Source organism: Primulina tabacum, chromosome 12, assembly GCF_025594145.1.
Source record: "Primulina tabacum isolate GXHZ01 chromosome 12, ASM2559414v2, whole genome shotgun sequence".
NCBI lineage: Eukaryota > Viridiplantae > Streptophyta > Magnoliopsida > Lamiales > Gesneriaceae > Primulina > Primulina tabacum.
In genome coordinates, this window is record NC_134561.1 from 16,565,341 (window position 1) to 16,709,519 (window position 144,179).

At 38.6% G+C, this 144,179-nt stretch overlaps 1 non-coding gene across 1 annotated transcript; it reads right to left on the minus strand.

Moving 5' to 3' along the window:
• Positions 1-117,075: 117,075 nt before the first annotated feature.
• Positions 117,076-117,182, minus strand: LOC142521552 (small nucleolar RNA R71). The gene has a single exon (XR_012814259.1). It is a non-coding gene; the product is annotated as a small nucleolar RNA R71 (small nucleolar RNA).
• Between the last annotated feature and the right edge of the window lie 26,997 nt (positions 117,183-144,179).

Consider the following 144,179-nt stretch of genomic DNA (forward strand, 5'->3'; position numbering starts at 1 on the left):
TACTCGTTTGATAGCTGTTGTTGTACGAAAACTCACAGAGAGGCAATGCATCTTGCCAATTAGTGCTAAAATCAAGCACTACAGCTCTCAGCATATCTTCCAATGTCTGAATCGTCCGTGCTGACTGTCCGTCAGTCTGGAGGTGATATGCGGTACTCAGATGTAACTTCGTACCTAGAGCCTGCTGCAAACTCTGCCAGAAGTGCGAAGTAAACCGAGGATCACGGTCTGAAAACAATCGACTTCGGCACTCCGTGCAATCTAACCACTTCTCGGACATAAATATCGGCCATCTGGTCATATCTGTATGTCATTTTGTATTGAATAAAACATGCAGATTTGGTCAATCGATCAATCACGACCCAAATCGCATCACAACCTTTGGAGGATCTCGGTAACTGTGTCACAAAATCCATGGAAATGTGATCCCATTTCCATTCAGGAATGGACAAACTCTGTAACAATCCTCCTGGTTTCTTCCTCTCAGCTTTCACCTGTTGGCAATTCAGACACTTGGCTACAATTTCAGTAACATCAGATTTCATCTGTTTCCACCAATACTGTGTCTTCAAATTATTATACATTTTTCTGCCACCAGGATGAATGCTAAAACGACTGTTGTGCGCTTCTGTCAGTATTCGATGTCTCAATTCTGAAACATTTAGCACAACGATACGACTATTCACATACAAAGTACCGTCACGAACCTGATACTCCGATTGATGTCCAGCTCTGACCATAGCAATCGAATTCTGTACGTTCTGATCAACTTTCTGTGCCTCTTTGATTTTCAATATCAATTCTGGTTCAGCTCGAATTGCACATAATCTCAGAGGCTGACAATCTGTTTCAAAGGCTAATCCAAACAAACAACAATCTTCTATCAAATTGGAAACACCAATCGTCGAAAAGGATAAAGAACATACCTTTCGACTCAGTGCATCTGCTGCTGCATTAGATTTCCCCGGATAATACTTGATTTCACAATCAAAATCTTTCAGTAAATCTAGCCATCTTCGCTGCCTCATTTTCAATTCAGACTATGAAAACAGATATTTCAAGCTTTTGTGATCAGAATATATTTCAAATTTTTCACCGTACAGATAATGTCGCCATATCTTCAAAGCTAAGACAATGGCCGCCAATTCAAGATCATGAATTGGGTAACGAGTCTCATGTGGTTTCAGCTGTCTCGAGGCATAAGCAATAACATGCCCTCGCTGCATCAGTATACAACCCAATCCTCGATGAGATGCATCACAATAAACCACAAAATCACTAGTACCAGAGGGAATCGTCAAAATCGGTGCACTGGTCAGTCTTTTCTTTAATTCAAGAAAACTGGTCTCATATTCCTCAGACCAAACAAATGGAGTATATTTCTGAGTCAACTGTGTAATCGGTTTGGCAATACTAGAAAAATCTATGATGAATCGACGATAATATCCTGCCAAACCCATAAAACTGCGAATCTCGGGCACTGACGTCGGTCTCGGCCAAGAAATCACTGCCTCAACCTTACTGGGATCAACTGATATACCGTCTTCGGATATAATATGCCCCAGAAATACTACCTGTCTCAACCAAAACTCACATTTCGACAGTTTAGCATATAACTTTTCAGCCCTCAAAATTTTCAACACAATTTTCAGATGATTAGCATGCTCAATCATGTTCTTTGAATAAATCAAGATATCATCAATGAATATGATAACAAACTCATCAAGATATCTTTGAAAGACACAGTTCATCAACCCCATAAATACAGCCGGTGCATTCGTCAAACCAAATGACATGACAATAAATTCATAGTGTCCATACCTGGTTCTAAATGCAGTCTTCGAGATATAAAATTCCCTGACTCTCAGCTGATGGTATCCAGATCTCAGATCGATCTTGGAATATACGGATGAACCCTGCAACTGATCAAACAAATCATCAATGCGAGGCAAGGGATATTTATTCTTTACCATTGCTTTGTTCAGTTGCCGGTAATCGATACAGAGTCTCATTGAACCGTCTTTCTTTCGAACAAACAGTACTGGAGCGCCCAAAGGAGACACACTCGGTCTGATATACCCCTTGGCCAGTAAATCCTCCAACTGTTCTTTCAATTCTTTCAACTCCATCGGTGCCATTCTGTACGGAGCCCTCGAAATCGGAACTGTACCTGGCATCAACTCAATGGTGAAGTCTATCTCTCGAATCGGAGGCAAACCAGGAATCTCATCTGGAAAGACATCAGCAAACTCACACACCACTGGCAAATCCTCCAATGATGGACTCGATTTCAGTAAATCAACTGAATAGACAAGGAATCCTTCCGCTCCTTTCTGTAACAATCGAGTCATAGACAATACGGATATCAAAGGAATTCTAGATCGAGAACCCTTACCAAAGAATTTCCACTCATCAGCCATCTCAGGTCTGAATCTCACAATCTTGTGGAAACAATCGACAGTAGCTCTGTACTTGGTCAACATATCGATAACGATAATACAGTCAAAATCAGACAACCCAAGCACAATACAGTCTAACTCAATTTCATGCCCATCATACTACAGTATACACGATCTAACAGACTTCACTGATATCAAACCTGCCCCCAACGGAGAAGAGACAGACACTACAGCAGACAATGACTCAATAGGCAAAGAATGCATCAAAGCAAATCGCTCAGATATAAATGTATGTGATGCACCAGTATCTATCAATACATATGCAGGATAACCAGAAATAAAACAGTCACCTGCAACAACATCGTCAGGTGCCTCCGATGCCTGCTCCTCAGTCAAAGCGAACACTCTGGCCTGCTGTCTCGGAGGCTGGCTCACTGTTTGGCTTCCTCCTGGCCTCTGCTGTGACTGAGTAGACGGTGCTGACTGGAAAGAATGAACAGCGGCTGATCGTCGGTCAGTCTGTGCCGCTGATCCAGATGATTCGGCACCCTGTGTTCTCTGAGAGTCTCTCTGTGGGCATACTCTGGCAAAATGTCCCCGTTGCCTAGAAATACGGCAACTGCCAAATACTCCTCGGCACTGCTCAGTGGAATGCTTCCCTCCACAGGTGTTGCAATAGGGTCCTGTATAACTCTGGCTCTGTCGAGGACTCCCAGAGCTAGAAGAACTACTTCCTGACTTCTTGAATTGCTTCCCTCTAGCTTTCAAGAAATCCTTCTTTCCGCCACTACTGCTGCAACTTTCAAACCGAGGAGGTGGTTGTTGTGGTTTCGGTGCTTGTGGCACAAACGAAGCTCCTCTCTGTCTTATCAGACCGGCTTCGGCTCCCTTGGCTCGGTTCAGGGCATCAGTAAAATTATTCGGTCGCCCTGTGTTCACCAATGTAAAAATCTCGGGATTCAAACCATTGATAAACTGATCCGCAATAGCTTCTTCATTCTCGGCCACATGTGGAACAAATCGCAGCAAGGTAGAGAACTTAGTCACATATTCCTCAATATTTAGCTGGCCCTGTCTCAAATTAGCAAACTCGGCCCCCTTGTCCTTCCTGTACGACACTGGAAAGAATCTTTGATAAAATTCAGTTCTAAAGACATTCCAGGTAATAGTCGTACCTCGATGATCCAAGGCCTGCTTGGTTGTAATCCACCAGTTCTTTGCCACGTCATGCAACTGGTGCCCTATCAGTTTCACTCTCCTCTCATCAGTAAAGTCCAAGGACTCAAACAACATCTCAATATCGTCTAGCCAACTCTCGCAATCCATTGAATTCTCAGTACCCTTCAGAGTTGGTGGACGGAACGACTGAAACCTTTTCAATAATGTCTCCATAGGAGTGGCTGTAACGTCCATTGGAGGATTCAAAGTACTACCCTGTTCCGGTACTCTTCGGGGAGACATATCTGCTTATCAAAGAGGTTAGCAACAAAATACAACCAATCTGTTTCAGTCCTCCTCCGGTCATCTTACTGCTGATCCAGAATCGGTGCTGATTCATTCTCAATAACACATGTTTTCAAATCAAGTCAGATAAACAGATAAACATGAATTATAAAGCAGTAAATCATGCTAGCAATCAAAAGCAGGAAATAACACACATTCTACCCCGCTCCTTAGCTCCTATCTCAATCTAAATGATCTATCGCTCTGATACCACCTGTTGTGGGGACCCGGACGCTAATCATGTTCTTAATCATCATTAGGACAATTTAATTAATCATAATAAATAGGGTCTAAATTTTTTTTAAAATTACGGAACGTAATGGAATACATGCAAATATACATATCAGTATATTAAAAGTACAAGTCTGGTACTATATACAATCATTCGAACTAAGGTTTAATAAATACATATCAAGTATTCCAAACCCTATCTCAGATCAAAGTCTGTAGTCTCCACTCTAATCACGATCTCTCTTCATCTCCTCGACCCTGAACCTGTCCCACCTGTTGTCATGCACACATACAAACACGACAACAGCCGGATAACTCCGGTGAGAAATAAATCCCAGTATAAATCAACGAAACATGCAGTTATATCAACAATGTAAAACAAGTACCAAATATCAGTAACATGTAACAAAATCAGAAACATAATCAATATAAAATCGCCAATCAGACTCGTGACTTCACGTTTCAGACTAGACTAAATCCTAGTCTAGGGATCCCGATTTCCAGACGTTGGCATTCCATATCGATCACCAGTAATAGAAGAAACTCCAATTCTATCCACATCGATATGGTATCGATCACCAGTAATAGAAGAATCCTCAATTCTATCCACATCGATATATTATCGATCACCAGTAATAGAAGAAACGCCAATTCTATCCACATCGATATAGTATCGATCACCAGTAATAGAAGAAATTCCAATTTTATCCACATCGATTGCCAATCGTCCGGTGACCTGTACATGATAGACTTTGGCACTTTCGCCAATTTACTATCTTGTGACATCGTGCAATGTGCCCGTGGCGATCCCACCACTATCAGGCACTTCTGTCACAAGATCACTCGACTAATACCTGCTTTCTATACATTCATAAAACAAGCATATCAAGTCAAATAAATGAACATAGTAATAAGAAGTATGTGATTTAGGGAAACTCAAGTATATCATACTATACTCGAGTCGATCTCCCGGTACCACATTGACTTATACCTTTCGTCTGTAGTCTGAAGCAATATCCGTTCTGAACTCAAGACTGTCTCTATAAATCTGAAACGACATATCGAGAATTATAATATCAATATTCCATTCTCAATTCAACACTGAATCTGTTTAATCTGGATTTAAGTCAAATCAACGGCATAACGGCACATTCTCAGTATCCACGTCAATACCAAATCAACAGACATCAATTACAAATCAAAACTCATATCCGATACAATATGTAATTCATTCATAATCCAAATCTGTCCGATTTCAAATCAATATAATCAGAAACTCATAACAATTCCATAATCAGTCTGTTTCTCAATCTGACTTCGATTCTACGATGTCTAACATGTCAAGAACATCATATATGAATCATATTTGATTCTGACAATGTCATAATTTCAAGACATATCAAAACGTAACAAAACTTACGTCCAGTGGTAGCCTGCGTTGATAGAAACACAGTACTGAAGTCGGATTCTAATTCGGACGGACGGATTTCTCGTAAATCGAATTCTAAAATCAAAATCGTAAAGTTGGCCTCGTTTTTCCCTTTTCCTTTTGTTTCCTTCGAAGATTGAATTTCAGATATATATATATATATATATATATATATATATATATATATATATATATATATATATCAATTCGCATGTCAAGGCAACGTGGAAAAATCTTCAATCTGCATGTCTCGCGCATATGCGCGACATCCACTGGCGCATATGCGCGAGACCTACTGGTCTCGGCTCTTGGCAGCTCGCGCATATACGCGTCCATCTTCCGCGCATATACGCGAGGCTCTCTCGACATCTCGCGCATGTGCGCGCTCCCCGTCGCGCATGTGCGCCCACTTCTCTAGAGTTGACTTTGAACCCTCGCACAGCTCGCGCATATGCACGCACACCCACCGCGCATATGCGCGAGACCCTCTTCCCGTTTCGCGCATGTGCGCGAAAGGCACTGTCCTCGCACATACATCTTTTCACGCTGAATCAAATCGTGTCCCGATTAATCCTCTCATAATCATATCAAATTATAAATCAATAAAACAGATTACTAGGATTAAATTCTCGGGCATTACACCAAGCATCCAATTCTATTTGGGCTTGTAACAATTACAAGGTTCATGGAATTTTATTTAAATGTCTCAAATACATTTGAGTCCATTTAAATTTTAATTGATATTACTCAAGTCCACTAGTTTAATAATTATTTTTAATTGGGCTATACAAGGCCCATTGTTGTTTAATTAATTCATTACTTGAATTAATTTAATTATTTGCACTCTACTAGGTCCACTAGTGTTTAATTAATTCAACACTTGAATTAATTTAATTTAGTCCATAATAATGTTTATGAAAATCACAATTTTCAAATTTATTTTTTGTTTGGCCAACTTTTAATTTAGGAACACTTCTACAAATTAAAAGTTACATTCTCCTTATAGAAGTCATACTTCTATTTTTATTTACACTTATAAACTCCTTTATAAGCCGTTCAACACATTGAACTATTTTTCTTCTCAATGGGATCTAGAAAGCTAGCACTTGTGTGGCTCTCAATGGTTCATTGATACAACTAGCCGTGGGTTCACATCTCCATGTGATTCGGACTAAACATGTCCTTATACGAGCATACCCCAATTGCTCCATTCTTAATTATCAACTCCTTGATAACAAGAACGTCAGAACTCAAGTCTGATAGTACCCAACCAATCATGTTAAACGCCTAGCAGCATCGCTTACATGATTCCCTAGTTATCAAATGATAGTGCTTGAAAGAACAATTCAATTATGGTTAGCGTACAGTACGGTCCCTTCATCTCATATATTTTGACCGATTCGACAACCATTGGTATATCGAGAGTTGTCAATGAATCGATACTATGTGTCATGTAGTAGTTGCATCGATGGTGTAATCTATGAAACCCCTTTCATAATTACCACCATACTCTGATCAGATATTTCATACTACATATACATAAGATCACATAGGATATCCATACCCGAAGGTAAGCGGTGAATCCCCGATTACAATGCATCGACTCCTATATGTTTCGATAGAACACCCAACCTTGCCACCTGATGACCCCATGAGAGTCGGTAAACAAGTTAAAGTGCAATGCTAGCATATAGAGTCTCAATGTTGTCCCGGGTCATAAGGACTAATAGTGTACAACCATAAACTAGGACGTTTCCACTCGATAAGTGAGAACTACTTGGAAAGTGAAACGTCTGCTTATTCGTTTTTTTAGAACGTGCTATAAAATTTTCTTCTTAAAAAAATCTCACATAACATCCGACCGAACCATAAAATATTTTGGAACCATTTTAAAAGTAAAACAATAACTATTTTATCAACCAAAAAACATTATTTGAAAAGTATAACACATACTATAAACTCTCAAGAACCACTCATAAATAAATCATCGTAAAAATATCTTTAACCTAACTTAAAATCATAAATCATGTACTAGTGCGAAAACTAGCGTCGATCCTCGGGTTATGTGCACCTCCAGTCCAGTCAGATCAACCATCAAGACCTCCATTAACATATTATCATAATCACCTGCATCAATCACATCTAGTGAGTCTAAAGACTCAACACATCATATCCTTGATAACAAGTAATACGTAATACAGTTAACATATAACAGTGAAAAATACTTGTACTTAAAATATCATTTTCGTGAAGATGCATAAACTTAAAACATAACATTTTCGTAAACATTTTCATGATGCATAAACTTTAAATAAAAACATTTTCAAAAAACATAAACATATCACTTAAACATATACATATTCATATCCATATTCGTGTCCATATTCATATTCATATTCATGTTCATGTTCGTGTTTGTTGAATTCAGATCGTGATTGTGACTCGTATTATTGATCGTATTGCGCGATGGGTCCATCTAAACAAACCACAGTACTGGACGGCGGGAACACCAGCGACACTCTCACCGGTCAACTGGGCCTTGGCCAATGTATTAACATATTCGTATTCGTATTCGTATCCGTATCCAAGGAAACACGATCGTCGGGCTCCCACTGGAACCATAACCCTCACGATATTTATAACATATTTAATAGTCACAATCCCTTCACATCCTTCAACATGTCGTATTTCCATCACTTAATAAAAACATGCATATAATATCCATTTTATTTTGAAACCAAGCATGCAACATATCTTTTAAATGTCCAATTTAAATCATAAACATCATAGACATTTAAAAATCATAATTTAACATATAAAATTCCATAAACATCCATAATCATTGAAAATAATCATATTAGCACATAAAACAACATTCAGGACACTGCCATGACGTTTACTAATTTCTAGGTGTAAAAACACCTTTTTACCCCTAGATATATAATTTCTCGTTTTTGACATTTTCTTAATTTTATTGACACTAACATGTCTTAAATAATTATTTAAGCCTAAAAGAATTTTCTCATATTTTTATTTAGCTAAAATCGAGAACTTTTAAATTAATCTTTAAATAAGACGTATTAATGCGTTTTAATCCCGAATTGAAACAAAAATTAATATAAAATTCCCAAATTGAAAAATTAGACTTTTAATAATTATTTAAGCTTAAACCTAATTTTCCATTATTTTATTAGGCTTAAATCTAGGCGTTTCAATTAATTCGTTAATTAACGTTTCGTGCGGCGATAAAATCCCGGATAAATCTAAAACTCATTATTTTGATCCCAAACTTTAAACATAGCATTTTTATTATTTATTCTAACCTTCCAAGTCATGAGTCACACCCGTGGACCCATGGATTAAATTTTAGTTCTTAAAATCTCGTTTTTGACCCTTAATCGATAAACCCGAGCCATCTCCCGATTAACTTGAGCCACGCCCGAGCCACCTTGAGCCAAACCCTAGCCAACCCACCTAGTCACTCTTCTGACCAAGCCCAAGCCCCTGAACCTAGCCCAGGCTTGCACAAACCCTGCTGGAACCGAACACAAAATCTGTACATGGAAGGAACTCACGCCTATGATCTCCTAGCCCACTAGGACTCTTCCAGCCGAGCCACCACAAAACCACCATGACCTTAACCTTCCCTGGACCATGCCTAGACCAGCCCAGCCCCTAGAATCCAGCAGCAAAGCTCCTGAACAAAGGACAGCAACCTGCGCGACTTGGAGTACTACCCCACGCTCCTCATCTTTTTTTCGAGCCAGCAGTGACCCAAGCCCCTACAGCCCATGGCCCGACCCATGCCCATGACCCTTGGACCCTTATGAACCACCCAGCTCGCTCCCAGACCAAACTACAAGCCCCTCTTCTATACCGATCAGCTTCTGTGTGAATATGGGATGAGTCCCACTTCTGGTGGACTCCTTCCCCAAGCCTAGAACTCGAACCCTAGCCACCCTAGGACCCAACCCAGCCCTAGACTAAGACCCCACCTGACTCTGGATGAGACCTGGTCGAGCCCCACCAACCCATGCAAGAAACGAGTCATAGCATCTTGTACAAACCAACTCCACTCACGGTTCCTTCTTCTGATTTATTCCAGCTTCAATCTATCATGTTGCAACGTGTTTGTACATGTTTCTAGACCCTTAAACTTGTGTAAAACCCACCCATATTACTTCCTAATCATGGCAGTGAAAGGGATCGATTTTAGGTGTTCAAAACGCAACGGAAATTCAAAATTTATTCTCATGCAAGAAAACCGAACACCTCATGTACCAATGTGTAGCAAATACAAAAACACAAAATATGACATTCATAGTGTGTTTATAAAATATACCTATCAATCTTAAAAGATTTATGATGGCTCCAACTTAGTTGCCAAACAACTAAGCTCTTCAAAGGATGACAATCTACAAGCTTCCCCTTGTTCTTAAATCTTTTTTTCAAAATTTGGTCCACCACCAACAAGCTAGAACCACTCTAATTTTGCACTAGAAAAATTAGAGCATTTTTCATTGAGAAGTGTGTGCTTTCATCAACAATTGAAGAAGCAAAAATGGAGGAGAATAGGGCAAGAATTTTCGTCCATGGTGAGGGGAGGAGAGAGGGAGGAGTGTTTTTCTTGGTTTTGGAAAAAGTTAAAGCCAACAAGTTGCATGCCAAGCCTTGAACATTGAAAAAGTTGTCTCCCAACTCTTCACCTCCCCATGCACATTCTATTTGGGCTTGTAAAAATTACAAGGCCCATGGACTTTAATTTAATTGTCTCAAAAAAATTTGAGACCAATTAAACCTTACTTGATTTTACTCAAGCCCACTAGTTTAATAATTATTTCTAATTGGGCTCTACAAGGCCCAATGTTGTTTAATTAATCCAACACTTGAATCAATTTAATTATTTGGACTCTACTAGGTCCACTAGTGTTTAATTAATTCAACACTTGAATTAATTTAATTTAGTCCATAATAATGTATATGAAAATCACAATCTTCAAATACATTACTCGTTTGACCAACTTTTAATTTAGGAACACTTCCTCAAATTAAAAGTTACATTCTCCTTATAGAAGTCATACTTCTATTTTATTTACACTTATAAACTCCTTTATAAGCCGTTCAACACATTGAACTATTTTACTACTCAACGGGATCTAGAAAGTTACCACTTGTGTGACCCTCAATGGTTCATTGATACAACTAGCCGTGGGTTCACATCTCCATGTGATTAGGACTAAACATGTCCTTATTTGAGCATACCCCAATTGCTCCATTCTTACTTATCAACTCCTTGATAATAAGAACGTCAGAACTCAAGTCTGATAGTACCCAACCAATCATGTTAAACGCCTAGCAGCATCGCTTACATGATTCCCTAGGTATCAAATGATAGTGCCTGCAATAACCATTCAATTATGGTTAGCGTACAGTACGGTCCCTTCAACTCATATATCCAGACCGATTCGACAACCATTGGTATATCGAGAGTTGTCAATGAATAGATACTATGTGTCATGTAGTAGTTGCATCGATGGTGTAATCTATGAAACCCCTTTCATAATTACCACCATACTCTGATCAGATATTTCATACTACATATACATAAGATCACATAGGATATCCATGCCCGAAGGTAAGCGGTGAATCCCCGATTACAATGCATCGACTCCTATATGTTTCGACAGAACACCCAACCTTGCCACCTGATGACCCCTTGAGAGTCGGTAAACATGTCAAAGTGTAGTGCTAACACATAGAGTCTCAATGTTGTCTCGGGTCATAAGGACTAATGGTTTCAACCATAAACTAGGACGTTTCCACTCGATAAGTGAGAACCACTTGGAAAGTCCTTTTATGGAGGGTTGTTCAGTGCACTCTAACAGGAGCACCTATCTGCATGCTCGGACATCACAATGTCCCCTACCAATGAAACATGGTACTCACATCGCAGATACTAGTCTCGAACTCGAGCGGCCTATATCCTTCTTAGCGGCGGCCTAATCGACTAGAAACTGTTTAGAATATACAGTATTCCAAATATGAGTTTCATGATAATCATCATATGAGCATCTCATATTCTTTCTACTATTTGTATATTCAAGGGCTTTATCTATGCAACTAGCATGGGTATTCAGATAAAGATGTGCCAATAATAATTTCAAATATTATTAAAATAAAGATTGTTTATACATAGAGTTTCATTGTGAACACTCGTCCAACACTTGGCTCGATGTGCACCTACTCTAACAGGCATCCCCTTAGGTACATGAATTTCATGATTTATTGATCAAATTACATGTTTTCAAAACCACCTAATATGTATGTACGAAAATAATAAAGTGCAACTTGTTTTCATGCAATTTTCATAAACAAATACATAATATGGTGTGATGATGAGTAAAGAAAAGAATATGGCGTGCCTTTGCGTATTTAACGCATGATTAAACGTTGACGAATCGAAGAACGACGGAGAGAAGACGATGGCTTGAAACCCTTTGCAACTTTTGAACTTTTTTTCAAATTATTGTGTGTGTGCTGTCGTGTACTTGGGGAACAAAGGGGTGGGTATTTGTTGGGGAAGGGGGCCGAGAGTTTATGGGAGTGGGGAAGAGTTTGATCTTGTTTGAAAGTGTGTCGCCGTGAGTGGGGGAAGGAGTTTTAACATATTTTATATTAAATTATTCTACTAATAGGGCTTAAGCCTATTAAGCCTATAATTTAGGCCCATTAATCTTAATTAGGATTTAATTAGAATATTAAAATTGTTTTGGTAAAAATAGTTTGTGAATTAAATAGCGGGTTGTTAAAAAGTTCGTATTTTTGTTGAAAACCAACACCGATAAAATTTACGTCCCGGCGTATAAAGTCATCTCAAAACCCCATATTTTCAAAAATAAGAAAAACCCACAATCATATTTTAAATAATTAAAAAAATATTTAATAAAAATTTTTTACGTTTTTCAGCCATCGGTCTCCGTTCTTCGATCGCAACTTGAATAACTTTTAAAAATACATTTTAATGCAACCATGTAAAAAATATAATTTAAACATGTCAATATGCACAACATAATTAATTAATGCAATTAAAAAAATTAATTAAAATACACAAGAAATTTAATAATTGCATGCGTGTGGTTCGCTTAGACCTTTAAATTTTCGAGACGTTACAGAAAGTCCTTTATGGAGGGTTGTTCAGTGCACTCTACCAGGAGCACCTATCTGCATGCTCGGACATCACAATGTCCCCTACCAATGAAACATAGTACTCAAATCGCAGATAATAGTCTCGAACTCGAGCGGCCTATATCCTTCTTAGCGGCGGCTGAATCGACTAGGAACTGTTTAGAATATACAGTATTGCAAATATGAGTTTCATGATACTCATCATATGAGCATCTCATATTCTTTCTACTATTTGTATATTCAAGGACTTTATCTATGCAACTAGTATGGGTATACAGAAAAAGATGTGCCAAAACAGTAATTTCAAATATAATTAAAATAAAGATGTTTTATACATAGAGTTTCATTGTGAACACTCGGCCAACACTTGGCTCGACGGGAACCTACTCTAACAGGCATCCCCTTAGGTACATGAATTTCATGATTTATGGATCAAATTACATGTTTTCAAAACCACCTAATATGTATGTACGAAAATAATAAAGTGCAACTTGTTTTCATGCAATTTTCATAAACAAATACATAATATGGTGTGATGATGAGTAAAGAAAAGAATATGGCGTGCCTTTGCGTATTTAACGCATGATTAAACGTTGACGAATCGAAGAACGACGGAGAGAAGACGATGGCTTGAAACCCTTTGCAACTTTTGAACTTTTTTTCAAATTATTGTGTGTGTGCTGTCGTGTACTTGGGGAACAAAGGGGTGGGTATTTGTTGGGGAAGGGGGCCGAGAGTTTATGGGAGTGGGGAAGAGTTTGATCTTGTTTGAAAGTGTGTCGCCGTGAGTGGGGGAAGGAGTTTTAACATATTTTATATTAAATTATTCTACTAATAGGGCTTAAGCCTATTAAGCCTATAATTTAGGCCCATTAATCTTAATTAGGATTTAATTAGAATATTAAAATTGTTTTGGTAAAAATAGTTTGTGAATTAAATAGCGGGTTGTTAAAAAGTTCGTATTTTTGTTGAAAACCAACACCGATAAAATTTACGTCCCGGCGTATAAAGTCATCTCAAAACCCCATATTTTCAAAAATAAGAAAAACCCACAATCATATTTTAAATAATTAAAAAAATATTTAATAAAAATTTTTTACGTTTTTCAGCCATCGGTCTCCGTTCTTCGATCGCAACTTGAATAACTTTTAAAAATACATTTTAATGCAACCATGTAAAAAATATAATTTAAACATGTCAATATGCACAACATAATTAATTAATGCAATTAAAAAAATTAATTAAAATACACAAGAAATTTAATAATTGCATGCGTGTGGTTCGCTTAGACCTTTAAATTTTCGAGACGTTACAGAAAGTCCTTTATGGAGGGTTGTTCAGTGCACTCTACCAGGAGCACCTATCTGCATGCTCGGACATCACAATGTCCCCTACCAATGAAACATAGTACTCAAATCGCAGATAATAGTCTCGAACTCGAGCGGCCTATATCCTTCTTAGCGGCGGCTGAATCGACTAGGAACTGTTTAGAATATACAGTATTGCAAATATGAGTTTCATGATACTCATCATATGAGCATCTCATATTCTTTCTACTATTTGTATATTCAAGGACTTTATCTATGCAACTAGTATGGGTATACAGAAAAAGATGTGCCAAAACAGTAATTTCAAATATAATTAAAATAAAGATGTTTTATACATAGAGTTTCATTGTGAACACTCGGCCAACACTTGGCTCGACGGGAACCTACTCTAACAATATCTTGAGCGAGGCCCACAACACCCCGTACTACATCCATCCGTGGAGTACGAAAATGTATAAAGACCTTCAGACTCTTTATTGGCGGCCGAGCATGAAGCAAGATATTCTGCGATTCGTTTCCGAGTGTTTGACTTGTCAGTAGGTCAAGACAGAGCATCAGAGACCTCCAGAGAAGCTGAGACCACTCCCTATTCCCGAGTGGAAATGGGAGAACATCACCATAGACTTTGTGACAGGGCTTCCGAGGACTACTGGAGGATATAATGCCATATGGGTGATTGTTGATCGGCTCACTAAATCAGCTCATTTCCTACCGATAAGGAAGACTTTCACCATGACTAAGTACGCAGAGTTGTACATCAGAGAGATAGTCAGATTGCATGGGATTCCAATGTCCATTGTGTCAGATAGGGATCCGAGGTTCACGTCTACGTTTTGGAAGAGTCCCCATTAGGCATTGGGTCTAAGCTGCTATTCAGTACTGCCTTTCATCCTCAGACAGACGGACAGTCAGAGGTTATTAAGATTGTGGAGGACCTACTCCGAGCTTGCATTATCGACTTCCAGGGTAGCTGGGAGCCAAAGTTACCTCTTGTGGAGTTCTCATAAAACAACATTTATCAGGCATTGATTGGTATGGCTCCATACGAGGCACTATACGAGAGCAAGTGTAGGTCGCCAGTGTATTGGGACGAGGTAGGAGAGAGAGAGAGAATAGTTGGGTCCGGATATTGTCAGGCAGACAGCAGAGTTTGTGGGCACGATTCGAGACAGGATGAGGACTTCTCAAAGCCGTCAGAAAAGTTATGCAGACCAGAGGCGTCGAGATATTGTGTTCGCAGTAGGGGATCATGTGTTTGTGAAGATAGCACTGATGAAGAGCAAGCTCGGCCCTAGATTCATCGGACCATTCGAGATCCTAGAGAGAGTTGGGACACTTGCTTACAGAGTCACATTGCCGCCGAGTCTGGCGGGAGTTCATAATGTGTTCCACATCTCTATGCTGCGGAAGTACATGTCGAATCATTAACATGTGCTGAACTATGAGCCACTTCAGCTGACACCGCACATGTCATTCGAGGAGAGACCCACTCATATTTTAGACAGACGGGAGAGGAGGCTCCGGAACAAGGTGATCCATATGGTCAAAGTCAAGTGGCTAAATCATTTCAAGGAGAAGGATACTTGGAGAGGGAGACCGAGATAAGGAGTCCCTACCCGTAGTTATTTGGTATGTTCTAAATTTCGAGGACGAAATTTTATTTTAAGAGGGGGAGAGTTATAAGGTACATGAATTTAATTTACGTAACATGAATGCATGCAATCTAGGATTTTATTTAAATTATGTGTTTATTTATTTTTATGCATTTAATGCATGATAGGGTTCATTTCACGATAATTTTAAAAGTTCACGCATTTGGATTTTGATATGCATTTCGCACTCGATCGAGGAATGAAGACGGAGAATATCAAGAAAATTATTTTATTACATATTTAAATTTTATTAATTAATACGGGCTGTTTTAAGTGTATTTTTCAAGAAATAAGCTTTGTTGGTTATTTTTATCCGTCGGAACATATTTTTAATCGGTATGCAAATATTATCCAATCAAAGGACTTTTTGAGTGTTCGAGCAATATTTTCGAAAACTTAACAAAATGAAATATTTTTCGGGAGTGTGTTTGGGTTTGATGGGCCTATTTTAAACTTAGTGGGCTCAAGACCCTCTGTAAACTTTTTAAAATATAATTAGGGCGCATTAGCATTTTTGTTTACTATTTAATTACTACCCTAAGCACTCCCTAAACCTAATTTTCCCCTAGCAGCCGCCCACCCCTCCATCAGCCACTCTCTTCACAAAAATTTCAGCAGCAAGATGCAGCAAATTTCAACCATTGATAAATCCTTCAAGAAAACTTATCCTCGCCTCCCCGTTTCACGTCTCACGCACGTACCTTGAAGCTTTTGGTCATAAAATCGATAAGGCATGCTTGTATTTTTGTTTTCTCTTCATACACCTCATAAGAATGCTGAATTTAGTATATTTTTATGATAATTTTATTATCTACACCATGCTTACATTTTTGCAAAAAGCTTGACATGAAATTCGGTTCCTTTGCATGTTGCTCACGTTTTTCTTGAATGTTGTTGCAAGGCTATCTAGTGGTGTTGCTGAATGTTTTATGGTTGAGAGTAATTTTTTCACTAGGCTGGAATCGATGGAGTGCAGGTATATGGTGAAGGCCGAGAGTTAGTGTCCTAGGCGGCTAGGGTTTTGAGGAGTTTTGGTGCAAGGTGGGGTAGGCTCGGCTGAAAGGGGGCTGAACCAGACCAAGGTGCAATCCATGAGGGTCTAATTGAGGTCCAAGGAAGGCCTCATCACAGCTGGTCTCAAGTGGAAGTGGGATTCGGGTGAGGGTTGGTTCGGTTTGTGTGTTTGGGGGATTTACCGAGCGTGCGACCCGTGCTGCGTGCATGGGGCTAAGTGCATGAGGTGGTTCGGTCCAGGAGGGCCCTTCGGTGGTCTAAATGAGGTTGGTTAGTGGCTGTTCCACTTGGTCGTGAACTAGGTGTGAAATTATGGAGCTTGGTTTCATTAGAGTTCGGTCATGGCACTTGATGGAAATTCCAGCAGCATGTGGCCTAGTTTTCGTGGGTCATAGTATACTGGAATGTGAGGTTTAGGGGCTAGTATGATTTATTTTAGGCATGTTTTAAGTTTGGAATAATTTGGTCAAGTTTCGGGTCGATTCGGGTTAAAACCGGGACCCTGGTCCAAGTTTTAAACGAATCGGTTAAGTTTTATAACGGGCTCGAGTTTACGTCTAAAAAATACATTTAATTATGTTTTGGGATATTTTAAGGACTTTGGTAAGCTTCGGGTCGAAATTTAGAGGTCCAGGGGTAAAACGGTCATTTTGGGTTTCCAGGGGCAAAATGGTTATTTTGCACAAGTGGTGAGATTTTAGTCCTGGCAGTGCCCCGAGCACAAAGTTATCATGATTTTAAATGTTTTATGCATTACGATCATGATTTTTGTGAAATTAAGAAATATAAGTTGCAAGCTTGATTTTAATAAAAATTTATGCACGTGCATAATTTTGATAAATGATGTAAATGATGATGTTTTGTGTAGAACCCGTAACTTAGACTACGTATAAGCCATGCATAATTCTAGTACTTTAAAGTAAATTGATTTTATTGCATGAGTATTTAAAGTGCCTTTCTTTAAAGTTAATTATTTTATTTTAGTAGTTTAAATTTTATTCTTTCAGTTATTTCAGTGAGGCCGGACTGGAGTTGGAGTTTTGAAATAGAATTTAAGATTCAGAAAATATATCAAGAATTTATTTTAGCTATCAAGTAAGTTGATTTAAGTTAAAAAGGAGGTTTGAGGATTTATTTTAATTACTTGAGGTGAGTAGGAAATAAGTTCATTTAAGTTCCAATAATTAAGGGATTAATTCACTAAATTAATTAAAGGATTGGTGAGGCTTTTAACGGTTATAAATTTACTAGTTAGAAAATTATTCCCCTCCATTTATTAGTGAATTTTTCGGCCACTCCTTAGTGGAATAAGCAATTATATGCCAACTCACCTTTGACCCATTCTATGTTAGTCTAGCTTGCTAACCTTTTTAATTATTTATTCACCTTAATTAATTAATACTAGATCACTACCCTAGCCTTGATTATCAGGTATAATCGGCCACCTCACCCCCCAAAAAGCACCAACAAATTATTTGATAGCAACAAGAATTCAAATTTCAAAAATAGTAGACTTGGTCTTGCTTGTTTCCCTATATTTTGCACCCATCTCCCTCACCATCCTAACCACCATTTCTCCTCCCCATCACCGAAAATTAGAGAGCATTTCAGTGTTAAAAAAAACCGTGGGTTCCATAGCTTAAACAAGAGAGACAAATCGAGTAAGAAACAAGGTAGCACAAGCGCTTCACCTCCTCCGCGCCGAGTCGTCTTATTCTTTCATTTTTCATTCAAACGAAACCAGGCATGCATATATTCTTCCTTGACTCTTCAATCAAGTCCTATTATCATTATTTTTACATTTCATGATCATCATTTTCATGCAAAAACCGAAACACACCAACAATTTTCAGAAAATAAAACATGCAGATTTTTCGGTTCCATGACAAGCTTCACGGTTTTCGTTTGTTGTGATGTTTCAGGTGGATGGTTCGACTCCAGGCTCACTAGGCTACATCTAGACACATATTAGGGTGTGTCAAGACCATGAGGGTCCATTCAAACAAGCCTCATACATGATGGAAACCGAAATTACAGCAACTTTCCATTCTTGCCACTTGAGTCTTCGAAAAATTTTGTTTGCTGTCATAAGGGGAATGGATCTGATCATGGCTACCACAAGGCCCATAGCCATGATTAAATCACTTCCCTAGCATGTATAAAACGTGACTAAGTCTCCCTTTTGGAGGTTTGGTCTATGGTGAATCGGTTTTTTAAAAAAAAACAACACAAGAACAGCCCCTTCCCCTTCGGCCCTTCACTTGTTACAGCATGTGTCATCTCGGTTTTGGTGGTTGAGTGTGGATCTTGGTTGGCCTATGGCCCTTAGCCATGGTTCATACCATACCCCAAGATGTCTAGATCGTGCCATGGTCAATCCAATGGCCACTGGAACGAGACGAGACAGCAGACGAAGCACAACTCCACGCGCATGCAAGGCTGCCTCGGGTGTGACTTTCGGTTGAGTTATGGTGTGATGCAAATTGTGGCTGGCCTAGGGCCATTAGCCATGGTTCAAATCATTCTTTGGGATGTTGGTAAGAGTCTCTGGTCGGTGGTTCAAGCCCCAATGGCCGGTAGTCTCGAAAACGACACAGAGAAGCGAAGGCACAGTTGCTGGAATTTCTGGACAGCAACTTGCTGTGTCAGTTCGGAGGCTCGTTCGAGTTCTTGGTTGGCTTTTAGCCTATAGCCTTGGACTGGACAGTGCCTCATCGAGTTAGGAAGGTCATGTTTTTGGCCGTTCGTGATTCGGATCATTTTTGAGGTCGTACGAGAATTTACGGTGCGATGTGCCAAATTGACTCTCGAAAGAGCGTTTCATGTTTTGGCCTCCATTCACCTAGATTTCGACCCTCACTATTTTAGGAGCATTGTTTCATCATTTTAGGCGTATTTTAATCATGACTACTTGATGGTTCGGTGTTGGTTCGGGTTGGCATGGAGTCGTGATTAAATACGAAGTCGTAGGCGCACTTGTCTCAGTTTTTTGATTTAATTGCATAGTTTGGTCAAGTAAAAGCTATTGCATATTTTTCATGGCATATTTAGGTTGCAGAGAGCCTGGGAGCGATCCATTCCATCAGTAAAATTATTACAGGATATTTAATTTTGTGAATTAATTATATTACGTGCAAAATATTCATTTTTGAGATTTATACGATATGGCTTATGGTCACTTTACTATCATGATTAAACCCGGTCCACAATTACCGGTCCGGTCACCAGTTACCGGTCAGTTCAGTTGTTTCACCCAGTATACTGTGGCAGTAGTCTGATCAGACGTAAATCCGGTCACCAGTTACCGGTCCGGTCCCCAGTATCGGTCAGCTCAGTTCAGTTCAGTTCAGGGACCACATGCGTAGACCATAATCTCAACAGAAAATTATTACATGCTATTTCAGTACAGGGCTCCAAGGAGCAAACATTTTTACTATGATTTTTTAGTTCAGTATGCACGTATTATAATTGCTCATGACAAGTTATTTCAAGTATGCCTCATGACATGATATTTTTATCCCATGCAAATTTTACTATATTATTTACTCGTTATTTACGATATATGCATGTTGAGTCTTTAGACTCAGTAGACTTGATTGTTGTAGGTACTGATGATATCGGGATCGAGGACGGGGACCAGTGAGCTAGCTTGGGTCGGCAGTAGTGGCACCCGAGGACCTCAGTTTCAGCACTTGCCATTTTATTTTTGATGCTCAAATATTTTATCAGTTGTTGAATACTTTAACTTGTTATTTTGGCAAGTAATAATTTCTTCCGCTGGTATTTTGAACGTTAAACATTTTATCAGTTTTTGGTATGAATGAGGCACTCCATTTATTTTAAAAAAAAAATTTAAATTTCCCGCAAATTTTCAAAGTAAGGATTTTCAGGCCTCGACAGCTGGTATCAGAGCAATGGTTCTGTATGGGGTTGCACTACTACTGACCGCGAGAAGCTCACGAAGTCACGTCTTCGGTCTGTAAGTTTACATTTACGCATTTTATTTAAAGCATGAATTATTTTTTTACGGCATGATTTCATGAAGCATTTTATGTCCAGATTCATTTTATTTGTTCAGTATTTAAATTTAAATAAATTATGGAATTATGCATGTTAGTTACGTATGGGTTATGTATGGAACAGTATGCCCCCTAGACGCATTCTAGAGCGCACTAGAGATGAGGAGCCTCAGCAGGAGGACAGGGAGGAGCAGAGACAGGAGAGAGATCTACCACCTCCACCCCCACCGGACATGAATGCCCAGATGCTGGCTGGGATGACTCAGTTCTTCGCACAGTTTGCGGGGAACAATGTTGTGGCGACCAGGCCGACAGGGCCCGAGGTTGTATATGAGAAATTCATGAAGATGAGTCCAAAGGAGTTTTCAGGGACGTCGGACCCCATGATTGCCGAGGGCTGGATCAAGTCCCTCGAGGTTATCTTCGAGTTTATGGAACTTGGGGATGCAGATCGAGTTCGTTGTGCCTCTTATCTGTTCGGAGGAGATGCCCGCTTATGGTGGGAAGGAGCTTCAGTAGCCCTTAATTTGGCTACACTGTCTTGGGTGCGCTTCACAGAGGTATTCTACTCCAAATATTTAACTGAGGAAGTGCGTACCAGGTTGACTACTGAGTTCATGAGCCTGAGACAAGGAGATATGGCTGTTACGGAGTTCATCCGTAAGTTCGAGATGGGTTGTCATTTTGTACCCCTGATCGCGAATGATGCTAAAGCCAAGTTGATGCATTTCTTGGTGGGTCTACGACCGATCTTGTGCCGTGATGTTAGGGTATCTGACCCTACTTCTTATGAGGTCGCTGTCTCCAAAGCTCTAGCCGCAGAGCAGGATCAGCGTGATATAGAGAGAGACCGCCAGGGCAAGCGCCCAATCCAGGTACCACACCGCCCTCCTCCTCAGCAGCATCAGCACAAGCGGCCATATCACGGCCCGCCCAGAAACAGAGGAGGACCTCAGCAGCAGCAGCAGCAGCAGGGACGTGTCTTCCCGAGGACCTTTGAGCACCCAGTTTGTCCCAAGTGCTCACACCGTCATCCTGGAGCATGCATGTATGGCTCAGGGAAATGTTTTAAGTGTGGCAGCACAGACCACGTGCTGCGGCAGTGCCCCCGGAAGAATCTGCCTACCCAGGGCAGAGTTTTTGCTCTCCATGCTGCGGAGACGAACCCCGATACCATGTTGATGATAGGTACTTTACAGCTTTAAGTTTACATTTGCATTCCAATGTTTTGGGAATCAAGATTTAGATTTTGAACTTAGAATTGCGATAGGATTGCATGCTCTACTCAGTATTATTTGCGGGATTAAGATAGAAGAATTGTGACCTTTGCATGCCAATAAGTTCAGCTCTTGTGATTATTTGGGTTCAGCTTAGTGTTCCGAACTTTCAGGGAGAATTTTCATAGCTGGCTCAGCTACCAAAGCCCTGATAGATTCAAGGGCTACCCACTCATTTATTTCGGAGGTCTTTGCCAATTTCCTCAAAGTCAAGACCATCGGGCTAGATATAGCCTATTCAGTAGTGTTGCCTTCAGGCGAAGAAATGACAGCCACCAATGTGATATGAGACATAGATCTTGATCTCGATGGCAATCTTGTCTATGCGGATCTTATAGTGTTGCCGATGCCAGAGTTTGACATCATTCTAGGGATGGATTGGCTATTGCGGAATAGAGTTTTGATTGACTTCCAGCGGAGATCAGTTCTAGTCCGACCGCCTGGAATGACTCAGTTCTTATTCGAGCCGGACAGGTACTTTCCTTTACCATGTATTATTCCTTATGTCCAGGCTAGGAAGCTCATGCATAGAGGGTGTCGGGCATTTCTAGCAACCTTTGTATCTGTCCCCGAGGCGCCCAGTTAGTCAGCCTCAGATGTTCCGATTGTTAGAGACTTCTTAGACGTTTTTCCTGAGGACGTCTCTGGTATGCCACCTGAGAGGGAGGTGGAGTTTTCTATCGAGCTTATGCCAGGTACGGCTCCGATCTCAAAAGCACCGTATCGACTTGCACCGACAGAGATGGAAGAGCTTAAGAAGCAGATTCAGGAACTTCTTGACAAGGAGTTCATTCGCCCTAGCTTCTCACCTTGGGGCGCGCCAGTCTTGTTTGTTAAGAAGAAAATGGCACGATGAGGCTTTGTATTGACTATCGGGAGTTGAACAGGGTTACAGTGAAGAATAAATACCCACTTCCGAGGATTGAGGATCTGTTTGACCAGTTGCAGGGACCTTCGATTTTCTCCAAGATAGATCTGCGTTCCGGTTATCACCAATTGAGGGTGAGAGATGCTGATGTTTCAAAGACAACTTTCAGGACTCGTTATGGCCACTACGAGTTCCTTGTGATGCCGTTCGGTTTGACGAATGCGCCAGCGATCTTCATGGATCTCATGAATCGCGTATTTCAGCCGTACCTCGATCAGTTTGTGATAGTGTTCATAAACGAAATTCTCGTCTACTCCAAGAATTGGGAGGATCACAGCAGACATCTGACCTCAGTGTTGCAGACATTGCAGAAGCACAAATTATTCGCAAAGTTCAGTAAATGCGAATTCTGGTTAGAGAAGGTGGCGTTCTTAGGCCACATTGTTTCCAGCAGTGGCATTGAGGTAGACCCAGCGAAAGTTACAGCCGTCAGAGATTGGGTTGTGCCACAGAATGCATCAGAGATCCGCAGTTTTCTTGGCTTAGCAGGATATTATCGGAAGTTCATCAAGGGATTCTCCTCGATTGCAGTTCCACTCACAGCACTGACCAAGAAGAATGTGAAATTTGTTTGGAGCGAGGAGTGTCAGAAGAGCTTCGATACTTTGAAGCAAGCTCTTATCTCAGCACCAGTTTTGGCCGTGTCGTTAGGGTCCGGTGAGTTTGTTCTGTATACCGATGCTTCGAAGCTCGGTCTTGGCGCAGTGTTGATGCAGCATGGGAAGGTGATAGCATATGCTTCTAGACAGTTGAAGACTCATGAGAAGAACTACCCTATCCATGATCTAGAGTTGGCCGCAGTAGTTTTTGCCTTGAAGATTTGGAGGCATTATCTGTATGGAGAGAAGTGCCAGATCTTTACCGACCACAAGAGCCTCAAGTATTTCTTTACGCAGAAGGAGCTGAACATGCGTCAGAGGCGTTGGTTGGAGCTTGTGAAGGATTATGACTGTGACATTAGCTACCACCCGGGTAAAGCTAATGTAGTTGCGGATGCATTGAGCAGAAAAGTCGCAGTGATGGCTCATTTGACAGTTTCGAGACCTCTTCAGCTTGAGATGCAGAAGTTTGATCTCGAGACTTATCCTCAAGGTAGAGTTCCCCGTCTTTCTACCTTGACCATTCAGTCTTCCCTTTTGGACCGTATTCGCAGTGGTCAGGCAGCAGATGAGCAATTGGCAAAGTGGAAGCAGAGGGATGAGGCCAAGGGCAGTGTCTTGTATTCAGTTAGTGACGGTATTGTGAGATACCGAGACAGGATGTGGGTTCCTAGCAGTGATTCTATCCGAGCAGATATTCTAACAGAAGCCCACATGTCCCCGTACTCCATTCATCCAGGGAGTACGAAGATGTACCAAGATTTGCAGCTTTTGTATTGGTGGCCTGGGATGAAGAAAGACATCAGACGATTTGTATCTGAGTGTCTGACTTGCCAGCTAGTGAAGGCCGAGCATCAAAGACCAGCAGGTTTGCTCAAGCCTCTTCCCATTCCCGAGTGGAAGTGGGAGAATGTTACCATGGACTTTGTGACCGGATTGCCGAGGTCAGCCAGAGGATCGAATGCCATCTGGGTGATTGTAGATCGTCTTACCAAATCAGCGTACTTCTTACCTAATAAGATGACTTTCACCATGGTTCAGTATGCGGAGTTGTATATTCGGGAGATAGTCCAACTCCATGGTATTCCAGTTTCTATCGTATCTGACAGAGATCCCAGATTCACTTCCTCGTTTTGGAAGAGCTTGCATTCGACTATGGGTACGAAGTTGCTGTTTAGCACAGCTTTCCATCCGCAGACAGATGGGCAGTCAGAGCGAGTCATTCAGATTTTGGAGGATCTTCTCCGTGCTTGCGTCATTGATTTCTCTGGGAGTTGGGAGTCGAACTTACTATTGGTCGAGTTCACCTATAACAACAGCTTTCAGTCGTCTATAGGTATGGCTCCTTATGAAGCATTGTATGGCCGCAAGTGTAGATCTCCTATTTATTGGGATGAAGTAGGAGAGAGATCAGAGTTGGGTCCAGAGATTATTCAGCAGACTGTCGACGTAGTGGCCCGGATCCGTGATAGAATGAGGACTGCTCAGAGTCGACAGAAGATCTATGCAGATCAGAGGAGGAGAGATTTAGAGTTTGCTGTCGGCGACCATGTCTTTGTGAAGGTGGCACCTATGAAGGGTGTCATGCGATTTGGGAAAAAAGGGAAGCTCAGTCTGAGATTTATTGGACCATTTGAGATCCTTGACAGAGTTGGGACGCTAGCTTATCGTGTGGCTCTTCTGCCGAATCTGGCCGGAGTACACAATGTCTTTCACGTCTCTATGCTGAGGAAGTATATGGCGAATCCTTCGCATGTCTTGAACTTCGAGCCGTTGCAGCTTACTCTGAACCTATCTTATGAGGATAGACCATTACAGATCTTAGACAGGCAGGAGAAGAAGCTTCGGAACAAGCTGGTTATGCAAGTCAAAGTCAAATGGCTCAACCATTCAGAGGAGGAAGCTACATGGGAGTCTGAGCCGGAGATGAGAGATCGTTACCCCGAATTATTTGGTGAGTTTTAATTTCGAGGACGAAATTTCTTTTAAGGGGGGAAGGATTGTAGAACCCGTAACTTAGACTACGTATAAGCCATGCATAATTCTAGTACTTTAAAGTAAATTGATTTTATTGCATGAGTATTTAAAGTGCCTTTCTTTAAAGTTAATTATTTTATTTCAGTAGTTTAAATTTTATTCTTTCAGTTATTTCAGTGAGGCCGGACTGGAGTTGGAGTTTTGAAATAGAATTTAAGATTCGGAAAATATATCCAGAATTTATTTTAGCTAGCAAGTAAGTTGATTTAAGTTAAAAAGAAGGTTTGAGGATTTATTTTAATTACTTGAGGTGAGTAGGAAATAAGTTCATTTAAGTTCTAATAATTAAGGGATTAATTCACTAAATTAATTAAAGAATTAGTGAGGCTTTTAACGGTTATAAATTTACTAGTTAGAAAATTATTCTCCTCCATTTATTAGTGTATTTTTCGGCCACTTCTTAGTAAAATAAGCAATTATATGCCGACTCACCTTTGACCCATTCTATGTTAGTCTAGCTTGCTAACCTTTTTAATTATTTATTCACCTTAATTAATTAATACTAGATCACTACCCTAGCCTTGATTATCAGGTATAATCGGCCACCTCACCCCCCAACAAGCACCAACAAATTATTTGATAGCAACAAGAATTCAAATTTCAAAAAGAGTAGACTTGGTCTTGCTTGTTTCCCTATATTTTGCACCCATCTCCCTCACCATCCTAACCACCATTTCTCCTCCCCATCACCGAAAATTAGAGAGCATTTTAGTGTTAAAAAAAACCGTGGGTTCCATAGCTTAAACAAGAGAGACAAATCGAGTAAGAAACAAGGTAGCACAAGCGCTCCACCTCCTCCGCGCCGAGTCGTCTTATTCTTTCGTTTTTCATTCAAACGAAACCAGGCATGCATATATTCTTCCTTGACTCTTCAATCAAGTCCTATTATCATTATTTTTACATTTCATGATCATCATTTTCATGCAAAAACCGAAACACACCAACAATTTTCAGAAAATAAAACATGCAGATTTTTCGGTTCCATGACAAGCTTCACGGTTTTCGTTTGTTGTGATGTTTCAGGTGGATGGTTCGACTCCAGGCTCACTAGGCTACATCTAGACACATACTAGGGTGTGTCAAGACCGTGAGGGTCCATTCAAACAAGCCTCGTACATGATGGAAACAAAAATTACAGCAACTTTCCATTCTTGCCACTTGAGTCTTCGAAAAATTTTGTTTGCTGTCATAAGGGGAATGGATCTGATCATGGCTGCCACAAGGCCCATAGCCATGATTAAATCACTTCCCTAGCATGTCTAAAACGTGACTAAGTCGCCCTTTTGGAGGCTTGTCCATGGTGAATCGGTTTTTTTAAAAAAAAACAACACAAGAACAGCCCATTTCCCTTCGGCCCTTCACTTGTTACAGCATGTGTCATCTCGGTTTGGTGGTTGGGTGTGGATATTGGTTGACCTATGGCCCTTAGCCACGGTTCATACCATACCCCAAGATGTCTAGATCGTGCCATGGTCAATCCAATGGCCACTGGAACGAGACGAGACAGCAGACGAAGCACAACTCCACGCGCATGCAAGGGTGCCTCAGGTGTGACTTTCGGTTGAGTTATGGTGTGATGCGAATTGTGGCTGGCCTAGGGCCCTTAGCCATGGTTCAAATCATTCTTTGGGATGTTGGTAAGAGTCTTTGGTCGGTGGTTCAAGCCCCAATGGCCGGTCGTCTCGAAAACGACACAGAGAAGCGAAGGCACAGTTGCTGGAATTTCTGGACAGCAACTTGCTGTGTCAGTTCGGAGGCTCGTTCGAGTTCTTGGTTGGCTTTTAGCCTATAGCCTTGGACTGGACAGTGTCTCATCGAGTTAGGAAGGTCATGTTTTTGGCCGTTCGTGATTTGGATCATTTTTGAGGTCGTACGAGAATTTACGGTGCGATGTGCCAAATTGACTCTCGAAAGAGCGTTTCATGTTTTGGCCTCCATTCACCTAGATTTCGACGCTCACTATTTTAAGAGCATTGTTTCATCATTTTAGGCGTATTTTAATCATGACTACTTGATGGTTCGGTGTTGGTTCGGGTTGGCATGGAGTCGTGATTAAATACGAAGTCGTAGGCGCACTTGTCTCAGTTTTTTGATTTAATTGCATAGTTTGGTCAAGTAAAAGCTATTGCATATTTTTCATTGCATATTTAGGTTGCAGCGAGCCTGGGAGCGATCCATTCCATCAGTAAAATTATTACAGGATATTTAATTTTGTGAATTAATTATATTACGTGCAAAATATTCATTTTTGAGATTTATGCGATATGGCTTGTGGTCACTTTACTATCATGATTAAACCCGGTCCCCAGTTATCGGTCCGGTCACCAGTTACCGGTCGGTTCAGTTGTTTCACCCAGTATACTGTGGCAGTAGTCTGATCAGACGTAAATCCGGTCACCAGTTACCGGTCCGGTCCCCAGTATCGGTCAGCTCAGTTCAGTTCAGTTCAGGGACCACATGCGTAGACCATAATCTCAACAGAAAATTATTACATGCTATTTCAGTACAGGGCTCCAAGGAGCAAACATTTTTACTATGATTTTTTAGTTCAGTATGCACGTATTATAATTGCTCATGACAAGTTATTTCAAGTATGCCTCATGACATGATATTTTTATCCCATGCAAATTTTACTATATTATTTACTCGTTATTTACGATATATGCATGTTGAGTCTTTAGACTTACTAGACTTGATTGTTGTAGGTACTGATGATGTCGGGATCGAGGGCGGGGACCAGTGAGCTAGCTTGGGTTGGCAGTAGTGGCACCCGAGGACCTCAGTTTCAGCACCTGCCATTTTATTTTTTATGCTCAAATATTTTATCAGTTGTTGAATACTTTAACTTGTTATTTTGGCAAGTAATAATTTCTTCCGCTGCTATTTTGAACGTTAAATATTTTATCAGTTTTTGGTATGAATGAGGCACTCCATTTATTTTTAAAAAAAAATTTAAATTTCCCGCAAATTTTCAAAGTAAGGATTTTCAGGCCTCGACATTTTGAAGGATGAGAATTAATTGTGTCTATCGATGTATATGTAAATGCTTAAGATGTATATGTAAATGATGATGATGAGGTCAAGGCATAGTGGATGGGTAATACTGTCACTGATGTCCGAGAGCCGCCGGGTACCGCGGTTTTATGTAGATGGATTCATCGTATAATGATGAATGATGTACGAAAGTCACAACTAATGAACTGAATTCACTAAAGTAAATGATTTATAAGGATATGATGATAATGATGAGCTGTTTTGACATGTTACGATTTCATATGACATGGTTACTTTATGCTTTTAAAGTTCATGAAAGGTATGTTGATTACATTATATTTTCACTTTTGTGTGCTATGTATATGTACTTGTTATTTCTGGTACAGGTGTGTTGAGTCTCTAGAATAACTAGGCTTGTGTGATGCAGTGAGCATGTTTTTGAGGGGATTGGAGGTGCCGAACTCTGAGTCAGCAGAACTAGATGTGCGTGCACGACCCGAGGACCACATTTCTTCCGCACATGATGTTTTTATGAGTTTTGAGATGACATGAGCATTTTATTCATTGGTTTTAATACGTTGATGATTACTAGGATTTTTACTCCTTATGCTTACGCACTTCCTGTTGGTCGAGTTTGGCCACTTTAACTGCACTGTTTTAAGTTGTGAAACATTTACGATTATTTTTATGTGGGATATTTTCAGTAGGGTTGCATGCATGCAAATTATTTAAAAGATATTTACGAAAATGTGAGCCTTTAAAAAATTTCGAATTTTAAATTAGTAGATGTTTCAGTCTTGGTATATATTTATAGTAGTGATGTGACCGTACATCAAGACTCGTGACATGTGATCGTTGCAGCTTGAATACGTTCCTTGAAATTTGTGTCTCGACATTTCCGACATATGTTCTGGAACATTTTTTCTTTAAGCTTTTCTGCAACGTCTATTATTGTACTTTTGATAGTACAGATGGTTTTGTACCTTTGTGCGCAACTGGATCTCATTGAATAAGCTTGTCGAGTTCTGAAACTGCTTGGTTCTAATTGATGTTCTGAACTGATCAGTTGGACTAGTATTGAACTTGTGAGGTGAAATCAGTTGACTCGTCAGCTGAACTGATTTCACTGATTCAGTTGAACTGGTTAGTTGGGCTCTTAATCAATTGAACACTTCATCAGCTGGTCGGGCCTCTGAAGGGCTTCTGCTCAATTTCATATCAACTGGACAATCAGTTGAATTACTCTTGATACTTCAGTTGTACCGGTTCAGTTCGGTCAATCAGTTGGCCCTTTCAGTTTGCATCTCGATAGCTTCAGTTTTGGTTTGATAACTGATCAGTTCGAGTCCTGATCAGTTTCAGTTTCTGCGCACTTAACTAGAATTATTAGAAACACAATAACAAGTTTTGTTAACATCAAAATCAAGATTGCGAACTTGAAATGTTCCAACAATCTCTTTCTTTTTGATGATCACAAAACTTGACCAGTTAAAGCGATTACTGATTCTCCCCCTTTGTGAGAATAAAAAACATTTAAAAACATTAAAAAAAAATTCAGTTCAAGGGATAAAAAAGCTCCCCCTCAATAACTGAATTTAAAACCGAGTTTTAAAAACATTTTTCAATTCGAGGGAAAGAAAGCTCCCCCTAATTAAATGAATTAAAAACTCCTTTTTAAAAAGATTATCTACGCCAAAATTTAGTAGCTTTAATATTCAAGCAGTTTAGACAAGAAATCTGGAGGTATCATCTCAATCACAAAGAAACATAATTGGATAAACATGATATTTATTTAATCAAATAGATCTCCCTTTTGTTATATATTTAAGTGCATTACCAGTTATAAGAGAAATTGCTACTTCAATAGCATGATTTAAACAACATCTAATATCAATCAGTTTATGCATGACAGAACTTAATATACCAACAACTGGTTGCCTTGAACTCTTGAAGTGCTGCAACGATCTTGAGTCTTCTTGCAAGACAAACAGCTAGCTGCCTTGGACATGATCTCTATGTTGTCAAACTGGTCGGGCTGACTCAAACTGGACTCAGCTGATGTTGAACCGCATTGATAATCTACTTGAAATGATACAGCAGTTAAGCTGCGGTATCCTGCTGATGATTAAGCTCAACTTTAATTATCCAACATCTCAACATAGCTGGGCTTCGTCTGTTGATCAGCTTCAACTGGTAGGTTGGCAGCCGAAACCTTGTCTTCCGATCAGTTTTGCTGAATAACCAATGGGTAGGACTCATACCCCTGCAGGCTGAAGGAATCACCTTCTAGCCAACACTTGTTTAACATCTGTGTGTCAAAGACTACATACACAAGTTTTACATCTTTGTGCAAGACTGTATTTTGAGTGGTGGTGAGTGTGTTTGTGATAACTGATCTCTGAAAATAACTTGAAAGGTGTTGTCACACACTGAGGGTAATAAGCTTCTACATTAAGCTGATATAACTTTGAAGTGTTCTCTTGACTGGGCTGATTGCTTCTTTGTAAGTTGATATGTAATAAGCGTGCCCTTTCTTTTCTCTCTTGTTTTTCACCTCTCGTTCATGTGTTTGTTGATGGTCTTGGTCTATATTTATGGCAGTAATACGATCGTACATCAAGACTCATCACATGTGATCATTGCAGCTTGAATGCGTTTATTGAAATTTGTGTCTCGACTTTTCCGACAGCTATCCTGTAACATTTTGTCTTTAAGCTTTGCTGCAACGTCCATTACTGTAATATTGATAGTACGGTTGCTTTTGTACCTTTGTGCATAGCTGGATCCCATTGAATAAGCTTGTCGAGTTCTGCAATTGATTAGTTCTAACTAATGTTCTGAACTGGTCAGTTGGACTAATATTGAACTGTTGACGTGAAATCAATTGACTCGTCAGCTGAACTAATTTCACTGATTCAGTTGAACTGGTCATTTGGAATCTTCATCAGTGGAACACTTCATCAACTGGCCGGGCTTCTGAAGGTCTTCTACTGAATCTACTATCAACTAGACAATCAGTTGAACTGCTCTTGATATTTCAGTTGTACTCGTAACGCCCCAGATTCGACGACTGTCCTCACTGTACCAAACAAGTCTTTTCAGCGTGCTTATGTGCTCACTCACACGCACCCTGGGAAACTTCCCAGGAGGTCACCCATCCCAAAATTGTCCCTAGTCAAGCACGCTTAACTTTGGAGTTCTCATGTGATTAGCTACCGAAAAGAAGACGCACCTTCGTGATATGAGTAGAACCAATCAAATCTTTTAAGTCCTCTTCAACTGTACAGTCTATTACATTGAACAGTCTCGGAATCCCTCTCATTCCGGTGTGGGATCGGTTCATTCATGTTCCCTCCACCTAGAAGCCTGCCAGGAGCCGCTCATTTTTCGTGCAACCTCATGGCACCTGCGATCACCTCCCCCCCTCCCCCCCCGCCCTCTTTGTCCCCGAGCCTCACATGCCCACCAGCTTCCACTTGGTTCGTCCCCGAACCACACCGTACTAAGAGAGGTCGGCTCTGATACCAACTGTAACGCCCCAGATTCGACGACTGTCCTCACTGTACCAAGACGAGTCTTTCCAGCGTGCTTATGTCCTCACTCACACGCACCCTGGGAAACTTCCCAAGAGGTCACCCATCCCAAAATTGTCCCTAGTCAAGCACGCTTAATTTTGGAGTTCTTATGTGATGAGCTACCGAAAAGAAGATGCACCTTCGTGATATGAGTAGTACCATTCAAATCTTTTAGGCCCTCTTCAATTGTACAGTCTATTACATTGAACAGTCTCGAAATCCCTCTCATTCCGGTGTGGGATTGGTTCATTCATGTTCCCTCCACCTAGAAGCCTGCCAGGAGCCGCTCATTGTCCGTGCAACCTCATGGCACCGGCGATCACCCCCCGCCCTCTTTGGCCCCGAGCCTCACAAGACTGGTTCTATAACGGCCCGAAAATTCATGTTTGAGCGGAAAAATTAAAAATTTTCTTTGTAAAGTAAGTAAAATGCCTCATTCATAAAATAGACCGTTAAATAAAGTTTAAATGTTAAAAATAGCAGCGGAAGAAATTATTTGTTTGCAAAAGAACAATTTAAGAATAATCCAACAACGGATAAACTGTTTGAGCATAAAAATGGTAAATGCTAAAATGAGGTCCTCGGGTTCCACTACTGCCGACATAAGCTAGCTCACTGGTCCCCGCCCTCGGCCCCGGCATCATCAGTACCTACAACAATCAAGTCTAGTGAGTCTAAAGACTCAGCATGTCTATATCGTAAATAACGAGTAAATATAGTAAAAATTTCATGGGAGTAAAAATATCATGTCAAGAGGCACAATGTGAAAATAACATATCATGAGCGATTATAATACGTGCATAACTGAACTGAAAGTCGTAGTGAAAATGTTTGCTCCTTGGAGCCCTGTACTGAAATAGCCTGTAATAAATTTTCTGTTGAGAATTTGGTCTACGCAAGTGGCCCCTGCACTGAAACTGACCGGTAACTGGCGACCGGATAATAAAATGCTCCCATGACCGGTAACTGGCGATCGGGTAAAATAGTAAACATCTGATCAGACTATGCCACAGTATACTGGGTGGTACAAACTGAACTGACCGGTAACTGGCGACCGGATTTAGCAATAATCCCATGATAGTGAAATGACCACAAGCAATATCGCATAATCTCAAAATTGAACATTTTATATTTTTATGCACGTAATATAATTAAATGGCACAATTAAATATCCTGTAATAATTTACTGCTTGGATTGGATCGCTTCCAGGCTCGCTGCAACCTAAATATGTCATGAAAAATATGCAATAGATTTGGGACCAAACTATGCATAACATTCGAAAATGTGACAATTACACCGAACGACTTCGAATTTAATCATGACTCCGAACCAACCCGAGCCAACACTTAAACATCATATAGTCATGATTAAAATACGCTTAAAATGATGAATTAATGCTCCTAAAATGATGCAAGTCGAATCTTAGGTGAATGGAGGCCAAAACATGAAACGCTCTTTCGAGAGTCAATTTGGCACATCGCACCGTAAATTCTCTTACGACTTCAAAAATGATCCGAATCACAAACGGTCAAAAACATGACCTTTCTAACTCAATGAGGCACTGTCCAGTCCAAGGCCATGGGCTAAAAGCCAACCAAGAACTCAAACGAGCCAATAGCCAATCCATCCCTAGAATAATGTCAAAAGCATGTTGTCTCATGCTTCAATCAAAACTCTGTTCCGCAATAGCCAATCCATCCCTAGAATAATGTCAAACTCTAGCATCGGCAGTACGATAAGATCCGCATAAACAAGGTTGCCATGGAGCTCAAGATCTATGTCTCGGATCACATTGGTGGCTGCCATCTGCTCGCCAGACGGCAGTACTACGGAATAGGCTATATCTAGCCCAATGGTCTTAACCTTGAGGAAATTAGCAAAGACCTCTGAAATGAATGAGTGAGTGGCCCCTGAATCTATCAAGGCCTTCGTAGCGGAACCGGATATACTCCCTGAAAGATCGGAACTCTAAGTTGAACCTAATAGTTACAAAGACTAAACTTATAGACATGCAAAGGTTGAAGTTCTTCTAACTTAAATTTCCAAAATATTACAAAGTAGAGCATGCAATCCTATCGCAATTCTATGTTCAAAATATTAACCCAAAACATTAAGTTCCAAATGCAGACTCAAAGCTTAAGGTACCTGTCATCAGCATAGTATCAAGGTTCGTCTCCGTCGCATGGAGAGCAAACACTCTGCCCTGGGTAGGCAGGTTCCTCTGAGGGAACTGCAGAAATAAGTGGTCTGGACTACCACACCTATAACACTTTCCTGAGCCATACATACATGCACCAGGATGGCGACGTGAGCACTTAGGACAGACTGGGCGCTCAAGAGCCCTCGGGGTTGGGCGTCCCCGCTGCTGCTGCTGCTGGCCTCTGTTTCTAGGCGGCCCGTGAAAAGGCCTCTTATTCTGCTGCTGATGCTGCTGAGGAGGAGGGCGGTGCGGTACCTGGGCTGGTCGCTTTCCCAAGCGATCTCTCTCGATATCACACTGATCCTGCTCTGCGGCTAGAGCTTTGGAGACAGCGACCTCATAAGAAGTAGGGTCAGACACCCTAACATCACGGCGCAAGATCGGCCGTAGACCCACCAGAAAATGCATCATCTTGGCTCTAGTATCATTTGCGATCAGGGGTACAAAATGACAACCCCTCTCGAACTTACGGATGAACTCTGTAACAGTCATATCTCCTTGCCTCAAGCTCATAAACTCAGTGGTCAACCTGGTGCGCACTTCCTCAGCAAAGTATTTGGAGTAGAACACCTCCGTGAAGCGCACCCAACTCAGCGTAGCCACGTTCAGGGCTACCGATGCTCCTTCCCACCATAAGCGGGCATCTCCTCCGAATAAGTAGGTGGCACATCGGACTCTGTCTGCATATCCAAGCTCCATGAACTCGAAGATAACCTCGAGGGACTTGATCTAGCCCTCAGCAATCATGGGGTCAGACGTCCCAGAAAACTCCTTCGGACGCATCTTCATGAATCTTTCGTAGACAGCCTCGGGCCTTGTCGGCCTGGTCGCCACAGCATGGGGTCCCCCGCAAACTGTGCGAAGAACTGTGTTATCCCAACTAGTATCTGGGCATTCATGTCCGGTGGAGGTGGAGGTGGTAAGTCTCTCTCCTGCCTCGGCTCCTCCCTGTCCTCTCGGCGAGGCTCATCCTCAGTAGGGCGCTCAAGGATGCGTCTATGGGGCATACTGTTCCATACATAACCCATACGTAACTAACATGCATAATTCCATAATTCATTTAAATTTAAATACCAAACAAATAAAATGAATCTGGACATAAAATGCTTCATGAAATCATGCCGTTAAAAATAATTCATGCTTTAAATAAAATGCGTAAATGTAAACTTACAGACCGAAGACGTGACTTCGTGAGCTTCTCGTGGTCAGTAGTACTACAACCCTATACAGAACCATTGCTCTGATACCAGCTATAACGGTCCGAAAATTCGTGTTTGAATATTTGCGAAAAAATTAAAAATTTTCTTTGTAAAGTAAGTAAAATGCCTCATTCATAAAATAGACCGTTAAATAAAGTTTAAATGTTAAAAATAGCAGCGGAAGAAATTATTTGTTTGCAAAAGAACAATTTAAGAATAATCCAACAACGGATAAACTGTTTGAGCATAAAAATGGTAAATGCTAAAATGAGGTCCTCGGGTTCCACTACTTTCGACCCAAGCTAGCTCACTGGTCCCCGCCCTCGGCCCCGGCATCATCAGTACCTACAACAATCAAGTCTAGTGAGTCTAAAGACTCAACATGCCTATATCGTAAATAACGAGTAAATATAGTAAAAATTTCATGGGAGTAAAAATATCATGTCAAGAGGCACAATGTGAAAATAACATATCATGAGCGATTATAATACGTGCATAACTGAACTGAAAGTCGTAGTGAAAATGTTTGCTCCTTAGAGCCCTGTACTGAAATAGCCTGTAATAAATTTTATGTTGAGATTATGGTCTACGCAAGTGGCCCCTGCACTGAAACTGACCGGTAACTGGCGACCGGATAATAAAATGCTCCCATGACCGGTAACTGGCGACCGGGTAAAATAGTAAACGTCTGATAAGACTATGCCACAGTATACTGGGTGGTACAAACTGAACTGACCGGTAACTGGCGACCGGATTTAGCAATAATCCCATGATAGTGAAATGGCCACAATCAATATCGCATAATCTCAAAAATGAATATTTTATATTTTTATGCACATAATATAATTAAATGGCACAATTAAATGTCCTGTAACAATTTACTGCTTGGATTGGATTGCTCCCAGGCTCGCTGCAACCTAAATATGTCATGAAAAATATGCAATAGATTTGGGACCAAACTATGCAATAACATTCGAAAATGTGACAATTACACCGAACGACTTCGAATTTAATCATGACACCTAATCAACTCGAGCCAACACTTAAACATCATATAGTCATGATTAAAATATGCTTAAAATGATGAATTAATGCTCCTAAAATGATGCAAGTCGAATCTTAGGTGAATGGAGGCCAAACATTAAACGCTCTTTCAAAAGTCAATTTGGCACATCGCACCGTAAATTCTCGTACGACTTCAATAATGATCCGAATCACGAACGGTCAAAAACATGACCTTCCTAACTCAATGAGGCACTGTCCAGTCCAAGGCCATGGGCTAAAAGCCAACCAAGAACTCAAACGAGCCACCGAACCGTCACAGCAAGTTGCTGTCCAAAAATACAGCAACTGTGCTTTGGTTTCTTTGCGTCGTTTACGAGGCTAATGGCCATTGGGGCTTCAACCACCGACCAGAACCTCTTACCAACATCCTAAGGAATGATTTGAACCATGGCTAAGGGCCCTAGGCCAGCCACAATTCGCATCACACCATAACTCCATCGAAAGTCACACCCGAGAGCACCCTTGCATGCGTGTGGTGTCTTGCTTCGTTTGTTGTCTCGTGTCGTTCCAGTGGCCATTTGATTGACCATGGCACGATCTAGACATCTAGGGGCCTGGTATGAACCGTGGTTAGGGGCCATAGGCCAACCAAGATCCACACCATCCCTCAAAACCAAAAGTTACACTTGCTGAATTCGAAAGGGGTGAAGGGTTGTTCTTGTTGTTTGATTTAAAAACCGATTCAACCATGGACCATGCCTCAAAAGGGCGACTTGGTCACGTCTTAGACATCACCAGGAGATGTTCTAACCATGGCTATAGCCCTTAGGGCAGCCAAGATCAGTTCCATCAACCTTTGACATCAAACAAGAAAATCGAATGCAAATGGTGACATGATTGGGGAGTTGCTGTCATCTCGATTTCCAGCCAGCATGGGGACTGAAATAATGGACCAAAGTGGTCCTTATCCGTCCTAGAACATGTCTAGATGTAGCCTTGGGAGCCTGGAACCGAACCAATACCTGAAACCCACAAAACAAAGCAACCCGTGAAGAGCATCATGAAACCGAAAAATTCTGCATGTTTTATTTCAAAATGTTCTTGACATATTTCGGTTTTTGCATGAAATGATGATTATGTAATATAAAAATAATGATATTAGGACTTGATTGAAGAGTCAAGGAAGAATATATGCATGCCTGGTTTCGTTTGAAAGAAAAACGAAAGAATGAGACGATCCGGCGCGGAGGAGGTGGAGCGTTTTCTTATCTTGCTTCTTGCTCGATTTTTCTCTCTTGTTTCTAGCTATGAGGGTCACGATTTTTCTACTCTATAAGCTCTGAATTTCGGTCATGGGGGGAGGGAGAATGATGGTTAGGAGAGTGAGAGATCCAATAATAAAGGGATCCAAATGGTATGACCAAGTCTCCCTCTTTTGAATTTTGAATTTGCTTGTTATCAAATGATTTTTGGAGAGATACAAGGGTGGAGTGTGGCCGATTTTTGCATGTCCAACAAGGCTAGGATAAGATTGATCATTAATTAAATGGTGCTAGAAAAAAAAATGAAGAGATTATCCTACTAATTAAATACAAAGAAGGGTCAAAGGTGTTGAGTTGGCAAGGTAATGCTTAGTCATCTAAGGGGGCCGAAAATTCATCTAATAAATGGAAGGAAATATTGTTTAGTTGATAAATTTTAATACCTTAATAGTCTTATCTATCCCTAATTAATTTAGTGAACTAACCCCTTAATTATGGAACTTAAATGAATTTATTTTCTACTCACCTCAAGTAACTTAAATAATTCCTTAAACTTCTTTATTAACTTAAATTAACTTACTTGCTAGCTAAAATAAATTCTGGAAATGATTTCTAAATCTTAAATTTTATCTCTAAACTCCAACTCCAGTCCGGCCTAACTGAATTAACTGAAATGAGAAAAATCAAACTGCTGTATGAAATAATTAACTTAAGGAAAATCATTTAAATACTCATGAAATAAAATCATTTAAAATACTAGAATTATGCATTGCTTATACGTAGTCTAAGTTACGGGCTCTACAGGTTCAGTTCGATCAATCAGTTGCCAATTTCAGTTTGTGTCTCGATATCTTCAATTTTGACTTGATAACTGATCAGTTCGAGTCCTGATCAGTTTCAGTTTATGCGCACTTAGGTAGAATTATTAGAAAACACAATAACAAGTTTTGTTAACATCAAAATCAAGATTGCGAACATGAAATGTTCCAATAATTACCCATCTTCGTGTCGTTTCATCCAAACCATCGAAGAAAATTTGGTTAAGAAGATATTTATAAAAATCATGATATCGAGAAGTGTTTGCTAGATTATTGAATCTCTCTCACGCTTAGCAGAATGGATCTCTGTGTTGTTGAGTAAAACATGTAAATACTTATTGACGGAACATCTCGAAGTATTGCATAACAAAAATTCCAGAAAAAATATAATAAAAATCGGTAGATCACGCATGAATGAAACACAATAAACTAAATTAACTAAATAAAGTAACAGGAAGTTAAATTTTCTAATTTCAATCCCTAGCAACGGCGCCAAAAACTTGATCGAACTTTTCTTGCACTGTAAACTATTCAATAAAATTAATCCTTTAAGTTTTAATAAATCGCAAGCACACGAGTCAAGTTATAATATAGTAAACAAAGTACGAGTATTGTTATCATAGATATTGATTAGACAAATTAACCCGAAGCACGATTCTTTAGTTAATTAAAATGATAAGTGAATTAATTAATCAACTAAATTAAAACTAAAATAAAAAGCGGACGAAACACAATATAAATAATATAAAATAAAATAATAAATAAATAATTGTTAGATCTAGATTCACTCACCCCTGAATAATCTCCGGTAAATGAATTTCAATTCTTAAGTAATGTGTTGACATGATTTTTTAATTTATCAATATACTATGTCGAGCTATATTAATCTAATCAACAAAATACAATAATCAAGTGTTTTTGTGTTATTTAACAATTGTAAACGCATAACGAACTGTGAAATCCTCTAGCTTTATCTATTAGACTATGTGTATCAACATGTATCCAAAGTCATATGTTTATGCAAGTTGTAGATCTATAAATTATGTTACTCTATCATGTTATAAAATCTTCTATTGGTCTTAATTATGACATATAAATCACTTTGAAGTTGATCGTGCTCCAAAGCTAAAATAAAACCACAATAACATAATCAAGTATACTTAAAGCCAAATTCAGTCTTCAAAAATAAATTACAACATAAATGTTTGGAGGTAGAATCCCATAAATCCTAACTACAAGAGAATGAGAAAAACTCCGTTAAATTCTTGTTCTTTGATTATTCCCTTGCTCTTGTGCATTTGCGTCTTCCTCTTGGCGGCTCTCCCTTATGAATATGGTACAAGTTCGGTGTTTAGTTCATTCTTCGTGTATTAGGGTTGTTCTAAGATATAGAGCCAAGGGTCCAAAAAAACGGAAACAAATCGAGTAAACCCTTCTTTCTTTAATGAGTTGTGCTAGGGTGGGTAAAATCTACCGTCCCAACACGATCTGCTCGTAGATTAACAATTTTTTCTTAACTCTGCCACACTGGGGCGGCAAAATCACCCGCCCTAGCATGTCATACTCACAAATCTGGCTTATTTCTTCTCTTGCACGCTAGGGCGGGCAAAAACATTCATCCTAGCATTCCCTGCTTGCAATTAAAGTCAACAATTCCTTCTTTTTATCGCATCCACCTACAAATCAATCCAAACATGTGAGAGACAAATAATATGTATAATTAATAGATAAAATTCAGACTTGATACTCTAAACTCATGCAATACAAATGGAGCTTTAGAGGCATCAGGATTAACCGACGAAAATCTTCCGACCCTCATTACCCTAATGTCATCACTACCCAAAACCAGAGAGAAAAAGGAAAGCTTATATGAGCAAAAAATGTCAAAATGAGAGCCTTCTTTGAAATGAGAGACTTGGCCTATTTGTAGGCTTTTGGAAGACTTCGCGGGTTTGGGTCTTGTCTAGGCTTAATGAGCTATTTATTGGGCTAAACTTAATAATTTTGGGATATTACTCATCAATACTCTTATTTAAAAAAAACTAAAACTTAAATTTATCTGATTTTTATATGTTTTCTAGATTATTATTTTTACATATATTTAATTTTTCATGCAAAAAATAAAAATAGTGGGCTAAAAAAAGAAAGATGAGTATTTTGGGAATTTCAAAATTTATACCAAGACACTATTGTTGCTCAAGTATCATATATAATATAGATAAATAATAAAATTAAATGGTTAATTTAAATAAATTATGGCAATGGATTTATCAAATGGGCTTCCCATTTTAGTCTGAGTCATATATTTATTGGGTTAGCAAATGAATGAAACGAGTATATAAATAGCCATATTATAAATTGAGCTCCCAATTCTTATTTTGAGCTTTTTAAGCATGAATTTATATATTAATTGTAGAAACGTATTAATTACTTATACAAAAAATTATGAGAAGTATATGCATAATCGTGATCATTGAACGATGATTATTTTTATTTTTATTTTTTTACTTTGATGGGCTATTTTGTCAAACATGTGTGTTGTTAAGGTCATAAATTGGGTCAACCAAAATTTATGAAAGAGCATTGTCTAAGTTCATATAATAATTTAACACAATCGATTTATGACATCTTACGTACCCTTCGTGCTTAAAAATGAACAATTGGAGTGTGAAATTTATAAGATATTAATAGGTAGCCCATAAGGACAGTCCAACATATAATGATGTACCTAGGCTCTGGTATCATATTAAAATCATGTGTTTGGGCTTTATTCCATCACAGAAGCTAGCTCAAGTGAGATTATTCAAGTTCATATATACAACTCTCAAAACTTTATTCAACTGATGCAATATATTAACACACTCTCACACGCCCATGAATGAACATCTAGAGCATAAAGTTTACAATATATTTAGCGGTTAACCCATAAAGACGATCCAACATATAACGGTGAACCAAAATCTTATATCATGTTAAGATCATAGACTTGAGTTAATTTTATCCCAAAAGTTAGCTCAATAGGGGATAATTGTCCAAGTTCATATATACAACTTTCAAAAACTTAATTCATCTGATTTGGACATCTAACACACATCTGTCACGCAAAAGAAGTTTACAAAACATTCAACGGGAGATTAATAAGAGCAGTCCAACATATAATAATGAGCATGGATTCTCATATCATTTTAAGATCATATATTTAGGTCTAATTTCATCCAAGTAGTTAAAAGAAAAAAAATTGTCAAAGTCCGTATAAACTCTCGAGATTTTAATATGATAATGTATGCTACTGGCCCAATTATTTTTTGTGGCCATCTATTTAAAAAAAAAAACAAAAATGATATGACATCCTTTTCATAAACTCGAATGACATTAAATTTCAAGGATAAAATCTCAGATCAACACACTGCCGTACACGTGTACAAATGGATTTTGTTTTATTCACTGACTTTTTATGACTCCGACGGTGGGAAGATGAAAAGTGCTTACTCCACTCTCCTTCCTAAGGGCATCCGCATCCGTCGTAATTAATCCATGTTAATAATTCTTCATCTCATAAAAAATGATGGGGTCCACGAGCCACATATTCATTATATTAACACTTCCCCATTATTAACACACACCCACATTCATTTAATTTCAACTTTCATTAGTTATGAGTCTCACTGTCCACTTACTCATTTTTTTTTATTTTTAATATTTCAATATCTTTCTAATATTTTTAAAATTTTACAACAAATATTACTAAAAATAAATAGTATTATTATTTTAAAAATAACTTAATTACAATATTCATTAAAATATTATTAAAAAATGAAAAAAAAAGTTGGACTCTTTTATTTAAAATATTATTCAACACAATCTCTTTAAAAAAAACACAAAATACAAAGAAAACGAATTACGATAATCGAATATAGCCGTTGGTGCATAATTTTGCCGTTTGAAAATAGCCGTTGGTGATAATTAGCGACGGTTTTTGAAAAACCGTCGCACATAGCGACGGGTGTTAAAAAACCGTCGCAAATAGTGACCTTTTTTTTAAAAAAAAACAGACGCTTTTCACTTTGCGACGGTTTTTCGTTGCGATGGAATGAACGGCGTTATTTCGAAAGTTGCGACGGTTTTTCGTTGCGATGGTTTACGAAAAACCGTCGCAAATTTCGAAATAACGCCGTTCATTCTGATGAATTTCTTGGCTGTCATGTCAGCCAAGATTATTAATTTTTGCGCCCACATTGGTGGGCGAAAATTAATGGGTGTTATTAACACCCATTAACCAACCAATGTGGATGCCCTAATTGGAGACGAAAAAATTTTATCGGTCTACTCAATTGGGCAGGCTAGCCATACATGTGGGCCCATTGCTGGCCCATGTGGTTGTTATTTAACAAAAAGAAAAGAAAAGTCATGTTTAAAGACATAATTTATTTTAATTAAGGATTTATGATATTTTATTTTCTGTATAAAATATTAAAATTCAATTTTTTCTGTTAATTATTTTTTTTTATGTTTTACATTTTGTGGTAGTTCATAAATATCTCATGGATAGAGTAGTTATGTAGGATAAATAATTTTATTTAAATATTTACTTTTATTTTTCTAATTATTTTGGAAATCAGAGGTGAAATATAGCATTATACTCATCGTTAAACAGTACAAATAGCGTGACTTAGCATCATTGTTTAATCTCGTATCTGACTCAAATTTTATATTAATCAGAGTTAAAAAAGTAATGTTATATATATATTTCAGTTAAATCATCACATAACACTAGCCAAACAATTACATATATTATTAATCAATATTTTTTTTCGGTTTTTTTCCATATTGTATTTGTATTACTACACCAAAATTTGGTACCAAAGTAATGAAGTGGCTATTTTATCAAACATATGTGTTGTTAAGGTTATAAATTGGGTCACCAATAATTCATCTTTCAGAGAGAATGTTTTCTAATTTATATATCAAACTCTCAATAACTTAATCTAGTTGTGTATGACATCTTACATACTCCCTCACGCTTAGGAATGAACAATTGGAGCGTGAAATTTATAAGATATTAATGGTTAGCCCATAAGGACAGTCCAACATATAACTGTGGTCCTAGGCTCTAGTACCATATTAAGTTTATGGACTTGGGATTTATTCCATCACAAAAGCTAGCAAAAGTGAGATGATCCAAGTCCATAAATACAACTCACAGAACTTTATACAGCCGATGTAATGCATCTAACACACCCCTCACGCCAGATAACGAACATCTAGAGCATGATGTTTACAATATATTTAGCGAGTAACCGATAAAGACGATCCAACATATAACTGTGAACCTAAATCTGATATCATGTTAAGATCATGGGTTTCAGCTAACGTCATCCCAAAAACTAGCTCAATGTGGGAAAAATTGTAAAAATCCATATATACAACTCTCAATAACTTAATTCATCCGATTTTTGACATCTAACACGCATTTCTCATGCCCATGACTGAACATCTAGAACAATAAGTTTACAAAACCTTTAGCGGGTGGCTCATAAGAGTAGTCCAAAATATAATGACAGGCATGTGTTTTGATAACATGTTAAGATCATCTGTTTAGGTCTAATTTCATCCCAAAAGTTAGCTCAAGGAATGAGGATAGTCAAAGTCTTTATATACAATTCCCGAGAACTTACTCTAGTCGATGTGAAATATCTAATATATGTGTCTATTTTGATTTTGCAATTGTTGCACTCATTTAAAGTATGGCCCTTGGGTTAGCGTGTGCATATCCAACTCCGCCTACTCAATCTTCGGCGCCTACAATCTCCTCATCAATATGCTCACCTCCATCATCCACACCTAGTGTTTCTAAAGACTCAACACACTTGAACTGTTATAACAAGTACATATACATAACATGCAACAGTGACAAGTACTGTAATCAACATACATTTCATTATCTATAAAACATTAACGTAAATGTATCGTAACCTAGCATAGCGTGTCAAAAAATGTCTCAGCATATCATGATAGACGTGTTTATTTTCTTTATTTGAATTCCGTTCATTAGTTGTAACTTTCGTATCAGCTCTATTCGATGGATCCATTTATGTATAACCATGGTACCAGACGACAGAGATATCAGCGACAATGTTACCCATCCAATAGGGTCTGGTCCAAGGCTGGAATCATGCAATGCACGGCTTCCCCAAACCTTTCCCTCGGTCTAGTCATGAAAACCTAGATGTCTCAAAACCAAAACCGATCGGCTCTCAACCAAACAGACCAAGACTCGACTCCAGCACCATATCCCCTTCACTCTCGACATAAACAATACCCTAACACCACATTTCAACAGCCCCTTACACAAGAAGCAACAAAAACCGTGAGTTACAAGCAAGAATGTGCATATTTAATGACAACCAATTCATAAACGATACAACAAAAAAGATTTAAACACTCCTCATGCAAACACACACATATCAGCGTATATTAGCGTGAATGATGAATAAAAGAAGGATTTATGGCGTGCCTTTGCGAATAAACGCTCGAAATCTTGTATATCTACGCGTACAACGAGCACCGGGGAGACGGGGAAGGAGTTTTCTTGAAAACTTTAAGGGAAAATCGAAGTGGCTGCTGCTGAAAGTTTCAAAATGGTGCTGCAGCAAGGGGAGGGGTGGCCGAGATCTTGGGAGTAGCGTTAGGGTTTAGTTTTTGAGTTTAACTCAATAATATATTACACTAATAAGCCCTTAATAATAATTAAAAGAGTTAAAAATGGTTTTAGGCCTATTAAGAAATAAAATAAACTCGTCAAGCCCAATAACACTCCGGAAAAATATTTCGTTTAGGTACGTTTTTGAAAATATTGCCCGAACCATCAAAAAGTCCCTCGACTCGCTAAAATTTGCGTACCGGTTAAAAATATGACCCGGCGAGTAAAAATACCCAACCAAGGTCCATTTTCAAAAATCCCACTTAATTACACCATATATTAAATAATTAAAAACAATTATTTAATAAAAACATTTTTCCTGATTATCCCCGGTCTGCGTTTCTCGTTCGAGCGCGAAATACAACTTAAAGCCCTAATGCATGAAAATTTAAATAAATCATGAACCAAGCCACATATCATGCAATAAAATAATTAAACACATATTTTAGTGAAGACCTAGATTGCATGCGGTCAGGTTACGTAGTTCGAATTTTCTAAACCTTACATTCTCACCGCCTTAAACAGAATTTCATCATCAAAATTTAAGACGTGCCGAATAACTCCGGGTAGCGACTCCTTATCTCGGTCTCTATCTCCCAAGTAGCCTCCCCCTTAGAATGATTCAATCACTTAACTTTTGACCATATGGATTACCTTGTTCTGGAGCCTCCTCTCCTGCCTATCCAATATTTGAGTGGGTCTCCTCGAAAGACAGGTTCGGCATCAACTGAAGTGGCTCATAATTCAGTACATGCGACGGGTTCGACATGTACTTTCGCAGCATCGAGACATGGAACACATTATGAACACCCGCCAGATTTGGCGGTAATGCAATTTTGTATGCGAGTGTCCCCACTCTCTTTAGGATCTCGAACGGTCTTATGAATCTAGGGCTGAGCTTTCCCTTCTTTCCAAATCTCATCACACTCTTCATTGGTGCGACTTTCACAAATACATGATGCATTAATGCGAATTCAAGATCCCTACGCCTCTGATCTGCATATCCCTTCTGTCAGCTCTGTGTGCTCTTCATCCTGTCTCGGATCTTAACCACTAAACCTACAGTCTGACTGACAATATATGGCCCAACTCTGTCCTCTCTCCTACCTCGTCGCAATAAACCGGTGACCTACACTTCCTCCTGTACAGTGTCTCATATGGATCCATACCGATAGATGCCTGATAACTACTGTTGTACGTGAACTCCACGAGAGATAGCTTCGGCTCCAAGCTGCCCAGGAAGTCGAGCATGCGAGCTTTGAGTAGGTCCTCGAATATCTGAATCACCCTCTCTAACCGACCGTTGGTCTGAGAATGGAAGGCATTATTGAATAGCAGCTTAGTACCCAATGCCTGATGTAGACTCTTCCAAAATGCAGACGTGAACCTCGGATCCCTGTCTGACACGATGGACACTGGAGTCCCATGCAGTCTGACTATCTCTCTGATATAGAGCTCTGTGTACTCAGTCATAGTGAAAGTCTTTCTGATCGGTAGAAAGTGTGCTGATTTAGTGAGCCGATCAACTATCACCCAAAAGACATTATATCCTCCAGCTATCCTCGGTAGCCTTGACACAAAGTTAATGGTAGTGTTTTCCCATTTCCACTCGGGAATAGGGAGTGGTCTCAGCTTCCTTACAGGTCTCTGATGTTCCGCCTTGACTTGCTGACACGTCAAACACTCGGAGAAGAAACGCGGAATATATTGCTTCATGTGCAGCCACCAATAAAGATTATGTAGATCCTTATACATATTCGTACTCTTAGGATGGATTGCGTACGGGGTGTTGTGGGCCTCACTCATTATATCTGCTCTCAGGGAATCACTGCTAGGTTCACAATTGGTCATGATATCTGACTATTCCATCCTCAACTGTATACAACCTCAGGCCCTTAGACTCATCTCTCTGCCTCCACTTCTGTAACTGCTCGTCATAAGTCTGCCCCGCTCGAATTCGATCTCTCAGTGTCGACTGTACTGTCTGAGTAGAAATGTTGGGATCTCGGTTTTCTCGTGCCCAAACGCAGTGGAAGTTTTAAATTTTTGTTTTATTTTGACAATCAAAATATATTTGTTTTGGGCACTCGTATGGTTTTATAATCAAAACATTCATTGAATGTTAAAATTTATACCTTCGGTGAAAAATTCACAAGGCTCCAACTATTCAAGGGGTTGCGAAGATAGCTCTTGATGAATTCCCCACGAACTTTCTTCAAATCTCCTTTCTTTAATCCTCCTATCAAGTCCACGACTAGATCATTTGTTCATCTTCCAAATAGCACTAGAATATTTGAAAGAAGTTTCAACGTAGGAGATCAAAATTTGAGAGGCGGTTCAATCTCCTTTTGCAAAGAGAATGGCCGAAATTTTGAGGCTTTGGGAAAGGGGATTTTCGAAAATACCAAAGGTATGGAGGCTAGGGTTAAGTCTCCTACTTAAATAAAACCTCAATGACCTAATTACCATAATATAATAATTGGACCTATTTAATTAACCTTATTGGCTTGATTAATTAATTGGACTTGTCCAACTAGTTTAATTAATTAATCAAAGTCTATTAAATTTTAATTATTTAGTATGTTGGACTTGTACTACTACAAACCCATTTAAACATACTTCTCACCATATTTAATAAACTCAACTTTTGAGTTATTAATTTAAATTCCCAAATATTATAAATACAACTCCTTGAATTTATTCTCCTCAAATTTTATAAATTCCACTTCTTGAATTTAATGTCTCATAAATTCAACTCCTTGAATTTATTTTCTCAAAATTTAATTATCATAAATTCTACTCCTTGAATTTACTATATATTATAATATAAATTCAACTTCTTGAATTTATTCTCTCAACGGGAACAAATGATCCAGTGTTTGTGTGACCCTCACTGGTTCAGGGATACAGCTAGCCGTAGGTTCACAACTCCTTGTGATTCAGGACATAATCCTTAATTCGGGCTTACACTAATTTGCCTCATTCTATGTATCTACAATTGATCATGAGAATGTCAGAAATCATATTTTTTATTAAACCCATCGAACCATTGTAAGAGCGTCTAGTAGCATCGCCTCATGATTCCCTAGGTATCACTGATAGTGTCTGCAAGAACTAGTCGATTATGATTACAGTACAGTACGGTCCCTTCATATCATATATCCCGATCGAATTTGCAACAATTGGTTCATCGAGGGTTGCATAATAATTCGATAACTATGTGATACATATAAATAGTGGCATCGCATATGCCATTGGAGAACTCCTTCTCCAATGTACATCTCATACTCTAGCAAGAGATTCCACGCACTATTATTTCATCAGATCACATAGGATATCCACACCCGTAGTTGAGCGGTGAATTCCCGACTACAATGCACTGGCTCCTACATGTGTCGAAATTGTACCCAATCTCGCCACCTGATGACTCTCCTGGATCCGGTAAACGAGTCAAAGCACAACCCTAGCATATAGAGCCTCATTGTAGTCCAAGGTCGTAAGGACTAATGGTGTACAATCATAACCACATAATTATCCTCTCGATGAATGATAACCGTTTGGAAAGTCTGAGGGATGGTTGTTCGGTATAATCATCATATGACTACCCATCTGCATGTTTGGACATCTCTATGCCCTTACCAAGAAAGGCGGTACACAACATCACAGATGCTAGACTCGAGCTCAAGCAACCTTTATCCATGTTTTAGGCGGCTGAATCGACTAGGAACGAATTTAGATCATACAGTGTGATAAACATAAAAATTGTACATTAATTAAATGTTTTATAATATAAATATATAGTTTTTTTTATTAAATGTTTAAATATTATATGTTTTATAATAAATTGTATAAAATATAAGTTGTTGTGTAATTACAAGTTTTTACTATTTTTTACAGGTTCGATAAAACAAGAATAAACTTGGCGTTGCAATTGGGATTAAGATGATTCTTGGACCTGTAGAAAGTTGATGTTAATATCTACAATATTGGTGGCTAGCATGAGACAAAAATCCTCTCACAATTGGGATCAAATTAAGCAACAAATAAAGTTACCAAAGGAGTGACAGTTTTACCATGCTCTATTATTTTGACCATATCTCTCAAATTACTTGGTCAAATGGTCTGAAAAAAATACCACAACTAGACAACTCAATTATCCACGTGTTTTTTTTTCTGTGAAGAAGCAAATTCGGAGAAGAAGATTTTCAAAAGTGATGTGTAATATAATATAATATCTTGGAACACCAATGAAGACTTATGTGTAAAAAATAATATTTTATTTGTGGTTGTCTCCCCAAATTCGGCTATAAATAGGGGTGTATTGTAATGTATTGAGATATCCCTCATTCTATGAGCAAACCTTTGAGTTCATAATATTTCTCTCTATATTTTTTCTTTATTTCTTCATTTAAATATAATTAGTATGTTAATTTCATATTCAAAGTTTTACACTTTGAATAATGAATAGCTAACTTCCTAAAGTTGAGATGAAAAGGTGAAACTCTTGGCATGATAATAAAGTTACTAAAAGGTAAGAATCTATGTTTTATATTATTTTATCATTATTTATTGTTTATGTTATATTTATTTCTTTAAGCATTTTTATATCCTACTTATAAGTGGGAGTTTTGATTTATTGTTGCTATATGTTACACTAAATTCTTCGAACCATTTAAATGTTAGTTTGGTATTACCAACCATTTAAAGTGGATGCCATGATTTATTATATATGAATATATTATAATATTAAATTCTTGGAACCATTTAAATGTTTGTTTGGTTTTACCAACCATTTAAAGTGGGAACCTTGATTTACTATATATAAATATATCATAGTATTAATTTCTTGGTACCATTTAAATGTTAGTTTGGTTTTACCAACCATTTAAAGTGGGAACCTTTATTTAGTGTTTACAAATATATATATAGCACAATAAATACTTTGAAACATTTATAAGTTTTGGTATATATTATATACTTATAAGATAATAATATATAACATAATATAAATATGATTATTTAATATATTGGAACCATTTTATTAAGTGGATTTCAATAATGTTCGTTAATGTTAACTTTATTAAAATACCAAGAGTGGATCCTTTAATCTAAACTACTTAATTAAAATTTGAACAATTAAAAATTACCAATTAAAGATTCAAACAACTAAAAAAAAATAAAAATAAAAAGACATTGTAGTGGACTTGTAATTATCTTAGCTTCCTCGTGGATACGATATTCGAACTCATCGAATTATACTACTTGTGGACAACCTGCTCTTGGGAGTGCAACAATCAAAGTCGCAACAAGTTTTTGGCGCCGTTGCCGGGGAAGTATAATTTAATTTCAAGTCCATTTAATTTTGTTTATAGTTTATTTTTCTTTATTTGAATTTTTATTGCTTTTGTGTGTTTTTATTCTTTTGCATTTGCATTTGCATGAGCATTTGGTCACGTACACTTAGTGGTCGACTCATTCGAAATAACCCTTTATTTTTACAAAACATGGCGGAAGAACCCATCCAAGAAAATGAAGATGAAATTCAATTTCAACATGATCATGGTAGACGAAGAACACTTAGAGATCATATGAATCCTACACGTACTAGTGCACCTTCATGTCTAGTTTTTCCCCCTGATGCATCTCATTTCAATTTTAAGCCTGGTATTATCAAACTTTTACCCAATTTTCATGGCTTAGATTCTGAAAATCCAAACATGCATTTACGAGAGTTTGAAGAAGTGTGCAACACATATAATGATCTAAATTGTAGCATGAACACCATTCGACTTAAGCTTTTTCCTTTTTCTTTAAAAGATAAATCTAAAACTTGGCTACAAAATCTTAGATCGGGATCCATTCGAACTTGGGATGAATTGCAACAACAATTTTTGAAAAAGTTTTTTCCAACTCATAGAACATATTCTTTCAAAAGGCAAATCATCATTTCACTCAAAAACAAGGAGAAACTTTTTATCAGTGTTGGGATAGATACAAAGAATTGCTTAATCTTTGTCCACATCATGGTTTTGAAATTTGGAGAGTTGTTTCTCAATTTTATGAAGGCTTAACACCTAAAGATATGCAAATGGTTGAATTTATGTGTAATGGAACATTTGAAGATAAAGATCCAAACGAGGCAATTGAGCATCTCGATTCATTAGCTGAAAATGCTCAAAATTGGGACACTATAGGTACAATCGAACCATCAAACAAGATTCAATCTCCTACATCTGATGGAGGTATGTACACTCTCAAAGATGAACATGATCTTCAAGCTAGATTTACCTCTTTGGCAAGAAAAGTTGAGGCACTCGAATTGAAAAAGAATGGTCAATTAAAATCTGTTCAAGAAATTGCGTGTCACATCTGTGATACAAGTGATCATTTTACAAAAGATTGTCCCACTTTGCCCTCTTTTAAAGAATGTCTCCATGAACAAGCCAATGTTTTGAACAATTTCAAAAGGCCAAATTTTGAACCATTTTCTCAAAATTACAATCCAGGTTGGCGAAATCATCCAAATTTTAGTTGGAGGAATGATAATGCTGCACAATTTTCACAACCAAATTTCCAAAATCAACAAAATTTTCAAAATTATGCACCTTATGTTCCTCCACCTAAAAGAAATTTGGAAGATACATTGAATTTTTTCATTGCAAAGCAAGAGTCTATCAATACTCAAACTGCTCAAACCATGACAGATTTGAAAGAAACTCTTGCTAAATTTGCATCTGCATTTAATGTTCACGAAAAAGGTAATTTTCCTTCACAACCTCTGCCTAATCCCAAGGATCATCATTCACAAACTGAAACTTTTGGAACTCAATCGATGGATCAGGTAAAATCTGTTATTACCCTTCGAAGTGGTAAGGTTGTGGAAAAATCCATTCTTGAACCTTGTGAAGATGATGATAAATCAACTCCAAAGGGTAAGGAAGTGGAACCCATAACTTGCGAAGAGGAGGTTCAACAGACAGTGTCACCACCATTCCCTCATGCATTGAAAAATACAAAAAAATCAAATTTGAATTCTGATATATATGATATTTTTAAACAAGTAAAAGTTAATATTCTTTTATTAGATGCAATAAAACAGGTACCATCATATGCCAAATTTTTGAAAGACTTGTGCACTGTGAAAAGAAAATTGAATGTGAAAAAGAAAGCATTTTTAGCCGAACAAGTAAGTGCAATCATTCAAAATAATAATACTTTGAAATACAAAGACCCTGGTTGTCCTACTATTTCATGTATTATTGGAGAACGAAAGATTAAAAAAGCCTTGCTTGATCTTGGAGCTAGTGTGAATTTACTTCCATATTCAGTTTATCAAGAACTCAATCTAGGCGATTTAAAATCTACTTCGGTAACACTTTTACTTGCCGATAGATCTGTTAAAGTGCCAAGAGGTATGGTAGAAGACGTATTGGTCCAAGTTGATAACTTTGTATATCCCGTCGATTTCATAGTTTTAGATACACAACCTATCGAAGCTTGTAATGCAATTCCTGTAATTCTGGGTCGTCCATTTTTAGCAACTTCTAATGCTCTTATAAATTGCAGGAATGAAATAATGAAGTTGTCATTTGGTAACATGACCTTGGAGCTCAATGTTTTTAATCTTTGTAAGCAACCACATGACAAAGGAGATGAAAGTGAAGATGAAAATCTTATTGAAACTCTTGTGGAAGAAAACATTCAAGAAGGGAGTACTCGTGATCATTTAGATATTTGTTCAATTGAAACTGTTAAAGAAAATATTGAAATTGATCTTGATGATTTTATCAGGTATCACTCGTTACCAGGATCAGAAAAAGAATTTGATGCAGAATATGATAACAAAGACGAACCACCCATATTGGAGTTAAAATCCTTACTAGAAGAATTAAAGTATGCATTTCTTGGAGAAGATGAAACATATCCGGTGGTAATTTCTTCCAAACTAGCAAGTGATGATGTAAAGGGCCTAAAACTTCTTTCTTGAAAATTTGCGGAAAATTAAAAATTTTCTTTTTAAAAGAACTTAAATGGCCTCATTCATAAAATCACTGGTGAATCAAGTTCAATATTTCAAAATATTGCAGCGGAAGAAAATAAAGTTTGCCAAAAATCACAATTTAAAAATATCCAACGACTTATAAAATGTTCGCGGAATAAAATAACTGAAAAGGGATCGGTTACGGTGACCGGAAGCGCAACGGAAGTTTAAAAAAACAAATTTTTCATCAAAATTTTCGGCCACCCCTTATAATGTGTAGCAAATACAATAAAACACAAAAATGACATTCATAATGTGTTTAGAATTTTACCTATCAATCACAAGGATTGATGTATGGCTCCAACTTTGTTGTTAAACAACAAAGCTCTTGAATGGCATGAAGAAATCTACAAGCTCTCCTTGGACTCCTTTCTTCAAAATTAGGCCCACCACCAACTAGGTAGATCCCTTCATATTTTGCACTAGAAAAATATGAAGATTTTTCAAAGAGAAAAATTATTCATTCCTCAACACTTGAAGAAGAAAATGAGAGAAAAAACTTGGAGAGAAAAGGGAGTGAAGAATTCGGCCATAGTGTATGCAAAATGAGGGGAGGGGAGACTTGACTTGGTAGTGGAAAAAGTAGAAATCACTTTTTGCATGCCATGCCTTGATATTTGAAAAAGTTGTCTCCAACTTTTCATCTCCCATGCATGCAATATTATATGGTGTTTTTAACAATTAAAAAACCATGGACTAAATTTAATTATCTCAAACATTTTGAGATTAATTAAACATTACTTGAATTTACTCAAGTCCACTAGTTAAATAATTTATTTGAATTGAGCTCTACAAGACTCAATATAATTTAATTAATTCAACACTTGAATTAATTTAATTATTTGGACTCTACTAGGTCCACTAGTGTTTAATTAATTCAACACTTGAATTAATTTAATTTAGTCCATATTAATGTTTATGAAAATCACAATTTTCAAATACATTATTCATTTGGCCAACTTTTAATTTAGGAACACATTCATAAATTAAAATTTACATTTCTCTCATAGAAGTCATACTTCTATTTTTCTTTACGCTTATAAACTCATTTATAAGCCGTTCAACACATTGAACTATTTCTCCTTTATAGAAGTCATACTTCTAATTTTCCTTACGCTTATAAACTCCTTTATAAGCCGTTCAACACATTGAACTATTTTTACTTCTCAACGGGATCTAGAAAGCTAGTACTTGTGTGGCCGTCAATGGTTCATTGATACAACTAGTCGTGGGTTCACATCTCCATGTGATTCGGACTAAACATGTTCTTATATGAGCATACCCCAATTGCTCCATTCTTACTTATCAACTCCTTGATAACAAGAACGTCAGAACTCAAGTCTGATAGTACCCAACCAATCATGTTAAACGCCTAGCAGCATCGCTTACATGATTCCCTAGGTATCAAATGATAGTGCCTGCAAGAACCATTCAATTATGGTTAGCGTACAGTACGGTCCCTTCAACTCATATATCCCGATCGATTCGACAACCATTGGTTTATCGAGAGTTGTCAATGAATCGATACTATGTGTCATGTCGTAGTTGCATCGATGGTGTAATCTATGAAACCCCTTTCATAATTACCACCATACTCTGATCAGAGATTTCAACCTACAAACACATGAGAACTCATAGGATATCCATACCCGAAGGTAAGTGGTGAATCCCCGACTACAATGCATCGACTCCTATATGTTTCGACAAAACACCCAACCTTGCCACCTGATGACCCCATGAGAGTCGGTAAACAAGTCAAAGTATAATTCTAGCACATAGAGTCTCAATGTTGTCCCGGGTCATAAGGACTAATGGTGTACAACCATAAACCAGGACTTTTCCACTCGATAAGTGAGAACCACTTGGAAAGTCCTTTATGGAGGGTTGTTCAGTGCACTCTACCAGGAGCACCTATCTGCATGCTCGGACATCACAATGTCCCCTACCAATGAAACATGGTACTCACATCGCAGATACTAGTCTCGAACTCTAGCGGCCTATATCCTTCTTAGCGGCGGCTGAATCGACTAGGAACTGTTTAGAATATACAGTATTGCAAATATGAGTTTCATGATACTCATCATATGAGCATCTCATATTCTTTCTACTATATGTATATTCAAGGGCTTTATCTATGCAACTAGCATGGGTATACAGATAAAGATTTGTCAAAACAATAATTTCAAATATTATTAAAATAAAGACTGCTTATACATAGAGTTTCATTGTGAACACTCGGCCAACACTTAGCTCGACGGGCACCTACTCTAACAATCTCCCACTTGCACTAGAGCCAACTACACATATGCTTCAAACCCATTGATTCGCGATGCATCTCGAATAATGCTGCAGGTAAAGGCTTAGCTAGTGGATCAGCAACATTATCTGCGGAGCCGACTATGTCAAAAGACACTTCTTCCTCTTTCCACAATCTCTCCGAGGATGTGGTACTTTCTCAATTCATGTTTGGACTTCTTATGAGACCTTGGCTCCTTTGCTTGAGCTAAAGCTCCCGTGTTGTCACACAACACCGGGAGAGGAGCACCTCCATTAGGAATGACGTCCAACTCTTAGACGAAATTCCTTATCCAAACCGCCTCCTTTGCTGTATCTGATGCAGCAATGTATTCGGCCTCTGTGCTGGAATCCGCAGTATTGTCTTGCTTGGAACTCTTCCAAGAGACAGCAGCACCATTGAGCATGAATACAAACCCAGAGGTTGACTTCGAGTCATCGATATCGCTTTGGAAGCTAGAGTCGGTATAGCCTTCCAATTTCAGTTCTCCACCCCATAGACCAAGAACAATTTATTGGTCCTTCTTAACTACTTGAGGATGTCTTTCACAGCTTTCCAGTGTGGAAGACCAGGGTTTGATTGATATCTACTCACCACACTTAGTGCGAAAGCCACGTCAGGACGTGTAGATATCATCCCATACATGATGCTACCAATCGTAGATGCATAAGGAATGCTTGTCATCGCCGCTATCTCTGCATCAGTCTGGGGAGACATAGACTTGGATAGGGACACGCCATGACACATTGGTAGATGTACTCTTTTGGACTCATCCATCGAGAACCGCTTCACGATGGTATCAATGTATGTGGACTGGGTGAGACCAAGCAATCTTCTTGATCTATCTCTATAGATCTGTATTCCCAATACAAAAGATGCTTCACCAAAGTCCTGTATCGAGAACTCACTTGCTAACCATATTTTAGTTGATTGCAACATTCCTACATCATTCCCAATGATTAGAATGTCATCAACATGAAACACCAGGAATGTCACAACGCTCCCACTGACCTTCTTATACACACAGGGTTCCTCATGATTCTTATCAAAACCAAACTCTTTGATTGTACTGTTGAATCTGAGGTTCCAACTCCTAGATGCCTGTTTTAGACCATAAATAGATCTTTGAAGTTTGCATACCATATGCTCACTTCCGATAGATGTAAACCCTTCGGGTTGAGACATGTAAATCTCTTCCTTAATATCCCCATTAAGAAAGGATGTCTTAACATCCATCTGTCATATCTCATAGTCATACCATGCAGCTATGGCTAGCAAAATCCTTATGGACTTGAACATTGCAACTGGAGAAAAGGTTTCCTCAAAGTCAACTCCTTGTCTTTGAGTATATCCTTTTGCCACCAATCGCGCCTTGAAGGTCAATACCTTCCCATCCGCCCCAAGTTTCCTCTTGTAAATCCATTTACACCCTATGGGAACAATTCCCTCAGGTGGATCCACGAGATTCCACACTTGGTTCGAATGCATGGAACTCATCTCAGATTCCATAGCATCAAGCCATTTGGATGAATCGGCATCATATAACGCTTCCTTGAAGGTCCTTGGATCACATCCATGGATAGGCTCATCATGGCCCTCTTCAAGAAGCAGACCATACCTCATAGGTGGTCTCGAGACTCTCTCGGGTCTTCTAGGGGCTTGTATCTTCTCTCTTGGCTCTTCGGGTGTGGGTTCTATAATTGTGGGTGTCTCTCGAACCTCTTCGAGTTCTATCATCTCCCTTTTTCTATCCAATAGAAATTTCTTTTCCAAAAAAGGTTGCATTCCTAGAAACAAACACCTTTGTTTCTTGGGGATGATAGAAATGATATCCAACTGAATTCCTTGGATATCCCACAAAGTAACATAAAATGGATCGACAATCCAATTTATCTCCCACTACCTGCTTTACATAAGCAGGGCACCCCCATATTCTAAGACAAGAATATTTGGGAGGCTTACCCATCCATATCTCATATGGTGTCTGCCTTTAAATGGACATTTAGTGGAATATCTTTCAATTTTAAGTTATAAAGATCATTTTCAAGTTCATCAGTACCAATCAAACATTCATTCATGTAAATGTTGCAAACACCTTTGCAAAATATACAAGAATATCCTTTTTTATCAGCATAGAAATGGAAACAATGTTTTTCACAAAATTGGGTACAAACAAAACATCTCATAAAATTAACTTAAAACTATTGTTCAACAATAAGTAAACATCTTCAATAGCCTTGGCAGCAACTCTTGCTCCATTGCCCATCCTCAAGAAGGTCACACCTTACTTAAGCTTCCTACTTCTTCCCATCACCTGTAAATCATTACAGAGATGTGAACCATAACCGGTATCTAATACCCAAAAAGTAGAGTTAATTGAAATGTTTACTTCAATTTAGAACATACCGTTTCCAGAACTCTTCTGGGCAAGATATTCCCTGCAGTTACGCCTCCAATGTCCAGGCTTCTTGCAGTGATGACATACATCATCAGTCTTGTCAGCCTTAACTGGTCTGGCTGCCTCAACAGGATTTGGAGATTGCCTCATCAAGGGCACGTTCTTCTTGGGACGTTGGAAAGAACGCTTCTTTCCATTCCCATGTGGATCAATCTTCGTACCAGATGAAGAACCCACATAAAGAACCAACTTCTCTTTCTTGATGGTTGATTCCAACGTAACAAGCATATTCACCAACTCCTCGAGGGTCGGCTCCATCTTGTTCATGTTGAAGTTCACCACAAAAGGATCAAATGAGCTAGGCAATGATAACAGCAACACGTCGGTGGTCAACTCCGAAGGCAAGATCAGATCCATGCCAACGAGCTTGTCCATGAGCCCAATCAACTTCAGGCCATGCTCATGGACCGAGGCCCATCTCGCATGCGCAAAGTGATCAGCTCCTTGACGGTAGCATGCCTAAGAGGTCGTGTTTGCTCACCAAAGAGCTCCTTGAGATGCAAATGAATGTGAGCAACACTCTTTGCATCCTCAAAACGCCTCTGCAGCTCATCATTCATAGAAGTCAGCATATAACACCTGGCTATCAAGTCATGGTCACACCATTCCTTGTAAGCCTGCAATTCCTCAGGAGTGCAGTCAGTCGGAGCCTCAACAGGGGGCGACTCAGTCAGTGTTTATGCTACCCTTTCCGAATTCAAGACGATTTTTAGGTTTCTTAGCCAAGTGAGGTAATTAGATCCAGTTAATATGTGTTTGTCGAGTATTACGGATATCGGATTGCGAATCGAAGACATTGTCAATTTGTACTGAAAAGTAAAAACAGATAAATGTTGATGACTATTTTAAAATATTTAGTAAGATATGAAGTTTGGACTTTTACTTCATAAATATTTGCTCCCACTGTTTTAACATTTCCACTACCCTCTAGTGAAAACGGGAAACTCTTTTCCTCAGTAGGTACGTAAGTTCCAATTAGCGAATTATGATCCCGAATAATATCAGCCAATCACAATTCCTAAAAGGTAGTTTCCAATTGCATCACAATGCAACCCTTACGTAAAATTTTGTCTCACGTTTGATTAGAACCCAATAATATGACGTCGTTCATCTTCACGTGTCAAGCCTTACCCATCGATGTTGAACCTTAATGGACGGTCGCCATGAGTTCCCCAATAATATGAGCCGAAATCATGGGAGTTCCACGTAATTCACATCACCATGTCAATGGATGTCACATCTTTCCGGCACCCAAAGCTCCCCCAATAATATGAGCCGAGCCCCGAGTACGGGTAGCGTTCATCATGCACCCATTGTCGATGGAAGACAAGGAAATTATAAACAAATTTATAATTCCCCTTTTCGGGCTTGATATTAATTTTGAATCTTATTCAAAATGAGGGTTTTTAATTTTGAAAGGTCTCATCATTAATTTTATTTAAAAGCTCGCCATGTTTGATCGTATGTTTGCCGGATTCATGCAACTTTGTTATTATCATAATAATAACGCACATACTCATTATTTATAACATATCATGCATATATTATAAACAGTAAACAAAACAAGGATGATCAATCGCCCCAATACTAACGGACCGTGTGAGCTAAACACGGGCCTAGGTCCAATCCTAGGGAAATGCACGGGATGCAAATGCAACTATTACATAAGCTTCCAATATTTACATGTCTTCGATCTTCATAATCATCATGGCCACCATCTTCCAATCTTGATCATCCACTATACTAATATTTACAAATAAATATCCATGGCAAATAGGGATACATCTCATGGGGGTGGGAACGGGCCATAAACCAAGCCCACTTTATAAATTGATAATTATTACAACCATTCAACACAAAATATCCTAGCATACACCTAGCAAATTGGGCTTGCTTTTGATCATCCTTCATGCATAATATCACATATCATACACCATCAATTAATTATCACAATAATTAATTGATCCAATATTATATATCTTGAACCAATCACTAATCGCCACGATTATAAACTAAATTAACAAATTATACAAACACCTTTGTCTACTTTCAAATTAATTTATTTATAACCGAATTTCTTGTAAATCACCATTTACTATAAATATTTAAAGTCCAACTTAAAATATTTATTTCATGAGAAAATATTTGCAACTTTTGTAATTTTAAACTTAAGGGCCCAAAAACTCATTTTTCACCAAAAACATTTTGGCCCATTTAAAATTCACAAATATGTTAACCATCTAATGGCCCAACAACATCAAGGCCCATGACACTTTGATTATCCAAAACATTTTTTAAAACCCTAGTCGTCATCGCCGTCGCCAGATTCCGGCCAACTTACCAAAAAAAATTTTTTTTATTAAAAACATGGGGCTGTTCGGGCAGCCCCTCGGGCTGCCCTAGCTGCCCGAAATGGGCAGTCCCTCGGGCAGCCCAAGCTGCCCGAAATGGACAGCAACTTGCTGCCCAAAATTCCCCCGAAACCGGCCTTGATTCGATGCAAAATTTGTTCTCATGCGGTTAGAAATCGATCTCAACATAATATCTTGTAATTGCTACACAAAATCGTAACCATAGCTCGGATACCACTTGAAAGGGGATCGGTTAAGGTGACCGGAAGCGCAACGGAAGTTTAAAAAAACAAATTTTTCATCAAAATTTTCGGCCACCCCTTATAATGTGTAGCAAATACAATAAAACACAAAAATGACATTCATAGTGTGTTTAGAATTTTACCTATCAATCACAAGGATTGATGTATGGCTCCAACTTTGTTGTTAAACAACAAAGCTCTTGAATGGCATGAAGAAATCTACAAGCTCTCCTTGGACTCCTTTCTTCAAAATTAGGCCCACCACCAACTAGGTAGATCCCTTCATATTTTGCACTAGAAAAATATGAAGATTTTTCAAAGAGAAGAATTATTCATTCCTCAAAACTTGAAGAAGAAAATGAGAGAAAAAACTTGGAGAGAAAAGGGAGTGAAGAATTTGGCCGTAGTGTATGCAAAATGAGGGGAGGGGAGACTTGTCTTGGTAGTGGAAAAAGTAGAAATCACTTTTTGCATGCCATGCCTTGATATTTGAAAAAGTTGTCTCCAACTTTTCATCTCCCATGCATGCAATATTATATGGTGTTTTTAACAATTAAAAAACCATGGACTAAATTTAATTATCTCAAACATTTTGAGATTAATTAAACATTACTTGAATTTACTAAAGTCCACTAGTTAAATAATTTATTTAAATTGAGCTCTACAAGACTCAATATAATTTAATTAATTCAACACTTGAATTAATTTAATTATTTGGACTCTACTAGGTCCACTAGTGTTTAATTAATTCAACACTTGAATTAATTTAATTTAGTCCATAATAATGTTTATGAAAATCACAATTTTCAAATACATTATTCACTTGGCCAACTTTTAATTTAGGAACACATTCATAAATTAAAATTTACATTTCTCTCATAGAAGTCATACTTCTATTTTTCTTTACGCTTATAAACTCATTTATAAGCCGCTCAACACATTGAACTATTTCTCCTTTATAGAAGTTATACTTCTAATTTTCCTTACGCTTATAAACTCCTTTATAAGCCGTTCAACACATTGAATTATTTTTACTTCTCAACGGGATCTAGAAAGCTAGTACTTGTGTGGCCCTGAATGGTTCATTGATACAACTAGCCGTGGGTTCACATCTCCATGTGATTCGGACTAAACATGTCCTTATATAAGCATACCCCAATTGCTCCAATCATACTTATCAACTCCTAGATAACAAGAACGTCAGAACTCAAGTCTGATATTACCCAACCAATCATGTTAAACGCCTAGCAGCATCGCTTACATGATTCCCTAGGTATCAAATGATAGTGCCTGCAAGAACCATTCAATTATGGTTAGCGTACAGTACGGTCCCTTCAACTCATATATCCCGATCGATTCGACAACCATTGGTTTATCGAGAGTTGTCAATGAATCGATACTATGTGTCATGTCGTAGTTGCATCGATGGTGTAATCTATGAAACCCCTTTCATAATTACCACCATACTCTGATCAGAGATTTCAACCTACAAACACATGAGAACACATAGGTTATCCATACCCGAAGGTAAGCGGTGAATCCCCGACTACAATGCATCGACTCCTATATGTTTCGACAAAACACCCAACCTTGCCACCTGATGACCCCATGAGAGTCGGTAAACAAGTCAAAGTGTAATTCTAGCACATAGAGTCTCAATGTTGTCCCGGGTCATAAGGACTAATGGTGTACAACCATAAACCAGGACTTTTCCACTCGATAAGTGAGAACCACTTGGAAAGTCCTTTATGGAGGGTTGTTCAGTGCACTCTACCAGGAGCACCTATCTGCATGCTCGGACATCACAATGTCCCCTACCAATGAAACATGGTACTCACATCGCAGATACTAGTCTCGAACTCCAGTGGCCTATATCCTTCTTAGCGGCGGCTGAATCGACTAGGAACTGTTTAGAATATACAGTATTCCAAATATGAGTTTCATGATACTCATCATATGAGCATCTCATATTCTTTCTACTATATGTATATTCAAGGGCTTTATCTATGCAACTAGCATGGGTATACAGATAAAGATTTATCAAAACAATAATTTCAAATATTATTAAAATAAAGACTGCTTATACATAGAGTTTCATTGTGAACACTCAGCCAACACTTGGCTCGACGGGCACCTACTCTAACAATAACAACTGCTGCTCTGAGTTCCTCGGGTGCCACTACTGCCGACCCAAGCTGGCTTACTGGTCCCCGCCCTCGGCCCTGGCCTCATCAGTACCTACAACAATCAAGTCTAGTGAGCCTAAAGACTCAGCATGCATATATCGCAGGTAACGAGTAAAAATCTGAATTAAAATATGCATGAGATAATATATCCTGTCCTGAGGCATGCTGAAAATAATCTGTACTGAGCAATTATAATACGTGCATAACTGAACTGATAATCACAGAAAAAATGTTTGCTCCTTGGAGCCTGTACTGAAATAACTGATAAAATTTTCTGTTGAGATTATGTTTTACGTCTGTGGCCACTGCACTAAGCTGAACTGATCGGTAACTGGCTACCGGGGAGGCTGAAACTGAACTGAGCTGATCGGTCACTGGCGACCGGGTGGTACCATACTGAACTGATCGGTCACTGGCGACCGTATAAAATAACACTCCTACATAGTGAATAAACCACAAGCCATATCGCATAAATCTCAAAAATAATCATTTTCTATTTAATGCACGTAAAATAATTAACTGGCATAATAAAAATTCCTGTAATTTTACCAACTGGATTGGATTGGATCGTCCCCAGGCTTGCTGCAACCTAACTGTGCTATGAAAAATATGCAATAGCTTAAACATGACCAACTACGCAATTTACGTTCAAAAGATGCGACTATGATGCCTAATGACTTCGCATTTAATCATGACTCCGAGCCAACCTAAAACGACACCGAACCGACGTATAGTCATGATTAAAATACGCTGAAAAATCATAAAATAATGCTCCTAAAATGATAGGGTCGAAATCTAGGTGGAATGGAGGTCAAAACAAGAAACACTCTTTCGAGAGTCAATTTGGCACATCGCACCGTAAATTCTCGTACGACCTCAAAAATGAACCGAATTACAAACGGTCAAAAACATGACCTTCTCAACTCAAAGGGGCACTGTCCAGTCCAAGGCCATAGGCTAAAAGCCAACCGAGAACTCGAACGACGCCTCTGAACAGCAGCATACTTGATGTCAAAAAAAAAAATACAGCAGCTGCGCACTTGTTTTCCTTGTGTCGTTTTCGAGGCTATCGGCCATTGGGGCTTGAACCGCCGACCAAAACCTCTCACCAACATCCCAAGGAATGATATGAACCATGGCTAAGGGCCCTAGGCCAGCCACAATCTTCACCATTCCAGCAACCAACCGAGAAGATCCACCGAGAGCGCATTTGATGTGCGTGTGGTGTGATTTGCTTGCTTGTTGTCTTGTGTCGTTCCAGTGGCCATTTGATTGACCATGGCACGACCTAGACATCTAGGGGCATGGTATGAACCGTGGCTAAGGGCCATAGGCAAACCAAGATCCATACCAAGCAACAAAAGAAACGAACCAAAAGCTGTCCAACCGAAGTAGCCGAAGGGGTATAGGGGCTGTTGTGATGTTTTGATTAAAAACCGATGATCCATGGACCCAGCCACCAAAAGGGCGACTTAGTCACGTCTTAGACTTGCTAGGGGAGTGATCTAACCAGGGCTATAAGCCCTAGGGCAGCCAAGATCAAATCAAATCCCCTTGACATAAAACTGAAATTTCGAAAAGCAAAAATGGTTGAATTGAAGTTGCTGTCAAATTCTGAATTTCCAGCGACAAAGGGCTTGAACAAAAGGACCAATATGACTCTAATGCATCCTATTACGTGTCTAGGAGTCACCATGGGAGCCTGGAGTCGATCCCTAACCTGAAACCACCAAAACTCAGAAAAACGTGAGGTTGCCAAGGAAGGTGCCGAAAATCTGCAAGTATTTTCTAAAAGTTTTTTGATGAATATTTCGGTTTTCATGATAAAAATCATGCACATGTGATATTAAAAATTCAGTATATGACTTGATTGAGGTTTTGAAAGAAATCTAGACATGCCTTGATTCGTTTGATGGAAAAACGAAAGGATGCGACGACTCGGCGCGGAGGAGACGGAGTGGCTAGCTTCTCTACCTTTCTTTTACTCGATTTCTCTCCTTTATTTTCCTACTGGATTCCCACGGTTCTTAGCTTAAAAAGTTCACTCAGATTTCAAAAAAAACAGAGAGGGGAAAAATGGTTAGGAAGGTGAGGAGAAAGGGTGCAAGATATAAGGAATGAATCAAGACTAAGTCCACTCTCCTTTGAAATTTGAATTGTGGTTTGCTATCAAATCTTCTTGGAAGCTTCTAGGAGGGGTGGCCGATTATTAGCTTGTTTTCTAGTCTAGGATATGTCCATTAATTAATTAAATTGTGCTCCCAAAAATCCTAGAATTATCCTACAACTTACATGCAAAGAAATGGTCAAAAGGTTGATGAGTTGGCAATTGAGTTGCCTAGCAACTATGGGGCAGAAATTATGCTAATAAAATGAGTGGGAAGTGTTGGTTATCTAGTCAACTAATAATCCTTGAAAGCCTTACTAATCCTTTAAATAATTTAGTGAGCTAACCCCTTAATTAAATAACTTAAATGAGTTCATTTCTTAATCACCTCAAATAATTAAATTAAATCCTCAAACCTCCCTTTCTAACTTAAATGAACTTAGTTGCTAGCTAAATTAACTTCTGGAAATATTTCTCGAATCTTAAATTCTATCTCAAAACTCCAACTCCGGTCCGGCCTCACTGAAATAACTGAAATGCTAAAAATCAAACTACTAAACTGAAATAATAAAATAATTAACTTCAAAGAAATGCATTTAAAATAATCATGCAATGAAGTCAATTAAATTTAAAAATCTAGAATTATGCATGGCTTATACGTAGACTGATTTACGGGTTCTACAATCCTTCCCCCTTTAAAAGAAATTTCGTCCTCGAAATTAGAACTCACCGAATAACTCGGGGTATCGATCTCTCATCTCCGGCTCAGACTCCCACGTAGCTTCCTCCTCAGAATGGTTGAGCCATTTGACTTTGACTCGCTTAACAAGCATGTTCCGAAGTTTCTTCTCCTGTCTCTCTAGGATCTGCACGGGTCTCTCCTCATAAGATAAGTTCGGAGTAAGCTGCAACGGCTCAAAGTTCAGGACATGCGAAGGATTCGCCATGTACTTCCTCAGCATGGAGACGTGAAAGACATTGTGTACTCCGGCCAGATTCGGCGGAAGAGCCACACGATAAGCAAGCGTCCCAACTCTGTCAAGGATCTCAAACGGTCCAATGAATCTCGGACTGAGCTTCCCTTACTTCCCAAATCTCATGACACCCTTCATAGGTGCTACTTTCACAAAGACATGATCGCCCACTGCAAACTCTAACTCTCTCCTCCGCTGATCGGCATAACTCTTCTGTCGGCTCTGAGCAGTCCTCATCCTATCACGGATCTTGACTACTACATCTGCTGCCTGTTGAACAATCTCTGGACCCAACTCTGCTCTCTCTCCTACTTCATCCCAATGAACAGGAGATCTACACTTGCGGCCATATAGTGCTTCATACGGAGCCATACCAATAGAAGACTGGAAGCTGTTGTTGTAGGTGAACTCAACCAGTGGCAAGTTCGACTCCCAACTCCCTGAGAAATCGATGACGCAAGCGCGAAGAAGATCCTCCAAAATCTGAATAACTCGCTCCGACTGCCCATCTGTCTGCGGATGGAAAGCTGTGCTAAACAGCAACTTCGTACCCAAAGTCGAATGCAAGCTCTTCCAAAATGAGGAAGTGAATCTGGGATCTCTGTCGGATACGATCGAAACCGGAATACCATGAAGTCGGACTATCTCTTGGATATACAGCTCTGCATATTGAACCATGGTGAAAGTCGTCTTAATAGGCAAGAAGTGCGCTGATTTGGTAAGACGATCTACAATCACCCAGATGGCATTGGATCCTCTGCCTGACTTCGGCAATCCGGTCACAAAATCCATGGTAACATTCTCCCACTTCCACTCAGGAATAGGGAGAGGCTTGAGCAAACCTGCTGGTCTCTGATGCTCGGCCTTCACTAACTGGCAAGTCAGGCACTCGGATACAAATCGCCTGATGTCCCTCTTCATCCCTGGCCACCAATACAATAGCTGCAGAACCCTGTACATCTTCGTACTCCCAGAGTGAATGGAGTACGGGGACGTATGGGCCTCTGATAAGATGTCTGCTCGGATAGAATCACTGCTAGGAACCCACATCCTGTCTCGGTATCTCACAATACCGTCGCTGACTCTATACAAGACACTGCCCTTGGCTTCATCTCTCTTCTTCCACTGTGCCAACTGCTCATCTGCTGCCTGACCACTGCGAATACGGTCAATAAGAGAGGACTGGATAGTCAAGGTAGATAAACGAGGAACTCTACCTCGAGGATAAGTCTCAAGATCAAACCTCTGCATCTCAATCTGAAGAGGTTTCTGAATCGTCAAATGATCCATCACTGCGACTTTCCTGCTCAAAGCATCCGCAACTACATTAGCTTTACCCGGGTGGTAGCTAATGTCACAATCGTAGTCTTTCACAACCTCCACCAACGCCTCTGACGCATATTCAGCTCCTTCTGCGTAAAGAAATACTTGAGGCTCTTGTGGTCGGTAAAGATCTGGCATTTCTCTCCATACAGATAGTGCCTCCAAATCTTCAAAGAAAAAACTACGGCCGCTAACTCTAGATCATGGGTAGGGTAATTCTTCTCATGGATCTTCAGCTGTCGAGAAGCCTACGCTATCACTCTCCCATGCTGCATCAGAACTGCACCTAAACCAAGCTTCGAAGCATCGGTATACAGAACAAACTCACCGGATCCTGACGGCACGGCCAAAACTGGTGCTGAGATAAGAGCTTGCTTCAAAGTATCGAAGCTCTTCTGACACTCCTCGCTCCACACAAACTTCACATTTTTCTTGGTCAGTGCTGTGAGTGGAACGGCAATGGATGAGAATCCCTGAATGAACTTCCTGTAATATCCTACCAACCCAAGAAAACTGCGGATCTCTGATGCATTCTGAGGCACAACCCAATCTCTGACTGCTGCAACTTTTGCTGGGTCTACCTCAATACCACTGCTGGATACAATGTGGCCTAAGAACGCCACTTTCTCTAACCAGAATTTGCATTTACTGAACTTTGCGAATAATTTTTGCTTCTGCAATGTCTGCAACACTGTGGTCAGATGTCTGCTGTGCTCCTCCCGAATCTTGGAGTAGACGAGAATGTCATCTATGAACACTATCACAAACTGGTCCAGATACGGCTGGAATACGCGATTCATGAGATCCATGAAGATCGCTGGCGCATTAGTCAGACCGAACGGCATCACTAGGAACTCGTAGTGGCCATAACGAGTCCTGAAAGCAGTCTTGGAAACATCAGCATCTCTCACCCTCAAGTGGTGATAACCAGAGCGCAGATCAATCTTGGAGAAAATCGAAGCTCCCTGCAACTGGTCAAACAGATCCTCAATCCTCGGAAGTGGGTATTTATTCTTCACTGTAACCCTGTTCAGCTCCCTGTAGTCAATACAAAGCCTCATCGAGCCATCCTTCTTCTTCACAAATAAGACCGGCGCGCCCCATGGAGAAAAGCTCAGGCGAATGAACTCCTTGTCGAGAAGTTCCTGAATCTGCTTCTTAAGCTCTGCCATCTCTGTCGGTGCTAGTCGGTACGGCGCTTTGGATATCGGAGCCGTACCTGGCATAAGCTCAATGGAAAACTCCACCTCTCTCTCGGGTGGCATACCAGAGACGTCTTCGGGAAAAAAGTCTAAGAAATCTCTGACAATCGGAATATCTGAGGCTGACTGGCTGGGTTCCTCGGGGACAGATAAAAAGGTCGCTAGAAATGCCCGACACCCTCTATGCATGAGTTTCCTAGCCTGAACATACGGAATAATGCGCGGTAAAGGAAAGTACCTGTCCGGCTCAAATAAGAACTGCTCCATTCCAGGCGGTCGGACAAGAACAGATCTCCGCTGGAAGTCTATCAACACTCTGTTCCTCAATAGCCAATCCATCCCTAGGATGATGTCAAATTCTGGCATCGGTAGCACAATCAGATCCGCATAAACAAGTTTACCGTGCAGCTCAAGGTCTATATCTCGGATAACATTGGTGGCTGCCATCTCCTCGCCTGACGGCAACACTACTGAAAAGGCTGTATCTAGCCCAATGGTCTGGATCTTGAGAAAGTTTGCAATGACCTCCGAAATAAACGAGTGAGTGGCCCCTAAATCTATCAAGGCCTTGGTAGCGGAACCAGATATAAAAATTCTCCCTGAAAGAGTGGAGCTCTAAGTTGAATCCAGTAGTTACAAGAACTAAACTTATAGACATGCAAAGGTCAAGGTTCTTCTAGCTTAATTTCCCCCAAAATAAATCTGAGTAGAGCATGCAATCCTATAACAGTTCTAAGTTCACATCTAAATCCCGATTCCCAAAACACGGAAATTCAAATAATAACTTAAAGTTTAAAGGTACCTGTCAACAACATAGTCTCCGGGTTGGTTTCCGCGGCATGGAGAGCAAAAACTCTGCCTTGGGTAGGCAGATTCCTCTGAGGACATTGCAGATACATGTGGTCTAGACTGCCACACTTAAAACACTTTCCTGAGCCAGCCATACATGCTCCAGGATGGCAACGTGAGCACCTGGGACAGACTGGGTGCTCCTGAGTCCTCGGGGCTGGGCGTCCCCGCTGCTGCTGGCCTCGGTTCCTGGGCGGTCCATGAAAAGGCCTCTTATTCTGCTGCTGATGCTGCTCTGGAGGAGGGCGGTGCGGTGCCTGGACTGGGCGCTTGCCCTGGCGATCCCTCTCGATATCCCGCAGATCCTGCTCTGCGGCTAAGGCCTTGGAGACGGCAATCTCATAAGTAGCAGGGTCAGATACCCTAACATCCCGGCGCAAGATCGGCCGTAAACCCACCAGGAAGTGCATCAGCTTGGCTCTGGCATCATTCGCGATCAGGGGCACAAAGTGACAGCCCCTCTCGAACTTACGGATAAACTCCGTAACCGTCATATCCCCCTGTCTCTGACTCATGAACTCGATCGTCAGCCTGGTGCGAACCTCCTCAGAAAAATACTTGGAGTAGAAAACTTCCGTAAAGCGGGTCCATGAAAGTGTAACCAAGGTCAGGGCTACTGACGCTCCTTCCCACCATAAGCGGGCATCTCCACTGAACAGATAGGTGGCATAATGGACTATGTCTGCATCTCCCAGCTCCATGAACTCGAAGATAACCTCGAGGGATTTGATCCATCCCTCGGCAACCATGGGGTCAGATGTCCCAGAGAATTCCTTCGGGCGCATCTTCATGAATCGCTCATAAACAGCCTCGGGCCCTGTCGGCCTGGCTGCGGCTGCGGCTGCGGCTGCGGCATTGTTCCCCGCAAATTGTGCGAAGAACTGTGCCATCCCAGCTAACATCTGGGCACTCATGTCCGGTGGGGGTGGTGGAGGTGGTAGGTCTCCCTCCGGTCTACGCTCCTCCCTGTCCTCTCGGCGAGGCTCCTCCTCTCTGTTGCGCTCTAAAATGCGTCTAGGGGGCATACTGTTCCAACATAACCCATACGTAACTAACATGCATAATTCCATAATTTATTTTAAATGAACACTGAAATACTGAAAATCTGGAAGCATGCTGACAAAATATTTCATGCTTTAACTGAAATGCTGAACAAAATGCTGAACTGAAAAACATACAGACCGAAGACGTGGCTTCGTGAGCTTCTCGCGGTCAATAGTAGTGAAACCCTACACAGAACCACCGCTCTGATACCAATTGTAAAGGGCCTAAAACTTCTTGCTTGAAAATTTGCGGAAAATTAAAAATTTTCTTTTTAGAAGAACTTAAATGGCCTCATTCATAAAATCACTGGTGAATCAAGTTCAATATTTCAAAATATTGCAGCGGAAGAAAATAAAGTTTGCCAAAAATCACAATTTAAAAATATCCAACGACTGATAAAATGTTTGCGGAATAAAATAACAACTGCTGCTCTGAGGTCCTCGGGTGCCACTACTGCCGACCCAAGCTGGCTCACTGGTCCCCGCCCTCGGCCCTGGCCACATCAGTACCTACAACAATCAAGTCTAGTGAGCCAAAAGACTCAACATGCATATATCGCAGGTAACGAGTAAAAATCTGAATTAAAATATGCATGAGATAACATATCATGTCCTGAGGCATGCTGAAAATAATCTGTACTGAGCAATTATAATACGTGCATAACTGAATTGATAATCACAGAAAAAATGTTTGCTCCTTGGAGCCTGTACTGAAATAACTGATAAAATTTTCTGTTGAGATTATGTTTTACGCCTGTGGCCACTGCACTAAGCTGAACTGATCGGTAACTGGCTACCGGGGAGGCTGAAACTGAACTGAGCTGGCCGGTCACTGGCGACCGGGTGGTACCATACTGAACTGATCGGTCACTGGCGACCGTATAAAATAACACTCCCACATAGTGAATAAACCACAAGCCATATCGCATAAATCTCAAAAATAATCATTTTCTATTTAATGCACGTAAAATAATTAACTGGCATAACGAAAATTCCTGTAATTTTACCAACTGTATTGGATTGGATCTTCCCCAGGCTCGCTGCAACCTAACTGTGCTATGAAAAATATGCAATATCTTAAACATGACCAACTACGCAATTTACGTTCAAAAGATGCGACTATGATGCCTAATGACTTCGCATTTAATCATGACTCCGAGCCAACCTGAAACGACACCGAACCGACGTATAGTCATGATTAAAATACGCTGAAAAATCATAAAATAATGCTCCTAAAATGATAGGGTCGAAAACTAGGTGGAATGGAGGCCAAAACACGAAACGCTCTTTCGAGAGTCAATTTGGCACATCGCACCGTAAATTCTCGTACGACTTAAAAAATGAACCGAATTACGAACGGTCAAAAACATGACCTTCCCAACTCAAAGGGGCACTGTCCAGTCCAAGGCCATAGGCTAAAAGCCAACCGAGAACTCGAACGACGCATCTGAACAGCAGCATACTTGCTGTCAAAAAAAAAAATACAGCAGCTGCGCATTTGTTTTCCTTGTGTCGTTTTCGAGGCTATCGGCCATTGGGGCTTGAACCGCCGACCAAAACCTCTCACCAACATCCCAAGGAATGATATGAACCATGGCTAAGGGCCCTAGGCCAGCCACAATCTTCACCATTCCAGCAACCAACCGAGAAGATCCACCTAGAGCGCATTTGATGCGAGTGTGGTGTCATTTGCTTGCTTGTTGTCTTGTGTCGTTCCAGTGGCCATTTGATTGACCATGGCACAACCCAGACATCTAGGGGCATGGTATGAACCGTGGCTAAGGGCCATAGGCCAACTAAGATCCATACCAAGCAACAAAAGAAACGAACCAAAAGCTGTCCAACCGAAGTAGCCGAAGGGGTATAGGGGCTGTTGTGATGTTTTGATTAAAAATCGATGAGCCATGGACTCAGCCACCAAAAAGGCGACTTAGTCACATCTTAGACTTGCTAGGGGAGTGATCTAACCAGGGCTATAAGCCCTAGGGCAGCCAAGATCAAATCAAATCCCCTTGACATAAAACTGAAATTTCGAAAAGCAAAAATGGTAGAATTGAAGTTGCTGTCAAATTCTGAATTTCCAGCAACAAAGGGCTTGAACGAACGGACCAATATGACTCTAATGCATCCTATTACGTGTCTAGGAGTCACCATGGGAGCCTGGAGTCGATCCCTAACCTGAAACCACCAAAACTCAGAAAAACGTGAGGTTGCCAAGGAAGGTGCCGAAAATCTGCAAGTATTTTCTAAAAGTTCTTTGATGAATATTTCGGTTTTCATGATAAAAATCATTCACATGTGATATTAAAAATTCAGTATATGACTTGATTGAGGTTTTGAAAGAAATCTAGACATGCCTTGATTCGTTTGATGGAAAAACGAAAGGATGCGACGACTCGGCGCGGAGGAGACGGAGTGGCTATCTTCTCTACCTTTCTTGTACTCGATTTCTCTCCCTTATTTTCCTACTGGATTCCCACGGTTCTCAGCTTAAAAAGTTCACTCAGATTTCGAAAAAAAAAAGAGAGGGGAAAAATGGTTAGGAAGTTGAGGAGAAAGGGTGCAAGATATAAGGAATGAATCAAGACTAAGTCCACTCTCCTTTGAAATTTGAATTGTGGTTTGCTATCAAATCTTCTTGGAAGCTTCTAGGAGGGGTGGCCGATTATTAGCTTGTTTTCTAGTCTAGGATATGTCCATTAATTAATTAAATTGTGCTCCCAAAAATCCTAGAATTATCCTACAACTTACATGCAAAGAAATGGTCAAAAGGTTGATGAGTTGGCAATTGAGTTGCCTAGCAACTATGGGGCAGAAATTATGCTAATAAAATGAGTGGGAAGTGTTGGTTATCTAGTCAACTAATAATCCTTGAAAGCCTTACTAATCCTTTAAATAATTTAGTGAGCTAACCCCTTAATTAAATAACTTAAATGAGTTCATTTCTTAATCACCTCAAATAATTAAATTAAATCCTCAAACCTCCCTTTCTAACTTAAATGAACTTAGTTGCTAGCTAAATTAACTTCTGGAAATATTTCTCGAATCTTAAATTCTATCTCAAAACTCCAACTCCGGTCCGGCCTCACTGAAATAATTGAAATGCTAAAAATCAAACTACTGAACTGAAATAATAAAATAATTAACTTCAAAGAAATCCATTTAAAATAATCATGCAATAAAGTCAATTAAATTTAAAAATCTAGAATTATGCATGGCTTATACGTAGACTGATTTACGGGTTCTACAGATGAAGAAGGTAAATTAGTTGATATGCTTAAAAGACATAAAAATGCAATTGGGTGGACACTAAAAGATCTCAAGGGCATTAATCCACAAATTTGCACTCACAAAATTCACTTAGAAGAAAATTCAAAAGCATCTCAACAACCACAAAGGAGATTAAATCCACACATGAAAGATGTTGTGAAAACTGAAGTTCTCAAACTACTTGATGTTGGGATTATCTACCCTATTTCTGATAGTAAGCTGGTAAGCCCAACACAAGTAGTTCCGAAAAAATCTGGCATCACAGTGATAAAAAATGAAAAAGGTGAATTGTTAACAAGTCGAGTCCCATCTAGTTGGCGGATGTGTATTGATTATAGAAAATTAAATGACGCCACTAGAAAAGATCATTTTCCATTACCATTGTTGGATCAAATTTTACAAAGAGTAGCAGGTCATCCATACTACTGTTTTCTTGATGGATATTCAGGCTATTATCAAATTCCCATTGCACTCGAAGATCAAGATAAAACTACATTCACATGTCCTTTTGGAACATTTGAATTTAGAAGGATGTCATTTGGATTAAGCAATGCCCCAGCAACATTTCAAAGATGTATGCTAAGAATTTTTTGCGACATGGTTGAAAATTATTTGGAAATTTTCATCGATGATTTAACTGTCTTTGGGAATACATTTGATAATTGTCTTCAAAATTTGGAAAAAGTTTTAAAAAGATGCGAGGAAAAAGGTCTTATTTTAAATTGAGAAAAATGTCATTACATGATTACTTCTGGAATTGTTTTGGGACATGTCGTGTCATCTCATGGAATTGAAGTTGATAAAGCAAAAGTTGATGTCATTGCCAATTTACCCCCTCCAAAAACCATTAAAGAAATTCTCTCATTTTTGGGACATGCTGGATTTTATAGGAGGTTTATAAAGGACTTTAGTTTAATCTCTAAACCCATTTGTAACCTCTTAACAAAAGACACTGCATTTGAGTGGACTCAAGAATGTCAAAATGCTTTTGATAAAATCATTCGACATTTAACATCAGCTCCTATCATGCAACCTCCTGATTGGTCTTTACCATTTGAAATCATGTGCGATGCGAGTGATTATGCAGTCGGTGCAGTATTGGGTCAAAGAAGAAACGGTAAGCCTTATGTGATATATTATGCAAGTAGAACTTTAAACAATGCTCAAATGAATTACTCCACAACTGAAAAAGAACTATTTGCTGTAATATTTGCATTAGATAAATTTCGTTCTTATTTGATTGGATCAACGACTATTGTGTTTACTGATCATTCTTCTATTAGATATTTGTTGACCAAACAGGATGCAAAGCCACGACTGATACGATGGATTTTGTTGCTCCAAGAATTTGACATTGTGATCAAAGATAAAAAAGGAATCGAGAATGTCGTAGCCGATCATTTATCGAGACTAGTAACAGGATCATCTTGTGAAATGACACCAATTAACGATAATTTTCCTGATGAACATCTATTTTAAGTTACTACTACTTCTTGGTTTGCTAACATAGTAAATTTTCTTATTACAGGAAATATGCCATCGCAATGGAGTTCTCAAGATAAAAGAAAATTTTTGAATGAGATAAAAAAGTTTTATTGGGATGATCCGTATCTGTTCAAGTATTGTCCGGATCAAATTTTTCGACGTTGCATACCCGACAATGAGGTAAGTAGTGTCATTAAATTTTGTCATTCAAAAGCATGCGGAGGACATTTTTCTTCAAAGAAAACAGCTGCAAAAATCTTGCAGTGTGGATTTTATTGGCCCACTTTGTTTAAAGACACCCACGAAATCTGCAAGATCTGTGAAAATTGTCAAAAATTGGGTGCGATTTCAAAAAGAAACATGATGCCTTTGAATCCTATTATTGAAATTGAAATCTTTGATTGTTGGGGAATAGATTTTATGGGACCTTTTCCACCGTCGTTTGGATACTTGTATATTTTAGTTGCAGTTGATTATGTTTCCAAATGGATAGAGGCAATTCCATGTCGAACAAATGATCATAAAATCGTCATCAAATTTTTAAAAGAAAATATTTTTAGTAGATTTGGAATTCCCCGAGCCATGATAAGTGATGGGGGAACTCACTTTGTTAATAAACCATTTGCTTCATTAATGAAAAAATATGGTATTACTCATAAAGTAACTACTCCTTATCATCCTCAAACAAATGGACAAGTTGAATTAGCTAATAGGGAGATAAAGCAAATTTTGGAAAAAACTGTTAACTCAAATAGAAAAGATTGGTCTCTGCGACTTAATGATGCACTTTGGGCATATCGAACAGCTTTTAAAACATCATTGAATATGTCTCCCTATAGGTTGGTTTATGGAAAACATTGTCATTTGCCTGTGGAATTGGAAAATAAAGCTTATTGGGCGATCAAAACTTTAAATTCAAGCATGGATGATGCCAACAAATTGCGTAAATTGCAACTTAATGAACTTGATGAACTCAGAAATGACGCGTATGAGAATTCAAGGATTTATAAAGCAAAAATCAAATCATTTCATGATAAAACAATTCTTAGAAAATCTTTTGAGATTGGTAAAAAAATTTTGCTTTATAATTCTCGACTTCACATATTCCCAGGAAAATTACGATCAAGATGGACATGCCCATATGTTGTAAAGCATGTGTATACTTATGGAGCTGTGGATATCGAAAATCCTAAAAATGGTGATATTTTTAAAGTAAATGGACAAAGGCTTAAACCATTTTTAGAAAATAAAATCTTTCAAGAAGACTTTATTTCCCTTTCTGATCCTTGATTTTTTTTTTAATTTTTTGGTGTTGCATTTAAGTTTGTTTGTTTTTATTTCAGGTTTTCTTAATCTTTTTATTTTCCCGGTTAAATGGCGGATAACGGTACTCCGTGACTCTCATAGTCGGTTAAATCAGTTTCCCACAATTTTTGATACAAAAATAAAAAAAAAATCATTTATTTTCTTTTCAAAATAGATGAAATTCTCTCAAAAATTTGTAAATATTTTCCCTCTGTTTCTGAAAATGTTCTAAGAAAAATTTTTGCAGAAAGGTGTGAAAGATTGAGATTGCTAATGCAAAAAAGGAATTCCAGAAGATATTCGTCTTGTAATAGAAGCTAAGATCCGATTAGGAGGAGAAGTTCCACAATCATTGCTCATTCGGTATTTGCCTGGATTAGGAAAAAGCACTTATACGAAAAACCGAAGGGCCAAAAGTTTAGGGGTTTGTCATAAGTGTGCAAGATGGACTTGTAACAAACGATGCAGATCTTTGGGATGTGTTTCCAATAATAGAGAAGATAAAATTGGTTTCATTAAGAATGGGCTGAGTAAGGAGTCTTTAGATAACATCTTATTGACTCTTGAGACGCATTCTAGTGGACATGTGCATATTGAACTTCTCCGTTTATGGAAACAATTCCAAGATGAGCATCATAGTCTTGGGAATCCGACTAAAAAAGACCATGTTTGCCAATTTATTAAAAAATTGGATGGGAAGCATATCCTCGACTCATAGAAGGCGTTGAAGCCGTTTCTGGACGTAAAACCAGAGGAAAACTAATTTCATTTCAGAAAATTCACGACGGATGCTCATCTGTGCTTCGACTGCCGACCAATTAATTGATGATTTGGAAGCTTTTGTTCATAAGCCTGATCTGATGATAACAAAGATCAATTGGTCGCAATCAAGCAATAAGAAAAGGAAGTTGGATCATTGATTCAAAAGTCGTGGATTGGTTTGCGTTTGTTTCAGTTTGTTATCTTCAATAAAATTCCAGATGCTATCTCTTTCATTATGTACTCTTTATTAATAGTTATTTTGAAATTAGGGACAATGTCATATTCTGATTGGGGGGAAAACAAATTTATAAAAAAAAAATTAAAAAAAATAAAAATATATTATTTTAAAATAAAATCATGTTTATTGTTTGTATCTTAGTAATTTTTGCAAAAATGTCATACATTACATGTTTGAAATATTTAAATTAGAACATACATTAATCTATTTAAGAATGTTTAAATTTTTACTTGAAAAAAAAAAGTCAATTTTAATATTCTGATCAATATAAAAATATGATTTATGAAATCTTTTTGAGTGATTAACCATTGTGATAAAATCAGGTATTAAAGTATATGGCCGAAGATATACCTTATAAGAGTGCCTAAAATTTTAAACTCACACATATTTTGTGAGTGAGTGGAGAGGACTGAGAAAACAACCTTCGAGCCTTTATTGATCATGAGAGAGACTATCTATTGTTTAGATCTTGAGTTCTTATTTTGAAAAAAAAATGATATTTCCTGAAAAAAAAGGAGAAAAATACAAAAAGAAAGATATTAAAGATCTATGTAATTTTTAAGTTATATGCTACGACCCATATATCTCTCATAAAAAAAAAAGAAAGAGAGAATTTTATTTTACAAATTAAATAAATATGTGGTCCAGAAGCATAAACTTAGTCTGATTCCATGATGTTATGAAAATATATATATATATATATAAGGAAAAAATATATAATAAGAACAACTAGATTTTGAATCAATGGATTTTCTATCTTTTGATTAGTTTGGCTCGTTTGTCTGTCTGCATTCTGTAAACCATTTTTCTGAGCATTTATCTGTATTCCAACTCCATGAGAGAAATCGTTGCCATAAATTGAAACATTTATTAACCTGTGAGGATATGGAGTTGAGACTCTTACTAGGAATTTCTGAAGGCTGTGTACATTTAACTACCTGAAATAAGCTTTGAATTGATCATCTCAAATTATTTCATAAATTATAATTATGATGATCTTGATATAACTTTGACAGTTTTCAAATTTAATTTAAACACTTAGATAGTTTTGATTACATTTCTATTTAAATTAATCAATATGTTTTGTATTGCTATCAACGCTTAAATTGCTAGGGACTAGCAATAAACTGGTTGGGAGGTGTGATAAACATAAAAATTGTGCATTAATTAAATGTTTTATAATATAAATATATAGTTTTTGTTTTATTAAATGTTTAAATATTATATGTTTTATAATAAATTGTATAAAATATAAGTTGTTGTGTAATTACAAGTTTTTACTATTTTTTACAGGTTCAATAAAACAAGAATAAACTTGGCGTTGCAAATGAGATTAAGATGATTCTTGGACCTGTAGAAAGTTGATGTTAATATCTACAATATTGGTGACAAGCATGAGATAAAAATCCTCTCACAATTGGGATCAAATTAAGCAACAAATAAAGTTACCAAAGGAGTGGCAGTTTTACCACGCTCTAGTATTTTGACCATATCTCTCAAATTACTTGGTCAAATGGTCTGAAAAAATACCACAACTAGACAACTCAATTATCCACATGTTTCTTTTTATGTGAAGAAGAAATTCGGACAAGAAGATTTTCAAAAGTGATGTGTAATATAATATAATATCTTGGAACACCAATGAAGACTTATGTGTAAAAAAATAATATTTTATTTGTGATTGTCTCCCCAAATTTGGCTATAAATAGGAGTGCATTGTAATGTATTGAGATATCCCTCATTCTATGAACAAACCTTTGAGTTCATAATATTTCTCTCTATATTTTTCCTTTATTTCTTCATTTAAATATAATTAGCATGTTAATTTCATATTCAAAGTTTTACACTTTGAATAATGAATAGCTAACTTCCTAAAGTTGAGATGAAAAGGTGAAACTCTTGGCATGATAATAAAGTTACTAAAAGGTAAGAATCTATGTTTTATATTATTTAATCATTATTTATTGTTTATGTTATATTTATTTCTTTAAGCATTTTTATACCCTACTTATAAGTGGGAGTTTTGATTTATTGTTGCTATATGTTACACTAAATTCTTGGAACCATTTAAATGTTAGTTTGGTATTACCAACCATTTAAAGTGGATGCCTTGATTTATTATATATTAATATATTATAATATTAAATTCTTGGAACCATTTAAATGTTTGTTTGGTTTTACCAACCATTTAAAGTGGGAACCTTGATTTACTATATATAAATATATCATAATATTAATTTCTTGGTACCATTTAAATGTTAGTTTGGTTTTACCAACCATTTAAAGTGGGAACCTTGATTTAGTGTTTACAAATATATATATAGCACAATAAATACTTTGAAACATTTATAAGTTTTGGTATATATTATATACTTATAAGATAATAATATATAACATAATATAAATATGATTATTTAATATATTGGAACCATTTTATTAAGTGGATTTCAATAATGTTCGTTAATGTTAACTTTATTAAAATACCAAGAGTGGATCATTTAATCTCAACTACTTAATTAAAATTTGAACAATTAAAAATTATCAATTAAAGATTCAAACAACTAAAACAAATAAAAAGACATTGTAGTGGACTTGTAATTACCTTAGCTTCCTCGTGGATACGATATTCGAACTCATCGAATTATACTACTTGTGGACAACCTGCTCTTGGGAGTGCAACAATCAAAGTCGCAACACAGTGTTTACAAATGAATTTCAACATCGAATTACAATTCATTTGTATTAAAGTAAAATCAAGGTATTTATCTATGTTTAATAACATGGGTATGTAGATAAAGAAATAACAAACCATGAAATAATGAATTATATTAAAATAAAGATTGTTTATTACAACTGAGTCAATAAAATCCCTAGCCAACAGTTGACTTGCAGTGCATCTACTCTAACAATCTCTCACTTGCCCTAGAGCCAAATACCCATAAAATTTAATCCCATTGCTTCGCGATGCTTTTCAAACAATGGTCCTAGCAAGGTCTTTGTAAGTGGATCAAAAACATTATCTGCAGAGGGGACTCTTTTGACTGATACATCTCCTCTTTCCCACAATCTCCCAGATGATGTGGAACTTCCTCAGTACATGTTTGGATTGCTGATGAGACCTTGGTTCCTTTGCTTGCGTAACGGCACCAGTTTTATCGCAGTACACCGGGACTGGGTCAACTTTATTAGGAATAACGCTCAACTCTTGGACAAAATTCCTCATCCAAACTGTCTCTTTGGCTGCAGCAGATGCAGCAATGTATTCAGCTTCAGTTGTGGAATCTGCAACGGTGTCTTGCTTGAAACTTTTCCAAGAGACAGCCGCACCATTAAGCATGAATACAAAACTAGAGGTCGATTTCAAATCATCTACGTCACATTAGAAGCTAGAATCAGTGTAGCCTTCCAATTTTAATTCTCCACCCCCATAAACCATGAACAAGTTCTTAGTCCTTCTCAAGTACTTAAGAATATCCTTCACGACTTTCCAATGCATTGGACCAGGGTTCGCCTGATATCTGCTTGTAACACTCAGAGTGTAAGCAACATCAGGACGTGTCGATATCATACCATACATGATACTACCAATGGTCGGTGTCACGCCCCGTGTCTGAAGCGTCGGTGAAATTTTGAGAAACCAGTCAAAACTAACCAGTCTTTTTCACGCCTCGTATCAAAACAAACCAGTCTTTTTCATAAAACAATATTGTCTTTACAACGACAATGAAATGAAAATTACATCAGAGTTTCAAAAGCGGAAACAAAAGGAAAGTAAAATCTTGAGTCTTGATATCGATCATCGATTCACCAACCCCAGAAAGCTTCTTGCTCTTCCTCATTTATTTTCTCTTCGTTTTTATTTGAAATTTGTAAGGGGTGAGTGTTTTGGGAAACACTCAGCAAATGGGAGGTCGATTGATTTCCAATGATACATATAGAACTTAGTTTCCTTAAAACGTCTTTTTAACATATTTTCAAAACTTATTACCCTTAACTTATCATAACAGAAATGAATCGGATATAAGACAGAAGTTACCAGATGATTGAGAATAATTCACAAGTAAATCAGATCATTTCAGAACAATTAAAAGACAGACACAACACTGTTACTCATCTCATTTCAATGGTCAAATTGTTCCTAATATGTTAGTCCTCTAAGGGGTGAGGCCAGAACACGGTTTTATACCCACCGATGGGGGCCAGACAGAACATGGTTTTATACCCACCAATGTGGGCCAGACAGAATCACAATTCTCGTCCCATTTCAAATTCGAATTGCAACAGTGAAACACAGAGTTTAGACTTATCAGACAGAATTTATCAGACTTTCAGACGGATGCAGCGGAATCAAAGAATTTCGAATATCAGAAGGAACATATAATCGATCGAAATTTTAAACAGACAGACATCATATTTTTGAAAATGAAGACACACATATTCATGTCATGATATACATATTCAAGTTTAAAAATACAAGCAACATACATATCAAAAGCCCACTTACAGAATTTGCAGATTCTTGTACAAAGTTTCCTTTCAAAAATCGAGCAGCACTTTGATGTAACCTCAGCAAATGCTGTCTTCGATCGAACAACACATTGACGCAGGATTTCAGCATTTGACTACACAAAAATTCCTTCATCTTCCTTGCTTAGCTTGGCCGAAATTTTGGAGTGGTGTGTGTAGGGGTGAGGTCCAAATTTTTAGTGCCTTTCTTGGAGCATTTTTCCTTGCCTTTGATGTGGTATTTATAGACCAAAGATAGTCCCTTCACCTAGCCCTCCCCTTGGACGCCAACTTGGGCTCCAAGCCATGCTTTTAATGTGGCCTTTAATGTGGTCAAGGTATATCAAGCATCAAAGGTCATCTCCTGCACCATAAATGTGTCCTGGTCCCGTAGCTCCTCCCGCAGCTCCTTTATGGGTTAACTCAAAGGTCATTTCTTGCATACTTAATTTGTCTAAACCTTTAGCTCCCTTTTTGGGCTCGTTAGGAAAAGCTTGGTTGAGCTTCTTTGAGCTGAAAGATCGAGTCCTTGAGCTGAGGTTTTACTCCTCCAGTGATAACTCTTCAATGGATGCGGTTTCTTGCAGCTTGGCTTCACGTTGAGCTAATCCTCGAGCTTTGAAGCTACTTCCTCGAGTTAGGTTAGCTAAAAATCTAAGTTAATATTCGAGTTTTATAGTTAGAATGAAACTTGTTGAGCTTAATTTAAGCTAAGTTTTAAGTTAGTATTTCTTACATGATTTGCTTCGGATCGAAATTTCCGGGTTCTCACAGCTGGCGCATATGGAATACGTTTTGGGACACATAGTTTTAGATAGAGTAACACCATGACACATTGGTAAGTATCATATCTTGGACTCTTCCATAGAGAATGTCTTCAGAATGGTATCGATATAAATAGCTTGGGTGAGTCCTAGCATCCTTTTAGATCTATCTCAATAGATTTGTATTCTCAATACATATGCTGCTTCACCCATGTCTTTCATGGAGAATTTACTTTCTAACCATAATTTAGTTGATTGCAGTAATCCTACATCATTCCCAATGAGCAGGATATCATCAACATAAAGTACTAGGAATGTCACTGCACTCCCACTAACTTTCTTGTACACGCATGGTTCCTCATGATCTTAGCAAAACCAAATTCTTTGGTAGTGCTATCAAATCTGAGGTTCCAACTCCTTCACGCCTGCTTGAGATCTTATATTGATATCTGAAGTTTGCATACCTTATGCTCACTTTCTACTGATGTGTATATCCCTCAGATTGAGACATATAAATTTCTTCTTTGATGTCTCCATTGAGGAATGAAGTCTTTACATCCATTTGCTATATCTCATAGTCATACCATGTTGCTATGGCTAGTAGTATTCTAATGGACTTAAACATATCAACTGGTGAAAAAGTTTCTTCATAGTCAATTCCTTGCCTTTGAGTATAACCTTTTGCAACCAGTCTTGCTTTGAAGGTCAATACCTTCCCATCCGTCCCAAGATTTCTTTTGTAGATCCATTTGCATCTTATGGGAACGATTTCCTCATGTGGATCCACCAATGTCCAGACTTGGTTTGAATACATAGAGTTCATTTCAGACTGCATGGCTTCAAGCCATTTGGTTGAATCAGTATCAGATATTGTTTCTTTGAAATTCATTGGATCACATCCATCACAATGCTCATCATGGCTTTGTTCATGAAGAAGCGTATATCTTGCAGGTGGTCTAATAACCCTATCAAACCTTCTAGGAGCTTGTACTTCAACTACTGGTTGTTGGTGAATGGGTTCAACTTCTATAGTTGAGGGAGTATCTTGAATTTCTTCAAGTTCTATCATCTTGCATTTTCTATCTAATGGAAATTTTCCTTTTTCCAAAAAAGTGGCATTTCTTGAAACAAACACTTTTGCTTCATTGGGATGATAGAAATAATATCCAACAGAATTCTTTGGATATCCTAAAAAGTAGCACAAAGTGGATCTACTATCCAATTTGTCTGCCATTGTCTGTTTCACATAAGTAGGACATCCCCATATTCTCATGTAAGAATACTTGGGAGTTTTTACCATCCATATCTCATATGACGTTTTATTCACTGCTTTAGTATGAACATTATTCAACAATATTGCCGCAGTTTCAAGCACAAAGCCCCAAAACGATGTAGGCAATTCAGTGAATCCCATCATGGATCGAACCATGTCCATCAAGGTTCGATTTCGATGTTCAGAATCACCATTCAATTGTGGTGTTGCTGGTGGAGTCCACTGTGATAGAATCTCATTCTCTTTTAGATAACCCAAAAATTCAGCACTCAAGTATTCTCCACCTCGATCAGATCGAAGTGCCTTAATACTTCTTTCTAGCTGGTTTTCTACTTCAGATCTGAATTCTTTGAACTTTTCAAATGCTTCTGATTTGTATTTCATCAAATAAATGTACCATACCTCGAATGGTAATCAATAAAGGTAATGAAGTACGAATGACCAAATTTTGTGCTAACACTTAGCGGGCCACAAATGTCCGTGTGGATCAAATCCAGTAGACCATGTACATGTTCCACATTTCCATTGAATGGAGTCTAGTCATTTTTTTAGACAGGACTCACAAGTAGGTAGAGAATTTATGTCTGACAAGTCAAACTTGCCTTCTTCCACTAGCTTGTGCATTTTTTGGGAAATATGACCTAGTCTAGCGTGCCATATTTGTGCGGGATTTTGATTTTCTATTTTCCTTTTGTTTGTTGTTGTTTTCGTATGCGCTTGGATATTGTTTAATGGAATATCTTTTAATTTTAATTTATATAGATCGTTTGTTAATTCTCCAGTTCCAATCAAACATTCATTCTTGTATAAATTGCAAACACCTTTAGCAAAACACAAGAATAACCCTCCCTATCAAGCATAGAAATAGAAATAATGTTTTTAACCAATTCACCAATTCAGGAACATATAACACGTCTCTCAAAAATAACTTAAAATCATTGTCCAAAATTAAAGTAATATCTCCAATGACAGTGGCAACAACCCTTGCTCAATTTCCTAGTCTTAGAAATGTCTCACCATCTCTAAGCCTCTTGCTTCTTCCCATCACCTGCAAATCATTGCATAGATGAGAACCACATCCGGTATCCAATACCCAAGAAGAGGAATTAACAGAAACATTAACTTCAATATAAAACAGATAATGACCAGAACGCTTCTGGGCAAGATACTCCGTGCAATTACGCCTCCAATGTCCAGATTTGTTGTAGTGGAAACAGATTTGTTCTGACATGTCAGGCTTTGTGGGCCCCGGAGTTGGTTTCTTGTATGGCTTCCTGTTGGGCTTGTTCTTCTTTAGAGGGGCAGAACGCTTCTTGCCTTTTGTCGGGGCTCCCTTTTTCGTATCGGACGAAGAACCCACTAGAAGAACATGCTTTTCCTTTTTTATTGTGGCCTCATAATTAGTAAGCATATTGACCAACTCTTCAAGGGTGGTCTCAAGCTTGTTCATATTAAAATTAACCACAAATCCATCGAACGAGACAGGCAATGACAGAAAGATAATATCAGTCGAGAGCTCATTAGGAATAACCACGTTGAATCCCACCAATTTCTCGATGAGCCCAATCATCTTAACACCATGCTCATGGACCGAATTCCCCTCTCGCAAGCGTGTAGTCATGAGTTCTTTAATAGTAGCATGTCTCTTTGAACGAGTTTGTACATAATACAATTCTTTCAGATGAAGGTGAATGTCAGCAACATTCACCGCCTCCTCGAACCTCTTCTGAAGTTCATTCGACATAGAATCCAACATGTAGCTCTTAGCTTGAAGATCATGGTCCAACCATTTATCAAGCTTAGCTAACTCAGTCCGACTGATAACAAGAGCTGCCTCCTTCGGTGGCTTCTTATCAAGAACATACACAATCCTTTTGGAGTTCAGAACAATCTTTAAATTTTGAAACCAGTCATGATAGTTAGGGCCAGTCAATTTGTTTTGATCGAGAATGCCAATTATAATCCCGAATAATATCAGTCAATTATAATTTCTAAAAGGTAGAATCCAATTGCATCCCTATGCAACCTCCGCGTGTTTCACCTCGCGTTTAATCAGGACCCAATAATATGACGCGGTTTATTTTCACGTGTCAAACCAACCCATCAATATTGAATTGTAGTGGACGGTCGCCATGAGTTCCCTCAATAATATGAGCCGAAGTCATGGGAGTTCCACTCAATTGCATCATATGTCCGGTGGAAGTCACAGCTTTCCGGCATCCAGCCCTCCCCAAAAATATGAGTTAGACACTGTCCGCGGGTAGCGATCAACATGCAACCACGGTTGATAGAAGGCAAGGAAAAATTAAACTCTTTTAATTTTTACTTTTTCAGTTTGATATAAATTGACTCTTATTCAAAATAAGGGATTTTAATTTTAAATTGTCTCATCATTTTAATTTAAAATCGCGTGCCACGAGTTTGTATGTTTGCCGGATTCATGCATCTATATTATTTAATACTATACGTACATGCATATTACTATATGTCGCATATATATTATAATACGAAATTCAACAATAAATAAGGATGAACGATCGCCAACACTATTAGATCCCCGTGAGCCAGACATGGATCCAGGTCCAAAACCTAGGTGAATACAGGGATGCAAATGCAACTTATTACAAAATCTTCCAATATTTTACATATCTTCATCTTGTGCGTCGGGCCCACCATCTTCCAGTCTTGATCTCCCACTATTTCTAATAATTACATTTAAATAGTCATGGCACATAAGGGATACATCTCATGGAATGGGAACGGGCCACAAACGAGGCCCACTTTAATAATATCAAATATTAACAAAATGAATAAAACAGTAAAATATCATAACATACACCTAACACATTGGTCAAGACTCTTGATCATCCTTCATTTATTTACTATCAAATATTAACATCAATTAATTAAAAAAATTTAATTAACTGATAAATCTTATGGTTTTTGATATAGAAAAATTTATTTCTAACCACACAAGAAAATTTTCAGAAAATTGTAGCACCATAAAATTTTATCTTTCCAGAAATCAAATAAAAAAATAATTTCTAACTCCAAAATAGTTGGAGCCTTTTGAATTTTTCATCGTAGGTATAAATTCTAACATCCTATGAATGTTTTGATTACAAAACCATACGAGTGCCAAAAACAAATATATTTTGATTGTAAAAATAAAACAAAAATTTTAAAACTTCCGCTGCATTTGGGCACGAGAAAACCGAGATCTCAACAGTGGTATCAGAGCATGTACTCTAACACGAAATACTAGGGGCATCGCCCCTGGCATAAACTGCAAGCTCAAACCTCTGAATCTCTGCCTGCAACGGTCTCTGTACCGACAACTGAGTGATCACTGCATTTTTTCTGCTCAAGGCATTTGCAACTACATTAGCCTTAATCGGATGATAGCTATTGTCACAGTCATAATCCTTCACTAGTTCCAGCCATCTCGTCTGCCTCATATTCAGTTCCTTCTACGTGAAGAAGTAGTTCAGACTTTTGTGATCGGTGAAAATTATGAACTTCTCTCCATACAGATTGTGCCTCTAAATCTTCAGGGTGAATATTACTGCCGATAGCTCGAGGTCATGAGTCGGATAATTCTTCTCATGGACCTTCAACTGTCTGAACTCATAGGCTATATGTAGCACCTCGAAAATTTGAAGGTCCACGTGAACCACATGCACAAGTTATTAAATTCCTTGTGTATTTCAATTAATTGTTTTAATTGCATAAATTAATTAAGTTGTGCATGTTGACATGTTTAAAATATAATTTTCTGCATGGTTGCATTAAAATGTATTTTTAAGGATTATTCGAGTTGCGATCGAGGAACGGAGACCGAGAGCTAAAAAATGGAAAATGTTTTTATTACATAGTTGTTTTTAATTATTTAAAATAAGGGTGATTCTTTTTATTATTTTTGCAAATAAGGAATTTTGAGGCGATTTTATACGCCGAGGCGTAATTTTTATCGGTTTTGGATTTTCAATAAAAATACGAACGTTTCGACAACCCGGCTAATAATTTCACAAACTTTATTAAGCAAAATAATTTTATTAAACACTAATGAGCTTATTGGACCTAATTAACCTTGTTAATGGGCCTAAGCTATCAATTAGTATTTTGATCAATTATTTAAGCCTAAACACTAACCCATAACAAATCATTCCCACGCCCCTTCCCTCAACAAATTAACAAGACTCCCTTTCTCTCTAAAACACACGGCACACACCATAGCAACAAGGAGAAAGTTTCGAAATTTCAAATAAAAATCAAGCCATTGTCTTCGTGTCGTCGTTCTTCAATTCGTTAACGTTATTTCGTGCGTAGATCACGCAAAGGCACGCCGTACTCTTTTATTTGCTCATCATCACACCATATTATGTATTTATTTATAAAATTTCATGAAAAAAATTTCATCTTTGGATATTGATATTTTCGGTTATGCATCATATCTGAATTATAAAGCATGTGTTTTCATTCAAAAACATGATATAAGTGTGCTTGAAGGGGCTGCCATGTATTAGGATGAAAAGAGACATGTTTTACACGAGTTTAAGGAGTCCTAGAACCACACAACACGCTGCACACGATAATAGAAACATGCTGGAACTACTTATCAAGGTTTGGGATTTCAAGGCTCGGTTTAAGGGTTAGGCGTTGCATGGCGTAGCTTGGGTCACGGCTGGGTCTCGGTTTGGGTCAGGGAAAGAGTCATAGCCATGCTAGGACTCGAGACAAGGGGCTGGGGAGGAGTCCTAGCAAGCCAGGTCTCCACCCGAGAGCCATCAAGGGGATCACTCAGGTGTGCAGCTTGCGCAGGGAAGAAAGGGCTAGGTCAGGGGGCTTTGGCTGGGCTAGTTCAAGTTCTTAGGGTCCTAAGAGGGTGCACAAGGGTCTGGTTCAGGGGCTGGTCCAGTGGTTAGGGTCCTAGCAACAGAAACGTAGAGTCCAATGTCAAGAGGGTTCTTGGCCATGTCATGTTCTTATGGATGGCTTTGGTTTTGAGCTTGGTTTCAAGTTCTAGGGGTTCTAAGGGTCCAGTAGGGTCCATAGAGGGGATGGTTTGAAGTTGGCTTAGGGTGGTTTGGGTGTGGCTCGGTGAAAAACGAATATGGCTCGAGGTGTAGTCTAGGTGGTTCGAACTAGTGCTTCTGTGGAAAAAAAAAGTTGAAACATGGCACAATGAGGGTCGAGTCGCGGTTCACAAGGGCAAAATAATTATTAAAAGTCTAAGTTTTAATATAGGAATTATATTAAAGTTTGATTTAATTCGGGATTAAAACACATTAATATGTTATAATTAAAGAATAAATTAGAAGTCATCGATTTATGCTAAATAAAAATACGAGAAAATTTATGTGAGCTTAAATAATTATTTGGGATGGTCTAGAGTCAACGGAATTAAGAAAATGTCAAAAACGTGAAATTTTACGTCTAAGGGTAAAACGATAATTTTACACCCGAAAACTAGTAAGTGTCATAGCAGTGTCCTGAATGTTGTTTTATATATTAATTTTTTTGCATGTCTATGGAATTTTATGATGAACGATAACGTTAAAAGTCATGTTGCATGCTTGGTTTAAAAGAAAAACGCTATATGAATATTTAATTTTTGTTAAGTGATGAGAATACGAAATGTTGAAGGAAGTGAAGTAATTGTTACTAATACGATGATATGATTGGAGATGTCGTTAGGAAAAAGGCCCCAGAGGGAGCCTGTTTGCGGGAGAAGGCCCTAGAGAGAGCCCGGCGATCGTATTTCCAATGACATGATATGTTAATACGTAGGCCAAGGCTCAGTTGACGGGTGAGAGTGTCGCCGATGTCCCCGCCGCCCAGTACTGTGGTTACATGTAGATGGATCCATCGCCCAATACGAATACGAATACGAAGTCACAATTAACGATTTGAATTCAACGAAAATGAATATGAATACGTTTAATATGAATATGAATATGTATATGATGATACGAAAATGTTCATGAAAATGTATGATTAAAGTTTATGCATGTTCATGAAAATGTTATTTTACGTAAAAGTATTTTCATTGTTGCATGTGATCTGTATACGTATTATTTGTTATCAAGATTATCGTTTGACGAGTCGTTAGACTTACAAGGTGTGATTGATTCAGGAGATTATGATAATACTTGAAACGTCTGCTAGCTTATTCGTTTTGCTTTAAAAGTACTAGAAATTTTTTTTTAAACCTCACTTAGCATCGGCCGAACCATAAAATATTTTTGACATCATTTTAAAAATAAACATCCAACTGCTATTTAAAAATCTAAAGGAAAATATTTTAAAGCATAAAATCGTCAAACATTTTACCAACCTAAAAACATTATTTGAAAAGTATAGCCCATACTAAACCTCTCAAAAGCCTCTCAAAAAGCATAAATGAATAATCTTAAATATCCTTAATGTAAATCATGAGTCGTAAATCATAATGCGGAAAAAGTAGAAGCGCTGGTCCTCGGGTTGTGTGCGCCTTCAGTCCAGTCAAATCACCCGTCAAGACCTCCCTCAACCTCCCCTGCATCCATCACACCTAGTGAGTCTAAAGACTCAACACACCATCATCTTTATAGCAAGTAATACGTAATACAGTCAACATATAACAGTGAAAAATATTTGTACTTAAAATATCGTTTTCATGAATATGCATAAACTTCAAACATAAACATTTTCGTAAATCTTTTATGATGCATGAACTTTAAATAGAAACATTTTCATAATGATGCGTCAACCTTAAGCATAAACATTTTCATGACATGTATAATCTAAACCTTAACCTTTTCTTTTTCCTCAACATGACATGACATAAAACCTTTTTAACATGATCATAAAAATTTTTCCTTTTACTTTTCTTTTTTCTTTGTTGAATTCAGATCGTTAATTGTGACTTTCCTCAACATGACATGAAAATCGATGGATCCATCTACATGAAACCACAGTACTGGGCGGCGGGGACATAAGCGACGCTCTCACTGGTCAACTGAGCCTTGGCCTAACATGATCGAATAGAAATATGATCGACGGGGCTCCCTCTGGAGCCTTCTCCCATAAATGGGCTCTTTCTGGGGCCTTCTCCCCTCACGATATTCCCATTCTTCCTCAAACCTCATAACCTCATATTCGTAATGATGGAAACACGATCGTCGGGCTCCCACTGGGACCATAACCCTCACGACGTCGCCAACATTAACGAATTAGTCACAATGACTTCACTTCCTTCAACATTTTTCATTTCCATCACTTTAGAAAAATCATGAATAATATTTGCATTTTTCATTTTGAAACCAAGCATGCAACATGTATTTTAAATGTCTTCCCTCAATCATAAAAATCAAATAAACATTTAAAAATCATAATTTAATCATGAACATTTTATAAACAATTAAAAATGACATTTTAACCTCAAAACATGTATAATAACATTTTTACATATTAAATCATAACCATCTAAAATTCCTTAAACATTTAAAATATCATTTTAACATATAAAATCTCCACAAACATCCATAACTATAAAAAAATAATCATATTAGCATATAAAACAGCATTCAGGGCACTGCCATGACGTTTACTAATTTTTATGTGTAAAAAGACCGTTTTACCCCTAGACGTCAAACTTACCGTTTTTGACATTTTCTTGAATTTTTTGACTCTAACATGTCCCATATAATTATTTAAGCTTACATGAATTTTTCCATAATTTTATTTAGTTTAAATATTAGATTTTTAATTTAATCTCTAAATAACACATATTAACGCGTTTTAATCCCGAATTAATCCAAACCTTAATATAAAATTCCCAAATTAAAAACTTTAACTTCTAATAATTATTTAAGCTTAAATATAATTTTTCATAATTTTATAAAGCTTAAAACTAGGCTTTTCAATTAACTCGTTAATTAGCGTTTCGTGCGGCGATTAAATCCCGAATAAATCCAAAACTCATTATTTTGATCCCAAATTTTAAACATATCATTTTTAATATTTATTCTACCCTTTCAAGTCATGAGCCACACCCGTGGACCCATGGATTCATTTTTAGTTATTAAAATCTCGTTTTTGACACATTATCGAACCACTCGAGCCATCTCCCAATTTACCCGAGTGTGGTGTGTGTGTTGTGGGGTTTCGAGTGGTTGGGAGAGAATTTCAGAATTATAAAAGTGAGTGGCCGAGAGTTTGTTTTGCAAAGTGAAGGGTTTTTGGTGATTTAAAACTTTAAATACTAATTAACTCACTAATTAGGACTTAGGCCTATTAAGCTAATCAATTAGGCTCATTAGTCTTAATTAGGATATAATTAAAATTTTAAAATAGTTTTGCTAAAAATAATTTTGTGAATTTAATAGCCGGGTTACCAAAAAGTTCGAGTTTTAGTTGAAAAACCAACACCGATAAAATTTCTGTCCCGACGTATAAAATCACCTCAAAACCTCTTATTTTCAAAAATATGAAAAACCATCAACCATATTTTAAATAATTAACAACAATTATTTAATAAAATCATTTTCTATTTCACAGCCCTCGGTCTCCTTTCCTCGATCGCAACTCGAATAACCTTTTAAAAATATATTTTAATCATGCAAATATGCACAACATAATTAATTCATGCAATTAAAACATTTAATTAAAATACAGGAGAATTTAATAATTCAAATGCATGTGGTTCGCGTGGACCTTTAAATTTCCGGGGCGTTACAATACTAATAATGGAGGTCTTGATGGTAAACTTTACTGGACTGAAGGTGCACATAATCCGAGGACCACCGCTAGTTTTTCGCACTAGTTATGATTTTTGTTTTTTTAGGATTATGTTAAAGATATGTTTACGACTTTTAATATGATTCTGAATGGTTTTTGAGAGGTTGATAGATTTAGCTTTATTGCTAAGTTAAATGTTGCAAACGATTGACGTTTTTATGATTTAAACTATTTTCTTTGAGTTTCAAATATTGGTTGGTTGTTTTATTTTTAAATATGGTCAAAAGTATTTTTATGCATGTGTTTATTTGCGGTCGAAATTAGTGAGGTTAAAAAAATCTAGTACTTTTTAAGAAAACAAGTAGTGGACATTTCACTATAACTCTGTCGTGCTGCATCAAAATTGCGCCCAAACCGAGCTTCAAGCCATCAAGCACAAACTCTCCTCGCGCTGATGGCATAGCTAGAACTGGCACTGAAGTCAATGCCTGCTTCAGCTTGTCAAAACTCTCCTGGAACTCTGATCCCAGATGAATTTTACGTTCTTCTTCGTCAAGACGGTCATAGGCACCGCAATAGAAGAAAAGTCCTGAATGAACTTCCGGTAGTACCCAGCCAAACCCAAGAAACTGCAGATCTCTGTCACGCCCTCAGAAGCTGGCCAATATCTGACTACCTCAACCTTGCTGGGACCAAACTCTACTCCATCACAGGATATGATCTGGCCCAAGAATGCCACTATGTCAAGTCAAAACTCACACTTACTGAACTTGGCAAACAACCATCTGTCCTGTAAGATATTCAGTACGATCCTCAGATGCTGACTGTGCTCCTCTGTGCTCTTCGAATAGATCAGGATGTCGTCTATGAAAACTATGACAAACTGACTTAAATATGGCTGGAATACACAATTCATGAGATCCATGAAGATCGCTGATGCGTTCGTCAATCCGAAGGACATTACCATAAAATCATAGTGTCCATAACGCGTCCTGAAAGCCGTCATATGCACGTCAGAGTCTCTCACCTTCAGCTGGTGGTAACCTGATCGGAGATCTATCTTCGAGAATAATAATGCTCCCTAAAGCTGATCAAATAGATCCTCAATCCTGGGCAGTGGATACTTATTCTTAACTGTGATCCGGTTCAGCTCCTTGTAATCAATACAAAGCCGCATGATGCCGTCGTTTTTTTAACAAACAGTACCAATGCGCCTTATGGAGAAAATCTCGGGTGAATGAAACCCTTATCTAGAAAATCATGTGTCTGATACTTCAGCTCTTTCATCTCTGCAGGTGCCAGGCGATAAGGTGCCTTAAAGATCGGTACTATACCTGGCATCATGTAGAAAGAAAATTCCACCTCTCTGTTCGGTGGAATGTCTGAAACATCGTCCGAGAAAACGTTTGGAAATCCCTGACCACCTCGACATCCTCTATCCTCTGACTGACTGGCTTGATCGCTGTCACAATCCTAGCAAAAAATCCCTGGCAGCCTCTCGTCATGAGCTTCCTCGTACAGATTCAATAAATGATATGCGGCATCTGCTTGTGTCTGGCCGTCTCAAAAATAAATGGTTGACCGCCGGGCGGTCGGACAGATACTGACCTCCGTCAAAAATCTATGACGGCTCCGTTCAAAGAAAGCCAGTCCATGCCCAAAATAATATCGAACTCCAGTAACGGTAGCACAATCAAGTCTGCCTGCACCGTATTTTTCTGTAATCGAAGCTCCAATCTCTTCACTATCTGCGAATTAAACATCTGATCTCCAGACGGAATCAAAACTCTGAATCCCAAATCCATAGCCTCTGTTATGATTCTTAGTCGCTTGAAAAAAGACTCGAATATAAATGAATGTGTAGCTTTGGAATCTAGCAATGCGTACGTGGCTACACCTGAAATATATATCCTTCCTACGACAAGACATACCATCAAATTTGATCGTGTTTAAACTTAAAGAGATTTTTTCTATTAGTAGTTAACCCAAAATCCTCGAACAATCACTGATTTACTTCTAGTATTCCATTAAATTTTCGAAATTTACTCCCAAAAGTTTTTGGAAATTGCAATTTGACCCCTAAAGTTTTGAATTTCTTGCCATTTGGCCATTCAATTTTCGAAAATTGCATCTCAGTCCCCATAAAATTTTAAATTTAGTCAATTCAAAAATTAAAATTCTTGAAAATTACTAATTTGGTCCCGAAATTTTCGAAAAACAGAAAAGAACCCATAAATTTTGATTTTTACAATTAGGTCCCTGATATTTCGGTTATTGCATTTATGGTCCTTAAATCTCATAATTACCACAATTTAACCATTAGGTCCACATATTAGAACATAAAACGTAATTTATTCTAGGTTCTCTATATTGAGGTAAAGAAAAATCTTTAAGCTTAAAGCATAGCGGTGATCAGTGTAGAGTCTGGCACTACCTCCGCCTCCTCTGCGTGCATCAAATAGGTTCTTCCAGTAGTGGGGCCCTTGTTCCTAGGGCAATCATGTGAGGCCCTTAACTTTTAATCGTTATTACAATGCAATTTGATTAGAGTTAATTAATTACAACAGAAAACGAGTTTAAATTTTCTTTACAATAAGCCCAAAATATATTATTTGAATACTAAAAATAGTATTTAATCTCACATCATAAAATATGCCCACACATAATCAAAACCAACTACACATAAACAACTCATATGCTCGGGACATGCCTCAGTATATAGATACCTATATATATATATTGGATAGACCACTAAACCTCAAATCAACTGTGACTCCCTCCAGAAGTACTGTAAGGACCGTGTATCATGTTATCGTAAATCCTGTGTGATTATCGATAATTCATGAAATTGATATGTGATTATGTATTTGATGTATATTATGACAAGGAAATTGAGAAAATGAATATTGAATATGAATTGACGTTGTAAGAGCTCGATTGGAGAAGCCGGACGTCAATAAGTACAAAAATCAAATAATGATACACAACGTGTGGCGCCCGGGCGGAAGAAAGTGATCGCCCGAGCGCCAGAGTATGTGAAATGGATGTTCGGGCAGAACATGCCGCGCCCGAGCGGTAATTTGTGACCGCCCGAGCGCGGTACATATTTGAATCGAGGGCAGAATGTCTCTCGCTCGGGCGCGAGAATTCTACCGCCCGAGCGCGAAGGCGGTAAAGATAAGAATGAGATTTTCGTTCATTTCCTTCTTCATCTTCTCCTCTGAAGCTTTGAGAGAGTACGAGAAATCTTGATTTCTTTCGTCCGAAATCACTTCGAAACGCTGTCTAAACGCGAAACAAATTATATATTTGTGATCGTCGCGTCGAGAGCTTTTGACTGAGGTAATTTTCTTCTAGTTCGAGCAGCTCGAAATATCAAAGTGCTGGAATAGCATGTATTTGAAGTTGAATTTCTGATATGTAGTAGAATAACCGACAAGAAACTTATATTCGAAGTCGGAATTGAATTATGATATGAATTTGATTTGATATGAATTTTTGAAGTTTCAAATGATATTCGAAACTCATATTAATGATTTTGGAGTATGTTATTGATTGGAATGAGTATGTTATTGATGTAGATAAAGTGTAATATCAATATCTTCAGGCTACATCAACTGGAAACGAAGAAGTGAGGTATGTTGCGACCGGGTAACATACGACAGGTATCTGTATTATATGATATATGTCGGATTGATTTGATTGATTGGAATGAGATTATGTGTCTATATGCCTTATTTGTTGATTGATGTGGCATACATGACATTGAGATTGAGATATCGATGTATAAAATAAATGTTTTGTTAACAAACATAATTTTATGCATACATTGATACATGACATGCACGTTGAGCTATGATCCTTGGATACCTTGATATGATTGGATTGGATTCCGGGGTTTGTGAGCACAATCGCTATGCCGGTATTATATGACCCGTAAATCATAGACAATTGTGGCCCCATATGATTGGATATGAGATTTGGGATTTGATGGCGCTTTGCCGACGCTATCATACGAGTATCCCATATTGGCCGGTGTGCCAGCTCGAGCATTGATTTGATAGCGATTCGATTGATTCTGACATGTGCTCAGTGGATGGGCATTTGACCCGATACCTCCACGACATACATGCATTGCATACCATATATCATTGCTTAGATATCCGTGGTATATATGATTTGTTGTTCCATACGGAGCTTTGCTCACCCCCAAGGGGGGCTGTTGTTGTCTTTGTGTGTGGACAATGGCAGGTACTCCAGGATATCAGGAGACCGGAGAGGGTACTTCTGGAGGGAGCCACAGCTTGGGCTGAGGTTTTATGTTTTGTCTTGTTCCCAGTATATATGTATATGTATTTATATACCGGGGCATGTCCCGAGGATATGAGTTGTTTGTATATGATTGGTGTTGATTACGTGTGGGCATGTTTTATGAATTGAGATGAAATACTATTTTTAGTATTCAAATAAAATGATTTGGGCTCATTGTAAAGAAAATTTAAACTCGTTTTCCGCTGTAATTAATTAACCCTAATCAGATTGCATTGTAATAACGATTAGGAGCTAAGGGCCCCACAAGTACCATCTTCGGTCTCCTGATAACCTGATGTACCTGACATTGTCCACACACAAAGACAACAACAGCCCCCCTTGGGGTTGAGCAAAAGTCTCTATGGAACAACCATCATATATACAAAAGATATCTACACAACTATATATGATATGCAATGCATGTATGTCGTGGAGATATCAGGTCAAATGCCCATCCACTGAGAATATATCGGAATCAATCGAATCGCTATCAAATCAAAGCTCGAGCTGGCACACTGGCCTCAATCAGGGATACTCGTATGATAGCGTCGAAAAAGCACCATCAAATCCAAATCTTAATCAATCATCGGGGTCATAAATGACTATGCTTTAAGGGCCACATAATTCCAAACATAGCATCGTGTTCACAAACCCCAGAATCAAATCCAATCATATCAGGGTATCCAAGGATCATAGCCCAACGTGCATGTCATGTATCGATGTATGTAGCAAATAATGTGTGTTGACAAAATATTTATTTTATACATCGATAATTTAATCATAATGTCATGTATGCCACATCAATTCAACAAATAAGGCATATAGACACATATTCTGATATGAATCTAGCCAGCCACTATGTGTTCCAAAAACAGATCCCGAGAGTACGCTTGAAGATGTTGAATGTTGCCCTTCATTCAACCAATGAAAGCTTGGAAAAATGGATTGAAGGGTTCGGGTTGCATCACAATCAAGTAGAGGATGAATTGGAAGCTTGCGACTTAGCGCGTTGGAGGCCAAAGGAACAATTTTCAGGCATCTTTCTGAACAGCTGAGCCTACACGGACCCGTACACGTAGGTGGACACGGGGTCCGTGCCCCTTGTTTCCAGCTGAAGTGAATTCCCGAGAGTACACGGACCCGTACACAGAGGGCTACATGGGGTCCGTGTCTAAGACGGCTGAGCGAGACTATTTTCCTTTCTAGAGTTTCAATTATTTTGGAGACTAGATTTTTGATATCTTTTGTTTTATAAAAACATGATGGACGAATTTATCATTGTACAATACATTATTCATTGAGTTTTAATCATAGTTTTGAGTTTTTTCTCAACTTTTTCAAAGCGTGGCTTTGTATACACATTCTTGTGTTTCTCAAATCAAACTTATCAAAGTTTAATACTTTGTGGCGTTTGTCGATTGTTATTCACTCAGATTGTCAAAGACGAGTTCTTTGAAGGTTCGCTTGAATTTCGATTGTTTATCCTTCGTTAATATTTGTTGCTAAATTCTTCGTCATTTAGAGGTGAATATTACACACTTACTTGTTCAAAAAGATCGGGACAACACAACGATTCTTTGTTCGTTATTGAATTGAGGGCGCGATTCGATTTTAATCGTGTTTGCTATTTGCTCGTACAAAGATTCATATCATATTCTCAGTCAAATCAATCAAACATATATCATATGAAACAGATACATGTCGTATGTTACTCGTTCGCAACATACCTCACTTCTTTGTTTCCAGTCGATGTAGCTTTAAGATTTCGATATGGAAACTCTATCTACATCAATAACATATTCAGTTCAATCAATAATTTGATTCAAATTCAACGATATAAGTTTCAAATATCCTTTGAAACTTTGAAAATTAATATCAAATTGAAATCATTACATAATTCAATTTTTACCTCAAAACTTAGTTTCTTGTCGGTTATTCTATCTTATATATGAATCTCAACTTCAAATACATGCTATTCCAGCACTTTTAAAATAAAGATGCTGAAACTAGAAGAAACTTACATCAAAAGAAAGCTCTCGATGCGAGGATTCATAATATAGAACTTGTTTCAAGTTTGGACAACGTTTCGACGTGATTTCGTACGATAGAAATTTATTTCCAACTTTTCCTCTCGGCTAAAATGAAAGAAATGTAACGACATTTCTCGACACTCATTTTTATCACCTTACCTTTGGCGGTTTCGCGCTCGGGCGGTAACATCTCGCGCCCGAGCGCGAGACGTTCTGTCCCCGAATGCGATTCGTGCCACGCTCGAGCAGTAAACTATCGCGCTCGAGCTCGAGCAATTCTGTCCAACATCCTACGTTGTTACTTAGCAAACTTGGTCAACATGAAAGTTGTAGATCTATATCTTGGCTTTAATTGGCCACCAACCTCACTCAATTTGGATATTGGATGCGATATTTATGTCCATTCTTCCAAAATGTGTCAGTGCAGGAACTGCAATGCACACGATACACTTGGGGACGATTTTTCCCCTAATTCCAAATGGATTTGGATAAAACTCAAGACATAAAAGTTTTAGTACTATGCATTAGCTTTTTAATGAAATTGGTCTCATTTCATTTGGACTAATATTCAAATAATTATGCTGAAAAACGTAAAATGTATCACTTTTCTATTGCGGTTTTGCACATCCTTCCATTACAATTTAATTACTATTCAAATATTTCATTATTACAAATACATTTCTTAATTTCAATATCAATTATATATGTCATTTACATAATCACATAACAATTTCATGAATTATTGATAATAACAATATGATTTACGATATTACGATACACGGTCCTTACATTTCTCCCCCACTTAAAAGATTTCCTCCTCGAAATCTTAATGTACATAACATTCCTAAACATATAATACGTCACCAGTTATAGTACATATCAAAACTAAAATCAGTAAATAGATCATTATACATTGAATACAATGGAACACGTGGAATAGAATCGAATAAGTGTGGATATGATTCTCGCAACTTGAATACCAATTCCCACGTTGACTCTTCCACACCATGTCGTGTCCATTGTACTCGAACAAAAGGAATCGATTTGTTACGCAATATCTTCTCATTCCGGTCCATAATGCAAACAGGTTGTTCAACATAGGAAAGTGAAGGATCAACTTCAACCTGATCAGGTCGAAGCACATGTTATGGATATGGTTCATACTTTCTCAACATAGAAACATGAAACACATCGTGAATGACAGATAAAGCTTGTATGATGCAAACGTGGTTGATCAAGCACCAAAGAAAACATGGGATTCGTTGGTATTGCCCGAAGGACCTATAACGAGGGGACGTAACAAGAAGTTTAAAGAAGCACTTCAAGGACTCATGATGAACTACCAAGGAGGATCTACAAATTGGATGACTAAATTAGAAGAGGTTGGGAATCATGGGAATAATATTGGAGGTCTTTGGAATGTTATTCAAGTGCAATTGCCGAAGGTCCAGCGCACCCGCGCTGAAGCAGGGACCGCACCCGCGGTCCATGATAATCAAATTTAAGAAAATTTCCCGAAGCTGCACCGCACCCGCGGTCAAATCATTAGCGCACCCGCGGTCTGTTGCCGAAGCTACACCGCACCCGCGGTCTTTTGGCGCACTTCCGTGTCAAAGTTGCTAGTTATCTTATTTAAGCTTTTTCACACAACTTTTCTTATTTTTATTGTTTATATAATGTATTGTAAGGGGGATGAACGAAAATCATTGAACATTGATATCAAATTATTGGAGATTTCTCTCAATTTGCAAGGCTTGTGCTTTGTGTTTATAATAATCAAACTTATCAAAGATTGCATCTTTGTGGCGTTTGTCGATTGTTCTTCGCATGGATTGTCAAAACAAGTTCTTTGAAGGTTCGTTTGAAATTCAATTGTTTTATCGTTGATATTTGTTGCTAAGTTATAATCGCTTAGAGGTGAATATCACAAAATCGTTACTTGTTTCAAAAGATCGGGACAACATAATCGTTCCTTGTTTGTTATTGAATTGAGGGTGCGATTTCTATATTCGTGCTTGCCTTTCATTCGTACGAGGATTCGTATCATTTGGTATCAGAGATTCTGGTTCTGTTTGATTCAAGTAAGTTATCATTTTCAGATCTGTTTAAAAATTCGTCAGATCTGTATTATACTTTTGTTTCTATTGTCATATCTATCAAAAACAAAAACAAAAATTCGTTCTGTTTCAGTTTTGTGTTATCCTTTGTTCTATTTTAAGATCTGCGTTATTTCTATCATCCTTTGTTATTTGATAATCCAGAATTTTCGAAAAAAAAAAATTGTTCTGTGTTATTATATCGTTCTTGTTTTTTTTGTGCAATCCAAGTGAGACAGTTGCAAGTGTTCACAAGTTGAATCTTGTTAGTTTCATAAAAAGAAAATATAAAGATTGAGCACACCTTTGAGAGAACTATCAAATTCGAGTGAAAAACATTTGAGTGCGAGTGTTATTTCTTTGGAGTGATCGTGAGAATTTGGGTGAGGAAAATCTTTTATTTCTACCAACATTTTATTGGAGGTACAAAATCTGAAATTAAAATGGAGAGGGAAGTAGAGAGAGTTCGAACCAGGGGTTGTCTAAGGTTCAAATGGAGGCGTTATTTGGGCATTTTAGTAGAATGATGAGGGCCGAGTTGGATCCTTTATATGAGAGGTTGGATAGGCTTGAAGTTAGCACTAGTGAAAATAAATCTAAGCCTAAAGGTTTGGGTACAGTCGAAGAAGAAGAGGATGATTATGAATTGGGAGTAGAAGAGGAGAGTCAAAACGAGAACTGGGGTAGGAGCAGAAGAGGTAGAGGATTTGGTAGGGGAAGAAGAGAAGCCTTACGTGGTAGGTACGATGATGGGAATAAGGAAGATAATAACATAGGTAGCATTTAGATGAAAATTCCGTCGTTCCATGGTAAGTCGGATCCAGAGGCTTATTTAGAATGGGAAAAGCGAGTTGAATTCGTGTTTGATTGTCACCATTATTCCGAACAAAAGAAGGTTAGGTTGGCCGTGGTTGAATTTGTTGATTATGCACTTATTTGGTAGGATCAATTAGTGACGACTAAGAGAAGATGCAATGAGAGGCCTATTGAAACTTGGGCTGAGATGAAAAGCGTAATGAGGAAGAGGTTTGTACCAAATCACTACTATAGAGAAATGTTTAAGAAGTTACAAACTTTGAGACAGGGTGTGAAGAGTGTTGAGGACTACTATAAAGAATTGGAAGTAGACATGATTAGAGCAAACATAGATGAGGATAGTGAGGCTACTATGGCTCGTTTTCTGTGTGGTTTGAACAGGGAAATTCAAGACCAAGTGGAACTTAGACATTACTTGGATCTAGATGAAATGGTGCAGATGGCGATAAAAGTGGAGCAACAACTGAAGAGGAGAGGAGTTGGTCGTACCACACAATCTGGTAATACATCAACATCTTGGCGTTCCAACGTTGTTAAACGTGAAGAAAGCAAGGTAGTGGTCAAGCCCAAAGTTGACATTAAACAGGAGGCGACTAAGCAGGGAGTGCAAGGTAAACCTGAAACTCCTATTAATCGTTCTAGAGATATTAAATGTTTTAGGTGTCAAGGAGTTGGACATATTGCTAGCCAATGTCCCAATAAAAGGGTGATTGTGTTGAATAATTATTGGGAGTATGAATCTCATAGTGAGGGAGATGAAAGAGAGGATGAAGATGAGATGCCTGCATTAGAGGATCCTGATGAGGGATATGAAGCAGTTGTGGGTGAGGCATTAGTGACTAGGCGTATCATGAGTACCCAAGTCAAAGAAGAGGAGACGAATCAGCGGGAAAACTTGTTCCATACTAGATGTTTTGTCAGTGACAAAGTTTGCAACATTATTATAGATGGAGGGAGTTGTACCAATGTTGCTAGTCTTGAGATGGTGGAAAAATTGAGCTTGCCTACTTTCAAACATCCTCAACCATATAGGCTACAATGGTTGAATGGCTGTGCCGAAGTGAAGGTGAACAAACAAGTTTTGGTTGCGTTTTCGATTGGGAAGTATATTGATGAGGTATTGTGTGATGTGGTACCAATGCATGCTTGTCATATTTTGTTAGGAAGACCATGGCAATATGATAGGCAAGTGACACATGATGGGTTTAGAAATAAATATTCTTTTGTACTCAAGAAAGAACCCATTGTTTTACTTTCTTTGTCCACAAAGCAAGTGTTGGAGGACCAATTGAAAAAAAAAAGAGAGATGAGGCCGAAAAAAAGAGTGAATTAAAAAGTGAGATGGCCTTTGAAAACAAAAATGACATGGCTAAAAGAAAAAGTGAGATAGCCATACAAAAGAAAAATGAGGGAAAAGAAAATGAGAGGAAAGAGGTCAAAAAGAAAACATATATGGCCCAAAAGAGTGAGTTGAAACAATTGTTGCACACACATGATCCACTTGTGCTGATTCTTTACAAAGAGATTCTCTTTAACACAAGTGATATAGCCGGATCCCTTCCGAGCATTGTTCTTTCACTTTTGCAGGAATTTGAAGGAATTTGAAGACGTATTTCCGGAGGAGGTACCTCAAGGATTACCACCATTGAGGGGGATTGAGCACCAAATTGATTCGGTACCCGGAAGTGTATTGCCAAATTGTCCAGCTTACAGAAGCAATCCGGAGGAGACTAAGGAGCTACAACTACAGGTAAGTGAGTTGTTAGATAGGGGTTTTGTGCGTGAGTCCATGTCTCCTTGTGCTGTACCTGTTTTACTAGTTCCTAAGAAAGATGGCTCATGGCGTATGTGTGTGGATTGTAGGGCAATTAATAACATAACCATCAAGTATAGGCATCCCATACCTAGATTAGATGATATGTTAGATGAGTTGCATGGTGCATGTATTTTAAGTGACTTGAAGAGTGGTTATCATCAGATTAGGATGAAGGAAGGTGATGAGTGGAAAACAGCATTTAAAACCAAATATAGGTTATATGAGTGGATGGTAATGCCTTTTGGTTTAACAAACGCTCTTAGTATCTTTATGAGGTTGATGAATCATGTCTTGCGTGCTTACATAGGGAAATTTGTTGTGGTTTATTTTGATGATATTCTTGTGTATAGTAAAGATTTAGAAGAGCATGTTGAGCATTTGAGACTTGTACTGACAACACTTATAGCTGAACATTTATATGCTAATCTTAAGAAATGTTATTTTGGTACAAGCAAACTTGTTTTTCTTGGTTTTGTGGTAAGTTCACAGGGGATACAAGTGGATGAGGACAAGGTAAGTGCTATTCGAGATTGGCCAACGCCTGCTAATGTTAGTCAAGTTCGAAGCTTTCATGGTCTTGCAAGCTTCTATAGGAGGTTTGTAAAAGATTTTAGCACACTGACGGCACCGATGACGGCAGTGATTAAGAAGAACGTTCCATTCCACTGGGGCGAGGAGCAAGAGAAGTCTTTTAATATTATTAAACAAAAATTAATTAATGCGCCTTTACTTGTTTTGCCTGATTTTTCTAATACTTTTGAAATTGAATGTGATGCTTCAGGTGTAGGTATTGGTGGGGTTTTGATTCAAGGAGGACGATTAGTGGCGTACTTTAGTGAGAAACTCAATGGAGCAGCACTAAACTATCCAACGTATGACAAGGAGTTGTACGCGCTTGTGAGGACCTTGGAGATGTGGCAACACTACTTGAGGCCTAAGGAGTTTGTAATCCATACCGATCATGAGTCTCTAAAGTACCTTAAGGGACAACAGAAACTGAACAAGCGGCATGCTAAGCGGGTGGCATTCATAGGTACATTTCCCTACATAATCAAATACAAACAAGGTAAGGATAATGTAATGGCTGACACACTATCACGGAGGTACGTATTAATCTTTATCTTTGAGTCGAAAATCTTGGGATTTGAACATATGAAAGAGTTGTATTTGTTGGATGAGGATTTTAAGGAGATATTTGAAACATGTATGCATGGTCCACATGACAAATTTTATTTGCATAATGGGTTTTTATTTAGAGAAGATAGATTGTGCATTCCTAAGTCATCAATTCGTGAGTTACTTGTGAGGGAGGCACATGGTGGTGGTTTGATGGGGCACTTTGGTGTGGCTAAAACTTTGAGTTGTTTGCATGAGCATTTTTATTGGCCACATATGAAACGTGATGTTGAGCATGTTTGTGAAAAGTGCATTACTTGTAGACAAGCTAAGTCTAGAACACAATCACATGGATTGTATACACCACTTCCTGTTCCTAGTGAACCTTGGATTGATATTTCTATGGATTCTCTTTTAGGTTTGCCAAGGACTAAGAAGGGGAGGGATTCAATATTTGTTGTTGTTGATAGATTCTCTAAAATGGCACATTTTATTGCTTGTCATAAAACGGATGATGCATCCAACATTGCAGATTTGTTCTTTAAGGAAGTCGTTAGGTTGCATGGTATGCCTAGGACTATTGTATCTGACCGTGATGTTAAATTTTTGAGTTACTTTTGGAAAACTTTGTGGGCTAAGCTTGGCACTAAACTGTTGTTTTCTACTACATGTCATCCTCAAACGGATGGACAAACTGAAGTTGTTAATAGAACTCTAGGAACACTTTTGCGTGCTATACTCAAAAAGAACTTGAAAAATTGGGAAGAATGTTTGTCATTTGTTGAGTTTGCTTATAACCGTAGCGTGCATTCTACTACGAATTATTCACCATTTGAAATTGTTTATGGTTTTAATCCTTTAACTCCTTTGGATTTGATGTCTTTGCCTGTGAGTGAAAGGTTGAACATGGATGGCAAGAAGAAAGCTGAATTCGTTAGAAGTTTGCATGAGAAGGTCAAGAATAACTTCGAGAAGAAGAATTTACAATATACGAAGCAAGCCAACAAGGGGAGGAAAAAGATGGTTTCTGAAAAGGGAGATTGGGTATGGTTGCACTAAAGAAAGGAAAGATTTCCAGAAAAACGACGTTCGAAGCTCTTACGTAGGGGTGATGGACCATTTCAAGTGTTTGAAAAGATTAACGACAATGCCTACAAATTAGACCTACCAGGTGAGTACAATGTCAGTTCTACTTTTAATGTTAGTGATCTTTCGTTGTTTGATGTAGGAGATGATCAAGATTTGAGGACAAATCCTTTTCAAGAAGGGGAGAATGATGCAAACGTGGTTGATCAAGCACCAATAAAAACATGGGATTCGTTGGTATTGCCCGAAGGACCTATAACGAGGGGACGTAGCAAGAAGTTTAAAGAAGCACTTCAAGGACTCATGATGAACTACCAAGGAGGATCTACAAATTGGATGACTAAATTAGAAGAGGTTGGGAATCATGGGAATAATATTGGAGGTCTTTGGAATGTTATTCAAGTGCAATTGCCGAAGGTCCAGCGCACCCGCGCTAAAGCAGGGACTGCACCCGCGGTCCATGATAATCAAATTTAAGAAAATTTCCCGAAGCTGCACCGCACCCGCGGTCAAATCATTAGCGCACCCGCGGTCTGTTGCCGAAGCTACACCGCACCCGCGGTCAAACAAGCACCTCACCCGCGGTCTTTTGGCGCACTTCCGTGTCAAAGTTGCTAGTTATTTTATTTAAGCCTTTTCACACAACTTTTCTTATTTTTATTGTTTATATAATGTATTGTAAGGGGGATGAACGAAAATCATTGAACATTGATATCAAATTATTGGAGATTTCTCTCAATTTGCAAGGCTTGTGCTTTGTGTTTATCAAAATCAAACTTATCAAAGATTGCATCTTTGTGGCGTTTGTCGATTGTTCTTCGCACGGATTGTCAAAACAAGTTCTTTGAAGGTTCGTTTGAAATTCAATTGTTTTATCGTTGATATTTGTTGCTAAGTTATAATCGCTTAGAGGTGAATATCACAAAATCGTTACTTGTTTCAAAAGATCAGGGCAACATAATCGTTACTTGTTTGTTATTGAATTGAGGGTGCGATTTCTATATTCATGCTTGCCTTTCATTCGTACGAGGATTCGTATCATTGTAGCAATGCCAACCGTTAAGCAAGATCCCCAACTCGATCAAGGATCTCGTATGGACCAACATATCGAGGAGATAATTTCCCTCGCATGCCAAATCGAATAGTGCCTCTGAAGGGAGATATTTTCATAAACACTTTATCACCTTTCTCGAATTCTAAGGGTCGTCTTAGTTTTTTCGCATAACTCGTTTCAAGATCCTGAGCTGCTTTCATTCTCCTTCGAATAAACTGAACCTTGTCATTCATGTCCTGTATCATTTCAGGTCTAGTCATTTGTCTTTCACCAATTTCATCCCAGAATAACAGTGATCTACATCGTCTCCCATATAAGGCTCCAAATGATGTTATACCAATACTCGTTTGGAAGCTATTATTATAATAAAATTCTACTAATGGTAAGGCATCTTGCCATCCCATTCTGAAATATATCACTATAGCACGTAACATATCTTCTAATGTTTGAATTGTATGCTCAGTCTGACCATCAGTTTGAGGATGATAAGCAGTACTTCTAGCCAAACAGGTACCCATAGCTTCTTGGAAACTACCCCAGACTTTAGAAGCAAATCTGGGATCACAATCTGATACAATCGAGACTGGCACACCATGCAGTCTCACAATATTCTCGATGTATAAACGGGCCATTCTCTTATAAGGACAAGTCCGCTCATACGGAATGAAATCTGCAGATTTTGAAAGCCGATCAATAACAACCTAAATAGCATCATAACCCAAACCTTTACCAGATGCATCTGTACACACCACAAATCCTCCGGTATCTGAGAGAATAGTAAGCACATGTGTTGTGGTCAATCTCGTCTTCAATTCAAGATAACTAGCTTCACATTCATCTGATCAAATGAATCTCTGATTCTTCTGTGTCAGTTGAGTAATATGTTTAGCTATTTTTGAAAATCTTTCAATAAAATGACTATAATAACAGCTAAACCCATGAAGTTACGGATCTCAGGAACATTCGTAAGTCTCGGCCAATTCAATACTGCTTCAATCTTTGCAAAATCAACAGATATTCCATGTCTCGAAATGACGTGGCCCAAAAATACTACTTTGTCCATCCAGAATTCACATTTGGACAATTTAGCATATAAATGTCCATTGCGAAGAGTTTGAAGTACCAGTCTCAAATGTTCAGCATGCTCATTTTTCGATTTCGAATATACAAGAATATCATCGATAAATACAATAACGAATCGGTCAATAAAATCTCAAAAGACACGATTCATTAAATCCATAAATACAGCAGGACCTTTCGTAAATCCAAAAGGCATAACCAAGAACTCATAGTGGCCATACCTGGTACGAAAAGCAGTCTTAGGCACATCTTCTTCTAGAACTCGTACTTGATGATAACCAGAACCAAAATCAATTTTAGAGTATACAGAAGTACCCTGAAGCCAATCAAATAAATCATAAATACGAGGAAGTGGATACTTTTTTTAACAGTAGCCCGATTCAATTGTCTATAATCGATACATATTCGCATAGTACCATCTTTATTTCGAACAAATAAAACTGGAACTCCCCAAGGCAATACACTCGGTCGAATATATCCCTTATCAAGAAGATCCTGTAATTTTTATTTCAATTCTTTCAATTCCAAAGGTGCTACGAGACCCGAGAATAAACAATAATCCAACAACTTTTAAAATAGTTTTGATGGTACTTTTGTAAATAAGTTGAAAAATATACAATTTATTTTGATGGTATTTTTGTAAATAAGTTGAAAAATAATGAATTAATTTTAAGGACAAAATGATAATTAGTGACACATGTTATGTTTTTTTAGCATAATTTTCAGAGTATTAGTCCAAATGAAATGAGACCAGTTTCATTGGAAAGCTAATACATAGTGCTAAAACTTTCATGTTTCGAGTTTTGAAAAATTTTATCGTTTTACTGGTCCAAAGAGATATACCGGTGTTAAAGTGTTAAATAGTAAATATTATATTAATATAATATAATATTTTAAAAAAATTAACTTGAGTCGGTGGAATTCAAATATGAATTCAACCTACTCAAATGAACGTAGGCAGACAGAGAGAAAGAGAAAAGAGAAAGAGGGTTTTCGATTTTTCTTTTCGGTCTTGCGACTTATCGGTCTATCCAATCGACGAAATGACTTCAGTTCTGGGATCGTTGACACGAGGTCTTCGATTTGAGGTATAAATTTTATATTTTGGTGATGTTTGAAAATCATCGATTTTTGGAATAAATCCGATAAATTGTTAAATCATACAGAAATTGAAGATTGTTGAATAATGAATGATTTTAACGAAGAAGAGATTATTATAGTGATGTTATTTTGAATTATTCCCAATTTATTATAATTAGGGAATTTTAATCGTTGGGTTGATATTGAAGAATTATTTTTCAGTTGTTATTAATTCGGATTATATATGCGGTAGAATAACCGACAAGAAACTAAGTTTTGAAGTCGGAATATAATTATGTTATGATTTCAATTTGATATGAAATTTCAAAGTTTCAAAAGATATTCGAAACTTATATTGTTGATTTTGAATGATGTTATTGATTGAAGTGAATATGTTATTGATGTAGATAGAGTTTCTATACTGAAATCTTCAAGTTACACCAATTGAAAACGAAGAATTGAGGTATGTTGCGACCGAGTAACACACGACATGTATATGTATTATATGATATATGTTTGAATGATTGGATTGAGAATACATGTGTATTTGCCTTATTTGTTGAGTTATGTGGCATACATGACATGCACGTTGAGCTATGATCCTTGGATACCCTGATATGATATGATTTGATTTGATTCTGGGGTTTGCAAACACGATGCTATGTTTGGTATTATATGACCCTTAAAGCATAGTCACTTGTGGGCCGATGATTGACTGAGATTTGGGATTCGATGACGCTTTGTCGACATTATCATATGAGTATCCCTGACTGAGACCGGTGTGCCAGCTCGAGCATTGATTTGATAGCGATTTGATTGATTCTTATATATGCTCCGTGGATGGGCATTTGACCTGATACATGCACGACATACATGCATTGCATATCATATATCATTGTTTAGATACTTGTGATAAATATTGTGGTTGTTTCAGACTGAGCTTTGCTCACCCCAGAGGGGGCTGTTGTTGTCTTTGTATGTGGACAATAACAGGTACTCCAGGATATCAGGAGGCCGGAGAGGGTGATTCTGGAGGGAGTCACACTTTGAGCTAAGGTTTAGTGTTCTTTCCCAGTATATATATATGTATCTATATACCGGAGCATGTCCCAAGGATATGAGTTTGTTTGTATGTAGTTGTTTTGGATTATGTGTGAGCTTGTTTTATATTGTGACGTGATGAGAGGAGACTATATTATATACTATTTTAAGTATTATAATTACAATTGACACGTTTTGGACTCATTGTAAAGAAAAATGTTTACTCGTTTTCCGCTGTAATTAATTAAACCTAATCAGATTGCGTTGTAACAACGATTAGGAACTAAGGGCCCCACACATCATGGTATCAGAGCATAGCTGGGAATGCTCGATTGAGTCTTGTGTACACGTGAATAGGCACAAATAAATTGTGCGTATGTGTTTGATTTATTTGTATAACTTGCTCTTACTTGATTTAGTTTGATTAAGTAGTTGATGAGATTGATGATTTGATATGATAATGATGTATCGTTGATATGTATTTGTGCTTTTCATCTTATGATTTGTGGATGGATCTCACAAATGAGACAGGGAGTAGTAGTACTGAGAGGATTGTTAGACAATTCGAATGAATGTCCATGGATTTTGTAATGGCTCGATTCCAGGATTTGAAACCACTGAGATTCTTTGGCACTGAGAATGCAGAAAGAGCAGAGTCCTGGTTGAAAGATATCGAGCACTTTTTTAATATCGTTGAATATTCTACGGCTCGGAGAATGAAACTTGCTCTTTATCAGTTGAAGGCCCGAGCAAAATCTTGGTGGGAAGCCGCTGAGATTGGACTGAAAGAGGATGAGATTTAAGTTCCATGGGATGTCTTCAAGACCCAGTTTTTGGAGCAGTATTCCCCTCCTCCTTATTACACTGCTCAGGAGAATGAATTTAATAGTCTGCAACAGGGAACGATGACTGTTGCAGAATATGCTTCGAAATTTTCTACGTTGTTGAAGTATGCACCTCACGTAGCTGCAAATGCAAAAGCGAAATATAATAGGTTTGTGAATGGATTGCACCCTGCTATATATATTTTTGTCATTTCAGGTTTGCCTACAAACTACGCAGAGGCATTTGAACGAGCAAAGGCAGCCCAAGTTGGATTAAGGCGAGGAGGTCAACAATATACTCCTCCACCTCCAGTGACAGCTCAGCAGCCTACCTTGCGTCCATGAGGTAGAATTTTAAGAATACTGGTTCCACTGTTTCTTCATTTTCTTCGAGTTCCAATGGATCCCAGAGAGGGAGTTCCATAATTGCTCCTTATTGTAGCCATTGTGGAGGCAAACATACTATCGAGCAGTGTCAAGGTATGTTTGGCACTTGTTATCAGTGTGGACAGGAAGGTCATTTCTTTCGTGTATGTCTGAATAGGGTACGACTTCTTCTCAACCTCAGCCAGGATTTAGAGGTGGCCCCAGTATGATGAGACATGTTGTTCCTGTTACCTCTTTTCAGCAGTCAAATGTTCCACGATATCGAGGACCTGATAGTCTGACTGCCCAATTCCTTTCTCAAGTTCGAGTGTATGCCATGACCAAAGATCAGGCGAAAGATGATCTTGGTGGTGTGATTGCAGGTATTTGCATGCTTTGCGATTATTTTGCACGTGTTTTATTTGATACAAGAGCATCTCACTCATTCATATCTCATGCATTTGTTGCATCCCATGATATTATGTGTACTCCGTTGTCTGATACTTTGTCGATAGCCACGCCAGCAGGAAAGATTATTCTGTCTGAGCAAGTTGTGCATAATTGTGTATTGATCTATGAAGATAATGTGATATTCTTGAATTTGATTGTCCTCCCAATGCACGACTTTGATTGTATTATTGGCATGGATATCTTGACAACAAATTGAGCTACTATCGATTGTTTTCATGGAGTGGTTCGATTTCGACCTGTTGATGGACCCAAATGGAATTTTATGACAGAGGTTCCCAAGCTAAAATTTCTTTGGTATCCTCTCTGGAAATGTCTCGACTTTTTACTAGCGGAGATGAGGGTTATCTTATATACACTGTTGAGGTCTCGAAAAAGGAGCCATCTTCATATGATATTCCTGTTGCGAAAGATTTCCCGGATGTATTTCCCGATGAGATTCTTGATTTTCCTCATCATCGAGAAGTTGAATTTAGTAATGATCTTATGCCGGGGATGCACCTATTTCTAAAGCTCCTTGTCGCATGGCACCACTGGAATTGAAAGAAAAAACTGAAAGAACAATTACAGGATCTTCTCGATAAGGGATATATTCGACCAAGTGTATCACCTTGGGAAGCTCTGGTTTTTTTGTTCGAAAGAAAGATGGTACGATGCGAATATGTATCAATTATAGGGAACTGAATCGGGCTACTATGAAAAACAAGTATCCACATCCTCGTATTGATGATTTATTTGATCAGCTTCAGGGTACTTCTATTTACTCTAAGATTGATCTTCGTTCTGGTTATCATCAAGTACGAGTTCGAGAAGAAGATGTGCCTAAAACTGCTTTTTGTACCAGGTATGGCCACTATTAGTTCTTGGTTATGCCTTTTGGTCTCACTAATGCTCCTGCCGTATTTATGGATATAATGAATCGTGTCTTTCGAAATTATCTTGACCGATCCGTTATTGTATTTATTGATGATATTCTTGTATATTCGAAATTGAAAAGCGATCATGCTGAACTTTTGAGACTGGTACTTCAAACTCTTTGCAATGACCATTTATATGCTAAATTGTCCAAACGCGAATTCTGGATGGATCGAGTGGTATTTTTGGGCCACGTCATCTCGAGACATGGCATATCTGTTGATCCTGCTAAGGTTGAATCTGTATTGAATTGGCCGAGACCTATGAATTTTCCTGAGATCTGTAGCTTCATGGGTTTAGCTGGATATTATCGTTGTTTTATTGAAAGATTTTCGAAAATAGCTAAACCTATTACTCAACTGACACAGAAGAATCAGAGATTCATTTGGTCAGATGAATGTGAAGCTAGTTTTCTTTAATTGAAGACGAGATTGACCACATCACCTGTGCTAACTATTCCCTCAGGTACTGGAGGATTTGTAGTGTGTACAGATGCGTCTGGAAAAGGTTTGGGTTGTGTTCTGATGCAACATGGCAAAGTGGTTGCTTATGCATCTCGTCAATTGAAATCTCATGAAACATGTTATCCTGTCTATGATCTTGAATTGGTCGCCATTGTGTTTGCACTGAAGATTTGGCGCCATTACTTTTATGGAGAGAAGTTTGTTATCTATTCAGATCATAAGAGTCTGAAATATCTATTTTCTCAATCTGATTTGAATATGAGGCAATGCAGGTGGATGGATCTCCTGAAGGACTTTGATTGTAAAATTCAGTATCACCTTGGATCCATGAATGATATTGCGGATGCCCTTAGTCGTAAGGTGCATGATTAGCTTCCGTTTGTGTTGCCAAGGTACATGAGGATATAGGTACTTCTGGTAGGATTTTTCACTCGAATTGGAATTTTTTAACTGTCTCAGCATTGCAAATTGAGCTGAACTTGATATCAAAAATACGAAAGTCCCAACGAAGCGATGCTTAGATCCAAAAGTTGAAAGAACTTGTATCTGCAGAACATCTGTTTGGATTTCATATTTCTTCTGATGGTTCTTTACGATTTAATGGTCGGCTGGTAGTTCATGATAATTCTGATTTGAAATCTGCCCTTCTTTGAGAAACACATTGTAGCAAATACAGTATTCACACTGGAGGCCGAAAGATATATTTGACATTGAGACCTTTATTCTGGTGGAGACGTATGAAGAAGGACATTGCTGAATTTCTTTCGAAATGTCTTGTCTGCCAGCAAGTGAAGGCAGAGAGAATGAAACCGGGAGGATTACTCTATAGTCTTGAAATCCCAAAGTGGAATTGAGAACATATTGCTATGTTTTTTGTGACTCATTTACCTCGTTCGCCCAAGGACTATGATGCTATTTGGGTTATTATTGATCGGCTTTCGAAATCTGCACATTTTATTCCGTATGAGCGGACTTATCCTTATCAGAGAATGGCCCGTTTATACATTGAGAATATTATGAGACTGCACGGTGTGCCAGTCTAAATGGTATCAGATCGTGATCTCAGGTTTGCTTCTAAAATCTGGGATAGTTTCCAAGAAGCGATGGGTACGCGTTTGGCTATGAGTACTGCTTATCATCCTCAAACTGATGGCCAAACTGAGCGTACAATTCAAACGTTAGAAGATATGTTACGTGCGCTTGTGATGGATTTTAACATTGGATGGCAAGATGCCTTACCATTGGTTGAATTTTCTTATAATAATAGCTTTCAAACGAGCATTGGTATGGCACCTTTTGAAGCCTTATACGGGAGACGATGTAGGTCACTGTTATTCGTGGATTAAATTGGTAAAAAACAATTGACTGGACCTGAAATGATACAGGAAATGAATGATAAGGTTCAGTTAATTTGACAGCGGATGAAAGCTGCTCGGGATCATCAAACGAGTTATGCGAATAAACGAAGACGACCCTTAGAATTCCAGAAAGATGATAAAGTGTTTTTGAAAATATCTCCCTTCAAAGGCACTATTCGATTTGGCATGCGAGGGAAGTTATCACCTCGATATGCTGGTCCATATAAGATCCTTGATCGAGTTGGGGATCTTGCTTATCGGTTAGCATTGCCACCAGCTTTATCTGTCATTCATGATGTATTTCATGTTTCTATGTTGAGAAAGTATGAACCAGATCCATCTCATGTACTTGCACCTGATGAGGTTGAACTTGATCCTTCTCTTTCCTATGTTGAACAACCTGTTTGCATTATGGATCGGAAGGAGAAAGTATTGCTGATAAGTGCATTTTATGCACTTATATTATTCTTATACTTCATATAGATGGTTAGTCTTTTGGGCGGAATTACGCGCTTTTTGTTGTTTTTGGTGTGATTGCAGGTAGCTGGGTGCGGTCACGACATGGGCGTGAAAAATGAACCAAAATGGCGCTTAGTAGAAGAGATGTGAGCCAAGCATGCGCAACTAGGACAGAAATATTGGCGCATATGCGCCCTCAAAGCCGCGCACATGCGCGGCCCATACGTGAGACTCGCGCATGCGCGAGTAAGATCGCGCATATGCGCGAGCAATGCCCCAAGAAGTGAAATACCGAGAGCAGCGCGCATATGCGCCGCTCATGGCGCACATATGCGCGCGGCGCGTACATTCAGAAATAAATAGGCTTCGGCGTGTTTTTTTTTTGGGGGTTCCGAAATCTTTTTAGCACAACCGTCACACCTCTCGAGAAAGAGAAAAAGTGAGAGCGCACGGATCACGGGACACGAAGAACGGAGATAGAAGACGGTGAATCCGGACACGGAGAAGCACTTTCATCTCTCGCCAACACGTTCTTAATTCGGTTTCTCACTTTTACGTTTTTTAATGATTACAAACAGGTTTTGTGCTGAATTAAATTCGAGTATGAACTAATTTTATTTTCTAGAGATTGATGTAGTCGTGGTTGAACCTATGTGAACGACGATTTGAATTTTCATTGAATTATTTCATCATGTTTATTTGTGATTTCTTGTTTTTAATGCTTTTGAATTACTGGCAATAATTCGATTGATTACATAATTGAAATCTAACACTCGACAGAGGGGATTGAAATTAGGACAGAAGAAATCACATCGTTAGATATTTATAACGTGCAAAAGACGTATAACTCTGACGAATCCATAAAAGAACCTTGTTTACTTTTATTACGTGTTACGTGATTTTGAATAGACATATTAAAATCAGTAATAGGTAGTACATTTCTATTTAACACTCGATAGAGGGAATAGAAAATATTGTGAGTTCTTGGTTAATAAACATGGTGCAATTTAATTAAATGTTAGTCAATGTTAATTTAGCATAGGGGAGACTCGACGAAATCATATCTCTAGATTTATTTCCTCAGTGAATTTTCTGCTGCGTGCTAGAATTACATGAATTGTTATTTTAGTTGAATTGATTTTAAACCAACTATATGATTCGTTTAAATAAAGTTGAGCTATATCAATGGTGGTAATTAATATACAGTTTTAAATATTTACTCTTCGTGGGATCGATATCTGTACTCTAACCAGTACTAAAACTTGAAACCGTATACTTGCGGTAGTGAAAATACTTAACAAGTTTTTGGCGCCGTTGCCGGGGAGTAAGCTATTTAATTGCATATTGATATCACTACTAATTAGTCTTTACTTTAATTTAGACTTTATTTTATTTTATTTTAGTTACTTTGTTAATCTATAATCTTTTTGTTTTGCAGTGCATGCGAAGATTTCAAAATCCCGACTTGCTAATTTTTGATCCGGAAATCGAAAGAACTGCCAGGAGATTAAGGAAAGCAAGGAGAGACGAAATTAAAGCGATGGCGGAAAACAGAGATAATCAGAATGAGCCCCAAGAGAGGTGCCAATCCGGGGACATTTCCGCCCAGTCATAAACGCTCACTACTCTTGAATAGCTCGTGGAACTATTGCTGCTAATAATTTCGAGCTAAAGCCCGCACTCATCAACATGGTTCAACAGAACCAATTTGGAGGAGCATCCACTGCAGATCCCCATCTTCACCTCAGAACTTTTCTGGAGATCACGGATACGGTAAAAATTAACGGTGTTTCTGACGAAATTATTCGATTGCGCCTGTTTTCGTTTTCTATCAGGGATCATGCTAGGAGCTGGCTCCAATCTCTACCGCTGGGAAGTGTTACTACTTGGGCAGATTTGGTTACGAAGTTTCTGTCAAAGTACTTCCCTCCTGCTAAATCTGCTCAGCTGAAAATAGATATCACCAACTTCAGGCAGAGAGAATTTGAAGTATTGTATGAGGCATGGGAGCGATACAAGGAATTACTCAGGAAGTGCCCGAATCATGGCTATGCAGATTGGGTGCAGATTGAGTTATTTTACAATGGTTTAGATGGGCCAACTAGAGGGAATGTGGATGCAGCCGCCGAAGGTACTATTTTTTCTAAAACACCTGATGAGGCCTATGATTTGCTTGAACAGATGACCATCAACAGTTATCAGTGGCCGAGTGAAAGATCTGGATCAAGGAAACCTGCTGGAGTGTATGCTGTGGACCCAATCACATCACTTACTGCACAGGTTTCGGCATTGACCGTACAGATTGCAGCGATGAACAAGCCAGGCCAATCTACGTCTGATGTAGCATTGGTGACTGCTGAGGAAGAGCCAGTTGTGGAGGAAGCTCAGTACATCAACAATCGTGGCTTTGGAGGTTATCGAGGTAATCCTCCCCCTAATACTTATCATCCAGGTTTGAGGAATCACGAGAATTTCTCCTATGCAAACAACAAGAACGTGTTGAATCCCCCACCGGGGTTCAATACACAAAAAGGGGAAGGAAAGCCATCTTTTGAAGATCTAGTTGGCACATTTGTGACTGAGTCTGGGAAGAGAATGGCGAGAACTGAGTCTCGTCTTGATAACATGGAGACACACATGGGCAATATGGGTGCCACGATGAAGTCCTTGGAAACACAGATTGGGCAACTAGCCAATGCTTTAAAATATCAGAATCGAGGACAGTTTCCCAGCAATACCGAGGAGAATCCTAGGGAACAGTGCAAAGCTGTCACACTGAGGAGTGGCAAGGAAATTGGGATACCAGAGCCTACTGAAGAAAGTGAGGAGATTACAGTTGAGGAAGATGAGGAAAAGAGTGCAAGTGTTGGGGAACAGAAGGTGGAGGAACCTAAGAAAGTGATTGAGTAGCAACCTTTACCTAAGGTAAATCTTCCATATCCACAGAGGTTCAAGAAGAAAGGACTAGATGATCAGTTTGCGAAGTTTCTGGAAATTTTCAAGAAAATACACATCAACATCCCATTTGCCGATGCATTGGAGCAAATGCCCAATTATGCTAAGTTTATCAAGGATGTGATGTCCAAAAAGAGGAAACTTCAAGAATTTGAGACCGTAAAGCTGACCGAAGAATGCAGTGCCATACTTCAAAGGAAATTACCACAGAAACTCAAAGATCCAGGGAGTTTTACTATTCCTTGTGTTATTGGTGGTTCTAGAGTAAATAGAGCTTTATGTGATTTGGGTGCTAGTATAAATTTAATGCCTTTTTCTATTTACAGGACATTGGAACTTGGCGAGGTGAAACCTAGCACTATTACTTTGCAGCTGGCGGACAGATCACTTACCTATCCACGAGGGATAGTAGAGGATGTGCTGGTAAAGGTAGATAAATTCATATTTCCTGCTGATTTCGTCATCTTAGATATGGAAGAAGACCAGGAGACGCCACTTATCTTTGGACGGCCATTCCTAGCTACTGGAAAAGCCTTAATTGATGTGCACAAGGGCGAGCTCACATTGAGAGTAGGTGGAAATGAAATCGTGTTCAACATCTACAACACCATCAAGGGACCAAATGAGGTAAGTACTTGTAATAGCATTGATATAATTGATTCATGTGTATCTCATGTTGGTGCAAGTAGGATGACAAAGGACTCTTTGGAGAGATGCTTGTTGGAATCAGCTTCTACACTGGATGAAGATGACTGGGATGTGCGAGAGAAGTTACTTGCTCTCAATACGCTACCTAAAGAAAAGAATAATGCCCAACTTGAAGAGTTACTTGAGGATGCAAGTAAAGAGGTACCAAAAGCATCCCCTGTATTGAAGGATTTACCGAGTCACTTGTGCTATGCATTCCTAGACGAGGGTTCGTCACATCCGGTAATTATATCTTCTGCTCTTACTAGTGATGAGAAAGATAGGTTGTTGAGGGTGTTGAGAGAATTTAAATCTGCGTTGGGATGGACAATTGCTGACATAAAGGGGATTAGCCCTACTGTTTGTATGCATAAAATATTGATGCAGGAGTCCTATACCCCTTATGTTTATCATCAGAGGAGGCTTAATCCAGCCATGAAAGAAGTTGTGAGGGCTGAGGTATTAAAATTGTTAAATGCTGGTGTTATTTATGCTATATCTGACAGTTCTTGGGTTTCACCAGTACAAGTAGTGCCTAAAAAGGGAGGTATAACTGTGGTTAGAAATGAGAATAACGAATTGATTTCAACTCGTCCAGTAACTGGTTGGCGAGTGTGTATAGACTACAGGAAATTGAATGATGCGACTAGGAAAGATCACTTCCCTCTTCCCTTTATTGACCAGATGCTTGATAGAGTAGGTGGTTATCATTATTATTGCTTTCTAGATGGTTATTCAGGTTACAATCAGATTGTCATTGCACCGGAGGATCAAGAGAAGACTACCTTCACTTGCCCCTACGGTACATTTGCTTTCAGGAGAATGCCATTTGGTCTCTGCAATGCACCTGCTACTTTTCAGCGGTGTATGATGGCCATATTTTCTGACATGGTCGAGGAAATAATGGATGTTTTTATGAATGACATCTCTGTGTTTGGTTCATCTTTTGATCATTGTTTGCAGAATCTAACGCTTGTTTTGCAGAGATGTCAAGCAAAGAATCTAGTGCTGAATTGGGAAAAATGTCACTTCATGGTCTCAGAAGGTATTGTGCTTGGGCATAAAATTTCGGCTAGAGGGATAGAAGTGGACAGAGCCAAAGTTGTGGCAATTGAAAAACTCCCACCGCCGAAAAATGTGAAAGGAATCAGAAGCTTCTTGGGACATGCCGGGTTCTATCATCGTTATATTAAAGATTTCTCTAAAATTACTAGACCTTTATGTAATTTATTAGAGAAAGATTCTACATTTATTTTTGACGATGATTGTTTACAGGCGTTTAACAGGATCAAGGCAGCACTGATCTCTGCACCCATCATGATAGTGCCTGATTGGAAGGAGCCCTTTGAACTCATGTGCGATGCTAGCGACTATGTTGTGGGAGCAGCATTGGGACAAAGGTGAGACAAGATGTTTAAAGCCATCTACTATGCAAGTCGTACACTCGATGCAGCCCAACAAAATTACACCACTACTGAGAAAGAGATGCTAGCAGTGGTGTTTGCATTCGACAAATTCAGAACATATCTCATTGGCACCAAGGTAACTGTTTTCACTGACCATGCAGCCCTTCGCTACTTGTTTGCCAAAAAGGATGCCAAGCCCAGGTTGACACGATGGATACTCCTACTTCAAGAATTTGACTTTGAAGTCAAAGACAAGAAAGGTTGTGAGAACCAAGTGGCTGATCACCTGTCACGACTAGAGCTTGAAGAAAGAACTGAAGGTGGAGCTATCAACGAGTCGTTCCCAGATGAACAACTTTTCAAGGTAAGTGTTACACATCCGTGGTTTGCAGACATAGCTAATTTCCTTGCTGCAGGAGAATTACCTTCAGATTTAACATATCATCAAAAGAAGAAATTTCTTCATGATGCAAAGTTTTATCTGTGGGACGATCCGTTCTTGTTCAAGAGATGTGCTGATCAGATAATCAGACGATGTGTAGCAGAGGAAGAAGCGGGTACGATTCTAGAGCAATGTCATTCCTCACCCTACGGTGGACACTTTGGAGCATCTAGAACAGCAGCTAAGGTACTACAGTCAGGTTTCTATTGGCCTAATTTATTTAAAGACAGTTATACTTTAGTCAAGTCATGTGATAAATGCCAAAGAGTTGGCAATATTTCTAAGCGACATGAATTAACACTAACAAATATTTTGGAGGTGGAACTTTTTGATGTCTGGGGTATTGATTTTATGGGTCCATTCCCATCCTCTTTTGGTCAATCTTATATTTTACTTGCTGTTGATTATGTGTCAAAATGGGTGGAAGCAATCGCCACCAGTACTAATGATGCTCGAGTTGTTGTTAAGTTTGTCCACAGGAACATCTTCACAAGATTTGGAACGCCTAGAACCATTATCAGTGATGAAGGTACGCATTTCTGCAACAAAACTTTTAACTCACTATTGGCCAAATATGACGTGAAGCACAGGGTGACACTGGCATACCACCCGCAAGCCAATGGGCAAGCAGAGATATCCAACCGGGAGATCAAACAAATATTAGAAAAGACAGTGAAGACAAACCGGAAGGATTGGGCGATCAAGCTAGATGATGCATTATGGGCATACAGGACTGCATATAAGACACCTATCGGGATGTCGCCTTATAGGTTGGTCTTTGGGAAAGCTTGTCATCTCCCTGTGGAACTGGAGCACAAAGCATATTGGGCTGTGAAAAGGCTCAATTTTGATATGGGAGCATCTGGCGAACAACGATTGCTGCAACTGAACGAGATGGAGGAGTTTAGGAATGATGCATACGAAAATGCCAAGATATACAAGGAAAGGACCAAGAAATGGCACGACAAGCAGATTCTTCGACGAGACTTCGAACCAGGACAACAGGTGTTGTTATTCAATTCTCGACTGATATTGTTCCCTGGTAAGTTAAAATCACGATGGTCTGGACCATTCACAGTGGAAACAGTGTACCCACACGGTGCAATTGAGTTAAAATGCAACAATGGTCAGACATTTAAAGTCAATGGTCAGAGGGTCAAGCATTACTTTGGAAATGAAGTGCGACACATGGACAACATCCCACTGCGAGAACCAAAGTAGACTGAAGAAAGTCAGGCTGATGACGTTAAACCAAGCGCTGCGTGGGAGGCAACCCACATTTATTTAGTTTTGCATTCATTTTATTTATTTTATTTCGATTCTTCAGTTTATTAATTTTAATTTTCTCAAGTATTAATTTGCATTTTGCTCTTTTTTGCAGGTATTTAAAAAAAAAAAATCGAGAAGGTTATGGACAGTGTGCCCCGCGCACATGCGCGACGAATTTCCGCGCACATGCGCGATATTGGCAGAGAGCTCAGCGCATATGCGCCAATCCTGGCGCGCACATGCGCGAAACTTACAGAGAGGTCGGCGCATATGCGCCAATACTTGCGCGCATATGCGCCACATTCCAGCATGCCGGCCAGTAGCAGACGCGCATATGCGCCACTTCATGACGCGCATATGCGCGCGACTCAGTTTATGAAAAAAAAAGGGGGGGATTGCGACTTCAGAATTCAGAAACCCACTCTCCATCACACATCACAGCACCTCCCTCCTTCAACACTCCACGCCGCCGCCGCTCTCCGAATCTCCCTCACCGCCGCCACCCCTCAGCCGACCGCCGTCGCCGCCTTCCAACAGCAATTTTTCCACCACAATCCTAATTCCGGTCATCCTCTCGTTCAAGTAAGGGGTTTCTCTTCCGATTTTGTTAAAATTTTCAGATTTCATAGAAAGTAGTTCAAGCAACTTGGGGGAACTCTTGATATCGTGATTTGGTGTGTCGACTTGGTATAAATCTTTTGTGACTGGGTTGTACGTGCATTGCTTATTGGATTATTGGTGTGGTGCAATTATAGTGTTCAAATTGGGTGGTTCAATTAGCTTTGATTTTGTCTGTTGGTTGAGTTTAAAGGGTGGTGTAAGCATTGTTAATTGAGATGGCACCGAAGAAGAAATCAAAGAAGGGTGCTTCTTCTTCTGCGAGTTTTGATTCGCACCGATTTTGGAACGAGAAGGCCCAGCAGATATATGACAGTACTATGACACGACCCATAATACCGGAACGGGGGTTCAATTTGTCCATTGCACGTGGTGTAATTATAAATGAACTGGAACGAAGGCAATGGGTGGAGTTCGCTCAACACACGTTGGACGCCGTTATTTCCATTGTGCGAGAATTTTATGCCAACCTCCGGATTCGCCATGAGGAATCCAAAGTATTGGTCAGAGGGAAATTGGTGTCGTTCGATTCTCGAACGATCAACACGCTTTATCAGATGCCCAGTTTCGATCAGGACGAGTACAGTGAGTTCCTCGAAGAAGGAGTTAATTACACAGAGGTCATCCGGACCATTTGTGAGGCCGGCGCCGTATGGAAAATGAGCTCGAGCGGGCCTACATCTTTAAAGAAAACCGACATGGGTCCTAACGCTAGTGCATGGACATCTTTTGTACTAGCTCGCATCCTCCCGTCCTCTCACTACTACGATGTCACCAAGGACAAAGCCGCATTGGTTTATGCCATCCTGACGGGCAAATCAATTGACGTGGGGAAAATCATTTATGGCTCGATTATGAGAGCCGGCGCAGGGTTAGCCACGGTTGCCCTCCCTTGTCCCCACACTGTTACCGAGCTATGCCGCCAGGCCGGCGTCTCATGGGCCCCTGATGAACCACTTCTCAAGCCAAAGGCCCCCATTGTTGCTTTCTTTGGAGGCGCATCCTATGTTCCCTATGAGTTGCCGGACGAAGAGGAGCCCCCACAAGCACATATTCCACCACCACATGCAGCAGCCAGAGAGCGCAAGGGAGACAGATTGAGACGACTAGAGATTGAGATGCAGGATCAGAGGCAGTTACTAGTCGAGCAGCTCCAGGTGCTAGATTCACTTCAGTACCGCACAGACCACTTTATGGGATTCATGATGGATTTCACCTCCGTGCTCGCTCAGCGGTTCCCGCCTTTAGGTCCAGAAGATCCCATGTTTCCCCAGCCACCTGCATGGCCACCACAGTATCCAGGACCTCCTCCACAGGCCTCACCCCAGCACATGGATGAGGATGTCGATGATGATGACGGCGAGCACTGACGCTCGTCGTGTGAGGTATGCGTGTCCCATTTCTTTTTTGTTTATACATTGAGGACAAGGCATATTTTAAGTTTGTGGGGTGATTTGATTATTTGATCTGAGTTGATTTGATCTGAGTTGATTTGTTGCTTTGATGTTATTTTTTTTATGTTTAATTAAAAAAAAATGTTTCATTTAATCTTTATGTTTTTCTTTTCGTAGTCGTTAATTGTTTTTTTTTTGGAATTGTGGAATTAAGGTAATAACCAAACAATGATGAGAGTTGACCCGAAATTCATGTTGTTCCTTGATTACGAATCCGAATGCATGCTATCTTTACTTAACCGTTTACACATTAAATCATGATTGCTATGATTGTTGATACACCCGATGTCGAGAGAGTGTTCATGTGGTTTGTGATTTGAAATGAATGAGCGGACTCCAAAACCTGCATGTGATTTCTTGTTGTTGAGCTATATGTTCACTAACACAAAAATGATTCAGGCAGTCTTTGATTTATGTTGGGCCTGTTTTTCCTTGAATAAACTGTCAATTGTTAGCCCTTTGAGCCTAAATGAGAATGAGATGTGATTTGTTCTGTTTGAATACCCGAAAACATGATCTGTCTGTGTTTGTTGATTGGTAAGTTGAAAGTAGTCTAGAACTTAGTTTGGCACTCTTAGAGGCGAGATACGGGTATTGTGTGACTTAGGGATGATTTAGGCGATTTTTGGAACGTTTGAGCCTTTCAAGCCTACCCATAACATCATATACACCCTAGTGTCCCATGTTTGAGCTTAATGAAAATCGAATGGAGTGTGCCAAGGCACACAAAAGCCCCCATTCGTATCAATTCTAAACTCCTACGTCAAATACCAACTTTTGAGCATATACACTAGTACCTACCGAAAACTGAGAGAAAACAAACCTGTGTATCACTACAAAAGTTCCTCTCCCTTGTGTGCATATAAGAATATCATGAAAAGGTGAAAAGAAAGAAAGAAATGTCTGAAAAAAAAATGTTGAATAAAGAGGGAAAGAGTATGGCATGTGATGTAAAAAGGAGGACAAAATGGTGAAAATGTTGTGGCAAGGCAAGTGGAAGTGAAACAAAAGGAAGGAGTGAAAATTAAATTGGTTTGTTTTCTCTCACTTTTGACTCCCGACCTTCATTTGAAGCCATTAGCCATAGCCTAACGTTATAAGCTTAAAAGACCTATTAACCAAGTCACACGTACCCAATATACTAGTGGAGAAGAGATGTCAAAGTTAAGCCTATGGACACTTGAAAAATACCGTCGATAAACACAGAATTTGATTGTGTACATGTGCGCATCTCATGATATTGGATTTTATTTGGTTAATTGTTGCCTTCATAATACCACTTTGTTTAGCCAAATGTTACCCTATAAGTCCTGTTGATTTGTGAAGGTGAATGTGTGCTTCAATGGTTTTGCTAATTACGTGTGTGTCGAGGGGTCCAGAATTTTATGAAAAAGAAAAAGTTATGAACTTATCTTGGCATTTGGTTTGGGTAAACGAGAATAGCAAAACACACACGCACGTGAACTGTGAGTAATGTGGCATGTGTTTGATTCAAAATCATGGAAGCTGTAATCTCTGATGCTAGTGGTTATCCTTTTATTCCACAATTCTTGTTCGTTTAGTTATTTATTTTTTTTAGGATTTGTTTAGTCGAGTCTAGTTAATGTTTTATTTATTTCCATTTTGATTTTGCTCGGGACTAGCAAAAGTTTAAGTTTGGGGGGATTTGATAAGTGCATTTTATGCACTTATATTATTCTTATACTTCATATAGATGGTTAGTCTTTTGGGCGGAATTACGCGCTTTTTGTCTTTTTTGGTGTGATTGCAGGTAGCTAGGTGCGGTCACGACATGGGCGTGAAAAATGAACCAAAATGGCGCTTAGTAGAAGAGATGTGAGCCAAGCATGCGCAACTAGGACAGAAAGATTGGCGCATATGTGCCCTCAAAGCCGCGTACATGCGCGGCCCATACAGTGAGACTCGCGCATTTGCGCGAGTAAGATCGCGCATATGCGCGAGCAATGCCCCAAGAAGTGAAATACCGAGAGCAGCGCGCATATGCGCCGCTCATGGCGCGCATATGCGCGCAGCGCGTACATTCGGAAATAAATAGGCTTCGACGTGTTTTTTTTTTTGGGTGTTCCGAAATCTTTTTAGCACAGCCGTCACGCCACTCAAGAGAAAGGAGAAAAAGTGAGAGCGCACGGATCACGGGATGCGAAGAACGGAGATAGAAGACGGTGAATCCGGACACGGAGAAGCACTTTCATCTCTCGCCAACACGTTCTTAATTCGGTTTCTCACTTTTACGTTTTTTAATGATTACAAACAGGTTTTGTGCTGAATTAAATTCGAGTATGAACTAATTTTATTTTCTAGAGATTGATGTAGTCGTGGTTGAACCTATGTGAACGACGATTTGAATTTTCATTGAATTATTTCATCGTGTTTATTTGTGATTTCTTGTTTTTAATGCTTTTGAATTACTGGCCATAATTCGATTGATTACATAATTGAAATCTAACACTCGACAGAGGGGATTGAAATTAGGACAGAAGAAATCACATCGTTAGATATTTATAACGTGCAAAAGACGTATAACTCTGACGAATCCATAAAAGAACCTTGTTTACTTTTATTACGTGTTACGTGATTTTGAATAGACATGTTAAAATCAGTAATAGGTAGACATTTCTATTTAACACTCGATAGAGGGAATAGAAAATACTGTGAGTTCTTGGTTAATAAACATGGTGCAATTTAATTAAATGTTAGTCAATGTTAATTTAGCATAGGGGAGACTCGACGAAATCATATCTCTTGATTTATTTCCTCAGTGAATTTTCTGCTGCGTGCTAGAATTACAGGAATTGTTATTTTAGTTGAATTGATTTTAAACCAACTATTTGATTCGTTTAAATAAAGTTGAGCTATGTCAATGGTGGTAATTAATATACAGTTTAAATATTTACTCTTCGTGGGATCGATATCTTTACTCTAACCAGTACTAAAACTTGAAACCGTATACTTGCGGTAGTGAAAATACTTAACAATTGCGTAATAAATCGATTCTGCTAGTTCGAGTGCAATAGACACGACATGGTGAGGAGGAGTCAACGTGGGAATTGGAAAGCAAGATACGAGAATTATATCCGCACTTGTTTGTTATATTCCACATGTTCCATTGTATTCAATGTAGAGTGATCCATTTACTGATTTTAGTTTTGATATGTATTATAACTGGTGACATATTATACGTTTGCCAATGTTATGTATATAGAGATGTTTGAGATTTCGAGTACGAAATCTTTTAAGTTGGGGATAAATGTGAGACCCCGAGAATAAACAATAGTCCAACAACTTTTAAAATAGTTTTGATGGTATTTTTGTAAATAAGTTGAAAAATATTCAATTTATTTTGATGGCATATTTGTAAATAAGTTGAAAATTATGAATTAATTTTAAGGGCAAAGTGGTAATTAGTGACACATGTTATGTTTTTTTAGCATAATTGTCTGAGTGTTAGTCCAAATAAAACGAGACCAATTTAATTGGAAAGCTAATACATAGTGCTAAAACTTTCATGTTTTGAGTTTTGAAAAATTTGATCGTTTGACTGGTCCAAAAGGATATACCGTTGTTAAAGTGTTAAATAGTATATATTATGTTATATTATATTATTTTATTAATCTAATATAATATATATAATATTTAAAAAAAAATTAACCTGAGTCGTGAATTCCACCAACTTAAATGAACGTAGGCAGACAGAGAGAAAGAGAAAAGAGAAAGAGGGTTTTCGATTTATTTTTTTGGTCTTGCGACTTATCGGTTTATCCAATCGACGAACCGACTTCAATTCTTGGATCGTTGACACGAGGTCGAAAGAGGGAGTCACAGTTTGAGCTAACGTTTAGTGGTCTGTCTCAGTATATATATATGTATCTATATACCGGGGCATGACCCAAGGATATGAGTTTGTTTGTATGTATTTGTTTTGGATTACGTGTGGACTTGTTTTATATTGTGACGTGATGAGACGAGACTATATTACATACTGTTTTAAGTATTATAATTACAATTGACACGTTTTGGGCTCATTGTAAAGAAAAATGTTTACTCGTTTTCCGCTGTAATTTATTAACCCTAATCTGATTGCGTTATAACAACGATTAGGAGCTAAGGGCCCCATAGGTGCCATGCGATAAGGATATTTAGAAATAGGTGCAGTCCCCGGCACAAGATCAATACTAAATTCAACTTCTCGATGAGGAGGAAAATCATGAATCTCATCGCGAAATACATCTGGAAACTCTTTCGCAACGGGAATATCAGATAAAGAAGGCTCTTTCTTAGATACAACAACAGCGTAGATAAGATAACCCTCATCTCTGCTAAAAAAAAGTCGGGACATTTCCAAAGAGGATACCAATGGAATTTTAGCTTGGGAACCCTTGCCATAAAAATTCCACTTGGGTCCATCAACAGTTCGAAATGGAACCACTCCATGAAAACAATCAACAGTAGCTCGATTGGTTGTCAAGATATCCATGCCAATAATACAATCAAAGTCATGTATTGGGAGGACAATCAAATTTAGGAATATCATAGTATCCTCATATATCAATACACAATTATGCAGAACTTGTTCAGACAGAATAATCTTTCCTGCTGGCGTGGCTATCGACAAAGTATCATACAATGGGGTACACATAATATCATGGGATGCAACAAATGCATAACATATGAATGAAAGGGATGCTCCTGTATCAAATAAAACACGTGCAGGATAATTACAAAGCATTCAAATACCTGCAATTACACCATCAGGAGCTTCTTTTGCCTGATCCTTGGTCAATGCATACACTTTCACTAGAGGACGGCCTTGGACAGTCTGACCACCAGGTCCTCGATATTGTGGAACATTCGATTGCTGAAAAAAGAGAACATGAATAGCAGGTCTCATCATACTAGATCCACCTCGAAATCCTGGCTGGGGTTGGGAAGAAATCGTACCCTTATTTGAACATACACGAGAGAAATGACATTCCTTTCCACAATGATAACAAGTACCAAACATACATCGGAACTGCTCAATAGTATGTTTGCCTCCACAATGGCCACAATAAGGAGCAATAACGGGACTCCCTCTCTGGTATCCACTGGACCTAGAACAAGATGAAGAAGCAGTAGAACCAGTCTTTTTAAACTTTCTACCTCTCGGACGCAAGGTAGGCTGCTGAGCTGACACTGGAGGTGAAGGAGCGTATTGAGGACCTCCTCGCCTTAGTCCAGCTTCAGCTGCCTTTGCTCGTTCAACTGCCTTTGCGTAGCTCTTAGGAAAACCTTAAATGACAAAAGTATATATAGCAGAATGCAATCCATTCACAAACCTGTTATGTTTCGCTTTTGCATTTGCCGCTACATGAGGCGCATATTTCAACAAAGTAGAAAACTTCGAAGAATATTCTGCAACAGTCATCATTCCCTGCTGCAGGCTATTGAATTCATTCTCTTGAGCAGTATAATACGAAGGAGGAGAATACTGCTCCAAAAACTGGGTCTTGAAGACATTCCATGTGACTTCAATCCCGATCTCTTTCAATCCAATCTCAGCGGCTTCCCACCAAGATTTTGCTCGGTCCTTTAATTGGTAGAGAGCAAGTTTCATTCTTCGAGGCTTCGAATATTCAACAATATTAAACAGATACTCGATATCCTTCAACCAGGCCTCTACTCTTTCTGTACTCTCAATGCCAAAGAACCTAGGTGGTTTCAAATCCTGGAATCGAGCCATCACCAGATCCATAGACATTCCTTTGAATTGTCCAACCATCCTCTCAATACTACTACTCGCAGTTTCATTTGTGGGATCCATCTACAGAATATAGCATAAATATCACCATTAAATATCAATTACACATCATCATCATCTCATATCATTAGTCTCATCAACAACTTACTCAAACTAATTCAAGAAGAGTAAGTAATACAAATAAATCAAACACATACGCACAATTCATGTGTGCCTATTACGTGTACACAAGACTCAATCGAGCATTCCCAGCTATGCTCTGATACCATGCTGTGTGGGGCCCTTAACTCTTAATCGTTATTACAATGCAATTTTATTAGAGTTAATTAATTACAACGGAAAACGAGTTTAAATTTTCTTTACAATGAGCCCAAATATATTATTTGAATACTAAAAATAGTATTTCATCACACATCATAAAATTTTCCCACACATTATCAAAACCAACTACACACAAACAACTCATATCATCGGGACATGCCCAGGTATATAGATACCTATACATATATACTGGGATAGACCACTAAACCTCAAATCAACCGTGAATCCCTCCACAAGTACCATCTCCAATCTCCTGATAACCTGATGTACCTGCCATGATCCACACACAAAGATAACAACAGCCCCCCTTGGGGGTGAGCAAAGCTCTGTATGGAACAACCATCATATATACAACAAATATCTATACAATGATATATGATATGCAACGCATGTTTTTCGCTGAGATATCAGGTCAAATTTCCATCCACTGAGCATATATCGGAATCAATCGAATCACTATCAAATCAAAGCTCGAGCTGGCACACCGGCCTCAATCAGGGATACTCGTATGATAGCTTCGACAAAGATCCATCAAATCCCAAATCTCAATCATTCATCGGTGCCACAAATGACTATGCTTTAAGGGCCACATAATACCAAACATTGCATCGTATTCACAAACCCCAGAATCAAATGCAATCATATCAGGGTATCCAAGGATCGTAGCTCAACGTGCATGTCATGTATCGATCTATGTAGCAAATAATGTGTGTTAAAAAAAATTTATTTATACATCAATAATCCAATCATAATGTCATGTATGCCATATCAACTCAACAAATAAGGCATATATACACATATTCTAAGTCAAATCAATCAAACATATATCATAGAATACAGATACATGTCGTATATTACTCGGTCGCAACATACCTCAATTCTTTGTGGGGACCCGGACGCTGATTCGTTTTCTTAATCATTATTAGGATCATTTAATTAATTTGGGTCTAAATTTTTTTTTTTAAATACAAGTGCGGAAACATAATGGAATCAATCTGATATAAACATCAATATAAAAGTACAAGTCTTGTACAATTACATTAAAATCAATCTAGGGTTCAACTACTAAATATCAAGTACTGAAACCTATTCTACTTCTGGGTCCGAATCTCCACGCTAACTGTAATCTCTCATCCTCTTCTTGGCCCTGATCATGTCCCACCTGTTGTCATGCACACATACAAACACAACAACAGACGGATAACTCCGGTGAGAATATAATCCCAGTATAAACAATGTATACATGCAATCATATAACAACTATAAAAGCATGAAACAGATATCAATAACATGTATCAAATCAGAAAGACATGTATCGATATAAAGCTGTAAATAAACTCTGGACTCGTCATCTCAGACTCGACTCATCTCTAATTTAGGGATCCCGATTCCTGGATATTACAATATACCGAATCTCCGCAATAGAAGTCAATCCGCCCCTATGCAACATCGATATAAATCAAACATCCAGTGTCTTGGCATATCCGCCAAAGACTTGGCATCCCCGCCTATGGCTCAATACACGCTTTGCTATAACTCAATACACTAAGCATATCAATATCAGGAATTGCAAACATCAATGCAATAAATAAAGTATGTGGTTTTTGGGAAACTCAAGTCCAATCTGACTCTAGTCAATCTCCCAGTTAACATTGATTTATACCTTTCTTTCGGTTGATCTGACGAAGTCGATGTCTCGAATTCGAAGCCTGTCAATATCAATCTGGCAATGACAATATCGAGGAGTATAATATCAATACGCCACTCAGTCAATACTAGATATAATCAGAACTAGATCAAATTCTGTTTCAACGGCATAACGGCACAATCTTAATATACCCAGCGATACAATATCAATAAGATATCAATTCCACAACTCATGATCAATCACAGTACAAATCTGATAACAATCTCAATCAAATCAACTCTGAAAATCATAACAAATTCATACGGTAACCATTCTTCGATCCGGTTTCGATTATACGATGTTTACTATATCAAGAACACCATATTCGATTCCTCAATGTCATATTTTCAAATCATAACAAAACGTAGTAAAACTTACATCCAGTTGAAGCCTGTGTCGATAGGAACACAATACTGAAGTCGGATTGAAATTTTGACGGGCGGATCTAGCAATTCTCTGAAGCCTTCTTTTCGTTCCCTCTTGTTTCTTGCTGAAAGAATTGATACAACATGTATATATCTTGCATGGTGAGGGGCAAGTGGCTTCATCTATGCACTGCACGTCTCGCGCATATGCCTGACCTACCTCGGCGCATATGCGCGAGACATTCTGTCTCGGCGCTTAACCTCACGGTAGCTCGCGCATATGCGCGCCCTCGCCCGGCGCATATGCACGAGGTCCTTTGCAACTCTCTGCCATACTCGCGCATATGTGCGGGCCTAGTCGCGCATATGCGCGAGGTTCTCTGCCTACCCCGCGCATATGCGCCTTGTCTGGTCGCGCATATGCGCTAGGGGTTCAGTCCTCGCACATGATTCGTGTCTTCGCTCGTCTTTCCCGATCTGATCCGTTCTGTCTATAATCACATCAATTTATCAACAAATCATTTCAGATTACAATAATAAAAATCTCGGGCATTACATTTCTCCCTCCCTAAGATACGATTTCGTCCCCGAAATCACAGGCAATCAAATCTTATCAGAAAGAAATGTATAACAGAAGCTAAACAGAAAACTCACATCAGTTAAACAACTTGGGAATCTATGTCTCATATTTGACTTAGTCTCCCAGGTAGCCTCTTCAATGCCATGACGACTCCACTGAACTTTCACAAGCGGAATAGTCTTCGTTCTGAGCTGCTTTTCTTTACGATCGAGAATCTAGATCGGCTCAGTGTCTCATCAAGTTCGGCCTCGTCTGGCTGAATAATATGTGAAGCATCGGAAAGATATTTCCTTAATAAAGATACATGAAAGACATCATGTATCCCAGATAAAGAAGACGGTAATTCGAGTCTATAGGCACGATCTCCTATCTTCTCGAGAATCCCTTACGGCCCGATATAACGTGGAGACAACTTCCTTTTCTTGCCAAATCTGACAACTCCTCTGAAAGGTAAAATCTTCAAGAATACTCGGTCTCCTGCCTCAAATACCAACGGTCTACATCGAACATTGGCATATTTGGCCTGACTGTCTTGAGCTGCCTTCATTCTCTTCTGAATCAGCTTCACTTTTTTGGTCATATCTCTGATCATATCAGGCCCAATCTCAGGTACCTCAGAGATATCATCCCAATACAGAGGGGATCTGCACTTCTTTCCATACAACGCTTCAAATGGAGCCATCTCTATACTCGTCTGATAGCTGTTGTTGTACGAAAACTCACAAAGTGGCAATGAATCCTGCCAATTAGTGCTAAAATCAAGCACTACAGCTCTAAGCATATCCTCCAGTGTGTGGATAGCTCGCTCTGACTGTCCGTCGATCTGGGGATGATATGCGGTACTCAGATGTAACTTCGTACCTAGAGCCTGCTGTAAACTCTGCCAAAATGCGAAGTAAACCAAGGATCATGGTCTGATACAATCGACTTCGGCACTCCGTGAAATCTGACCACTTCTCTAACATAGATCTCTGCCATCTGGTCATGTCTGTACGTCATCTTGTACGGAATAAAACATGCGGATTTGGTCAATCTGTCAATCACGACCCAAATTGCATCGCAACATCGGGAGGATCTTGGTAGCTTCGTTACAAAATCCATGGAAATGTGATCCTATTTCCATTCAGAAATAGATAAACTCTGTAACAGTCCTCCTGGTTTCTTTCTTTCGACTTTCACCTGTTGGCAATTCAGAAACTTGGATACAAATTCAACAATATCATCTTTCATCTGTTTCCACCAAAACTGTCTTTTCAAATCATTGTACATCTTTCTGCCACCAGGATGAATACTGAATCGACTGCTATGCGCTTCTGACAATATCTGTCGTTTCAACTCTGAAACATCTGGCACAACAAGACGATTATTCACATATAACACACTGTCACGAACCTGATATTCTGATCGATGCCCTGTTCTGACCATCGATATCGAGTTCTGAACATTCTGATCAACTTTCTGATCTTCTTTAATTCTCTGCCTACCCCGCGCATATGCGCCCTGTCCGGTCGCGCATATGTACGAGGGGTTCAGTCCTAGCACATAATTCGTGTCTTCGCTCGTCTTTCCCGGTCTGATCCGTTTTGTCTATAATCACATCAATTTATCAACAAATCATTTCAGATTACAATAATCAAAATTTCGGGCATTACGTTCTTCGTTTTCAGTCGATGTAGCTTTAAGATTTCGATACAGAAACTCTATCTACATCAATAACATATTCATTTCAATCAATAATTTCATTCAAATTCAACGATAAAATTCATATAAATTGAAATCATAACATAATTCAATTCCGACCTCAAAACATAGTTTCTTGTCGGTTATTATAACGTATATATGAATATCAACTTCAAATACATGCTATTCTAGCACTTTAATAAATAAATATGCTGAAACTAGAAGAAACTTACCTCAAAAGAAAGCTCTCGATGCGATAATTCCAAATATATAACTTGTTTCAAGTTTGGACAATGTTTCGAGGTGATTTCGTACGATAGAAATTGATTTCCAACTTTTCCTCTCGGTTGAAATGAAAGAAATGTAACAACATTTCTCGACAAACTCATTCTTATCACCTTAACTTTGGCGGTTTCGCACTCGGGCGTGAGACAAACTCATTGTTATCGCCTTAACTTTGGCGGTTTCGCGCTCGGGCGGTAACATCTCACGCCCGAGCGCGAGACGTTTGGTCCCCGAATGCGATTTGTGCCATGCTCGGGCGACAAAAGCGCGAGCAGTTCTGTCCAACATCCTACGTTGTTACTTAGAAAGAGTGGTAAACATGAAAGTTGTAGATCTATGTCTTGGCTTTCATTTTCCACCAACCTTACTCAATTTGGATATTGGATGCGAGAGTTATGTTCACTCTTCCGAAATGTGTTAGTGCAAGAACTGCAATGCACACGATACATTTCGGGACGTTTTTGCCCTTATTTCCAAATTGATTTGGACAAAACTCAAAACATAAAAGTTTTAGTACTATGTATTAGATTTTTAATGAAATTAGTCTCATTTCATTTGAACTAATACTCAAATAATTATGCTAAAAATCGTAAAATGTAACACTTTTCTATTGCGGTTCAGCACATCCTTCCTTTACAATTCAATTACTATTCAAATATTTCATTATAACAAACACATTTCTTACTTTCAGTATCAATTATATATGTCATTTACGTAATCACATAACAGTTTCATGAATTATCGATAATCACAATATAATTTACGATATTACGATACACGGTCCTTACAAATCAGCTACCTTGTGGCCCTTTTCTTTGCATATAAAGCATTTGAAGGTCCGCCATATACACTTTCCGAAGTGGAACCGGTTGCACTGCTTGCATGGTTGCTTCTCCTCTGGTTTACGAGCCCCTGTTGCCTGCGAAGGCCTCTGCTGTCCGAGTCTCTGAAACTGACCCTGGGGCTTCTGCTGCCCCTGATGCCTCGGTGGCCCGGTGAACTGCTTCTTCTGTGGCTACGAGCTAGACTAGGCCTGATGCCTTTTCCGCTGCATCTCGTCATCGATATCCCGGAGGGCCTGTTCTTCCTGTAAAGCACAAGTTGTGGCCTCATCATAAATCGCATGTCTCATCAGCATCACATGCCGGCGCAAAGTGGGCCTGAGGCCATCCATGAAGTGCCTCAGGTTCTGAGCGGCATCTCTCGCAATAAGGGGCACAAAGTGATAGCCTCTGCCAAAATTCTGGATAAACTCTGCCACATAAAATTCCCCTTGTCGGAGACTCATAAACTCCCTCTTCAGGCGTCTCTTTTGACCTCCACTAGAAAGTATTTGCCGTAGAATACCTCCTTGAATTGATCCCATGTGAGAGTAGTCAAGTGGTCGACAAAACTTGCACTGTGAAATCCTTAATAAAAATATGGTTTTATATGCTCAAAAATTAATCGCAAGTGCACAATGTCAAGTAATAGTATAATGTACGTGAGTACAAGTATCGTTCCACTGAATACTGTATTTGAAAATTATTATTTTCAGTTATTAAATCTTTAGCAACGAAAATTGATTGATTGTTTTAGTACTGCTATGCTCAAATAAATATGCAAATAAAATGATTCAAGAATGGAATAATGCAATATAATATCTAAAATGGTTGATTAAACTCAATGAGAAATGAATTTGTTGGGAATATATGTTCACCTACCCCTCGTTAATTAATTAATTCGTTCGATATTGATTATATGCTTCCGACAGGATTTCCTATTCAATTGAACACACTCTCTCGAGCTATGCCAAACAAATTCTACTCCATGAAGTAATTAAATGTCTTTAATTATTTATCAAGAGCGAATTGCATGTCGATCTATGAAATCCCCTAGTTGTCGACCCTTAGGACTATAACTATCGGCGCGTATCCAATTTCATATGTCTATGTAAATTGTAGATCCACGGATTATACTACTCATTCCTATCACAAGTTATTCTCTCGAACTCACTCGCAATATAAAATTGTTATCAAAGTTAGCTACGCTTTAACAACATGATAAAACAATAGTATAATCAATAATAAATCAGAAATCGATATGTGAATTAATTTAAATCAAAGTTCGGGTAGGATCCCCTTTTATCCCAACAAATAATAAAGTTTAGCTACTAGAATTCATAATGAAAATAAAAGCAACAATGTTTCAAAGATAAAAACTAAGTTAGAAATACTAGATTTGACGAAATAATGCGAGGAACGACGCCCAGAAATCTTCGAATCTTCGATATAAGCGCGAAAATCTCTCCAAAGCTTCTGGCGGCTGCTCAATGAAGTCTCAATGCCCTCAAAAACGCCCTCCCCCCTTTCCATATCATCCTCTCCTCCAAAATAAGGTAGGGAATCGGACAAGAAATCTTCTCAAAAATAAGTGGCGCTCGGGCGGTAGAATATTACCGCTCGAGCGCCACACCTTCTGTGGGGACCCAGACGCTAATCAAGTTCGTAATCGTCATTGGGATAATTTAATCAATTATACTAAACAGGGTCTAAATTTTTTTTTTTAAATGCGGAACGTAATGGAAATCATACTCATACTATTATATATATCAGTATAAAATAAGGTACAAGTCATGTACAGCATATAATCAATATAGACTAAGGTTCAACAACTAGCTATCAAGTGTTCAAACCCTATCTACAGCAACATCAAAGTCCGTGGTCTCCACTCTAATCATGATCTCTCGTCATCTCCTCGACCCTGATCCTGTCCCACCTGTTGTCATACACACATAAAAACACGACAACAGCCGGATAATTCCGGTGAGAATATAATCCCAGTATAAATCAATGAACATGCAATCATATAATCAATATAAAGCATGAAACAGATATCAGATATATACATCAATGTCTGAAACATAATTAATATCAAACTATCAATTATCCTCGTGACTCCACAACTCAGACTAGACTCAATCCTAGTCTAGGGATCCCGGTTTCCAGATGTTGGTATTCCTATATCGACCAACAGTAATAGAATAAACTCCGATTCTATCCACGTCGATATAACCAAACATCCAGTGTCTTGACCTATCCGTCACAGACTGTGGCACTATCGCCAATACTATCTTGTGACATCGTGCAATGTGCCCGTGGCGATCCCACCACTATCAGGCACTTCTGCCACAAGATCACTCGTCTAATACATGCTTCCTATAAATCCATATAACAGCATATAAAATCAAATCAATGTATATAACAACAATACATATGTGATTTAGGGAAACTCAAGTATATCCTACTTGAGTCAATCTCCCAATACCACATTGACTTATAGCTTTCGTTCGTAGTCTCGGTCTGAAGCAATATCAGTTCTGAATTCAAGACTGTCTCTGTAAATCTGAAACGACATATCGAGAATAATAATATCAATATTCCATTCTCAATTCAACACTGAATCCGATTAATCTGAACTAATTTAAATCAACGACATAACGGCACAATCTCAGTATCCCCGTTAATACCATATCAACAGACATTAATTACAAATCATAACTCATATCCGATACAATCTGTGATTCATTCATAATCCAAAGCTGTCCGATTTCAGATCCATATAATCAGAAATTCATAACAATCCCATAATCAGTCTTTTTTTCAATCTGACTTCGATTCTACGATGTCTAACATGTCCAGAACATCATATATGAATTATATCAAATTCCTACAACATCATATTTTCAAATGATACCAGAAATCAATAAAACTTACGTCCGGTTGTAGTTGTTGATACGAGGATCACAGAACTGTATCCGGATTCAATTTCTGATATACGTTTGTAACAAAATCACAAATCTAAGATCACAAGAATTTGAGGAAATCTTCTCTGCAATCTCGGTTGTTGCTCTGAATTCGTGAATTGCAATTTACAAGTTTATATATCACATGCATGTCCAAGGGCAAGACAAGTGTTCTCAAACCCAATAATTGCACTTTAGTCCCTCAACTTTTCACTATTTGCAAATCGGCCCCTGCTCAATCTTTTAATTCAATTTCAATCCTATGGAATTGTAAAACCATGAAATATGACTCAACATTCCAAAATTCATCAATTAAATAATCTCGGATTAAAATGATAAAATCTCAGGCCTTACAATTCTCCCCCTCTGAGACATGATTTCGTCCTCGAAATCTCAAGCAATCATATCACAGGCAATCAAATCAGAAATAACAGAAACTGAAATAAACACTCACATCAGAGAAATAAGTCTGGGAATTCCTGTCTCATGTCTGATTTAGTCTCCCAAGTAGCTTCTTCAGTGCCACGACGACTCCACTGAACTTTTACAAGTGGAATAGTCTTTGTTCTGAGCTTCTTTTCTTTTCGATCAATAATCTGAACTGGTTTCTCAACATAGCTCAGTGTCTCATCAAGCTCGGCCTCGTCTGGCTGAATAACATGCGAATCATCAGGGAGATACTTCCGCAACATCGATACATGAAAGACATCATGTATCCCAGATAGAGAAGGCGGTAATGCGAGTCGATAGGCACGATCTCCTATCTTCTCGAGAATCTCATACGGCCCTATATAACGTGGAGACAGCTTCCCTCTCTTGCCAAATCTGACAACTCCTCTGAAAGGTGAAATCTTCAGAAATACTCGGTCTCCAGCATCAAATACCAACGGTCTTCGTCGAACATTGGCATATTTGGCCTGTCTGTCCTGTGCTGTCCTCATTCTTTTCTGAATCAGTTTTACCTTCTCTGGCATCTCTTTGATTATATCAGGTCCAATCTCAGGAACCTTAGAGATATCATCCCAATAAAGAGGGGATCGGCACTTCTTTCCGTACAACGCTTCAAAAGGTGCCATCTCAATACTCGTCTGATAGCTATTATTGTACGAAAATTCACAGAGAGGCAATGCATCCTGCCAACTAGTGCTAAAATCAAGCAATACAGCTCTCAGCATATCTTCTAATGTCTGAATCGTCCGTTCTGACTGTCCGTCAGTCTGTGGATGATATGCGGTACTCAGATGTAACTTCGTACCGAGAGCTTGCTGCAGGCTCTGCCAGAAGTGCGAAGTAAACAGAGGATCACGGTCTGAAACAATCGACTTCGGCACTCCGTGCAATCTAACAACTTCTTTGACATAAATCTCAGCCATTTGATCATAGCGGTACGTCATCTTGTATGGAATAAAGCATGCCGATTTGGCCAGTCTATCAATCACCACACAAATCGCATCAGAACCTTTGGAGGAACGCGGTAACTGCGTCACAAAATCCATGGAAATGTGATCCCATTTCCATTCAGAAATAGACAAACTCTGTAACAGTCCTCCGGGTTTCTTTCTTTCCGCTTTCACCTGTTGGCAATTCAGACATCTGGAAACAAATTCTGCAATGGCAGTCTTCATCTGTTTCCACCAAAACTGTCCTTTCAGATCGTTATACATTTTTCTGCCACCAGGATGAATGCTAAATCGACTGTTATGTGCTTCTGTCAATATCTGCTGTCTCAACTCTGAAACATTCGGCACAACAAGACGATTATTCACATACAGTACATCATCATGTACCTGAAACTCTGATCGATGACCTGATCTGACCATCTCAATCGATTTCTGTACTTTCTGAGCTGCTTTAATCCTCAAAATCAGCTCTGGTTCAGCTTGCACAGTATATAATCTCATCGGTTTACAATCTGTCTCAAATACCAATCCAGACAAATAGCAATCCTCTATCCAATGTGAAACACCAATAGTCGACAAGGACAAAGAACATACCTTTCGACTCAGTGCTTCAGCCGCTGCATTGGACTTTCCAGGATAGTATTTGATTTCACAATCGAAATCCTTCAGCAAATCAAGCCATCTCCTCTGTCTCATATTCAACTCTGACTGTGAAAACAGATATTTCAAGCTTTTGTGATCAGAATATATCTCAAATTTCTCACCGTAGAGGTAGTGTCGCCATATCTTCAGGGCAAACACGATAGCAGCCAATTCAAGATCATGAATCGAGTATCGAGTCTCATGTGGCTTCAACTGTCTCGAAGCATAAGCAATCACATGCCCTCGCTGCATCAGAATACAACCCAAACCTCTATGAGAAGCATCACAATAAACAACAAATCCACCAGTACCTGAGAGGATAGTCAATATCGGTGCACTGGTCAATCTCTTCTTCGACTCCAGAAAACTGGACTCACAGTCTTCTGACCAAACAAATGGAGCATTCTTCTGAGTCAACTGAGTAATCGGTTTAGCAATGCTCGAGAAATCTTTAATAAATCGGCGATAATATCCTGCCAAACCGATAAAACTGCGAATCTCTGGCATTGATGTCGGTCTCGGCCAAGAAATCACAGCCTCATCCTTGCTGGGATCAACTGATATACCATCTCCGGATATGATATGACCCAGAAATACTACATGTCTCAACCAGAACTCACATTTTGACAGTTTAGCATACAATTTCTCTGTTCTCAGAATTTTCAACACAGTTCTCAAATGTTCTACATGCTCAATCATATTCTTCGAATAAATCAAAATATCATCAATAAAAATAATCACGAAATCATCGAGATATTTCTGAAATACACGGTTCATCAGAACCATAAACACAGCTGGAGCGTTGGTCAAACCAAACGGCATGAAAATAAACTCATATTGTCCATACCTGGTTCTGAACGCTGTCTTCGAGATATCAGAATCCCTGACTCTCAGCTGGTGATATCCAGATCTCAGATCGATCTTGGAATAAATAGAAGAACCCTGCAAGTGGTCAAACAAATCATCTATACGGGGCAATGGATATTTATTCTTTACCGTTGCTTTGTTCAGTTGCCGGTAATCAATGCAGAGTCTCATTGAACCGTCTTTCTTCCTCACAAACAACACGGGAGCACCCCAAGGAGATACACTCGGTCGGATGTATCCCTTGGCCAATAAATCCTCCAACTGATCCTTCAACTCTTTCAGTTCAATCGGTGCCATTCTGTACTGAACTCTAGAAATCGGAACTGTACCTGGCATCAACTCAATGCTGAAGTCTATCTCTCGAATCGGAGGCAATCCAGGAATCTCGTCTGGGAAGACATCAGCAAACTCACACACCACTGGCAAGTCCGCCAATGATGGACTCGACTTCAGTAAATCAACTAAATATACAAGGAATCCTTCCTCTCCTTTCTGCAATAATCGAGTCATAGATAACACGGATATCAAAGGAATTCTGGCTCGAGAACCCTTACCGTAAAATTTCCACTCCTCAGCCATCTCAGGTCTAAATCTCACAATCTTGTGGAAACAATCAACTGTAGCTCTGTACTTGGTCAACATATCAATTTCGATAATACAGTCAAAATCAGACAACCCAAGCACAATACAGTCTAACTCAACCTCATGCCCGTCATATTGTAGTATACAAGATCTAACAGAAGTCACTGATACAAGATCTTTTCCCAACGGAGAAGAAACAGATACTACAGTAGACAATGACTCAACAAGCAATGAATGCATCAAAGCAAATCTCTCAGAAATAAATGTGTGTGATGCACCAGTATCAATCAATACATATGCAGGATAACCAGAAATAAAACCGTTACCTGCAACAACATCATCTGGTGCCTCCTGTGCCTGCTCCTCAGTCAAAGCAAAAACTCTGGCCTGCTGTCTCGGAGGCTGGCTCACTGTCTGGCTTCCTCCTGGCCTTTGCGGTGACTGTGTAGATGGTGCTGGCTGAAAAGAATGAACAACAGATGGTCGTCTCCCTGTCTGAGCCACAGATCCAGATGACACTGCTGCCTGGGATCCCTGGGCACCTCTCTGGGGACATACTCTCGCGAAATGTCCCTGCTACCTACAAATACGACAAGTGCCAAACACTCCTCGGCACTGCTCGGTGGAATGCTTCCCTCCACAAGTGCTACAATAAGGTCCTGTATAGCTCTGGCTCTGGGCAGTCTGTCGTGAGCCACTAGAACTAGAAGAACTACTGCCAGACTTCTTAAATTGTTTTCCTCTGGCTTTCACATATTCCTTCTTTCCACCACTGCTGCTGCCACTCTCAAATCTGGGAGGGGGTTGCTGTGGTATCGGTGCTTGGACAACATACGAAGCTCCTCTCTGCCTAATCAGGTCGGCTTCTGCTCCCTTTGCTCTGTTCAGGGCGTCAGCAAAGTTGTTTGGTCGCCCGGTGTTCACCAAGGTAAATATTTCAGGATTCAGGCCATTGATGAACTGATCAGCCACCGCTTCTTCATTCTCGGCCACATGTGGAGCAAATCTCAGTAATGTAGAGAATTTGGACACATACTCCTCAATATTCAGCTGTCCCTGTCTCAAATTCGCAAACTCGGCCCTCTTGTCCTTCCTGTATGAAACTGGAAAGAACCGCTGATAAAATTCGGTCTTAAGCACATTCAAGGTAATAGTCATACCTCTATGCTCCAATGCCTTCTTCGTTGTAATTCACCAGTTCTTTGCAACGTCATGCAACTGGTGCCCTATCAGTTTCACTCTTCGCTCATCTGTATAGTCCAATGAGTCAAACAGCATCTCTATGTCATCTAGCCAACTCTCACAATCCACTGCAGTCTCAGTACCCTTCAGAGTCGGTGGATGGAATGACTGAAATCTCTTCAGAAGTATTTCCATCGGAGTTGCTGTGACATCCTTCAAAGGATTTGAAGTACTACCCTGTTCTGGTATTCTTCAGGGAGGCATATCTGATTATCAAAAAGATTAGTAATCCCAAACAATAATTCTGTTTCAGTCCTCCTCCGATCATCTTACTGCTGATTAATTCAGATAAATCAAGTAACATGTATTAAAGCAGTAATGCATGCTAGAATATCAAAATCAAGGAAAGATAACTCAATCTACCCCGCTGACTAGCTTCTTCTATCTCAGTCTAAAGGATCTATCGCTCTGATAGCACCTGTTGTGGGAACCCAGACGCTAATCAAGTTCGTAATCGTCATTAGGATAATTTAATAAATTATACTAAACATGGTCTAAATTTTTTTTAAATGCGGAACGTAATGAAAATCATACTCATACTATTATACATATCAGTATAAAATAAGGTACAAGTCCTGTACAACATATAATCAATATAGACTAAGGTTCAACAACTAGCTATCAAGTATTCAAACCCTATCTACAGCAACATCAAAGTCTGTGGTCTCCAGTCTAATCATGATCTTTCGTCATCTCCTCGACCCTGATCCTGTCCCACCTGTTGTCATGCACACATACAAACACGACAACAGCCGGATAATTCCGGTGAGAATATAATCCCAGTATAAATCAATGAACATGCAATCATATAATCAATATAAAGCATGAAACAGATATCAGATATATACATCAATGTCTGAAACATAATTAATATCAAACTATCAATTATCCTCGTGACTCCACAACTCAGACTAGACTCAATCCTAGTCTAGGGATCCCGGTTTCCAGATGTTGGTATTCCTATATCGACCAACAGTAATAGAATAAACTCCGATTCTATCCACGTCGATATAACCAAACATCC